Here is a 141,489-nt window from a genome sequence, read left to right as displayed (position 1 = left end):
TTACTCCTGCTTCTGCGATCCTTGCTTTGATTTCTTCATTAAGTGAAAGGTTCAGAAGGGCAGTCACAGCATGCTCTTGGATTATCTTTACATCAGAGTGTAAAAGTGAGATTAAAGGGCCAATGACCCCACACTTCCCAGCAATGATGCGATTATCCATGTTGTGCTTAGCAAGAAGTCGCAGCTCGGCTGCAGCTGCAGTTTGCAGTGCATTGGATGGACTTTTTAGTTTCTCGACCAATACATCAACATGGGATGGTGTAGTTGTTTCATCATGTCCTGAGTCAGAGAATGAAAGTGAGTTAACTCTGGAATAGTTATTGCTCCCATTCTCAGAACTTGTTTTTGCACTTTGAGATCCTCTCCCTGATAAGGAATTACATGTAGAGCGCTCTGACGTGATCTCGCCTACATTTTCATGTCTGTCAGATATCCTTGATATTTCAGTTGTTGATGAAGGCATGTAGTCACAGCTGGAAACAGCACTTGTTGCAGAGTGGGTCCTACAATGAGCATATGAGTGTTCAGGGGAACGGTTGTTGGACTTCTTGGCTTCCAAACCTTGGCACATGCTGGAGCTCACCTCATCAGATACAGAAGGATCATCGATATTTAGCCTTCCAACTGTATCTCCAATCTCTAAGGAGGACCTAGACATAGAGTCACTGCTATGAACTGAGCAACGGAAACTATCAGTACGGATTACATCTTGAGCACTGGTGCTGTCATCGGCATTAGTGCTGTCAGAGCTATTTGGAGGCTTCAGATTATTTTCCTGAAACCAATTTGCTACCAGTGCCTTGACAGTGTAATTTGGTATGATATTCGTGTGTGAAAGATATTGGCAGGTTTTGGGGCAAGTATTTAGCCCATGATCAAGCCATCTTTGGATGGACGACCTCTCAAATGTTTGGCCAGAAGCTACAATGACTGGATCTAACATAAAATCTAATGACAAAGGGCAGCGGAAGTATGAAGGGATAGGAACGCCATTTATTGTTCCAGAGCATCCGTTTGTTAGCATATAGTCACGAAGAAGAGCCAGGAGATCCACAATTTGGTTGATCTGATCCACTTTTTCTGTGCACTTGTTCGCATAAACTTTCACCCTTTCCTTTTCAACAGCAATACTCTCTTTAAGTAATTCCTGATTTGATGCTAGGCTCAGAGACTCCACGATTTCTGCCAAGTGTTCACTACAAGAAATCAGGCTATCGTTTTTACTTTTTAGAGCTTGTTCAATGTGTACTGAGATCCGCTCAGGCTGCCAGCTTTGAAGTTCCTGAACACAATGCTAAAAAGTCCTACAGAAGTTAGAGACTAGCCAAGAGCTTGAAAGTAGAATTAAATAATAAGATAAGGGGTTATCTCAAGCTACCATTATCTCGGTACATACTTGCACACCAGCGAAACTAGATGAAGACGATGATGTCCGTAATAACCTACACAATATACCACATATCTCAAGGGAAGAACTCCTGATTCTTTTCAGCAATTGCTCACTTTGTGAAACCTGACAGTTAAAATTGGTTATAAGATATTAAGGTATATTTAAAAGATGAAGAATGTCAACATCTAGCACATATCAAATATACACCCCAGAAACAAAAAAATAAAAAAATAAAAAAATTGCAGAGAGCCACCCTTTATAACGTAAAGACAAACTGATTACAAAATACAGTAGCCCACAAACAACAGAAATGTGCAGTTTATAATAAATAGTTCAAGTACACAAAAAAAGGACATGTGATGAGAAACAAGTAACAAAAGCCTATATTCTGGAGAAATGAAGCTAACAAGGGAAGTAACTACAGCCTACACCATTACCACTTGGAACACCACTACAGCATCTATTGCAAAGATAGCAGCACCTTTAGCATATCTTAACTACAATGCACTGAACATCTATAGATGGTCACATTTTCTGGAAACTCCCAAAACTTGAAGAAACTCAGGGGAATCTCTTTCTTTATATACCAGTAACTTTCCTTCCTACGGATGTTGAAAGTCCAAAAAATGATTTCTTTGTAACACCCATGTCAAAAACAAATGCAAACTAACAATTACTAGTAAGTAATATTGTTCATAAAACACAAAACTTCATATTTCTAAGCAAGATAATTGATCTATGGTTTAAGATTTCTTGGTTTTTTTTTTTTTTTTTTCTCCTAATTTTCAATGAAAACTGCATCTTCGTGATTCTCGGTTGGGGAAAAGGGAGGTATTTCTAAGCAAGATGATTGATTTATGGTTAAGGTTTCATGTTTTTCTAATTTTCAAAGAAAACTGCATTTTCATCTTGGTTTTTGATTTTTTTTTTTTTTGGAGGGAGGGGGGTTGGGGGGGGGGGGGGGGGGGGGGGGGGTTGGGGTGGGAGCTGAAGGAATTCATCGACTCACAGTTAAAAGTTTACTCATTTTCGGCGACCATCGTTCCATAAATTCTCTTGCAGAATTGATGTAAGCATCCAAATCTTCACACTCCTTCCATAAATTTCCTTCTGAAGCTATCTTGTCATCATCATTAATTTCATCAAGGACAGGTTTCAAATGTTTCAGCATAATAGCCAAACTCTCAAAATCATTTTGAGTAGGCATAGCCTTTGATGTCTGACATGACATTAAATGAATGAATCGAGAAATACTGTTGTTCAGACATCTCATATATGTCGTCTCCATTTCACCTGCATCAATACAAGAAATGATACAGTTAGAATACATAAAAGCCATTTAAAAGTACCAGTGGCCATATTTTTTATGAACAGAAATCTAATTCTCAACCTTACAAACGTGATTATGATGAAGAGGTAACTAGACATATTGATATGCTAATTAATCATTAGCTGAAGACATCTTTCAACACAATAGATCTCTTCAATTCTCTATTGTTTAAAAAAAAGAAGGGCACTTACCCTACAAGTCAGTTTGGAAAGCATTTTATTAAATGCATAGAGCTCCAAGCCAAAAAAGGACATACAAAGGAAAGGCTCAATCTAATAAAGTTAAGAACATAAACTTTGACACCAATGAGTAACAGACTAGATTCAGCAGAGAATCCAGTTTCTTCAGCTCAGCAGGAAGAAGGGAGACAGAATTTCATATTGCTTCTGAACTGTGAGGCCCTGACAGAAATGACATTTAGATGGAACTTCCGTGCCCAAAAGATCGATCATAGAAAGCTCCTAGAGACATCAATCTAACCCAACATACATGCCATCTCAATACACAAGAATAAATTGTACATCTAAAGTAAGCTTAATCAGACCTAGCTCATAAGCTTCGAGCACTTGATCATAACAGCCTGCAACTAATAATTACAAGTTTTCCTTCATCAATTTGGCATTCACTAACCACACATATCTCAGCCCGATAGGTACAAAAGATTGAGAAAACCATTAAAGCAGGAAAAGAGAAAAATGAAAGAAACAGAAAATTTAACTCCAAATCTCTTATTAAAGTCAAGTTTTAGTCTGCAAGGCAATCATGTAAAACTAGTCCATGACAACTTTTCCTGTAGCCCTGCTTACGTCCCTTGAGTTAGTGTGGGGTAATGGTCTAAAAGGTTAGAACATGCGCTTTAATAGATGTAAATGACCTTACAATTAAAAAGCTAAATTATGTTTTGCACCTTTATGACCATAAAGTTCACTGTATTCTTGTACGAATCCATAAAGTTCAGAAACAATAATTCTTTTCCATTGAGCTATACATGAAGCCACTTGGAATATTTATCCCAAACGTGGTTATATAAGGCATTCAGACACTTCAAATAGAAGAAAGGTGATACGAATCCCAAAAACAGCTGGCTCCAAGCCTTGAAGCCACTCCCGTCAACAATGTTCTCAACTCACGCTAGTATAGAATTATAGACTGTAAATAACAAATCAATTCAAATATCCAGTGGGAGGTGTATAGAACAATGAAGGTTCAGGTTCAACAGCCCACCCCTCCCTCCTTTAGGGTCAATCAGCAACAAGAGTATTAAACCTAAGAATAAAAGAGAATTGTCATTTGGCCCCTAGTTAGATAAACCACATTTTCTGTGCATATTAAAAGATTAAAAAAAAAGGCAATAGGACAAATTGGTGGTCAAATGTATAATAATTCAGCATTTTTACTAAACTGATGTGTAACATCTTACCTACATCAATTTGAAAAGCATAAGCCTCAATCAAAATGTAACCAACAACTCATCCATCCAGGATCAAACATTTATACAATGTAGTACAACTAAAATCAAATCTACATTATACTTTTATAGCCAAAACAAGCAACGCAATTCGCTCAAACAGAAAGGTAAGCCCTTTCCCAAATAGATAATGATTACAATTGCCCGAAACTAACAGTCCAATTCATCAAAAACACCTGTTACTAACCTTAACCATCTAGGAAATCAGCTAGGTTCAGAACAAGAGTTCTTTCTTCACTTGAGATAACAAAATTAGATGATTTAAGAGCATTTCTCATCAAATAAGACTTCATAATCCCAAATTCCTCTCGAACAACACAAGAAAAGCTACATAATTATGAATAAATTGACACCAAACACATGCAACACCTATTTTCTAAGCACAAACATCATCAAGTTTCAATCTTTTTGAGATTCCCAGCTGTTAAACACCAAGAACAACAAAAGTACAAAACCCGTTCAAATTCTAATCTAAACAAATTTAAGTTACAACATTCTTAACAACCCAAATTACATCAATGGCAAAATACCCATTAATAAATCCTAAAATCATGAAATTATTTACAAAAAATTGAACAAAATATAAAAATCCAGAAGAAAAAAAAAAAATGAACAGGAAAAAGAGGGAAAGGTCAAATGCAAGAAATGGTTGTACCTGATGCAGGGGAAGCTAGTAGGTGAAGGCATTAACAGACCCAGAAATGGTAAGTTCTGTTAGCATGAAATAACAAAATTTGTTGAGTCTGAAATTATATATAAAAAAAATAAATTATATACTTAGCAATTTTCCCTAAAAATTTTCCTATTTCTGGAAAACCCTCTCATATGTACCTTGTTTACAACGCTTTCATGGTAATCAGAAAATTGTTAGAGGGGTGAGTGTATTTTTGTGTTTTTTGATTAAATTAAAGGAGTTGGAAGAAGGCCTTTTTTCTTATGTTTTTCTGTTTTAGGGCAAATATACAGATTGGCCCACATTGTATTAGACATGACACATGAGTGAATATTTTTATATACTTTATCTATTTTTTAATAGGCAAAAGCTAATGAGCGCTCTCGAGAGTCGAGGCGTTAGATAAGAGAATTAAAGTACAAATATTAGAGTAAAATTAACATTAATTACACCGAATGACCCGTGATTTTGTCATGCATTCCTAACTTAATATCATTTCAACCAATATAATTACTCCTTATCTAACGCCCCGGGACGCTCGTTAACAAGATCTTTTTTAATATTGCACAATTTTTATGTTACTACTCCTTCCGTTTCAAAATAAATGCGTCTACATTAATTTGATGTCGGTACTATTTACATGCATGCAACACTTTGATCAATAAAAATAACGTTTTAATATATAATTTTTGAATTAAGTGTTTATAGGTTTTGATGATTACAAATATAATTGGTCAACAAAAAAAAAAAAAACCTCTTAGATGGCAATTTTAAGAAAAAGAATTGCACCTTATTTCATGTGTATAATAATTTTCATTAAAAAAAAAGTTGTACGAGTATAAGTATTAATTTTGACCACAATTATTTAATATTCCGTAATATGTACTCGTAAGATATATGCCATCACTTCAATTGTTTGTTATTGGGTAATTTTTTTTTTTTTTTTTGACACGATTATTGGGTAATTATAGTGAGAGTATACAGAGTATTATTTAGACATCAAGATTAATATAATTTTCCATATCAAATTCTGAAAACAATAGAAAAAAATTGCATTGAACATAGAATAGTGTCATTCTGCATTTAATAACCTACTAAAAATAGGTAGAACTATACTTCATTCTAACATTTTATATTAAATCCCGTTGTTTAATTTATTTGTCCACAATAATGTTTTAAACTACATTTTATTCTTTGGCCTATACCTATATGTATACAAACAACTTTAGATAGTTCCTAACAATAAAAAAACGACAAATTAAATGTCACCAATTCTAAGTAAGTTTTAAATAAAATAAGAGGAAGCATAACTATATGGTTAACTAGGTTAACAATTAGCCAATTATAAGGCTTTATCACCAAGTGATATTATTATTATCTTATCCACAAAATTGTCACCATATTATCCGGTTGTCTTCCCTTTATTTGGTCAAACGCTTAACAATTCCGCTTATTTTTCATTTACAGATAATTAGAAGTAGTTGTCTTTCACATAATTATTGTCTGGACTTTTGTTTTAAATCAAAGAAACAAATAAATAATAATTATTCTCTCATCTTTTTTGCTAATAAAATGCTACAAGACAAAATATATGCATCCTTAGGAATTTAGGATTGACATTCCACTCTTGATATGACTCCATAAGAGTTGTTAAAATAATAAAAATTTGCAAAATATGTGCCTAAAATATGTGCCTGAAATTTTTTGTTGTATTCCATTTATATTCACAACTAATAGGAGTACCTAAAGAAGAATATGTACGTATAAATAATAAATATCAGATGATAAAACGAATATACTCCGTATTTTTACTAGAATAGAAACTCATAACTTATAACTTAGGGCTTGTTTGGCATAACTTTTGATTTTCAGTTTTCTATTTTTTTTTGAAAACTAAAAACCGAAAACAGGAAATAAAAAAAGGTGTTTTCACTTTTTTGTTGTCAGTTTTTAAAATTATTTTGATTTTAATAAGTTAAAATAATTTTTAATTCATTATGTGACATATATCATATACTTTTAAAAACAAAAAATAGAAAATCACAACAATGCCAAACGAACCCTACAAACCCTTAAAAAATAAAAAGGTATATTGTCTTTATAAAAGTAGTAATTTTGCCGAAGTCAATTTATCATTCGATGATATTTGAAAAGTTGATAGTAAAAGTTAAGGCAAGACTATTATTAAACGGAGGTTGCACCATCTAACAATCTAACATAGATTAATTATGACGATATTTGTTCGTTTGTTATTGATTTCGAATTTATAAGTAGACAATATAATATCACCAAGTTAAATGAGGTTGTACCTTTATATTCCTAATGAGTCTATGACAGGCTTGCAATGATTTTTGGCTTCAAAATATTAAGATCCCATTTTCATATAATAATCAAAGTGGGTTCATGGTTGGAGCTTGGTAAGCATGTAGGTACCACATACATTTCTGTATGTAGGTCCAAAACTTTTTTTTTTTTTAAAGATTGAATCATATTTAACATTTGTTATGGACTACTTATGGCAATAGTGAAAATTTGCACACCACGATGATGAAATTGGTTTGATAGTCTATGAAAAAATCATTTTTGCTTTTTATAACTTATAAGTACAATAATTGAAATCCACTACTAAACCAAACCCTTGGAAAATGTAAGTAGTGCTATATATTTTTAAAACAATTATCTCTACATTTGATGAACAATCACTTACAATTAATTTAATCTAACATGATTAGTTGAGTTAGTTGTGCTTTGACTTCTTATTACACAGATGTATGTAACTCTATATACAATTCATTATTTTACCCTTCTACCATATTTAATTACATCATTAAGTTTATCTCGCAATAGGTAATTATTATATAATATGGAGTATTATATTTGATTTAGGAATGCATAGGAGTGGATGACTATATCGGTTGTATATAAATACGTGCACATATCTACTGTATTTGTCTTTTCTACTTTGACTGTTTTTACGATTTAAAAAATTGGAGTACGATTAGAATTAAAGGGCATTTTGAACCACATCTTTGTATGTAAGACTAAGTAGTGGATATCGTAAAATTAGAAAGATTAAGGGGATCAAATAAAGATGGGGGGCCATGATAAATATTGACTGCCGTTTACGCCATCCTGCCTCCAAAAGGGGAGCTCCAATAAATGAAAGGGGTGCATCTCCCATGTGGAGTTTCTTGGAGAAAAGATATTGTCCTTCTCAAGTTCTCAACATTTTGATCTTCTATTCAATTATACTTGTATAATATATAAAGTAGATCTTGTGTATAAAATACAAGAATTGTATTTTAAGATAAAGACAAATAATGATATAAATTGTAGCTATGTGCTCATTCGTAGGAAGATTTGTATGGAGTATTTTAAAAGCATCAATATGCAAGAATAAATCTGATAGAGTATAAGATATATTCTTAGACCTCAACCATCAGCTTAACCTGAAAACTCCTTTAAATTGGAATTAATTCGCGCTAGGTATGGATGGGCCTGTGTTGCATCCACATTTCAAGCTTAAAGCGCCTTTTATGTGAGGGGGAGTGATAGAGTATAAAATATATTCATGGGCCTCAACCATCAGCTTAAGCTTTTGGCTGTGTTGGTCCTCTAACAAAATACATTAGTTGTACTTTGAAATGAGGATTTACATATCTTTTTCGTTCACTATTAAAAGGTTTGTGTTACTAACTCGTATGAAACAGGTTGACTAGTGAAAGATTTTAATATGATATTTTGAACGCTTTTTCTTATCTATAAAAAAAATATATGTATATCATGTCTCACGTAATTTTAAAGGCTTACAAGTCATCGAGATGATGATGAATTGATGCATATTATGGCAATTTATATAAGCAAAACTTCCTCTTTGCGACCTCATCACTTCAATCTCTAGAAAAAGACTTGGAGTTTTCTAAATTTCTTTGGGTTCTTAATGTTTTCTTAAGCTCATTTATCGAATCTAAGTCATTCATTACTAGTGAAAGCAATGTCATCCACATAAACCAGAAGAAGGGAGCCTTTGCCTTCGACCTCCCTTTCCTCGTCCCCCCTCCGTCGAGTGGTGCGCTTGCATGGTTGCATGGGGGTATATGATGCATATTATGAAGGCAAACTAATCGTTGCCGGATGAATTTTGTATCCCTGTGAAGAAAGTTGTTTCTCATTGAAAGATTGATGGAAATATAAGTAGCATATGAAGTTTATGAGATATTTCTCCTATCTACTTACAGTTTATGATAAAACCTCATTTGACTTGTATGTGGATAGACTCTCTTCTTGTAAGCTTTTGGCTAAGACTCAACAACTATGACATAAACTACGTGACTAACGTAATTGATCATTGCAGTTAAAATTATAAGTGTTGCAAAGATAATAGTTCACAGGGATAATTTGTATGTGCGTAAATTTATCATTTCAAAATTAGTACTTGTATATTCTATTTTAAGGCTAACAAATCATTTGTGCTTCAACATATTCCATATGGACTTGTATAGTTGTAGTTGATGAAAAGCCCAATGCTCACTAGCCCAACACACACATGTAAAATTTGGGACTTAAAACTTTTTTTCAGACAACATTCAATTAAAGTTGAACAAAAAAAAAAAAAAAAAAAAAAAAAAAACAATTAACTCTTCTTTGTGCTGAAAATTGCTTAAACACAATTTTATTTTATTACCGTTGCGTTGATTTGCTGCTCTTCCTCTCTCCTCTGACCCGCGTTTTTGAGCAGCTGGGGTTCGTTGTATCTCGAGATTTTAGCTCTCTTAGATTTCATATCATAAACGTAAGTAATTCTGATTTGTTACTTTTAGTTTTTAATTTTTAATTTTTATGTTTAATTAGATGCTGTGAAATTGATTGGGTTTGGATTTATGGAAGTTGAATTATTAAGTTTTGCTTGATTGATGTAGCAAATTCATCGTTACTTTTATCTTAGGTCTATTTTGTTGATTGATTTATATGATTGAGGGTTTGTTGATTGAATTGGGTTTTGGGTTTAGGGTTCTAATTTCTAATTTTTATTTATTTTTTTTTTTAAAAATTTGGGATACTTTATTTGTTTATTTTTTTTTTTTTTTTTTTTTGAAGAAAAGCTCCAACAGAGCTATTAGCTTTCATTCATAGGGGCATCAAAGTTTAAAAGGGAAACAATACAAGCCGGAAAATCCGACAACCAAAAACTACTACCAATCTCCCATGGCAAACAATGAGCTAAACCATGAGCCACTTTATTTCCATCCCTACGAACAAAGCTCCAAGAAACATCACTAAGAAATGAGCTCACATGATAAATATCATCCAAGACCAAATGAAGACTACTTCTTCCTCGTTCTCGTGCCTTGATTGCGTTGATGATTGCGAGACAATCACTCTCCACCACCACTCTAGAGTACCCAGCCTCGACAGCTGCTCTAACCCCCAAAAAGATGGCTTTCACTTCAGCTATACTCGGCCCCCAACGTTCCTCTGTCCTCCAGGCAGCAGCGAAACGAGTCACACCACCTGAGTCGCGCAAAACAGCCCCTGCACTAGCACCCAGGCCCTCACAAACCCCACCATCCACGTTGAGCTTCACCCACCCTTCTCTTGGAGGCTTCCACCGCTGTTTAACCCCTCTGCCCGCAAGGATTTTGTCCTGCTCCTCCCCTTGAAGTTCCTGCAGCAGCTTAGAGACATGCTCAATTGAGCGTTTCGGCTCCCACACTTCCCCTTCAAAGAGGCACTTGTTTCTAGCAGACCAAATAGACCAACACACAGTCATAAAAAGGGCCCTTTCCTTCGCATCCAAACGCTCAAAACAAGTCCTTGCAAACTCCCCAAAATCGTTAAAGCAGCCCTCAATTGCATCCCCTAGCCCACTCTCGTCCCACAACAATGTAGCAATAATGCAGTCCCTAAGAGCATGCAATTCAGTCTCATCCGCAGCCCCACACAACGAGCAAGTAATAACCCTCCCAGGCAGCCTTTTCCCGAAACCAACCAAGGTAGGAAGCGCACCTTTAACAGCCCTCCAGAAAAACATCTTCACTCTAGGAAGAGTGACAGCACTCCACACCCGATTCCAGAATTGAGCAGCAACATTGGAAGGAGAAGCCACATCCCACATAGAGTCACCATAGATAGCCTTATATGCAGAGCGCAAAGTGTACTCACCATTTTTCTCCAAGTCCCAACAGATCGAATCTTCAGGTAAGCGTGAGCTAATAGGGATGCTCAAGATACGATCCCACTCAAAAGGCAAAAACGTCTCCTTGACCCTCTTTACATCCCAAGAAGCCGTTGGTAAGTGAATTAAATCACATACTCTCAAATCATGACTAAGAGTACCCCTAGGAGAAATAACCTTTCGAGATTGAGTGCCCGGAATCCACAAACTTTCCCAAACAGAAATGCTAAGGCCATCACCTACCCTCCACCTTAATCCTCGCTGCACCACCCATTTAACACCCCATAAACCCCTCCAAGAATAACTTGGATTGCATCCAAGATCCGAGCCAAGAAAATCACCATCCGGGAAATATCGCGCCTTTAATACTTGAGCAACTAAAGAATCCGGAAATTGGAGCAATCTCCATGCTTGCTTGCCAAGAAGCGCCGAATTAAATGCCTTAAAATCCCGAAACCCCAATCCCCCCATTGCCTTTGGCTCACACAACTTTTTCCAAGCAATCCAATGTATTTTCCGCTCTCCCTTCTTTTGCCCCCACCAAAAATTCGCAACCAAAGAACGCAATTCATCACAAAAGGAGGAGGGAAATTTGAACACACTCATCGCGTAGGTTGGGATAGATTGAGCCACAGCTTTAATCATAATTTCCCGACCCGCTTTTGATAAAAATCCCCCCTTCCACCCTTGAAGCCTACTCCAAAGCTTCTCTCTAATTCCCTTCGTAAGCACCCGCTTTGATCTACCTATCACCGTAGGTAAACCAAGATACTTATCATGCACATCCACTATGTTCACCCTAAGCAAATTCGCTAACTCCTCCCTCCTATCCACCGGAACCCCCTTACTAAAAGTCACCGTGGTCTTCCCAAAATTCACCATTTGCCCCGAAGCAAGCTCATAAGTATGCAAAATATCCTTGATAACATTAACTTCCTCCGCCTTAGCCTTCGAGAAAATTATACTATCATCAGCAAAGAACAAATGTGAGATGGTCGGAGCCGTCGGTGCGACACGAACACCATGAAGATTCCCTAGCTCCACCGCTCTAGACAACAACCCTGGTAGTGCCTCCGCACACAAAATAAAAAGATAAGGGGAAAGAGGGTCACCTTGCCGTAAACCCCTATTAGGAGTAAACTCCCCCGAAGGTGCCCTATTTATAAGAACCGAAAAGGAGACAGTCGTGACACAATGCATCACCCGATCAACCCAGCTCTCTGCAAACCCCATCTTAGTCATCACAGCCCTAAGAAAGCACCACTCTACTCTGTCATACGCCTTTGCCATATCAAGTTTAAGAGCTAACGAACCATTCTCCGTCCCTGAATTTTTCATATGATGGAACAACTCAAAAGCAACCAGAATATTATCAGTTATCAATCTACCCGGAATAAATGCACTCTGATTAATAGAAGTAATATCAGAGAGGAAAATTTTCAGACGGTTCGCTAACACCTTAGTAATCAGTTTATACACCACATTGCAAAGACTAATCGGCCTAAATTCAGTCATTTAATCCGGATCTTTCTTCTTCGGAATGAGCACAATAAATGTTCTATTAATCCTTTTCGGAATCATATCACCATTAAGCACACCAATAACCAAATCAGAAACAGAAGGACCTACAATATGCCAATATGTCTGAAAAAATAAGGGGCACATACCATCCGGCCTCGGGGCCTTCAACGGATGCATTTGCTTTAAAGCTTGTAGGACCTCTTCGGCCGTATAAGGAGCAGTAAGCCCTGCATTCATCTCTGCTGTCACTCTATGATCAATCCCAGCCAGCGCCTCTTCCATATCCAAGGGATTCGAAGATGTGAAAAGGGTCTTAAAATAATCAATTGCAACCTTCGAAACCTCTTCATCTCCCACGTGCTCTACCCCATCATCAGTAAGAAGAGAACAAATCCGGTTTTTACTCCGGCGTTGGGAAGCTTTGCGGTGGAAAAAGTTGGAATTACGGTCCCCCTCCTTTAGCCACATTGCTCTCGATCTTTGCCTCCAGTACACTTCTTCTTGATGAAGGAGATTATTAATATCTTTCACAACCTTTCTCCTCTCATTCACTTGTGCCACTGAACGACCCCCCTTATTTAACACTGCCAAGCGTTTTCTCTTGCTCCGGATCTCCTTAAAAATTTTCGAAAATTCTCTATCACTCCACATTCGAAGATCTGCTGCACATTGAGCAATTTTTTGCTCAGCCGAACCACCCCCCATCAACCACGCCCCCTCCACAACTCCTTCACATCCATCATGCTCTGTCCATAATTGCTCAAATCTGAAAATTTTGTCACCCCACTTATTTTTTACTTCCCCTTCCTCATCCAAGACAAGCTTAATCGGGGCATGATCTGACCATTCCCTCTCCAAATATAACACCTTAGCTTTAGGGAAAGCACTCACCCAAGCTTGGCAAGCAAGTGCCCTATCAAGACGACATTGCACATTATCCTCTCCACTTTGCCCATTGTCATAAGAAAATTCATAACCCGAGAATGGAATATCAATAAGCTGACAAATATCAACCGCATCCCTAAAATTATCCATTTGTCAAAGCGCTCTATCCCTTCCACCCTTTTCCTCCGAATCGGACAAAATCTCATTAAAGTCGCCCAAACAAACCCAAGGTAAATCATCCGCTCTAGCCAACTCAGATAACAAACTCCAAGAAAGATGTCGATTAGCAACTTCCGGCCATCCATAGAAACCCGTGAGCCTCCATTTAAACTCCCCCAACCCCTTCGAGATATGGACATCAATATGGTGCAATGACATAGTACACAAGTCAACCTCAATCCCTTTAGCCCACAATAACGCCACCCCACCCGATCTACCACAACTATCCACCGCCAAACCCTCATAACCTGTCAATTTAGCTTTAATTTTCACCATCTCACCACTACTCAGTTTCGTCTCCATAAGAAATATAAGAGACGGGGCTTCTCTCCGTACTAAGTTCCGGAGATTATTAACTGCAGAGGTATTGCCCAACCCTCTACAGTTAATACTTAAAATACTCATTGAGCTTGGCGGGACTGTTCATCGACAGTCTCCGCCATTCGCCAACCAATCAAAGAGTTATCAATTAAAGCTTTTTTATTCACAGACTCCAACACCTCATTATTATCATCAAACCCCCTGTCTCTTTTGCCCAATAATTTGTCTTTATCAATCTCCATCCTCTTGCTCCCATTCCCCCCTTTGTCCTTAATTTGCTTACGGACAGTCTTTCCACTTCCCCTCCCCTTTGACACTCCACCCCCTAGCCCAACAGAGAACACCAACTGTCTTTGCCCCACCTCCCCTGCCGTAACACCCTCTTCCACCCCCACATTATCCCCTTTTCCCGAAACACCCCCCTCCCTGCTTATGATAGCACCGCCACTACTAATCTGATTGTGTGCACCCTTAGCCCCTGCACCCTTTTCGAGTGAACCCTCCACATTACTAACAATGCAATCATTTTCCTTCCCTTTCACACCAGCCACATCCTCATCACTATTAGCAGAACATTCATCATCCTTATTTCGAGTTATAAAAAGTTGTTTTTGAGCCCCTAACACTGCTTCTACTTCCTCCACCTCTCGCATCCTACCCTTCCTAGGGGAAGCTTTAAGCCACCTCCCCCACCCTAGTTTTTGTTTTTTACTCTCCTCCGACACCATTACACAGTCCCTCTCGGCATGCCCTATAACTCCACACGCATAGCAGAAAAATGGTAACCTCTCATAAGCAAATTCGATCATTATTTCTTTCCCCCCTTTATCACGGATTCTTTGACATCTCCTTAATGGTTTTGTCACATTAATCATCACCTTCACCCACCTGAATCTGTCTAAGCCAAGCACATCCTCTTCAATCTCTAAGACTTCCCCTACATTCAGCATTAATTCCTCCACATCCCTGTTCGATCGGCAATTAAACGGCAAGTGTTTGATACGAATCCAAAAGGGTGAATGAGTTAGAGAGACGTGTTCAGGTTGTTCATTACCCTCCACCTCCTTGAGCAAAAGCAATAGGTTATCAAAGCACCATGGTCTACCCTGTAAAACTTTCTCCTTGTCCCTCCAATTAAAAAATTGGAATGCATAAAGATTATTGCTAAGAGCCCTAATAATCACTTTATCCGAAAGCGCCCAACTCTTAATCATAGTTGTTTTGAACGCTTCCACATTATAGGGTCTATCCGTAACCAATCGACCCATCAGCATAAGGTCGAATTTCTCCGGAGCAGAATTCGATTCTACCGCCCCTAAATCAACCACAGTACCCTCAACATCGTCCAAGCGTAAATTAGCATATCGATCAGCAATATCATCCGCCATGTCTCAGTCAATCAATAGCCAAGAATGGAGGAAGACCGGCACACCGGTAGGAATACCCTAGGCAAGTAGAGAGGAAAACCCTTTTCTTTTCAAGGGAGAGGAATAAATGTATTCTGATACTTTATTTGTTTATTGATTTGGGTTTTCCATTAATCGAATTGGGTATTACACAAAGTTTTTATTATTATTATTATTATTTTATTTTATTTTATTTTATTTTATTTATTTTTTTTTTAAAAAAAAAATTTTATTAGGGGTTTTGCACGAAGTTGATTCATTTATCGAATTATAGTATATTTGTTTGTTAAGTTGTTTGGGGACTTTCCTTTGTCTAACTAATTAATCGAGGTGCCATTGATTTAAGCTTGAATTGGCATTGCTTGGTTATGGTATTAGCCTACTATCCATTCTTTGCTATTAATGATAGAATATAGAAATTCGTCGTTTTCGAGGGTCAACATTAGGATTACTCTTCATATAGAGATACTTAGTTCATAACTTGACTTATAACTGTGCATTTACAGAATGTTGTATATCAAAATCACCTTTTTGAAAATTGAAATTCGCATAAATGTTTTACTTCATCTTAATTAAGCTGTGAGATACTGGGTGGAACACATTTGAAGATTAACTAATAATCCTAACATAAATTTGGGCTCTCTTTGGTTGGGTCTTGGGAGAAATAGAGTGAAAATTTTCATTCTAGTGTTGATTGTTTATTTAACTGTCAGTATAGAGATAGACTGTATAGTCAATTTAGGGTTCTCCCGAGGTGGATTTTTGAACTATTGGTTATGTGCACTGATTTGTGAAAGATTAAAACGAGCGATCTTGTTGCTATATTTTGCTAGTCAGATTCTTAAGCAAAAAGACCTTAACGTAATTTTTCAATCCTATTTTGATATTTGATTCTCCTTAATTGCAAATGTGTTGCAGGCTTTGGTTTATAATATAAGCCTTTAATGTCAGAACAAAACCATGAAAACGGACCTTTTCTCCCTGGGCCAAGTGGCTGTTCTCCTGCCGTTGCTCAGGGACGGGCCTGGAAGGAGGTTTTGGAGAATTCGAACCAAGAGGAGAAATGGGTGGAGAGGGATTTTCTGCAGTTGAGCAACAGTGATGGTGGTACGTCAAAACGAGAAGCTCAGGAGGATGTGGAAAGAGAGGGAGATGGCTGGAAGAAGCCTAAGCTTGAGACACAGACACTTGACCTGTCTCTAGCTCTGCCTGATGTTTCTCTTTCGCTATCTGCATCAAATGCCGCACCACCAAATTGTGATGCTGTTGTGCGTCCTAAGCCATGTAGGAGTGTGCAGTCTTTGGCACTTTCAGATAATAATAACAATAACAATAACAATAATAATACTCAAGTAACATGCTCTGATGATTTTACAGCTGCTTCGTTATCGTACTCTTACTCTCACCCATTTTCACATAACCCTAGTTGCTCGTTAACTCAGAATTCTACTGAATATTATGAGAATTCGGTTGGTAGTCGTAGGAGGGATTGGAATTGCGGTGAAGGAACCAATGGATCTGTTCATAGTCGTTTTAAGCCAATTGGAGATGGGGTCTCTTTATCAAATCATGGTAGTGGTGTAGCTTATACTTTGTTGAACAGATCCCGTACCTTTAATAAAGATCCAGGTAACAGTCTGTATAGGGCGGCTGCCTCAGATACCAGTTCTTTCTTTCCCTCAGAATTGCCTGCCAAGCCAAGAACTGATTTGTGCTCTGTTGACTCCATGAGTAAATCTTTGGACCAGGGGCTGAATAATTTGGAGGATATGAGAGGACACAAGCTTTCCAGAGGAGAAAGGATTGTTCGTGATGTCATTACGGAACATACAACTGTTATGTCACAATTATCCCGTGAGCTTCCTGCTGAAGCTATTGAATCAGCTAAGGAGTACTTGAACTGTCTAATGGCATCACCTGAGAGAAAAGATGAGTTAGCTTATCTGCAAAATTTGCTCGAAAAAAGGTCAGACCTTACAATGGAGACTCTTTCTAAGTCTGACAGACTACAATTGGAGATTCTGGTTGCAGTAAAATTTGGGCTTAATGAATTTGTTTCAGGGAAAGCACATCTCCCAACCAGTGAATTGGCTGAAATTTTCTTCTTCCAGAGATGTAGAAATATAAACTGTAAATCCTCTTTGCCTGTGGATGACTGTGACTGTAAGGTCTGCTCGACAAAGAAGGGATTTTGCAGCCAGTGTATGTGTTCTGTTTGTTATAACTATGATTGTGCCAACAATACCTGTAGTTGGGTTGGATGTGATGCTTGCTCTCATTGGTGTCATGCTTCCTGTGGTGCTGAGAATAATCTAATAAGACCTGGCCCTAGCTTGAAGAGGTCCTCTGGCAAAACTGAGATGCAGTTCTATTGTCTTGGATGTGGTCATGCTTCAGAAATGTTTGGATTTGTCAAAGATGTGTTTATCTTCTGTGCTAAAGATTGGGGTATACAAACACTGATTAAGGAGCTTGATTGTGTTAGAAGAATCTTTAAAGGAAGTGAAGATCTGAAAGGCAAAGAGCTATATCTTAAAGCTGCTGAATTGCTCACAAGGCTTGAAAGAAGGGCTATATCTCCGTCAGATGCCTGCCATGTCATTATTCACTTCTTTACTACCAAGTCTGGTAAATGTCTTAACAAATTTCTGTTTTAAAACTAACTTGTTTTATTTTGTTTACCCTTTGTTTTCATCAATGTCTTCTGCTTTTCCCATTCTTAATTTGTATTTAAGATGGCATACTTGTTAGTCTCCTGCCTACCAAGTTCTAGGAATAGTTATTTTTGCTTTTTTACTTGCTTAAATAGCTTAAAGTTATTTTCCACTGGCATGTGAGCAATGTTTTGGATATTGGATCTGTTGGTCTCTGTTATTTGGTTTGTGTGTGTGTATAAGTAGAAGAGAAATTCATCAATAAATAGGACTGGTAAGCAAAGCACTTTGCACTATTACATGACGTAGGGCTACAAAATTAACAGTGCAACCTATGTAGACATCATTACGTGGACTGGTTTTTGTTTTTGGGCTGGAAATCCTATCTATATGCCAATATGGTTAGAAACTACTAAAGTATGGTTAGTAGGATATATGGGACCACTGTAGTCTGTGTTGAGGTCCATTAGTCTTGTCATATTAATTTAGTACAATTATTAGCAGGAATTTTAAAATGCATTTATATAAAAGTTGAGATTTAACCTTGTACACAACTTGTAAAATACTGATGGTCTTCTTAGGATTTGTTTTTTCGTTTTTTTTTTCGTGGGATTTTATTGATATAGTTCCATTGAGGGACTAAATCAACCTTTTGATTATAATACTGTTATTTTGTGTTTAGTACCATTCTTTGCCAATATTGATAATATCATACTTCTGGTAAATATATTATAGCATAGGGCTTGAATAATTGATGTGTAAAAGTTTATTCTCTTATTGGTAATATGAACAAAACATTGCCATCATACTTTATCTGATGGGGTGGCTCTTGGTCCTGTAACATTAGCTAAAAGTTTGAACTCATCATAACTTCTGTGTTTGACAGAGGCAACATGGTTTACTGCTTGAAACTAACATGAAACTTGTCTACACGTTGATAATTTTTGTCCAACTGGTTACTTAAATGCTCATGGTTTTCTTTTGTCACAGACAAGGATGACACAGCAGATTATGCTGCTACTGGTGTTGGGGCAAACGAATTTACAGCCAGTCAAAAGCGTCGTCTAGATGACGTGTTCCCTTCTCCATCCTCCAATTTGGCTCAAAAGTCTAGCTTCATTAACTCTGCTACCATGCTGCAAGGTTTACGTTCTTATGATTTTCATCAAAGCAGTCCCAAGCTGAATTTATTAAGTGAGCGACAACTGGCTATTGAGTTGTCTGGGAAATTGTCCAACAAGGATGGATTTGACAGCTTGGAAAGTATCATCCGCTTGAAGGAAACAGAAGCCAGGATGTTCCAGAATCGAGCAGATGAAGCAAGAAAAGAGGTGAATACATATCGTCAATTGGTAGAGACAAAAACTGAGAAGCTGGATGTAGAGTATAGTGAGAAGCTTGCAAAGTTGTGCTTGCAAGAGGCTGAGGAAAGGAGAAGAAAGAGATTAGAGGAGCTAAGAATTCTTGAGAACACACACTCTGATTACTACAAGATGAAGATTCGAATGCAAGCTGAAATTAGCGTTTTAGTTGAAAGAATGGAGGCCACAAAACAGCTGTGGGTCTAATGATCTTACACTCTATTTCTATGGCGCTTTCTTTTGACGCATTTAAGTAGCAGCGATGGTTGTATTCTAAGGGTGATTACTCTGATTAGCATGTCTTTTTTTTATACGGAGTATTATTTATTGCTTGTGAAGACAGTCGTTTGTTTCTCAACTGTTTCGAAGTTAACGATTAACCCGTTGAAGTGTGATTGGGGAAGATGAAGAGACAAGTGAATGCTATTTCGAAAATACTTGTATATGTACTCTGTATTATGTAATGTTGAGTTGTTGATCATTGTTAGCAGTTCACTTAATTCAGCCCATATATGTTCTTAGATTTGTACCATCTTGTGTTTTAGAAAAAATAACTACTACTATTTTTGTAATTACTCGTAATGTTTTTCTTTCCTGGCTTCGAAGTTTAATTACTACTTTCATTTATATTATGTACAACCTTTATTTAAATCGGATGATGCACATTATGTGCTATGAATGTTTTCTTTTTTTCTTTTTGAAGTTGTCATTTCTTCCCATCTCTCTCCTCGTCATAACCATTGTTGTTTCTCGTATGTGCCTCAACCGCAAGCATATGCCGTAATAAAAAATTTAGGGTGTTTTACGCATATTTTTAAGAGAATGACTGCAATTATTACGAATCTAACAACACCCTTAATATTAAAGTTTGATCAAATTCGACAATCATATTAAAGCAAATTAAATAAGATCAGATTAGATCAGACCAAATTAAATAAATTTATATAAGCAAAATTAAGTTTAACTGAAGGAGCCCTTACTCGTCAGTCGTCACTATTGTCAATCCTTTTCAGACAACATTAACGTTACCAAAAAAGACGAAACAAAAGAAAAAACTCTTGTTTCTCCTGAAAATTGAAAATGGCTTGCGTTGATTTTGGTAGCTTCTCTTTCTCTCTCCGCTGACCCGCGTTTTTGAGCAGCCGGGTTTTGTTGTATCTCTCGATTTCAGCTCTCTTGATTTGATGTCATAAACGTAAGTTATTTTGATTAATTAAATTGTTTATTTTTTATTAGATGTTTTGAAATTGCTTGGGGTTTGAATTTTGGATTCATGGAAGTTAAATTGTTAAGTTTTTCTGATCTAGTAAGTTCATCGTTACTTCTTATCTTACCTCTAATTTGTTAATTGATTTATAAGATTGTGGGTTCATTTAATTGAATTGGGTTTTGGGTTCTAATTTCTAATAATTTTAGAGTGGGGATCACTTGATGTATTCATTGAATTGGGTTATCCATTATTTGAATTGGATATTACACAAAGTTGATTCATTTATCTAATTGTAGTTTTTTTTTTAAAAAAAAATTTAGGGACTTTCCTTTGTCTTACTAATGTATTGAGGTGCCATTGATTTAAGCTGGAATTGGCATTGCATGGTTATGGTATTAGCCTACTATATCTTTATCCATTTTCTGCTATTAATGACATTATGTAGAAATTTGTCGTTTTCGAGGGTCAGCTTTACATTATTCTTCATATAGAGATGCTTAGTTCATAACTAAAACTTATCACACGGGTGTTTTGGGAATCTTGACTTATTACTGTGCTTTTCCAGGTTGTTGTGTATCAAATTATTAGTATCACCTTTTTGAAAATTGAAAATCGCATAATTGTTGTAGTTCATCTTAGTTAATCTGTAAGAATGTAAGATACTGGATGAATGCATTTGAAGATTAACTAATAATCCTAATATTAATTTGGGCTCTCTTTAGTTGGTAATTGGGAGAAATACAGAGAAATTATTGCAGTGGATTCAAGTTCCTCTATAGTTGGCCTAAGATTTGGGTTGGGTGCTTTGCTCATTTGCATATCTTTTGACTTGTGAGTGGGTGGCTGGGCGGTGAAGTGTATGAGGAGTTTTGTCCTTTTGTATATTTCAAGAATAGCTTATATCAAGAATTCCACGGCTTCCACCTTCGTTGGTTGATCTTTTTTTCAACTCATATATATGTTATCCTTTTTGATGTCACAAATGCTACCAGTTTATGATTGGATGGGATTTGGATGACTTCATTATATCTTTTCAATATTGACTAGTTCACCTCTTTGAATGTTATGTCTGAGTATAACAATGAAGTATATCTCCAATTTCCCCAATTTGTTATTTTAGTTGGTTGACTGGCTGAGATTACAAACACTCTTCTATTAAAGCAAGTAGTGCTTGTAAGCTTAGAGGTCCTCTCACTTGGATTTTTATTGGTCGGGCTATATTTTCAAATCAAGAGAGTAAATGAAAATGAGGAGTACAATTGCACTTCTAAAAATGAGTAGTTAAGGGCTATGTTACTCGGACTCGGTTATGGAAGTTAACCTTAGTCATCCGGTCTTGGACCAGACCACCATTTTGTTTAATATTTCCTCTGTTTTTTTTGTTAATTGCACCATTTTCTTTTTAGGGAAGTTGCATATCAATTGCACCATTGTTATAATGGGTATACTTTCATAACTTTTTGTTTGTGCTCGCACACCAAATACCTATTTTACCCTCACTCACATTTGATATTTACCTTTGTTACCTCACTTTTACTTTCTCTCCTTTGTTTGTAGTCACATGGTTATTTATTTATTTTATACCTTTGTTAAATTTTGTGCTCAACTCAAATGGTGCAATTAAAAAAAACCGAGGAAGTATTATTTATAAACTCTAGAATGTTTACATTTTACTTCAATATGTTAGGAATACTCTTTGAAATTAAATTTCCAATCCTTACTCCAGTGAATAGCCCTAAGTCCCTAATAGCATTGCATTCCTCTGGTAGGATGACGTAACTAGAATTTTCCCCTAATTTTAGATTGATTAGATACATATCTTTTTGGAAGGAAGATTATAATAAAAATGTGTTATATGATTTCATGAATAGTAGTATACTGTTTAGGGTTTTCAATATGTTTATCACATATCCTTCTGATTATTTGAGTAGCTTCCTAATTAAAGTGATTAAGTGTATGGCAATGATATTATTTGATGCTTAAATTTTATCTTACCATGTCTGGTGTTTTGATACCGTCACCATCATCTTCTTGACTGCTTGTGCTCTGATTGTATTAATGAGCATGGTATATAGGTGGAGTTGGGACCTTGTTTGGTTTTCTTTGTTTCTTGGTCCGTGCTGCTAGATTTACTAGCAGTTTGGTGTCGAAGTTTGTGCATGTGAGGGATTGTTTAAGCGGGTATGCGTGTGGCTATGTAAGTGCAACAAGTTCAAAGCTACCTCAATGTCGGGGCTGCTATTGCTATTGGTAATGTCTGCAGTGTGCTGTGCGTGCTCATGAGAGTGTTGTTGATGCACAGGGGTTTGAGTGGTGTCAGTGTCCTGGAACTTAAATTCATAATGATAATCGAATTATACACTAATTCAAAAGTAGAGTAATTAATAATACTTCCATTTATGCATTGAAAATTTGAAATGCTCGTCTTAGTTGTCTATTCAATATGATTCCCTTCATATTGTCATTGCCTTAATTTATGACGTCATTAGTAATTGTTTTTATTTTTGCCTTGAAGAATGTCTTTTTCATTAGCAATCAATTTTGTTATTGTTTTCAATTTATCACATTTATGTTTAATTTTTCCAGTGAAGTGTACTCTGAATTTTCCTTTGAAGCGGCTTGTGAGCTTTCTCTCCTCATTTCCTCAATTGAACAGCTAATGAGGTAAGACTTATTTATTTATTTATTTATTATTTTTTTATATTCCTTTTCTTTTGATAATCATCGAATATCAAGTTCACAATTTAATGTTTATTGTTTATTTACATGTCAATATAGAGTTTATAGTCAATTTAGGGTCCTCCCGAGGTGAGTTATTGAACTATTATGTACTGAAATTATGAAAGATTAAAACGAGCTATCTCGTCGCTGTATTTTGCTGTTCAGATCCTTAAGCTAAAAGACTTTAATGTAATTTTTGGATCCTACTTTGATATTTGATTCTTTTTAATTGCTAATGTTTTGCAGGCTTTGGTTTATAATATAACCCTTAAATGTCAGAACAAAACCATGAAAATAGACCTTTTCTCCCTGGGCCCAGTGACCGCCCTCCTTCCCTTGCTCAGGAGGAGAATTCAAACCAGCAGGAAAAATGGGTGGAGAGGGATTTTCTACAGTTGAGCAACAGTGATGGCGGTACGTCAAAACGAGAAGCTCAGGAGGATGGCAGGAGAAAGGGAGATGGCTGGAAGAAGCCTAAGCTTGAGACACAGACACTTGACCTGTCTCTAGCTCTGCCTAATGTTTCTCTTTCGCTTTCTGCATCAAATGCCGCACCACCAAATTGTGATGCTGTTGTGCGTCCTATGCCGTGTAGGAGTGTGCAGTCTTTGACCCTTTCAAATAATAATAACAATAACAATAATAATACCCAAGTAACATGCTCTGATGATTTTACTGCTGCTTCGTTATCATACTCTTACTCTCACCCATTTTCACATAACCCTAGCTGCTCGTTAACTCACAATTCTACTGAATATTATGAGAATTCGGTTGGTAGTCATAGGAGGGAGACTGATCAAATTTGGAATTGTGGTGAAGGAACCAATGGTTCTGTTCATAGTCGTTTTAAGCCAATTGGAGATGGGGTCTCATTATCAAATCATGGTGGTGGTGGTGGTGGTGGTGTAGCTTATACTTTGTTGAACAGATCCCATACCTTTAATAGGGATCCAGGTAACAGTCTGTATAGGGCAGCTGCCTCAGATACTAGTTCTTTCTTTCCCTCAGAATTGCCTGCCAAGCCAAGAACTGATTTGTGCTCTGCTGACTCCATGAGTAAATCATTGGACCAGGGGCTGAATAATTTGGAGGATATTAGAGGACACAAGCTTTCCAGAGGAGAAAGGATTGTTCGTGATGTCATTACAGAACATGCCACTGTTATGTCACAATTATCTCGTGAGCTTCCTGCTGAAGCTATTGAATCAGCTAAGGAGTACTTGAACTGTCTAATGGCATCACCTGAGAAAAAAGATGAGTTAGTTTGTCTGCAAAATTTGCTCGAAAAAAGGTCAGACCTTACAACGGAGACTCTTTCTAAGTCCGACAGACTACAATTGGAGATTCTGGTTGCAGTAAAATTTGGGCTTAATGAATTTGTTTCAGGGAAAGCTCGTCTCCCAACCAGTGAATTGGCTGAAATTTTCTTCTTCCAGAGATGTAGAAATATAAACTGTAAATCCTCGCTGCCTGTGGATGACTGTGACTGTAAGATTTGCTCGACAAAGAAGGGATTTTGCAGCCAGTGTATGTGTTCTGTGTGTAATACCTATGATTGTGCCAACAATACCTGTAGTTGGGTTGGATGTGATGCTTGCTCTCATTGGTGTCATGCTGCCTGTGGTGCTGAGAATAATCTAATAAGACCTGGCCCTAGCTTGAAGGGGTCCTCTGGCAAAACTGGGATGCAATTCTATTGTCTTGGATGTGGTCATGCTTCCGAAATGTTTGGATTTGTCAAAGATGTGTTTATCTTTTGTGCTAAAGATTGGGGTATGCAAACACTGATTAAGGAGCTTGATTGTGTTAGAAGAATCTTTAAAGAAAGTGAAGATCTAAAAGGCAAAGAGCTATATCTTAAAGCTGCTGAATTGCTCACAAGGCTTGAAAGAAGGGCTATATCTCCGTCAGATGCCTGCCATGTCATTATTCATTTCTTCACCTCCAAGTCTGGTAAAAGTCATAACAGATTTCTTTTTAAAAACTAACTTATTTTATTTTATGAACCCTTTGTTTTCATCAATGTCTTCTGCTTGTCCCATTCTCAGTTTTTGTATTTAAGATGGGATACTTTGTTAGTCTCCTGTTTACCAAGTTCTGGGAATAGTCATTTTCTATAAGCTATTTTACTTACATAAATAGCTTAAAGCTATTTTCCACTGGCATCTGAGCAATGGTTTGGATATGGGATCCGTTATTTTGGATTTGGGGATTTGTGAAAGAACTGGGTCAATGTTTAATGTGGTCTCTGTTAATTGGTTTTTTAATGTGTAAAATTGGAAAGTAAAAAATTTACTAAAATAGGATGATTTATCGCTAGTAAGCAAAGATGACTATTGCTGCCAGGCAATTGATTTTTCAGAGAGGCTATAATAAGGGATGAGAAGGGTGTTTTAAATTGGGAGAAGTTCCATTAGTCTTGTCATATCCATTAGTACAATTGTTAGCAGGAGTATATAAACTCATTTATTTAAGAGTTGAGGTTCATCTTTGTATACACAATTTGTGAAATACTGTTGGTGTTTTTTTTGGTTTTATAAGAATCTTCATGGGATTTTATGGATATAAGTTCCATTGAGGGAGTAAATCAAACTTCCGATTATATTATTGTTATATTGTGTTTAGGACCATTCTTTGCCAACGTTGATGATGTCTGACTTCTGGTAAATGTAATATTATAACATAGGGTTTCAATAATTGATGTTGTATAAAACTATAAAAGTTTATATTCTTATTGGCAATATGAACAAAAAACATTGCCAGCATACTTTGTCTGATAGGTTGCTCTTGGCCCTGTACCACTAGCTAAAAGTTTGAATTCATCATAACTTCTGTGCTTGACAGAGGTGATATTGTTTACTGCTTTTGATTAAATCTATTCAAGGTAATATGAAACTTGTCTACAAGTTTATAATTTTTGTCCAACTGGTTACTTAAATGTTCATGGATTCTTCTGTCACAGACAAGGAGGACACAGCACATTTTGCTCCTACTGGTGTTGGGGCAAACGAACTTACAGCCAGTCAAGGGCGTCGTCGAGATAATGTGTTCCCTTCTCCATCCTCCAATTTGGCTCAAAAGTCTAGCTTCATTAACTCTGCTACCATGCTGCAAGGTTTGCGTTCTTATGATTTCCATCAAAGCAGTTCCGAGCCAAATTTATCAAGTGAGCGACAATTAGCTATCGAGTGGTCTGGGAATTTGTCAAACAAGGATGGATTTGACAGCATGGAAAGTATCATCCGCTTGAAGGAAACAGAAGCCAGGATGTTCCAGAATCGAGCAGATGAAGCAAGAAAAGAGGTGGATACATATCGTCAAATGGTAGAGACAAAAACTGTGAAGCTGGATGAAGAGTACAGTGAGAAACTTGCAAAGTTGTGCTTGCAAGAGGCTGAAGAAAGGAGAAGAAAGAAATTAGAGGAGCTAAGAATTCTTGAGAATACGCACTCTGATTACTACAAGATGAAGATTCGAATGCAATCTGAAATTAGCAGTTTAATTGAAAGAATGGAGGCCACAAAGCAGCTGTGGGTCTAATAATCTTATAATCTATTTCTATGGCGCTTTCTTTTGATGCATTTTAGTGGCAGCAATGATTGCAGTTAAGGGTAATTACTCTGATTAGCATGTCTTTATTTTATGTTTGTGAAGCGTCCTTTGATTCTCAACTGTTCGAAGTGAAAGATTAACCAGTTGTGATTAGGGAAGATGAAGAGACTAGTGATTGCTATATCGAATATACTTGTCTATGTATTATACTATGTAATGTTGTGTTGTTGATTATTGTTAGCAATATACTTAATTCAGCTCATAAATGTTGTTAGATTTGGACCATCTGGTATTTTAGAAAAACAACTACTACTTTCGTAATTACTTGTAATGTTTTTCTTTTATGGTATCTAAGATTGATTATTAATAATTATACAAACCTTGCAAGTATAAAATCTTCATAAAAACCATTGCTGTTTCTTGTGACCACAGGGCACAAAATGTGACCAAGCATTAACAGTAACTTCACAATCAAGAATTTGCCGAACTATTTTAAGGAATTCATCAATTTTTCACCAAGCTGTTAACTTTGACGGATCATTAAGAACATAATTCATTTTATACTACGTATGAAATTATTCTCTAGCACATTGTATGCTCTTGAATTCCTAAATGTAATATACTTTTATGTACTTTGTGATGATGACATATCGATACTATGGTATATATCAATCAATATATGTACGGTGTTGAGAGAGTCACAAAGACAATGATGTAGACGAGATTCGATTTCAGATCTTGGATATCACTTTCTAAGACTTTAACTAATTAAGTTGGTTGATATCCACATGTTATAAATTATATTGTATGTAGGACCAGCAATATTTTGTTACGTTTTATTGCATAATTTGAGATAACAAGATCACCAGAAGAGAACAACCCCCCCTCCCAAATAAAAAAAAAAAAAAAAAAAGAATCACCAATAATCCACTCAGTCTTATGTACAAAATCCTACCTCCTTTTCTATATCTCTCTCTTTAACTTTAGATACCATAGAGTTTTACAACCTGATCAATCTCAGCTCTGCAAACGGGACAACCTCCATCATCGTCCTTAATCTTCTTCAAGCAAGACATACACGTAGACACGTGCCCACATGGGACACACGCTCCCTCAATTGGAGCTTCCCAGCATACTACACACACTGTCGATTCAGTAACAACAGGTGGTTTTTGTCCTGCAGACTCAGCAGATGGATTAGAAACTTCATCAATACTAGTTGAAGTATTATTGATCGGAGGAGCTGAGGGGATCGGAGGAGAAGCTACAGCCACTGCAGGGAACCTATCAGGTGTCTGCAAGACCCTGTCAGGTGTCTGCATGAATCTATCAGGTGTCTGCAAGGGTACAGGATTCAATTGTGTAGCACCCCAGTGGTTGCCACCATAGTGATCTCTGCGCCTTGGTGATTCGTGAACCCAAACATTGTTGTGGGGTGTCATGGGAGGCGATAAATTACTGGGTGTTCTCCATGCAGGACTACTGATTTGGGAGGCTGTATGCATTGGTGGCCCAATAGCATCAGAGATCATCATCTGAGCCGAGGCTGGCATAACCTGCATACATGTCATTCGGAAAATGAAGCATTAACTGTTCATGTTGAAGCTTGTCAATCCTTTGCACTTAATTTCGCTTAAGTAAGCTAAAATAAGCAACATCTAGTTGAAAAGAGTTCAATTATAACTCATACAGGGGGCTGTCAATCTTATAAGCAATATCTAGTTGAAAAGAGTTCATGTCACAAGTTTCGCCTAAGCTTCTAAGCTCAAGTCATACAGGGGGCTGTCAATCTTATAGCTGGATATCACAAATCATGTCAGTCAAAAAAATACCTGAGAGATTCCTTTACAAGCATTGTACAATCGTCGAAGCTGCTGCCTGTCGCTGTAGGTAACTGATGAGAATTTATATTCTGAACAAGAAAACAAAGATCAGTATACTTTCTTTCCAATAGCTTCTTCACCTCAATTTAAACTCATGATATATCAAGCTAAACAGAAAATAAGGGCAGGGTAGTCAAAAGATGAACATGTATGAACTCACTGGTCTGTTTGTTGGAAATTATCAAACAAGGACTTGGTTGATCGAATCTTGGCGCTTTTATACTATACCGACTAAGAGAGATAATTTTACGAGGCTCAGCATCCTGCTCAACAGATTAAGAAGAGACACTAATATGTTAAAATTGCAACAATTGTATTGCGCAAGCAGATTACAGTACTGATTACTGAAAGTATTAAACTCGATCCATTTCTGTAGGGAACAATGCAGTCTAATTCCATCAACAAGCAAATGTTTTAACAAAGCTAACCCAAGATGAATCCAACCGAGAAAAACGTGATCAAAACTAAATTGACCAACCCAAAGCTTAGCCAATTTGCCAATTTGCCAATTACAGCTCAAAAATTAAATTTGAGTGATACTAGTAGTGTATGCTAGTAAAAAAAATTGAACATTTAAAGAAAAAACATACTTCAGCAGTTGAGTAGATAACAAGCTCTATTTTCGGAGGTTTTGGAGGATTATGAGGACTGCGAGGTACTACAACAACCCAACTGGACAAGAACAAGATATAGTTTGATGTAAAAATCACATTTGAGCAGAACACGCGAAAAAAGAATGTTAGTATAAAAAAAATCAGGCAAGTAAAATAACTGACCTTATTCTTGTTGAAGATGATTGTGGAGCTGGTACATCAGAGAATCCTGGGCCCAAAGTTTCGCGTATTGGACCAGCAAAATAGCAAATACGGCTCTAGAAAGGGAAAAGAAATGATTAAGAACATTGAGGAACAAAAAGTGTTGTAACAAGAACAACAAGAAATTTAAGCAAATCAAACCTCAATCTCTTTAACAACAAGATTACGACCATTCTTCCTAGCAACATCCAGTGGAGTCTGATGCTCTCGATTCTTGACAAAAGCATTGGCTGTACATTCATACAAGAGCATTAATATGTTGTTATAATGTGCATTGCCAATGATCTGAGATTCCTTTTGATCATAGTACTGATGGACTGTCAAAAACTATCAGTACTGATGGACTGTCAAAAACTAACAGTACTGATCGAATGTCAAAAACTAGCATTACTGATAGACTGCCAACCTAGGCTGGTTTGGAATCTCAAAAGTACACTAAAATCAGTACAAAAATACTTGAAACCCCGGATAAAGAAACAGGCTGATGAACCTAAACCCAACTCGACTGACTACTTGTCTAGTTTGACATATCCTGTACTCAGTTATACATAATTTCGAAGTACTTCTAAAAGTAGACATACCTCCATGTGTAAGAAGTAATGCAACAGTGTTTTTTAGTCCTTCCTTTGCTGCATAATGTAGTGGTGTTCCTCCAGGACTAACTGTATATGATGAAAAACAAACCCGGGTTTTTAGTAATTTTCTTGACCATCAAAATCTTGTAAACAAGAGGTCTAAACTAGGATGATCATATTTTTTAGACATTGGAAAATCCATGTAATTAATATTTGACTTTTCTTTTTTCATTTTTATCAGTTGATTAAAACCTTTAAAAAAATATGAACTTGAAAAAATCATAAGAAAATTTACCTTTACAATAAGCATTAACATTGGCACCCAATTCAATGAGAATTTTGGCAATATCATACAGACCAGGATCCTTGGCTGCTACAATAAGAGGAGTTTTCCCTTCTTTTTTCCACTATCAAAATCACCAACAATAAAAATAAATAAAAAAAATCATCAAATTAAAAGCATCTTATTATCATAATATTAGCTACAACTATACCCAAAAGAAAAATCAGCAATAAATCTATGTTACATATATACAGGCTACACGTAACACAGATTCCACACAATCACACTTGATACAAGTAACAATTATATGCATAACACAACTTACTACACCAGTACTTTAGTAATTAAATTTGTGTGATATAGATGGTGCACGTATGCACGGTGCACTATGCTCATCGTGCACCTGATTAAAACGACATGTTATTGTACATGATAAATAAGTTACAGTAGATAAATTACCTCTAGACCAGCGCCTTGTTTAGAGAGAAATTGAATACCACTAACATCTCCATTAATAACATAATCGTACAACAGTTTATCTCTTGATTGTTTTTGTCCCATTTTTACTTCTCTCAAAACAAATCAAAATTAATAACAAAAAAACCAAAGAAAATGTGGAAAAATAACTGTAAACAATAAAAAAAAATTATATAAAAAAGGGGAACAAATAAAAAGAAAAACCCTTTAAAAATTGGGGTAATTATATAAAAAAGGGGAACAAATAAAAAGAAAAACCCTTTAAAAATTGGGGTGTAAGAATATTAATAATGTAGGAGAAGTAACAGAGTTAAGGTATGAAAGCAGAGAAAAATTAGCAGGTAAAGACAGAGTGATTGTATTGAATAAGAAAGAGTCAGAAAAATATTAGAGTTGAGAAACAAGCGGGTTTTTTAGTCAAAAGGTTGACAATTCAAGCTTAATTTTATTTATGAAAATTATCAAATAATTTTGGATAGGAAAAAAAATATGTCTTTGAAAATGAAAGTTTTTATATACTTCATTTTCTAATGTATATGTTGAAAATTTGGACTTGTGCACTTGCATAGAACATTCTTTGTGATTTAAAATTCTATGAAAGTTCGATATGTTCCATCATCATAAGGTGTATGACAATATAATTATATAAATTTTCTCTCATCGGAATTTATATTTAACTATATTTATAATGGGGGTAATAATTTATTGAAAACTAAAGGATACATGAGAAAAGAAATAATATTAAAAAAATAGGTTTTGGTATGAATGAGGACCTTAAGAGGAGATAAATATTATAATATTAAAATGTATTGTAGTTGTTTGCTAAAATAAAGTGTAACACTTTAAAAAAGATCGTAATAGAAAAGTATAACACCTATAAAGCAAAGGAGTATGACCATAATTACATTAGTAAAAATAAACGGATAATTTGATGATGGTCTATAGATAATAATTTTAGTATTTTTCGTATGAGGTATAGAGGTCTATGTCACTATGTATGTGTAGGAAAGTTCATAATTTCAAGGTCAAGGGTACACTACAATTAAAAATGTCCACCAAATTATAATATCTAGAAGTTACATAAAGTATAACAGTTATTGTTTAGTTATGAACTTGCTTGGTGTCTTGATGTACCAATTTCCAAGTTTGCAAACGTCCTACTTTTACATACTATATTAGTATATCACTATAATAAAAAAATAACATATAACCTTTTTATCAAATAATAATACTTCGTAATAATAGTGTGACAATTAATTCATTTTTTTTTTAATTTTTCTTTTCTTTCTTTCCATGTACTATAGTAACAAAATCAAAATGCGAAGTATAAGGAAAGAGAAAATTTAGTGGAAAAAGTGAAACCTTTTTCGGTTAGAAAAAAAGTAAGTTACAACAATTAGTAAACACAAACATCTATTTTTTTTTTTTTTGAAAGAAATCGGTATCTTTTATTCATAATAAAATTAAACAAGGTCTAATTCCGCCAAAGTAATGAGACTTTGAGGGAACGAACCTAAACGAACTAACTTAGAGTTACCATCGGTTTCCCACCTTGCAACAAGATGCGCAACCGTATTACAAGAACGTTTAACATGTTTAAAGCTACAAACATCAAAAAATAAGCTACCTATTCTAATGTCAAAAAAACACAAACATATCTAGTAACTAGTTAATCAATAAATTTAATTGAAATTAATATTTAATGTTATAAATATATATTAAATTAGTTTCTGAAAAAAATATTAGTTTTTCATTTAATATTGAAATTAGGCTGTATAGGTTGAGATCAAGCCTTGATTTGACAAGCAAAGGTTTCAAATTTTATGATATGAACAATTAGGGGTTCAATCAATGCAATCACATATATTAAACTATAAATCCTGCTATCCTACATCACTTAAAACCAGTTGAAGATAATAAATGTAAATGGTTTCTGAGATAATAATTTTCAGAAAAAATAAAAATAAAAAATGGAACTAGAAAGATGGTAAGTGGCAAAATTGATTATATAAAAGGTAGTAATTAACAAACTTTCCAAAGTATATGACTTGGTAGATATCTACAGCACATCTATAACACTCTCTGTTTGTAAACATTCTGATTTCTGACTATACAAAAGACAGACTAGCATAACAAGTATAAAATACAAATTGCACAATTTGGCCAAATAAAAAAAAAAAAAAAAAAAAAAGGTCAAGCCCCTTTCAAACAGCATATAGCCTGATAACCTGGTCAATCTTGGTTCGGCAAACCGGACAAAGCCCTTTCTTGGATTTGATTTCTGACAAGCAAGACATACAACCAGCCATATGACCACAAGGAATGCAAGCCCCCTCAACTGGGGCTTCCCAACATATCACGCAACAAGGCTCTTCTGTTTTACCATTTGCTTCGCTACTGGTAACAGACAACTCAACAGGGTCCATATCGATTGCTGGATAATGAATAGGCCCATCAACTACACCGTCCATGGGTATGGGAGGAGCTGATGGAGCTGAAGGGATAGGTGCTGAGGTGACAGTTGTATGATTGACTGGGGGCATGGTTGGACCTGAATCAGCATCAGCCCATCCATTTAATTCTTGTGCTGCAGGTTCATCGTCCCATCCATTTAATTCTTGTGCTGTGGGTTCATTGGCCCATCCATTGCAGCTTGCCTTTGTAGGAGGTGGGACACTAGATTGGCCGCATTCACTAAGAGTAACATTACTATCAAGGTCACTCCAACCATTTGTAGCAGAACTTGATTGAGAGTTCGAGCCTGCTGAAAGTTCTGGCTGATTGCTTGTGTTAACTTCGGGTTGTGAAGAGCTTCCGGCACTGAACAGCTGAGGGGAAGGCATAACCTAGATAGCCAATTTCGGAGGTGGTCAGAATCCAAGAATTAAGGATGCAGAAAATCTACTGAAGAGAAATAAAGAAAAGCATGCAGTGCAATTCAGAAGATAGGTTTTGGTACTACTCCAAAGGGTGCCTCAAAGCTGGTTATAGTAAAGATTCTGTCCTACAACGACCGATGTTGGATATTTGAGATACATAGGTTTGTTTTCTTCGATGGGTTCTGGACCTGTAAGCTACTGCTCAGATAGGCAAGTCATGAGCAGCCTGGAGTTCTGATGAGTCTGATCTATAGACTTCAGCCTGGAGCATCAATACTTTTCGATGCACAAGCTACTGTCTTTATCTTATGAATTTGAATTGTGGGCCGCATGCTCTAAAACTTCAACCAAGGAGAAACTCTGAGCACCCAAGCTATAGGCTACATCATCTCAGAGTTACAACAATTTGATGTAAGCTCAATGAGACCATCCGAGATTCAGAGGCCATGGCAATACAATCTAGATGACAGGCCAACCACCCTAAGATTCAAAGGCATTAAGTTTGGTAGTCATAGGATTCAGAACATGCAGGTCCATTTTCTGGAGCTGCTCCAGAGATACCCCAATCCAAGGGATGAGATGTGGCAAGAGGTAATTAAGTACAGAGGAAGCTTGGTTTGTGGTTTCAAAGTTCAGTGTAAGGGCTTAGGGGAATGAAAAGCTATTTCAAAGACAATGGAAACAAAGGGATAAGAATAAAATTCAGCTCCATCCATCATTACAAGCCAAACTTTTCTTCTCTTTTTTAGTCGGTACACGTTGGTTTCAGTACAAGCAGTGGGAAAAAGTTAAATGAAAAATCTCCAAGCCTACTTATGACTAAAAATTTGAGCAAATCAATCTTCAATACAAAATTTGCAAGAAGATAATAAGTTATCCAGACAATATTATGACAAAGTCACCAAGCAGAAAACTTTGGGTATGCCAGAGCACAAAAGTCACAAGGCATAAATTGATCCCAAATAAATACTAGATTACTTAGTACATACCTTAAGTAAACCTTTGCAAGCACTGTGTAACTGACCAAGTTGCTGCTTGTCTCCCTCAATGGCAGATAAAAATTTATAACGGGACCCTGAAAAACACAGGAAGAGAAATTATGTAAGAGAGACCCAGCAAAAAAGTGGACAGGGGTTACAATTCAATACAAAAACTTCATCAGATTATTAATCCACGTACAGCTATCACAGGCAAACATAGAGTAGGCATGCCAAAAAGAAGCGAGTTCGGCCAAAAAATAATTAATAGTGATGAGCTTACCAGTTGACTCATTGAAGATTGTCAAGGAGGGATCTGACTCGTGAAACTTTGGTTCCACAATGTTGGACTTCCAAAGAGGAATGACAGTACGAGGCTGGGGATCCTGTTCATTAAACCTTTTTTAGATGATATAATAGGTCATTTATAAAGTAACAAGATGAACAATATACAAAAACAATGTACATGTATAGCAACAGTACACACACACACACACACAAATTGTTTAAAGAGCAAAATTTAAATCACAGTCCTTGAGGGCTTGAGTTCCACGGATGGACAAAATAGAATATGATTATCCTAGAAGCAAAACCTATAGTTCCAAACAATAATTCAAGTCATACTTAGTCACTTAGGGTTTGTTCTCTTCACGTAAAAAATAGTGTTCTGGTCTGAATTTTCTTAAGTTTGGTCTGAATTTTCTTAAGTGTGGTCTAGTCTGGTCTAGTATGCATTATTCTGATCTGAATATCTGATTGTATTGATTTGACTAAACTTTGACCTTAATTGAAAGTCAATGTATAAGAAGAAACATTACCAAGTAGGATCTCGTTAGATTCGTCTCAACGTCTATTTTTCAAATAAATAGTTTTCATAATTTTTAAAAATACAAAATTAAAGATTTATGTCAATAAGCAAACAGAATGAAGAAGATCTGATCTGGTCTGAAATTTTTTTATCCAGTCTGATTTGATTTAATATTATCAAGAAAAAGTATAAGTAATGATTAATGAGTATAAGGTGAAGAGAACAAAGCCTTGGTCATAAAGTTACATACCTGCGCACTAGAATACACAATGAGCTCCAATTTTAGAGGCCCTCTTGCATTGGGGAGACTGCAAGGAACAACCACCACCCAACACTTCCTGGAAAAGAAAGCAAAAAGGTAAAAGAGCTATAGAACTTTGAAGAATACGTTCAACTCCCGCTCCCCTTCAACAAATTAGATAGAGACAACAGCTGAATGAAACATGCAAAGTGCAAACAATGACGGAGGCATTACCTTGAGCTTCTTCTCGCTAATCGATGAGGCACCAAAGAACCTAGGATGCCTGGCACCACCAGAATCTCACGCATATCACCAGAGAAATAGCATATATGTGCCTGAAGGGGAGAAAAGTTCCAAGGAGAAATAGGGCATAAAACAAAAACCAAATTTAGCTGTATATCTTCAAATTCTGAATGTATACTTCATGATGATCAAGCAAAAAGTAAGAACCTCAATTGCACGGACAACATTGCAGTAACCCTTTGTTCTTGCTACGTCTAACGGTGTTTGACAATCATCATTTCTTGCAAAAGGGTTTGCTGCAAGTTTATTCAACAGAGCCTATCATACATGTCTGACAATCCAAATTCTTTTCTCAATTTAAGTCTCAAATAATGACCATCTCAGATGGATAATCTAGAACAATCAGTGACTGTTATGAAATTCACCTCCATGCAAGAGAAGCAACTTAACAGTGTGGTCCAGGCCTCTCTTCGCAGCATGATGCAAAGGTGTACCCGCATGAACCCCTAACATGCAAATGGAAATGATTAAGATCAATAAAGAGATAGAATTCCTGGCAAAAAATTCTAAATTTATAAGTGAACACTTCAATGCTTCTACTCAGTATGTATAATATAAGATGTAACCACTCTATAGTCCTTGCTATATAGCAATTTAAAAAAAATAAAAAAAAAAGAATAGAGTGCTATTTTAGAATTTTATTCCAAAAATGTGTTACGTATGTTAATGTACTGAATCAACTTTGACTTCAAAACCTTATAGTAAATGTACTTCTATGAATACTAAATTCAAAGGTTACTTGTATACAGCCCAGAAGGCCAGAACTGTGTGGATTAGTATCATTACTAACCATCAAAGGAAGCATAGTTCTATATATCTTTACTCAATCTTCAAGATATATCAATTTACTCCCAAACCAATCACATGCTTCCATAGATCCCCCAGTTGTTACCATCGGATTACGAAGGGGAAGCTAGGGGGTCGCGTTACATCAAATCACTCCCAACATCTAGTATATTAAGGGTCATAAGCAAACCACTCCCAAACATCTATGTACATTATTGGTCAACAATCAAACCACTCCCAAACATCTATGTATATTATTGTTCAACAAACAACCTACCGTGGTTCAGTCAAATCAAGTAACAATTTTTGTGATTACCTGCTAGAAAATTTGGAATAGATTAACCAATACATAATCAAATTTGGAACCCCCAATGAATACCATAATCAAAGTTGAGCAAAAAACAGTATTACAAATTGGCAAGTAGCTTAGTTGGTTAAAGTATCGAGGGTGGCACACAAGACCCGAGATCGAATCCCGCCCTATGTAGCTATCTTTGCATCCATAAACTGATTCTAGCAAAGCTAAAGCAATTTATAATAGTAAACAAATAAAGGGTTTGATTAAAACAACATACCAGGGCGATAAGCATTAACATTTGCACCCAATTCAATCAAAGTCTTGGCCACAATATAAAGTCTAGGATCCATACAAGCCAAAATTAATGGAGTTTTTCCTTCTTTATCAATCCACTATATAAATCAAACCCAGAAAATAATGATCATAACATCATAAAGAATTATATTGAATTTACCAAAAATCAAAATTACAACCCAGAAAATTAAAAGTATAAGATTGATGAAGAGAGATACCTCGAGTCGAGCTCCTTCAGAGCAAAGAGCTTTAATGGTATCAATATTGCCTTCAATCACTTGCTGATAAACCAGTTCATCTTTAGAGATTTTTTGACCCATTTTACAATACTTTTGATTAATAACTTTGATGAAATACCCAGAAAAATATATCCAAGAATTCAGCTTTTTTACAAGTGCCCTCAATCTTAACGATGAAGGAATTGAGGAACACTGGGAAATGGGGATGAGTGTGGACTCAGACAATTATCTTCGCGGGGTCGTTTGGAAATTCTGGAATTTTTTATATTCCGAGGTTGATTTCTTTCTTCTTTCTTTTATTTTGACAAAAGGTTGATTTTTAACGTAGTACTGTACTTTTTTTTTTTTTTTTTTTTTTGCACCATGTCTCATTAAAAATTAAAAAATAGGTTCGTAGTTAAAAAAAAAAAAAAAAAAAAAAAAAAAAACTCGTAGTTCAAAAAAAATATAAAAGGATTGAGGGAGTATTTGGTATAGGCCACCAAATAGGCTGAAATGAAGGCAAATAGGCAATAATACACAAAATTAGGTCATCTTTATTATATAAGTCAAGGAGAGGATGAGTGAAAAGTTGGTGTCAGACTCTTGAACCTCTAAATTATTCCTGAAATAATATTAACCTATATGCAATAAGAATCTTCATAGAATATTTAACAAAACGCCGAAGGTGTAAAAGCAATTGTACGTGTGGAAAAAATGAAAGTCATAATATCAATTTTGCAAAATACGCTGCCTTTACTACATCAATGCAACGCATTGCGTGCATATAGCGATAGTTTTAAAAGACATGAAGACCAATGTCTTGAATTGAAGTAGTAATGGTAAAAGAAGCATCTTGGGATCACAAAATGTTATTTAAGAGTGTTATGACCATATATACATATAGTAAAATAATAGTTCATAGTTTAAATTTTTGTTATTTTACTAAAAAAAATAAATTTGAATTTAACATAAGCAATTAAACTTCAACATGGGAGTTTTTTGTTCATCTTATCTTCAGTTATTTCAAGAGAAATTAGTTCAAATAGGATAAAATCAGGTAAAATAAGTTTTGATAAAGGTTCTCAAAGCTCAAATGGATGAGAAATGACAACTAAAATAAATTCTAACAAGGTCCAATAAGTTCGAACAAGTGAAAATTTAATGAATAGAACACACCCTAAAATAATAATAATAATTTCTGTTCAGCAAATATAATTTAAGACTCCAAAGCAAACGTGACCTAAATGGTTTCAAAGATAATTTTCAAAAAAAATAAAAAATAAAAAACAAAACTGGAAGCAAGTGGCAAAATTGATTATTTACTCATTGAAGATTTTTCAAAAAAGTATGACTTGGTAGATATCTACAAGCACAACTCTAACTCTCCTGTAAAAATTCTGATTTCTGACAATACAATAGATAGACTAGCATAACTTCACAAAAAACTGAATAGCATGACCACACCACTCCATTGCACAAGTGTAGAATAAAGTTCCACACTGGCAAACATCAAAAAAATAAAAATAAATTGTCAAGCCTCTTTCAAACAGCATATAGCCTGAGAACCTTATCAATCTCAGTTCGGCAAACCGGACAAAGCCCTTTCTTGGATTTGATTTCTGATAAGCAAGACATACAACCAGCCATATGACCACAAGGAACACAAGCCCCCTCAACTAGAGCTTCCCAGCATATCACGCAACGAGGCGCTGCTGTTTTACCATTTGCTTTGCTACTTGTAACAGACAAGTCAACAGGGTCCATATTGATTGTTGCATGATGTATAGGCCCATCAACTGCACCGTGCATGGGTAAGGGAGGAGCTGATGGAGCTGAAAGGATAGCTGCTGAGATGACAGTTGTAGAATTGACTGGCTGATTGCTAGTGTTAGCTTCGGGTTGTGCAGAATTTCCGGCACTGGACAGCTGAGGGGAAGGCCTAACCTAGATTGCCAATTTCAGAGGTGGTCAGAATCCAAGAGTTAAGGAAACAGAAAATCTACTGAAGAGATGCAGTGCAATTCATAACATAGTTGCATAAAAAAACTCCACTATTATTGCATGTATCATTAACTATAATATCTTTATACCTCGTATTATATTAAAATGGCTGCCACTAGAACATAATTTTGCTCCTAAAGTTTGGAAAAAAAAAATCCTCCAAAATATGTTCTCCTTATATGTCTTTAGGTAAAATCCCTCATAATTTGCTGTATAATGTGTCAAATCTCTTAATAAATATAAGAGATAATCATTAGTCTCATAATGTAGTTTGGTCCAAGTAGTGAGTGATAGTTAAAGAAAGAAAATCTCAGTGAGGGAGTAGCTGCTCATAAGGAGAATCAGAAGTCCTTCAAAATATAAATCAAGGAGATTTCCAAGTACATTACATGCAAAGCACCATAAAAATGTGCCTTAGGAGAGGCTAGAAATTACTTTTTTAGCCACATACAGATTTGAGTAGACTCCAGAATCTAGCTACAGTTGAAATTATTATCAAATTGAACCTACTTCGTAGTTAATAGTGAGCTGAGCCAATTTCAGAATCTTATCACACGATCAGAAGTTATAGGCTTCAACAAGTAATCTCATAACCCAGCCTACCGTGAATGAAGGCTTCAACTTCAGTAATTCTAGAATATAGTCATTCATCAATCATCACTGTGTATTATTGGGAGACATGGAGACTGAAAGCTATTTTTATTTACAATTTCTATTATCCAACCTAATTTTTTATTTATATGTACCAAAAATGCTTTGTGGTGCCATTACAGAAGTTAGATGAAAATCTCCAAAGCTAATAATCAATTACCACTACATAAATTCGAGCAAATTAAATCTTTAAGACAGATTTTTTAAAGAAGATCATGAGTTATCCAAACAATATAAAAGTGAATTCAGTCATCAAAGCCAAATAATAATAATAATAATAATAATAATAATAATAATAATAATAATAATAATAATAATAATAATAATAATAATAATAATAATAATAATAATAATAATAATAATAATAATAATAATAATAATAATAATAATAATAATAATAATAATAATAATAATAATAATAATAATAATAATAATAATAATAATAATAATAATAATAATAATAATAATAATAATAATAATAATAATATTAATAATAAAAAGGTATGCCAGCCAGAGTGCAAAAGCCACAAGACAGAAATTGATCCCAAAGAAATACTAGTCTACTTAGAACATACCTTAAGAAACCCTTTGCAAGCACTGTGTAACTGACTAAGTTGCTGCTTGTCTCCCTTAATGGCAGATAAAAATCTAAAACGGGACCCTGAAAACCGTCAGAACAGAAAGTGTGTAAGAGAGACCTCAGAAAAAAATGGATAGGGGTGACAATTCAATATAAAAAATTCATCAGATTATTAATCTACATACAGTACAAGCATAGAGCTACCACAAAGATAGTGCTAATCATTGATTATTTTTAACCAACAAGCCCACTAAACTTATTGATTAAAAACTCTCCAAATATATAGAACCCAAAGCACATTATCTCTGATAGAATAATGCAGCCAATATTTATGTGACCAGTGACAGAAATTATCAGACGTTTTATGCCGCTTTTCTAATTCCAACATTAAAAAATTTACAAGCTTTCGAACAAGCATGGCATAATCATGCATGGTACTCTCTCTAGTCGTTTGCTTGTATAATAACTTACAGTATGAGGCATAACCATAAATCACTTAAAAATTTAGAAGTAAAACTAGCTAAGATTTTAGAGTAGATAAATATCAGACATCCCTTCATCACAGGACAACATAGAGAAGGCATGCCAAAAAGTGAGTTCGGCCAATAAACAATTCATAGTAACGAGCTTACCAGTGGACTTGTTGAAGATTATCAAGGAGGGATCTGACTTACGAAGCTTTGGTTCCACGATGTTGGATTTCCAAAGAGGAATGACAGTAGGCTGGGCATCCTGTTCATTAAAACCTTTTTTAGAAGATGTAATAGGTAATTTACATAGTAACTAAATGAATGTTATCCAAATATATGTTCATGTATGGTAAATTGGGAACAGTATTTAAGGTCAAGTCAGGTTTAACACCACTCAAGCCCTTAAGGTCATTTGCTCTCGAGCCTTAAGCAGCAGAACTGAACAAGATAGGCTCTTATGGCAGAAACACACACAAAGGTAAAAAAAATATTTGTTAGAGTAAACTCCAAATCACAATCCTAGAGTTCTTACAGACGGGCAAAAATATGATAATCTTCAGAAGCAAACTCTATAATTTCAAACAATTATTCAGGTCACACTTAGTCATAATGCCACATACCTGCACACTAGAATACACAGCAAACTCCAATCTTATAAGCTCCCCTATATTGGGGAGGCTGCAAGGAACAACCACCACCCAACTCTCCCTAGAAAGATAAGAAAAAGGTAAGAGAGCTGTAGCTACTTCAAAGAATACATTCAACTCCTGATCCTCTTCAACAAAATAGATAGAGACAACAGCTATAAATGAAACATGCAAAGTGTAAATGATGACAGAGGAATTACTTTGAGTGTTTTCTAGCTAATCGATGAGGCACCAAAGAGCCAAGGATGCTTGGCACCAGCAGAATCTCACGTATTTCACCAGAGAAGTAGCATATATGTGCCTGTGATGAAGGGGAGAAAAATCCCAAGGAGAAAAAGGTGTGCATAAAGAGATAACCGTATTTAGCTGTATATCTTCAAATTATGAATGTATACTTAATGAAGATCAAGCAAAAAGAAAGAACCTCAATTGCACGGACAACATTGCAGTAACCCTTTGTTCTTGCTACTTCTAACGGTGTATTACAATCATCATTACTTGCAAAAGGGTTTGCTGCAAGTTTATTCAACAGAGCCTATCATAAATGTCTGGCAATCCAAAATCTTTGCTCAATTTATGTCTCAAATAACACTACGTTAGAAGGACAATCTAGAACAAACAGTCAAACAGTGACTGCTATGATATTCACCTCCATGCAAGAGAAGCAACTTAACAGTGTGGTCCAGGCCTCTCTTCGCAGCATGATGCAAAGGTGTACCCGCATGAATCCCTATTAAGATCAACAAAGAGACATAATTTCTGAGAGAAATCTTCATAAGAGAATACTTTGAGTTGCGTATGCAAATGTACTGAGTCATCTTTCTCTCCGTAATCTTGTAGGGAAATGCACTTCTATGAATACATAATTCAGAATTTCAGAGGGTACATCAATAAAGACCAAACCAGTGTTCATTAGTAGCATTACTATAAAAGACATATATTATTTTTTTCACAGGAAGTATTATTTTATTTATGTTAGCTCAATCTTCATGATATATCAATTTACTCCCAAACCAATCACGCCTCCATAGATTCACCCATTGTTCCCATCGGATTATGAAGGGAAAGGGGGCGCGTTACATGAAACCACTCCAAAACATCTAAGTACATTATTGATGAACAAGCAAACCACTCCCAAACATATATGTGACTATGTACATTATTGGTTAACAAACAACCTACCGTGGTTCAGCCAAATTAAGCAACAAATTTTGTGATTATAGCCCCCTAAAAATTACTGTATTAAATTCCGGAATTAATAAATCAAAACATACAAAAACATCCAATGAGTACCATAATCTAACTTAGCATAGGATACTACTTGTATTATAAATTGTAAACCAGCTCAGTTGTATAAAGTATTGAGGGTGGTACACATGACCCGAAACCAAATTTTTCCCTATGTAGATATCCTTGCACCCATATACTCATTCTAGCAAAGCAAAAGCAATTCTTAAGTGCAAATAAATAAAGGGTCTGATAAAATAAAAATAAATAAATAAATAAAAATAAATAAATAAAAAAACATACCAGGGCGATAAGCATTAACATTTGCACCAAGTTCAATCAAAGTCTTGGCCACAATATAAAGTCTAGGATCCATACAAGCTACAATCAATGGAGTTTTCCCTTCTTTATCAATCCACTACAAATCAAACCCAGAAAATTATGATCATAACATCAAAAATATTGAATTAAATTATTATTCTATCTAATAAAGATCAAAATAACAACCCAGAAAATGATAACTACAAGATTGAAGAAGAGGGATACCTCGAGTCCAGCTCCTTCAGTGCAAAGAGCTTTAATGGCATCAATATTACCTTCACTCACTCGCTGATAAACCAGTTCATCTTTTGACATTTTATGACCCATTTTACAATAATTTTGATTAAAAACTTTGATGAAATACCCAGAAAAATAAATTCAAGAATTCAGCTTTATTCAAGTGCCCTCAATCGTAACGATGAAGGATGTGAAGGGCACTAGGAAATAGGGATGAGTGTGGGCTTCCACATTTATCTGCGCGGGTTCGTTTGGTTTGATATTGAAAATTACCGAGTCTTATAACTTTTGATTACCATAATTTTTAAATATGGATGGCTGAAATTATTTGTTTTTTTGATTTATTTTTAATTAAAAATTATTTTTTAATATTTTATATTTTTTTTTTGTTTCCAGAATTTTGAAAATATTAAAAAAAAAAGTTCTGAAAGATAAAAATATATCAACATATATATATATATATATATATATATTATTTTTAATTAAAGGTAGTAATTAAAAATAAATCAAAAAAACAAATAATCTCAACCGTTCACTTTTAAAAAATTATGATAGCAAAAAGTCATAAGACTAAGGCCCTGTTCTGTTCACCTTATTTCCACTTATTTCAAGGTTAATAAGTTCAGATAAGAGTTAATAAGTTCAGATAAGTTCAAATAAGATAAGTTCAGGAAAAATAAGTTTAGATAAGTTGTTATAAGGGTTAATAATGGCTACCTAAGTTTAATTTATAACTAAAATAAGTTCTAATAAGGGCTAATAAGTTCAGATAAGTTAAGATAAATTTAGATAAGATCAGATAAATTCAGATAAGTAAAAATCAGGTGAATAGAACACACCCTAAATTAAAATCATCTGGTTTGATATGGTTAAAATTTAAAATTCTGAATTTTATTTTATTCCAAAGTTGATTTTTTTTTAGCTGTAAAGTTCTAATGTGGATTTTTTTTTACGAAACTATACCAGCAAATACCAAACCGAGCATGTGTGAATTGTATTGTGACAAATAATTATTAAACCAATGTATATGAGGAATTAGTTTATGCTTTCACATTACTTAGGAAAATCACTCTGATATGGTACATAGTGGAACAACTAAACAAGTATCGAAACACCGAAGATATTATTGATCAATAACCACCCCAGATTGGAATATTAGATAGCTATATAAGCATGATTTATTTAATTATATTTTAGTAACATGGATTAGTGTTGCAAGATCCTCATCTTACAAAGCAAACTTTATAAAGCTACAAAGGCAGCCTGAGGTCGTCGGCTAGAACCCAGGAGCACAGGTAAATATCAAGGCTTGCTGCTACATTATATCCCTTACTATTACGTTTACAAAGGGCAGGAGACACTTCTGATTCATAAAACCTCAGAGGGCCTATCCAAGAAAACAATACCAAGTATAAAAGAAAAGCAAAGCAGTAAACTACAAACTATCTATGACTGTTCGTTTGATTGCCAATAAACCAGAAATGTAAGAGTTAAGGGCCCTAAAGAGGCTAGGACAAAACTGCATAGGTACTGTACAGCAAACAGATCAGCATGGTTGAACCGTTGAAGCTCCATCAGAAATTACCATTAAGTCTATATCCCTGGCCTTTCACTCAGCTGCAGGATCACCATGCATTTTGTCGTAGAGTCTATAAATTATAGTGGACTTTGCCATTTGGGGTTCTTTTTCCAGCACAGAAATCACATCCTTGACAGAGATACGCGGAGTTACTCTAGGAGGTGGCACAACGACTTGGCTTCTACCACCTTGTTTTCCCACTCCTACAGCAAAAAACCAGGTTTAAATATTAAAACAATAATTTCTTTTTCTTCCAGGAGTTGACCTGGGGTGTAAGTAGGGATGGTAATAGAGATAAAAAGGTACACGAGGAAGGGTAAGCGAGAATTTAATTTACATAATCGAGTATCAACAAAGTGCGTGTGTGTGTGGGGGGGGGGGGGGGGGGGGGGTTTACCTGATGCAGAGAGAGCAGATGCCGTATCCCTTTTTCCTGTTCCTCTATTTTCCCTAACATTCCCGACAGAGGTTGTGAATTGCTTATTAGTTGCATCTTTACCCGCCTGGGAACTAGTTGGAATTTCAGGTCCACCATCACGCTTTTGGCGAGCCTGCTGTGCCATAAGCTGCCATTTAGACAGCATGTCATCACCTCCAACAGCAGCTCTGGCAGCAACATTTGCTGCTGTAGTGCGCAATTTGTCATCCTCCTCTTTATTCACTGGCATCTGTGCAGAAAATTATATAAGACTTACAATAACTCTTATATTGGTATATGTTAAAATTATTTAGTTATACCTTCAGTGACTTTGCACGCCCATCATCTTTTTCCTTGTCAGCATCAACTATAGCACTGCTATCTGGCTGCTATGACCATATATATACATTAATCTTAATCATGAATTCCAATTGCATCATTGGGAAAAAAAAAGGGTAAATTTAATGCAAGCATAGTAAGATGCACACTTCATTTTGTTTCCGGAGCTTCTCATCTTCAGCTTGTTTCTTCTCCCATTCTTCTCTGGCTTTCCGGTTAATCTCTAAAATTTGTTCTCGGACATCAGAAGTGACGACAATAGCGTGCCTTGACTTCTCAGAGTCAGCCCGCTGTTAAAACCAAGATTTTTTATTTAACTCAGGATGCAGGCAAAGGAAAAAAAAAAAAAAAAAGATTACTTTGACAAAAAGAAGAGAGACAATACCTGTTTTGAAACTCTGATCAAATTGCTTATCAAGGCACGTAGTCTTTCCTCTACACACTAAAGAGGAAATGATTAAAGGATACTGAAAGCAAGGGAGAAGCAAAAGGATGAGCAGTGAAAATCTTACTAATGAGAGGCACCGCTCCACATCATTGCTCAAGTTCTTTAACCCACATTTTGTCACTGTCAGATGCAATAAAAAAAAGATAAGCAACAAGACAACCTTACCCCTACTAAACTATTATCTAGCAAAGTTACAGAATTATAAAAACAAAGATGATCAAATATTAACTTATTTCTGCTAACTTCTTCTGGAGAGGAGCCTTTTGCAGAATTAGTCTATCTTCTTCTTCTTGAACAGCCTTACGAGAAGCCTCTGATACTCTACTATCATCCTTGGGAACAGAAAATAACTGTTCCTCCTCTTCCTATCAAATCACACCATATAAGATATTGGGTTGAGGGTCCAGACAAAACCAATTGCTAAATCAGCTACAGGAGCTGGGATAAGTAGCAGCAATGGAAATAAACGCCGTACCCTCATATTAATTCCACTAACAGCAGCGACGTCATTAAGATGTTCAATGCTTTGATCAGAGAATGCCCCAGAAGCTTTCTGCTTCTTACTGCAAGGTCATGAGTCATGATGGAAAGAATTTTTCTTAGGATTTAAAATAGACACTTGATACCAAATCTGTAAATTCAGTCTCAAATCTAAAGCTCACCTGGGTAGAGGTGGCGAAGAATCAAGTGCATCAAGTGGCTTCTTCTGACCACTAGATGGCTTTTTAGTTGATACCTTGAAATTGCTCCCAATCCCGCCCAATGGGCTAGCAGCAATAGTTTGAGACCCTACCTAATAATCAAAAAATATATAAATCAGGTGCTCTACTTGTCAGATCCAAAGAATAAGGAATACATGGCATAGTATACAAACAAGCATAAGCCAATATAGAGAAGGGACTGATTACTAAAATGCAAGGGACAAGATCAAATGTACGACATGTATCATTACTAAACAGAAATGAAAAGTAAGGAGCAACGAATAGAAATACTCTTCAAATACGGCAGAGGAATCAAAAGTAGTAAATAGAAGCCAGAGATACACAGAAAAGCTGAGCTTGTTGGCTTGATTAACAGTTCTTTTCTTCTAGCTTAAATTCATTGAGTATAAGTTCAACATCAGAGAAAGTAGCGAGAAAATGAAACATATCAGTTCAAAGTTGCAGTCCAAAACTGCAATCTGTAAAATGCTATAATTCAGATGATGCCTGTCAATAACAGTGCATGCCCCACGTTAAGTCCATACCCTTCATCCTTACATTTTAGAATGGAAATGAACTAATTAAATTACCAACACCACCCCACCCCCAGACAGTCCACATCCTTTATCCTTCCATATTAGAAAGAAAAATCTAGCTACAAACTACATACATCAGCTCTTTCCAGAAATCAACTAGTTACCTTTGGACATCAAACAACAAAAAACAAAACCAAAGCCATATTAAGAAAATGATGGGGTCAGCTACATGAACCAAGAAGCTATCTTCTGTGGCCACAAAAATCTTTTTCCTCCATTTGCTTCACTCAGTGCACTACATGCTCTTGTGAACCCAGTTTTCCATGCCACTTTCAATTCCCTCTATCCAAGTCATCTTTACTAGCATCCTACAATCAATTTCTCACATGTCCATAACAACATACAAAATTCTCCCATATTTAACCTCAACATCCACAACTCCAACTTTCTCAAAGTATTCCAACACAGCTACACATCCATCAGAACATAGAAACCATATAACAATGCCAGAATAATTGTCACTCTATATAATTACCCCTTTAACCTTACCAGTACGCAATGATTACACAACCAGGCAAGCTGATTACTACCAACCAGTCAATTCTCCATCATGAATTACATCATTATATATCTCCATTCTTCTGTAATATCAATCTAAGCCTTAAAAAATCTACTCACGGATTGCTCCTTACAAACTTGTGTCACATCTTCGCTCCTTCTACCTCCCAGCACTTGAATTTACTCTGTCTTGCCCTTAAAGTAGCTATCTTTTGTCTACATCACTCCACCTTAGCATAAACCCAGCTTTAGTCTCATCTACTAATACAATAACATCTACAAAAAGCATATACCACAATATCTCAGAGGCAAAGAACAAAAAAAAAAAAAGTTAATCCATCCTTGGTGCAATCCAACCGTAATGACAAAATCCTTCATTACTCATCATTAAAAGTGTGTTTGGATAAAGAAAAGGGAATGAAAAGCAGGGGAGGGAAAAATGATGAGTTTTCTTTCCAAATCTCTCCATATTGCTTACAATTTAATCCCTCCATTTCTCTCCCTTCTAATTCCTTTCCTTCTAATTGTTCAAGTTTGGCTCAACAAAATTAAAATTTTTGTTTGACCCTGTTTATCAATTCCACAAGAACGTTCCGACTGAGCAAGTTCACAAGCAATTCATGAGTGTATCATACTATCAGCTCATGCATTCCTAACAACAGTAATGGTAGTCCTAATTGGAAAACGCCAAGTGGATCAAGGCAGTGGATTGTCCATGCGCGGGTTCTATTCCCGTAGTTCGCCTGTAATTGTATGTCAAGGCATCTACAAACCACTAGAATCATGCCAAAAGTTACCTGGAAGTCAGTATCCATGCGGGATGGAACAGAACCTGTTGGCATAGTTGCAATCCTCGATGAAGATTGAAAGGCGATTCCAGGATTATGTCTCTCTGACAATTCATCATTTGAGGCCACTGGAAGTGATTCTCCTTGATCAACTAATACAGCGCCTGAAAAAGTAGGCCCCTGGGATGAAGAAACTTGAGACTTTGGTTGTCTCTCAAGAGCCTGCTCAGAGGGCTCCTGTTTCACATAGCTAATGTTTGGAGAAGTTCCAATTTTCTGCTCTTTACTTACCTGCCATGGCACGGAAGTATGTTGCGTTACAGGAGTGGGCATGTTGGCCATGGTTACACCAGGAACTTTTTTGGGATCATTAAAAGAGTTCTGCCTCTCAACTTTAGGAGTAGTCATCACATTCATGGCCTGGCTGGTACCATCCCCATAAGCAGCACCAAATCCTTGATGAAGCTGACCTTGCCTTACTTGGGGGTCATGAGATTGAGGTTTAGTTAATGTTGAGGGTGTACTGACATTTGTGTTAGTGAAGGGAAGATAGCTGCTGGCTCCATACATGGGAAAGGAACCCTGTGGAAAGTGCAAATGCTGTTGTTGCTGCTTTGAAAGGCCCTGTATTGAAATTGCTGAGCGGTCAGATGTTTGATTTGCTTGCACTCCGTGAGAATCTGACAACTTTTCCATCTCTCTTGATTTGAGCGAATTGCTGTCAGCCATTTGATGTCCCACATCTTTAACTGGTTGCAAAACTGGAGCAGGAGTTCGTGTCACAGTAGGAGTGCTATGGCTCTTCTGATGTAGCTGTCCAAATGAATAAGGATCAGAGAACTGAGCTGCAGTACCAGTAGGAGGTCTCAAGTGTGGCTGCTGACCGGGATTCTGAGACTGCAGCTGAAATTAATTAGGTCCTCATACCCTGAATAATAACTGCCTCTCTGGAAGCAAGAAGCTGGCAGCAGGCAGCAGACAGTAGAATCAAAAGTAAACATACCTTTGCCTGCATCTTTACTACAGCCAACCTCAGCATTTGGTCCCCCACAATGCCTCTCATAAGCCTGACAAATGTGTCCTTGGGTATCTCATTTCTCTAGTAATCATACCAAAAAAAAAAAAAAAAAAAAAAAAAAGCTTAGATAAACAAGAAAAGATACAATGTACACAGCATTGATGCACTGATACAGTAAATATATAATAAAAAATAAAAAATAAAATAAAAATCATGGACCAAAAGATAGAAGCAAACCCGTAATTTTCCGTACAGAGTTTGGAGTTGCATGGCCCGGTCCTTGTCTAATTCAGGTAAAATGATTGGAAGCAAACTGCCAAAAGGGATTTGCTTTGACCGATTAGATGAGGTGCCAGCCTGCTCTGGTACTGAAACTGGCTGATTACTAAATCTCTGCATATTTGAGAATTGAGGTTCACTACTTGAATTCAGCATTCTGCTTGTTTCATGAGCCTGAGTGTGACTTGACCCAGATACTTGTGGTTGCATTGGCGTTGATGGCTGAGAATATTCTCCAGATTTAGGTTCCACAGGGTGTTCCTGACCATCAACTTGCACAGGCCTATGTAATTGCGACTGAGAAGCACTAGGTGCCTGAGTTTCATTGACTTCTTGCTGAATCTCCATATTAGATTCATGTTCCTTCATCACCACGTCAGATGACTGTTGCTCTTGACTCCTTAAACCTTGCTGCTGGGATTGGCTGCCGCTGTTTTCATCTTGGCTAGAAGGCTGCCATTGCGTATACATCTGACTTGAAGTTTGATTGTTCTCTTGAGAAAATGCTGTAGTCATTTCACCGGTATATGAATGTGGTAATTAAATGAAGACGAAAAGAAGAGATAACCAACGCTTGAAAATAATTTAAAGAAAATACAAGAAACTCAGTTCACAGGGATATCAATTATAAAAAAAGTAAGACATAAATATATCATCTAGTAATGATATTAAAGTAAGGAAAAGCATGAAGAACTAAGGACATATAAGACAGAAAGCATACATACAGAAGTTACTAACATCCATGAACATTTTTTCCCTTCACATTTCACACAATGGAAAAAGATATGATCATTTGTTAATCAAATACAAGTTATAAATCTCAACCAAGTAGCTTTCCTGCAATTTTTTTATGAATTCTAGATATTCAGCATAGTGTTATTTTTATAGAGGAGAAAACTTACAAATATCCGGATGAACAGGCCGAGAACTGGATGAGTCACCTTCTATATCTCTATTTAGAGCAGCAGTAAATGCCTCAACATCTGCTCCAGAATGCATCGATTCATCCTAGTATTTAATCCCCCAAATAATAATGTCGACAATCGTTATAAATTCACAAAACAAAGTAATATACTGTACTTAGAAATCACTGGCAAGAGAGGATAGAATACCTCATCCTCTTCAAGTAGCTTCATGATAGAAGGATCCATTGCACAACTAACTACTTAACCAAAACTTCAACCAACTGTTGATCAAAATACCAAGAATTAACTCGAATCGTAGAACAAAGTGTCATAAACAGCCACAAATAATCAATTATAAACTGAAACTGGTGTATCCCAAGATTTCTCTTTTAATTTCATTTCCTCACTAAACTCCCCAACAGTGTTCTTCAAGGCGGTTAATTTGATAATCATGGCTACCCAATTCACCAATTTAACACCCTATTCGATTCGGAACCCGAAATTTACTATGAGTATAAATTCATAATTTCTAATTCATCAGTAAAAATTCGCAAATCAACAATTTTAAGTTTCTTAACCTAATTATGTTCAAACTAGATGCCCTACTCAATGATAAATTATAAAATTTCGCCAATTACAATTAATTGCATGATTAAGAACAACCAAATTGGAAATTTTAATTGAGCTTGCCAAGGTAAAAACAATTATATAAAATTCAACTAAAATTCTAAAAAATCGAGCAATTTGAAAGAAATTTATAGAGCGATGATTTACCTAGCGTGTGAATGAGCTCGATTTTTCTGAAAAAGTTTGAATATGCCCTAAATATTTAGCTGCAAAATTGTTAGGATGATCTTAAGCTCTTTTATTTTGGAGGAAGACTAAGGAGGAAGTACGCTTTTGGCCGAGCTCTAAACTTGTAGAGAACAACTGAACAAGTAATTTATTGGAAATTGTCAGGAGAGTTTTTTTAAAAACTCCGTAATTTTTTCATGCTAATGAACTTTATTTATACTTTATGAAAAACTAGCTTAGGTCCCCAATACTTAGATTATACGGATCAATAAAGTATTGACTCATTTGGTAAGTTCTTACCTCATATCCTACTCCTGAGCATTTATCTCGTAAGTATTTCCCTACCTTATAAAAAGTGGGAAAATACTCTTATGAATAGTGTTAGGACATTTTTAACCCTGAAAATGTTTAATTACCTTTATACCCCCATTAATGTTGTATGAGTAGTTTATGAATAATCAATGTATTTATTTTATTGCTAATTTGTTATTATTGATCAATTTCACAACATGAGTTTTATCGTTAATGTAATTGCTCACTTGTCAATATAATCAATTTAGGATTGCTTTAATTATTCTAACCTTCATAAGTATTTTTTTTTTTTTAAAAAAAAAACCTAACCTTCATAAGTATGATTATGAGAGGTTTTGATTTTACATTCTTTCCTATATGAAGCACAAGGAACTATGGAAGCAAGCATTTGTCCAATATAGTGCAAAAGCAACTATATTGAAACTGAAATTGATATATGAGAAATCAGGCTCAAGTGTGGGTTGATGAATCGATTATATTTTGGACAGTAAGAGAAAACCGATGTCCATGATTTTGATATAAGTTTACAAGGGTATTGGTTCATTTAAAAAAGTTCATGAAAGTGAAATCCAAAAGATCATATGAGTAGTTATAAAAAAATAAAAAAAAAAAAAAAAAAAAAAAAAAAAAAAAGCTAAGACAAAGGTTGGTCAAATACATTAACCAGAAAGTTATTCAAGAGATTGCGGTATTAATGCTATTGAGATAGTTTAGTTAGTTTAGTGACTCTTAAGGTGCAGCAATAATTGCCCAAGTTTTTACTCATTTGAACTGAAGACTAGCTTGGTAGAAATTTGAATTGGGAATGAACTTGATTGACAATTTCACACAGTCAATCACTCAACATCTACTGTTATTAATCCTTGGACCTTATTTCTCCACTTAACTTAGGGTCTATTCTCATTGACTGAACTGAGCTGAACTGAATTGAACGAGAGTTTTGATTAGTTCAAGATTTCAATCTTTATCCAGAGTTCTTAGAGCCTTTTGATCTTGCTACCGACTTAGGACACACTATGTTCGTTGATTCCGAAAGCATTAAGATATGTGAACTGAACTTATTAGAGCTGAACTAAACTGAACTGAAATGAATATTTTATGAGAGAAGGAAATTAGGAGCAGAACTGAATTGAACTTATTAGAGCTGAACTGTACTGAACTGAAAATAATCGTATGTGAACAAACCCTTAGTTTTTGAGGTTACTTGGTCCATTTTGTCCACTGCATTTTTTACCGATTCAAGAAAATAACTTCATTATTTTTGTAACTTTAACAAAATAAATAATGACTTATAATATTAATTTACTTTGTAATTACTGTAATTATTACGATCATAACTTTAACCGATTATAACTTAAATTGAGGTGTATTGGTATCTTATATGAATACAAGAAAAATATAGACATGTGATGTCCTGCTAATTGAACCATTTCAATCTGTACTTTAAATATAGCAAACATTTCCATGTCTAGAACTCAATACTTTATACAACTCCTTCACTAATTCTAGAGTAATTTGCTAAAGTTTTGAGCATTGCTAAGATACATGACATTCAACATATTAATCGCATTTGTACAAATAGTTATAATAAAATATATGCAAACATGCATAAGGTATTAAGACTAACTACAATAACTCAACTTGAAACACTACCTATACCGCGCGCATCGCGCGCGTAGGATCCCCTAATAGATAGTAAAATTTTTAACCACGTAATGACACATATTATTTAAGATTATAATTGACATGTATTTTTACTTCATGGACGATAATGTTATAAATAATGCTTGAGATCTTATATAGCCTTTTAGTTGCATTGATGACAACTTTTTTATGAAGGTGATAGATCATATACTCCAATCTAATGACGATACTTAGTGACCCAAACCAATTGCGCTCAAATCAAAAGGAATTCGATACTCAAAGTGACTTGAATTGATTTTATCCCAAATCACTTGAACTAAGAGGAATTCAAAACTGAGCCATCTTGTTTTATTACTAATCTTTTTGGCTGTATGGCTACTAATTAGTATTTGACCCACGCAATGCCTTGTGAATTGGGATACTACTTTATACTCATTTAAGGTTTGTTTCGATATACTGAACTGAACTGAACTGAACTGATTGGGGGTGAACTGAACTGAATTGATTGAAGCCAAACTGAACTGAATAGAGCCGAAATGAATTGTTTTTGAGATAAGGAAATTAAGAGCAACTGAACTAATTGGAATTGAGCTGAACTGAAATAAAATGAAATTAAGCTGAACAGAACAGACCTTTAGTTTCGTAAGCATATTCGACTGTTTTTTTTTTAGTTTTTTTTTTTTTTAATAATTATCTTAAAAGTTTATTATTTTGAAATTAGACTTATTTGGTTTATATTCATAATAGATTACTTAAGTGTACTATACATAAGTTTAAATTATGATAATGGCTATTATATTCTTTTAATAAGTTCTAATAAGTTCAAATTGCGAACAAGTATGCAAAACGAGAAAAATCCAGTCACAAATCCTGAATTTCCTTCTTAACCCAACAGAAAACCAACAAAAATGGCAAGTTTAACCAAAATACAAATTGGTCTCCAGATTCAAACATCTTGATAGCAAGGGAGGGAAATAATTTATCAGCGCCTATCCTAAAGAACAAATAGCTCATTTCACCTAACTGAACACTGAAATTCAAATCCAAAAAGGAGAAATCTCATTAAACTCTAGACGAGTAAAAGTGCATTACTCATCAAGGATTACATGGAATCGTCACTGAGCAGACCAACAAGCTCAGACTTCTTCAACTTCGAGAACCCTTTCATGCCTCGAGATTTTGCAAGCGCCCTCAACTCCGTCAGCTTCATAGCATTCAAGTCTTCAGTATGCTCCTTTTCTGCATCTTCCTCGTCAATAATATCTTCTTCGGCATCTAAAAGCTCAGCCTCTGACAATTTACTTACTGTAGGTCTTTCCACCAATTCAGCTTCCGCCTCCAAATCTACCTCAGCCTCCTCCTCTCTCTCCTCATCATGTTCTAGCTCTAGCCCAGACTCCAGATCCATATCCGGCTCTAGATCAGAATCTGATTCAGCCTCCGGGTCAAGTTCACTAAGAGTCTCTTCATCTGTCCTTGCATCAAGATCTGAATGTGAGACGATTGGCTCATACTTGGTCCTAGGAACTGGAGACCTTCGCCGGAATTCAGATGGTGGGCGTGTAAATGAAGGCTTATTAGTTTCTTGAGGCTCTTCCCTAACAATACTACTGGAACTGAAAAAGCTTTTGCTCTTATCCTCATTGGATTGCCCACTCTGTCTTGGATGATCAAAATTGAAATCATTTGCACCACCACCATTCACTTTTCTTTTACCTTGCTCAACTGAATGCTTCCTCAAAAGCTTAAGTAAAGAATCAACTGTTTCGCTCTCTTTATTTTGCCCTTTGACAGCTTCAAGCTTCTTCTCTTCCTTGACAACTGCTCTTTGTCGAAGTTGAGCCTGAACCTTCTTAAAAAGTTCAACTATTTCCCTTTCTCTTGGTCCTGGGGTAGCAGTAGCCTGGGACTTTGGGCTATTAGAAAGAGAAAGTAATGGCCCATTTTTAGTTGATAAGAACTCAGATTCATCAAGGTTCTCAGAGCTGTCCTTCTCTTCATTAACCCGGTTCCTATTTCGGGAGTAGCCAGACCTGTTATGCCTAGGGAAGTCTGGATTTCTTCTATAACCACCATTATTTGCCTGGCAGATAAAAGACTTATGTTTCAAAGAACATTTTGACAACATTATTTTCACCTGAGAAATTTTATATTCATTTCGGGGACACGTTGATACACTGACTGCCCTTCCAGAAACTCCCAAGCATGGGAGAGAGGTGCTCTCAGATGGTCCATAGCCTACAAAATGGAGAAAAGAAAGGTAACAACACGAGTTCTGTACACCAATTTTAACCAGACAAAAGGGTAAAAGGAAACCTAATAATTAACCAGCACTATACACAAATCGTTAGTCAAAAATCAGATCATAAGCTCAAACCAAATCTGTGGTCAAAACTCACTAGTATCTCAAAAAGAATTTGTCAGTACAAGACTTAAGGATTTGACTCATTTTCATTCATGGCTCTCCCCACACATCTTTAGCAAAAAAATTCCCCTTTTAGCCCAATCAATCAATCATCATTTACACAATGACTACTGTGGTTACGGCATGCCTATCAATCAATCAAATCCTTAATCCCATAAGTGGAGTCGGCTACATGAACCAAAATTGTTTATTCCGTGTGGCATGCCTACTGTGGATATGGCATGCCAACATCTTCAAAAACCTTTTGCACCTCCCAATAACCCAACAAGTTGCTCCCAATAACCCAACAGGTTGCTCCCAAACCCTTCTCCTAACCTCCATGGCTCCAACCACTTCAAACAAAGACGGAAGCTAAACTATGGCATGATTAGAGAAGCTGATTTGTTTGTAATTGTAATAAACTTACTGTCAATTACAATTAAAATCTAAATTTGATGCATTACTCTCATCTTTCTCTTCATCAATTCTTCTTAACTTGGTAAACACTAATAATTATGAGTTAAAGATCTCTATTGACAACACTCCTATCTCTACCTTCATGGCTTCATCAATGCTTACGGTCTTAGATTTGTAATGTCATCTCCAAAATTTTGTCGAAATCACACATATCCATCTAAGAACTGCTATTACAATTACAAAATCACTACATTTGAGTTTTGAGCGATTGATGCCCTATCTCCACCAACGCAATTGCAATAAGCCATCCCCACTCATTAATATTTCTCAATGCAATAAACCCCATAAGAGCCATAACAAATTCTACTTTACCAATTAAGCAGCCCTAGATATACCTAATTTTATCTAGGTTGCTATAATGGCCCCAAAAAATTATCAAAGAGCCTGCTATAACCGGGACTTAGACTACTGAAAACTAATGTCATTTCATCAAACACTAGGTGGGCAACATCTGTAACTCCCAAAAACACCTAAATTCACTACCAAAAACCACATTTCAACGAAAAACAACACCTTCCCACAAATCAGATAACCAACAAATGAAAAGCCATATGCCCATTTGACGAAATTCTAGCTAAAAGAAGAAAATAACACAAAACCAGATTTTATTTATTTTTTTAATTATCAAGAACATAAATTTGAACAAGAAGAAGAAATATTATAAAACAATTACATACAATAATCAAAGCTGAATGATCATATACGATGAATATACTGTAGACAATTTAGAGGGGATACTAGACGAAAATTGTGAATTTAATAAAATAATTAGAGCCAAAAAGTCATTCAATTGTTAGGAAGGTTAAAGAAAGTACCTTGAACGTTGTTGGAGATGAAATTTAGGGTTCGAGACATGACCTTGAAATGAGTATTTCAATGGCGGTTTTTTCGCATTTGTATACGATTAGGAGGTCTGCTTCACTTGAAAGCAAATTGACGGCAGAATAAACTAACTATATATCCGGTTATTAATGAAAACAAAATTAACTATATATCCGATATTTATTTATTTTTTTTTTTTTTTTGAAAGACACTAAATAACCGATTCGTTGTTGCTATTTGGGGCAATTGGGAGTTTTTCCTATGGACTTAAACTAAAATGTCTTCTAAATATATCCTACGGTTTTTAATCTATTAATTCTGTCAATCCGCCTCAAATTAGTGTAACATATACATAACGTACAAGACGTTATGACTTAAGTCAAATCACATATGTATTATATATGTCCATATTTGTATAACCAACCTTATTGCCACCCCTAAAATACGTACGTAGTAGCTCATAATAAAATACGAGTTTTAATTTATACCACTGTTAATAGTAATGTATTTTGAATTTGTAAATTCATAGAGAATCACAACATTTGATCACTTACAAATTAAGTTATCAGTAATGATTCAATGTTTTCAATATATGATTTCACAACGCAAGGGACTACTTTTTTTTTTTTTTTTTTTTGGTATACATTTGAAGTTGATTTCATTAGCTGTTACTCCGTATAAAGTAATTATCTGATATACTTGGATACTAATTTGAATTTTTAATTGCATTAGTTGTTCATATCATAGTGTATTTAAAGGGATATTCTGAAGCTTTATAGGCATCAATAGAGGTCCTTCGGGCTTAGAGCAGAGGAAGTAAAGGTTTCTGCCTCAGTAGGAACAAGCAATACAATGCAAGCAGAAGCTACATGGTATGTTTATTCTGGAGTCTGCAATACTCCATTGGTTACAAACCATAAATAAAATTTTTACCAAAATTATTCACGTCGGATTCTCAACATTTTGATATAAATATGGAAACTTAAATACTTCATTTTGGACCAAAATCATAGAATATTTTTATAATTTGCTAAGTTAAACACTTGGACACGTATCCATATCTGACACAAGTACCTAAGTCCAAGTAACATAAGTACATAACTACTAGAAATTAATAACTCCGCTTTTCCCACGATTTATCTTCTCAATTTTTTTTTCATTTTTTCTTAGCCAAACCTCTCGACTTCATGAATAGGATTCACTCATTGAATACTGTAAAATTTTAATATCTATAGTTCATGTGCATTCCAACATACAGCTTCAATGGATGAAATAATTTTACCCCCTGCTTCGCTCAAACATTGGAGATGAAAATTGAAATGCAAGGTTAATCACAGTAAATTAACCTCTTCTACCACATACAACTTTGCTCCATTAATTCTTTATAGAAAGTGAGGTATGTAGACATGTAGTACATGATAGCTCTTTAGACTGAATGGATAATCAACTGCGCTTAAATGTTCAGAGCATTATTACTCAGATAACAGTTTAAAATCCAAAATCGGATGCTGGCCATCCTCACATTTTCGAGAAGAAAACAGCATACTAACCAAAAGTGCCAATCTCATCAGCAACTCAGAATCATCTCGTCATTATTTTAGTTTCTTCTCTCCTTAACGTAATTTTAAACAATGAATATTTTTCGCCACAAAGATATAATCGGATTAAAAGAGGGTACATACAAAACAATTCAGCAAGGCCCTAATTTTGCCGGGATGTACGAGTTATAAGGGGGTTGGTTATGCATAACCCCATCCAACGAACTCCAACATATTGGCTGATTCAACTTAAGTTTTGTGATTCTTAGCCATTTCTTCAACATCGAGCTCAACTTCTAATACGGGCATATCCTTCTTGACACTGAATTCACTGAGGAAAACATATTTCAGCATATTACTAAGGTAGTTGGGTAAATTTACAATAAACAAAACACGATGAAGTAAATGGATGCACATACCTGTTTCGCACAGGACCATGATCAACAGCATTGCGCAAACAATATATAACTCTACCAATAATGTCTGACATATGAACTGGGCCGAAAGTTCTACTGTCCTTGGCTTCCTGCTTCAGGGGGTTGGGGTTGGGATTGGGGGTAAAGAGAAAGAGTCAAAAGTCAGAATTTGCTTAGCATGGAGGACATAGTTAATTGATCAAAATTGCAGTAAAATTAAACAGACGTTACTATTTAGGATGCTACTCACTCCAGTCTAAGCCTCTCTGGACTTTCACAAAGTCTAGATAAAGCTTCCACATCATCATCCATTCCTATGTACTCAGATACGAGTACATTCTTATAGCATTGGAATGAATATGGAGAAGATTTGTACAAAAGGGCAAGAACAGTAAGCCTATAAAATCATAAACTATAAATACCCCTTATTATTTAGCACCCTATCCTTTGTTGACAATCCCAAGTTGATTGCAGACTCGTCTTTTAGAGTATATTTTCCCTAACCCCCCCCCCCCCCCCACTTTTTCTTATTCTTTTTTCTCTTTCATCACTATTCTTACTCTTGTACTGACAACAAGTCTGAAGTATATAATATGGAATGGGGTCTATAGAAAGGAGAAAAAACCCAAAATGAACAAGAACAAGTGGCAAATTTACTGTGCAATGATTAACGGAATGAGCAATAAACTTTGGATATGTTAAAAACTTAAAATGGCAAAAGAACTGAAAATATAACCAAATGAAAGTTAGATATCAGCATGAATTAAAACAATCAGATAGTATGCCTACAAAGTTCAAACTCTGTTCTGTTAAAGGCTAATGCAGGTGTATGAGCAGAGAGCCAAAGCTTGTTACAAAGACATGGGAAAAGACTGTACCTTTGGCTTCAAAGCTTCATTGTCAGCAAGAACCCAGCATTCATCCTTGTCTAGGATAAAAGGGTCCTCTTTTTCATCCTTCGAGACCATTTCATATCCTTCAGTGGCAGCTAATCTTCTGACTAGATAATCCTTTGGGCTTTCAGGGTCTTTCAGGACCACTACATCTCCAATGAAAACACGACTGTCATGGTAAAATAAACATTTAAAAATCTGAATCAGAAGGAAACAATAACAAAAAAACTTCAGAAATCTCTGCTCTCAATTCTTCGTATAATCAGTTTTATTTATATACATAAAGTTTTTCATGATACTACACCAGATTATACAGAATTTCATACCCCCACACAAATTTCCTAATTTATAACACCGTCCTATTGACTTAAGTTTTTACCCATGGTGAGTTTCCACTGAAACATATACTCATATATGAGTAATTTCTGACACCCTTAGTTGCGTCACTGTATCCAATTGACCAAGAAGTGGGATAATGTAAAATTGAAAAGTAGATAAGTTTTCGTTAACTCTCAAGCTAGTTTTGAAGAGACACCATACATTTACAATTATCTATTTGATTTCTTGAGAAAGGATCATTTAATCAATTTTCTGATTTTCTCAAGTGACGAAACAGTTGCTAGAAGTCTAGAATTGACACTTAAGTACTTGACAAGTTGACAGTAATATATGCTCAAGAATGTAATGCATTAAATAAAGGGAGCTCGACAGCACAAAATTGGGCACAGATTCCGAAGAAAGAGTAACAACCATCTTCTAACATGTCGATGCTCCAGACTGAGGAATGAAAAACTTAAATGACGAAGAACAGCATCATTAGAGTTGAAACAGAATATTTTAAGCCTAGACTGATCTCAATCAACATCATTATAGCTTCTTATTCAAGATAATCGGTTAACAAACTGCTTCATCCCAAATTCTTACAGAAAATGTGCACCTTTTTTTTGGAGGGAAGAGGTTAAGCCATAAAGAACAATATCTTAGAGGAACTTTTATAATGATCATATCAAAAATCATCATATCAAAAATTTAGTGAGATAGAACCTTTTATAATCAATTTTTGTGGGGATGCATTTTATAAAACATGTTTATTGATAATGGTGCCATTTCCTTGACGTACACTCTTGCTACTCCTGTAATATTTTCCTCAAACATGCTCCTGCTATCTCCTCCCATTGATCCTGCTTTAATCCTCTGTGTCTCTTCTCATCTTCTTCCTCTCTCACCTTTCACCTCACATCTTCTATAAGCCCTCTAATCTTTTTTTTATCTTCCTCCCTCTAAAATGTTTCTTAAGTTTTTCCTCTGCCTCTCTCTTTCACTGAATTTCGTTCTCACAATAGGCCAACATAATGCCTAAAAAAGCACCCTCTAACAGAAAATTTGCCCCAAATATTGACCTCTACATGACCTCCTTTACTAGATGTATCTCCGTTGTACATAAATTCCAAAACCTTTAAAATTTCCCTAATTCAAAAGATTGAATATACTTTATAGCATAATGGGATCTAATGGTGTTTGTTAGTCACAATAGAACAAATTGACTATACTAAGTTGGTCCAATATCTACTACTTTTGATTAAGTTGAGTAAAAATAAATGATATTCATCCCCAATTTCAGTTGAGGAGAATCAAGCAAAGATAGAGGGGCAAGAAATTTCATTTTTTTGCTTGGTGCGAGCAATTTGGGTTATAATATTATGGAGTCTTTGATGACAGGAGTCTTCCCTTTATATTTTTATTTTATTACTAATGTAGTGTTGTAGTCCCAAATTCTTTGCATGGTAGGACTTCGGAGTATTATTTTGATGATTTGGCAAGGTATTGTAGTATTAAGGTTGAGGGAAAAGAAGTATGGTCGATTGAAGAAAAGCAGAATGAGAGGGAGAAAGAGGAAGAGAGGAAAAGCAGGTGCATGAGGAAGAAGATGAGAGAGATTAAAGAGAGTGTGCTGGTCTTAGGGGAAAAAATTGCACTTCAGGTACAGATAGTAGAAAATCAATGGCTATCAACAGTTGGAATTTTTTTTTTTTTTGGGGCAGATTCTGGCCAAAATGCGCCAAATTTAATCTTCTGTATCTATAACTATATAAGTACTTTTTTCGCAAATAATTTTAGAGGGTGCTATATCACACATTCTGTCAAAATACTATCTAATCTGACAGATTTTCGTAGTTAATAAACACCAAGGGAATCCAACCTTATTAAAAAAGACAAACTAAACCAAGCCTTCAAATAGGCTATCACATAGCCATACAAAAAGAACCATAGAAAAACACTAGTCCTCGACTTCACACATAAACTTATCTATAGCTCTATAAGCCTATATTACCAATGAGAGAATAGCTGGCAACTGTGGTTCATGATAGAGAGCTCTGCTTTAACTGCAGCCTTAAGAATGAGAGCTTAAAACCTTGAACAACAAGAATTTGCCCTAAAAGATGCGCCCACTATCTTCTTTCCATGTATTCACCACTAGCTAAATTAAATAATTTCCAAATTTCAGCAATACAGTTTGCCTTCAGCCTCCTCTTCCAAGCTACCAAAACATCTTAGTATCTTACACATTTCCACAGTAAAACCAACCAATTACAAACATCACAAAACCAAAAGTATATGCTTGCACAAGGTTTGATGACCACTACAACAAGCTTATCTTTCCACTTTAGCAGTAATAGCAAAATCTACACATTGCCTTAAGGAAGCACATGATACATCTGAGGTGAATATTACGGAGTACATACAAAAACCTGCTAGAACTTTGATTATCTAACGCTCCCAGTCCCACCGTCTCATATCTAACTACCCAATTTTCTATTTGAAATGTTTCAAGAAATAATTTCCATTTCTTTGTCACCTTAACTTTACTCTCTCTATCCATCAAATCAACCCTTTATCATCGTTCAATTACAATACTTTCATTTAGTTTTCTCATTTTTTTCAACAGCAATTTTTCAGTTTGCTCTTAAATTTTTCTTAATCTCCATGCCACTTAGAAAGCAAAAGCTCTATTAAGGACAGGGAAAGAAATAAAAATCACCATTTCATAGGATAAAAATCTACCTAGATTCAACTCCAAATAAGCAAACAACAACAAATCAAGAAATGCACACACTAAGAGCAAACAAAAGACCAGGCCTACTTAATAATATGTAAAGCTAAAGAATATTAACATCCCCCACTGATTTCCATCAAAGATATGGTTGACGAGTGATAGCATCCCACATACAAGTGAGAACTCAACAGTACCAATATAATAGTATGCAAAAGCAAAAGGGTATGAAATTGATAAGCATTCCAAAAGAATGAAGAACAATTAAAATAGACAATTTGCAAATTACCTTGGGCCTGGAACTGGTATTTTTCTAACTAAGAGAGTTCCACCTTCGGACGCAATTGTAGGAGCCATCTCCTCTCCTTTATTCCAATGTAAGAAAGTCACCTTGCCCTGAAATAGGTTTTTCCACACGGTGTCTCCTATTTGACCTTCAGTTATCCGACCCCCTTTATAGTTCTTCAAACACATTAAACACTCCAATCAGAAAAGATACACCCTAAGAAGACTGGTAATCTCAAAACTAAACAATATCAATAATAAGCTCAAGAAATTGATATAACATGGCATTTGCACGGCTTTACAAAAGGCAAAGAATCAAAAGATGATGCAGAGTATCAGTAACAACAACCCAGCATAAATCTTCTGATTACTGTTCACTAGAGGCAACATAGATGGTTAAGGTGTATACAACCTAATCCCTAAACAAACTGTAGAAGACAGAAAGAGGCTGTTTTCATGAAAGAAAAGCCATACTTAAACTTCTTCCACAGAATTCATATGTTTTTAAGAGATAGAAAGTTCTTCCTGAAAGATGAGGCAGCGCAACTTAAAAATTTGCAACGGACAATAATTTTGATAACCCCTCCTTATAAATCATCAACTGATATTCCAAGACACACAAGCAAACAAATGTGCCACCTCCCGCTCCATAACTATCAAATTCTCATTGCACCCCAAAAGACAAGTTATATGGATTATATGATCCCATTGCCCTCCTCCCTCAAGAACACTGGCGCAAACACATTGTAAACAAACAAGTAGAGTGAGTAAATGCGAAGAAGAGTTATGCACATATAATCCAAAATTGAACAAAGAGAGTTAAACATGGCAGCTACTCAAATCTATACACTTCGTACAACCTAAATATGAATGTTAGTAATTGAGCAAGGATAAAATGTACTACTCCGTACTATATTTTGTAAGTTATATCTACCAAAGACTCTTTCATTACACCCTTATTTCATTGTCATACTGATAATCATAGTAGAAATATAGCCCTTATACTCAATGCAGGCATAAGAACCCAATAATTCACAAAGTATTTACTGCAATCTAACAGATATCTAGCTAATTACAATGAGTCGATGAGCAATGTGAAAAGATCGAACCTTTAACATCAAACAAACAATTATAGATCATAAACCCTAAACCCCAAAAACCTCAAGCAAAAATCCCAACAATTTACCTATAATCTAGGAGCAAAATCATAAAAACGACACCGAAATAAACAAAATTATTCATCACAGATGCAAATTGAGGTTCAAGAACACCCTTTTCCGAGAAAATAAGCAAAACCCAACATCAAAAAAAATACCCATAAACAAATTGAGGTTCAAGAACACCCTTTTCCGAGAAAATAAGCAAAACCCAACATCAAAAAAAATACCCATAAACAAATTACTCAATAATTAAACAAACAAATCAGAAAACAAAGAAATATTGAATTAAAGATTGAATTTGGATAAATAAAAGAAAGAGGAGAGAGAATATGGACACCTTCCAGCTGACAGCCATGGAGTATTCAAGCTTGTGGGCGATGTAGCGGCACCATGTTGATACAGAAACCATTGCTTTATTTTTTTTTTCACTTTATTTTTGGGGGTCTCTGATTAATCCAATACTAATGCTTCAACTTCACGAGAAATTTATTCAACTACTCGTATAATTATGGTGAAGGTGAAATAGCAGCTGCCATCTCCTTTCTTTCTTTTTAATTTTCTTTTTCCGTTTTGGGTTTCTAAAACCCTTCGATTCTAAACCTCGAAGGTGACTGTCAAATTTTCACCGAAGCCCTTGGAGTTTTTTTTTTTTTTTAATCTCTTTCCGGGTCCGACACAAATACTTCGTGTGATGTATAAATATTTAGGTGATTAAAAATATAAATTGTATACTATACTAATTCCATTCTTTCAACAGTAAAAGTTACGGAGTAGTTGATTTTTATCTTTGATAGGTAAAGAGAAGACACTTGATTGTAGAAATGGCGGATTGAACTACCAAAGCCTCCCATCCCAAGTTGTTTTTAGTGGAATTTGTCCCACAACCATGAGGCAACAATTCTTAATTCCTTACCATAGTACCACTAAACCAAGTGCTATTTGGTACAAGCTTCCATGATTACAAGATGGTTAAATAAACTTTCTCATTTTCCAAACAATTCGTTTTTGAAGCTTAAAACTTAAGAGAAAAGAAGAGAGAAATGAATAGGATTAGTACTACATTAGCCATGTAATATATTTTTTTTCTTTAGTGAAACCATTTGAACTCATTGACAAGTTTATCATTATTACACTCTGCATACAAATTATATATATATATATATCAGATATGTACTAGGATTTTCTCTGAAAAGTTTTTTTTTTTTTTTTTTTATACGGTAAGATACAGGGGTCTTCCATCCTATCACAGAGAATTTGGGGGGGGGGGGGGGGGGAGGAGATGGAGGGACTAACCATCCCTCTATTTCCTATGTCCTCTTATCTGAATTAGTCTATTTTAAACTAAATTTAATCGATCATTTGATTCCATTCGTAAAGAAAAGGGATATAAAAATTGAAACCAATCAATACAACATGTTAACTTATACCCCAATTAATAAGGATGATCCATATACGGGACAAATATAATGTTTTTGCTTAGAACTTGTTAATTTGTTATGTACTGACTCTTAACATTTGTGCAATTGTACATTTGTACACATCATATTAGGCTGTATTAATTGACAAAAAGATTGAGCTAAACTAAGATTGAGCAAGATAGATTACAACATAAGATTCTATCATTCTATGAATATAAAAAAGACACCCAAACAAATATAAAAATCCCAAAGTTTCATAAATGTGAAATTTTGGATCAAATGTACATAATATAAAACAATGACAAAATCAAAAGCTGTCTCATTCTCTGATTTTCATCAGTAATCCTCAAATGATCCAGCTAGCTTAGACTCATTAATCTTTATAATAATATGATTTTCATAATTAAATACTTTGTATTACATTAAACCGTACCATATTTGTTCAGAAACCATTACCCAAACTGCCAATTCAAACAGACCTCTAACCAAGATTCTAAATTATATTAAAAACTATATATCATAAATAAATAAAAAAAAATTCTACGTTACATTCTTTGTTTGTGTTTATAAGCCACCTTCCCTCAAAGCATTGCATAAAAAAATCTTCGGTGTACGGTGGATATGGGCGAGTTAGGAGCGAGTTATCGGTTCGATAACCGGGGAGATAAGACGATGGTGACGAGTGGAAGAGTGCACGCTGCTGGATCATCCGAGTTAACGGCGTATCCAGCGCAGTTGACTCGGCCGAGTCGGGGATCAAAGAAGGGGAAGAGATGGGGTAAACGACTCAGTAATCCGGAGGTCAAACGGAAGAAAAGAGTTATAAAGTATAAGGTTTATGCAATGGAAGGTAAAGTCAAAGCTTCTTTTAGAAAAGGGTTCAATTGGATTAAGAATAGAGTGTCTTCTTTTGTTCATGCCACTTAAGTTTTGAGATTGTAATATGATGGTCAAAGGAGAGAGAAAATCATAACAATGTAGAGGGGGGTACGGTGGTATGAGAAATATCATGCAAAAATTGTAATTTTTGATAGTTTTTTTGTTTATGGGATTTTATGCAATTCTCATCAATCATCTTAATTAGTTAAGTCATAAAGGAAATCATGATGCAGATGAAATTCGATTTAGTTTTGAGTATCACCCTTGTTTTACTAGATTTTGTTTCATATTTGCTTTGTTTGTATATATTTAATTAATGACGTAACAAACTAACAATCGGAAAAAGTGGTGAGAAAAATTATCACATTTGTATGCATATTGATTCTAAAAGGTAACTAATATAATTTCTTTACTTGTAAAATCAAAGGATTTTATTTGATTCATTAGAATTTGTGAATGTGGTTATGAGAAGCTTTTTTTTTTTTTTCCTACTAGGATAAAATTCTTATCCAATTACCCAAATCAAAGGATCAAGATTAAGAATATGATAGATGGTATATGAATTAGCTTTGAATGTAGACACATTTGATACTCCACAAATGTAAAAGATCTTAACCCTATCAAGTATTAATGAAAACATAAGATTTTAATTGCAAGGGTTCATTTAGATGGAATTAGGTGTATACGTAAAATCGTCAACCACAAATAAGTCTAGTCAAGCCGAGTATTTGAGTGTGTATATATATGTTGGCTTGTTCAATTGTTCGAGCTTATTGGAGCAAGCTAAGTGGTAGAATATGCTTCATCTTAAGAAAACTAATTTATAATCAATAATAAAAGTAGTCGATTCTTCACATACCGAATATAATAGTTAATCAGTAAAAATCGGTCAACATGAACGTGGGCTACATGGCTATGACCATTGCCAAGAGAAACCAACATTGCAAAGTGTTATTCCACCGCTGGCACAATGAAGTCGTCATCCCATAACAGCCCAACTTACAACATAGCCTTGCACATAGCATTCTGCTAAACCAACACTGAAAGCCAATACTAACATGCATTTACACATTAGAAGCTCTCAATAAAAGTGTGTAATAGCTTAATATACTTCGTGCCTTCGTGAAAAGTGTTGCAATTAAAAAAAACTGGGGAAGTATTATCTTCAATATCATCTTATTTTGCATAATACTTCGTAGGAAAGCGTCATGAATAAATCTTACCGAATGAATTATTGGGTGTGTATTTTGCATAATAATTGCTTAGCTCAACTATATATATCTTTAAAAAACGCAATCATCAATAATCTATCAAGAGAGAACTACCATATATTATAAGCGTGAAATAAGGAAATTAAATGTCCTCGCATTAAAATTATGGTCTGGTTAAGAGGAAAAACCATACCAAAAAATGACACACACTAAACTTTTATTTCACAAGACCAATTAATTAAATAAATAATACATGGTACATGTAATCCAACCCCAAAAAATTCCCACAAAATGTGAGAAATAACTAAAAAAGAAAATTATAATTGGGAAATTACAAGTATACTGCTAAAATAATATTATATGGCGTCAAGAAATTAAATCAATTGACCTAAATAGATGATGATCAAAGCATGCAATCCATGTAAATTGCACGTAGTCACTAATACGTAAACCTACTCTCCTTTATGATATATTTTTCCCAATCAATGACAATTATAATTTCCTTCATATTTCCCTCGAAAAATTAACCATGAGACCATCAATATTCAATAAACATGCATGAATTATGACCATGGATTCCTAAATAATTCTCAATTTTCAGTTGTATATATAACTCTATTAGAAGTTTTGGAGCCTCATTTGTTGATAAAACTTAGCAATGAACTTATCAGCCTTGTCGTCGATCATCTCATCCCCTTCAAGCCCGTCGTAGTAAGCATCTCCATCGATCATCATACCCTCCTCCTCATCCGAGTCCTCAGCAATATTGTCTAGATCATTTAAACTTTGAGCTGAGGCGTACCTACTCATATCTCCTCTAGAAGTTGATGAGCGCAAGGAGGAGGAGGCATCATACTTGGAATGATAAGGGGATGCCTCAATTACCTCATCATCACGGCTAGAGAAAAGAAGTTGGGGATGTGGTGATGATGAAGTCATGCCACCAACGTCCCTCTGAAGATGAAAGGGGCGAAATGCCCCCACAAAATTCGTTAGAGAGGTGTTGGTGGCTGTTGAGAGGGAGGGCGACAACTTTTTACCAGTCTTGTCACCCTTCCCCCTTAACATGTACAATACCACCTTGATAACATTCATAAGACCCCCCTTGAACACATTTTTTTTGTTCTTGGAAGTTGAGGGTTTCTTGTGATGGTTGTAATAATGATCATTGTTATTATTTGTTGGATATCCAACGTCGGAATTGGTGTTTGTAGCCTCGCCCTCTCCCATAGTAACAGATTAGACGTGAATGATCCCTAAATTTTTGGGAGAATTTTTTCTCCTCACCCCGCGAAAAGCAGGATGAGAGGAAAATCTAGGTGATAATCTATCTATGATATATTTTTTGGAAGAATCATCTCCATGAAAACAATTTGTAGGGGTATTATGTAGATGCGTGATTTTTGGTATTTTTAAAGATTAACAGAAATAAAAATTGTTGGCTAAGAAAATTGAAGGATTTACTAGAATTAAAAAATAAATAATTTAATAAATAATTGAGGAACTTTAGGGGAGAAGTGTAAGGAGATTCAATTTCATAAGAGTATAACATACACTATGGTATATATACTCCAAAACTTTGGGTTTCATGCTCAACGTTTTTGTACTTCGTATAGGTTATGGTATATAGACATTTAACAGCTAACATTCCTGATTACGGGACATAAAAACTATATTTAAATTTTTTATAGCCTCGAATATTATGGGAGGATGGGCAATGAAAAAATAAAGGAGTATGTCATAGAACGGTAAGTAATAATTAAGCTAAGAGATTATACACACAAAACTTTTATCTATTATTATGCACTCGAATATACATACTGCTAATTAAAAAACATAAATTATTAACAATACCTTTCAACATAATTTTATGAAATAAATTTCTGCATCATCAACAATAAATTAATATAATTACCATTAAATAAATTAAATTTCTGCATCATCAACAATGTTATAATATGAATGTAATAACAGATTGATCACCTGAGAACATGCTACCATGAAACATGTACCCTTAAAACTAACATTAAATCACGTCCATTTGATTGAAAACCGCGGTATATAGGAATGCATGGGTCCTACACGATTATGTATGCAAGTCTCCATAGATTACGACCTCTAATAGTCTCTACTTGCAACCACGCTCGGCCTGCAAGACACTAGTGGTAGTATAAGACCATCTCTAATGGTGAGATTCAAATTTGAGTATTAAAATACAAAATGAGTTGTTTTTTACCTCCAATGGTGATACCATACTCACTTTTCAATTTAACAACTCATGTGAATCCTAATTTTCCAATGGTGAGACTCTCTAAAATATACAGATGACACTTTTAATTTATGGCTCACCAAATCCATTTCCTTTCTAATATCAAATATTGTAAGATTAAAAAAAAGGTAAAACTTAAATAAATTACAAAATATATACAATATTGACAAGGGGCCCACATTTTTTGTCAAATGAGACTCAAGATTGAGTCTCTAAACTTAGCAACTTTCTTTTGGAGTTGCTAAGTTTAGATACCAACTTGTTAGTATACATTGCAAAAAATACTCTATCTCTCCTAAAAATACTCACTTGAGTGTCACTATTGGAGAGGATCTAACACAAATATGCAACGTATGTACAAACATTTAAATCTATTTCGAGCCGGAAATATGTAATAGGGGTCATTAGGTCGGGTACATGTCCAATTGTCCATGAAATTATATACCAATCTGTCACCTTTTTTTTTTTTTTTTTTTTTTGATTTATTTATTTTTATATTCGTGTTAAGTAAACATCATCCTTCTCCCTTCGTCTCAACTTACAATATGATTTACCAAATTGAGTGACCTTTTATATATTTTTGGTTTTGTATATGTAATGAATGATGTGATGAATAAATGAGACAAAGAAGATGTAGTTAGAAGTATTTACGGACTGTATATATAATGGGACTAGGGAGATAATTTAGTTGTAAGGACTTATATAATATAAGCAAAAATATTTGTCAATTGATTCACATGCAAGATGAACCAGTAGATGATTTTAGGCCGAAAACATGGAATTCTAACCAAAGTCAAGCACATATTGTTGGTCCATTTTCTAGCTAATGACAGTTAATATCTCCAAGTTGCGTAAAAAAACATTCTAATTTTTTTCCTTCAAGCAGTGTAGAAAAATCTAAGGATTTCTTTGCAGGTTCATTACACATACAATTATTCATTATCCTACATTGCTACGTAAAATGTTCACATATAAGATGATGTGTACACTCGGGTTTAAGAGGAACATCATAAGATTTTTTTTTTTTTTTTTTTTAACGACTTTAAATCTTGTCATTACAGAGTAAATGAAATTTAGGTCAACCAATTTAGATTAGGATCAAGCTACAAAGGCGATCAAAATCGACCTTGCTGAACATAAGTTGGCTAAAAATCCAGGGTTGGATATTGTCTTGAGCATACAATACAATCAAGTATACAGCCCAACCCAATACTCGGGACCAACTTAAGAAGATGACCCAATTCAAACTGATTTACTTAGAACCCGAGTGCCAAGGTGGTTGGTTTTCGGGTTCATACCAAAAACTTGTTTGCTCACAGCTTAAGGTTCAATTACTTGGATACTTCTACAACATAAGGCCAAACATAACAGTCACGAAGCAACGATCTAAATTCGTGACAAAAGCATAAAAATAACTCAAGGAAGCAACGTTGTAATCATTGACATAGAAAATAGAATCAATGAATAATTGATTAATGGGGCAGAATGATGAACGTCTTAATCAATAAACATTGAATGTAGCAAAGTCTTAATACACAAGTCATAGATTTGGTTAACCACAATTAAACAAGTACATTACGTGTTACGGTTTAATCACTCAATTCCATCAAACTGAGATGCCATCATCCATAACCTGACAACTACCCATGTTATTTTACTTATTAATCTTATGTTCCTATATCATGTTCACACAAGACAAAGTAAAAATAAAAATAAAAAAATAAAAAATAAAAAATCTTATGTACTACATTCTCCTCATTTTTTTTTTCTCCCTTTGGATTATTTTGTTAAAAAATACTTATTTTCGCTGAACTTATTTGAACTTATTCTAGAATTCTAAATATAAAAGTGATCAACTTTGAACATTTTTCTATGAGCAAGACTTTTCGTGAAGAATAAGAAATACATATTCTTATTCTTAATGCACATAAATACACATATTAGGATCGAGAATAACATATAACTAATTTAAAGGTCATCTTTATCTATTAAGGTCTTGTTCCTAAGTGAGATAAGATCTAAAAAATGATCCGTACTTCTTAAAAGTGCAAGGCAAAACAATTAAGGTGATTAAGACATTAAGCCGTCCCTCAAAAATGCCATAAATTATTGTAAGTCCGTCTTTTAAAATTGAAACTACGTTTCGCTTTAATTGATTAGATAAAGCTGGAGACCTTTCAAGTTTTGTAAAAGGACAAAACTGTTTTAAGTTTGAAGAAGGATAGGGGGAAACATCGAAAGCAGCTGCCAAACAAAAATCCAACCAAGATGTTTGAAATTCAGGTTACTCAATTTTTAATTTTGGAGGGTCCTATTATTATCCAACTCATATTTTCTGTATATCTATTTATGTCCTTTTTGTCCTTTCATTCATTCGACTTGCCTAGGATTTTCAGATGCTATCATTAAGGTGAAGTATCATACTATTTGTAATAGTAAGGTCTAAAGAAAAAAAACTAAAAGTTTATTGTGCTATACATAAATAAGGGTTGTATAATGCTGATTACTTAAACCACAATCAATATTGTTTGGACGTAAATCCTAATGCGAATGTCCATTATGTTCTCGATTACACCTAAAACTATCCAAAAGTGCAGAAGAGTAAACTAATAAATCGGGATTATTACTAAACTAATTTTATAGTCCTTATATAAAAGAATTGTACTTAGGAGGTGGTGTTAATTTCCTGTGTATCTAGATATCTAACAGACTACCATTGCATTTTGCATCACCGGATCACCCACAGTTAATGAAAAAACTAAGGTTGCAATTTGTGTCACTTGACACGCTTATGATTTTACGGTGACTCATCCACAATACTTTTGATGCGTTTCACACTCACAGAATACTTCATTTTGTATATAAAAAAACAATTTTGTTAGATTTGACTCGATATATATTTCAAAATATAACCTTTTTACAACTTTTATTAACTGTATTAATGATATTAAAGCCTTAAAGGTTAAGTTGCCTTAATACGTAAGAATATTACGAAGTATATGTAACAACTTAAGAAAAAACACAAGAAATACTCCGTAATAATGTACTCCGTAATATTTAGTGGTAGGTCCAAAAAACTCATGAAAAAACAACCTAATGCTATAACAAAAAAAAAAATGAAAACATAGGGCTGTATGGCCCCACAATACAGCCGTGTTCCCACCCTTCACACTTTCTCACTCCAATCACAACGCGTAAATTCCTTAACTCGTAAATTAAACAATTCTGCCTCACCTCACCTCACATATAAATACACACTCAAACTTCAACTCTTTTCATCATCTCAAACTACCAATAACCAATAAAGCAATAACACTTTTGTACCAATAAAGAATTGCACAAAAAAAAAAGTTCATCCATCTTTTATAGCACCAAGAAAGCAAAACAAAATGGGCAAGAAGAAGAGTTCATGTGAAGCAGCAGCTCGCCGAGCATGGCGACGCCTTCAGATTATATTGTTATGGGCTCAGGAAGGGGGTTTGCTAAAATGTAGGCTCATGGCCGAGTTACGGCACATGCCTAAGCAGCTCAAGGGACATTACAAGAAGTCTAAGGATATGATTCAGTATGGTGAGCGTCAGCTCTCTTTTGATGAGACACCATTGATACATTTTAGGATGAGCCGACCGTCATTAAGGTTCAAGATCCCATGTATCTCCCCTGAGGTTACTGATTTCGACTACGATTTTAGTAATGATGGACATGATTATGATGATGTGAAGTATAATGCTTATGGTGCAAGGAGGAGTTTCCTAGGGAGCAATGTAGAGGATTGTCAAGAGGATGAGAATGAAGTATGTGAAGAAGCAGTAGCTTGTGGAGATTCGAGGATTGACGACAAGGCAGACGAGTTCATTGCTCAGTTCTATGAGCAAATGAAGCTGCAAAGACAGATTTCCTATCAACAGAGGTATAATACCATTAAAGCACATTGAAAGATCCTAAAAGATGCAGTTCGAAGATTTGATTTGTTCTTTCTCCTTGTTCGGAGTTTTTGTAAATTGAGGCATTACGGCATTTTGTAAATACCCGAGGCCTCATTTAGAGAATTTTGCAGTGATTTTATTAATGAAAATAGATATTCTATTCAATAATTATTTTTGCAGAATGGATTTTGAGAAGAAACATAGTTATGCAAAGGAAATTCAATTGATATAATACTCTCAAAACAAGATTGAAATATTTTAAAACGATTGTGTAGATTTTCTGGAGTCCAATGGAGTGGTTATTCCAGAGCTACTATAACCAACACCAATATTTTCTATCCAAAACTTCCTATTGACACGGAAAAGAAATTACTGACTTCTGTTCTGATACCCATTGATAAAAAAAAACGATGCTGCTTAGAGCTACAAACGCACCTCTTGATCAGAATAAGCACAAAAATCACGCAGCAACCCTTACGCTATGTCTATCATTCCCTGAAAAAAGGGGCAACCACTGCGTTAGCTTGCTCCAACCCTTCAAGTAAACAACAGATAACCCAACAACTTTTTACAGATATAGATGCTTACCGCTGTAAGAATTAAATCTATAAGATGCGCCAATGTAAATTTCCACACTAGCTACCATTCTGATCTGTCTTCAAATAACCCTCTAATTGATTGGTTGCTGCCAAAATCAGACCTATAATTGCAAAAAACAGGTCAAAACCAGGCCTCAACTGCTTGTGCTCAATCATTTAATGTGTTGCTAAGTGCATACATGGTTTTTATTCAAGCAATCATGGCATACATGTTACTGCTCAACTAAACCGTATATCTAGTGCAATTCTAGAATCGTTGCTAATGAAAGGTTCTCCATATTGGGTTCAATCTATCTCAACTACTCCATAGTGGATAAAAACTAGAAACAAGCTCCTCAAGCAAACATCCAACTTAAATGCAAAAATTATACAAAGTATTGAATTTCCAATGACAAAACTTGACCAAAGAGTAGTATGAAAGGCAGGAAAATGAATTAACAGTTGAACAAGCCTACTATGTGCTTTTCCCTTGCATTTTTTAGTATGCAGATCTAAGGATTAAATGGTACAGCAGAATTTACCTAAGAACGGAGCAGAAGCTCTCCCAGGCCTTGACTTGAATTCTGGATGAAACTGCACCCCTACATAATATGGGTGACCAGGCAGTTCCAAGATCTGCACAAAAGGCAGTAAAAATTGACATATTTGAAAGTATTTACTACTCGTAAAAAGCAACCGAATCTCAACTTAGCGTCTTTTTCCCATGGAGATTTATCTCATGTATCATTGAATACAGATAATCTCCACAGAAACAGAACACATAAAAAACCGCACTTGATGCCACATTTTTACAACAAAATTCATCTTATAAAAACTGGGAGAAAATTTACCTCCATTCGTTCTCCACTTTCATCCCTTCCCACAAATTTTAGACCACCATCTTCTAAAGCATTTACTAGATTTGGATTTACCTGCAACATACATTTCAAAAGTTGTTGGTATACAAATCTGTATACAAAAAAATATGGTAAACACAGAAATCAAGCATCGGGAAATGGACCTCATATCTGTGGCGATGGCGTTCGTCCACAAACCTTGAATTATGATACCTAATCAAGGGAAACATCCGGACAAAATAAACTATCATTAAAAAGGAATTCATTTCATTTGAGCAGAGCCCTAATCTCAAATTCAGATATAAAAAGAAAAACCTCTATAAGGTGCCAACAATAAAAAAAAATAAAAAATAAAAAAAAGTGTCAAACTTACAACTTAGAGGTCACACAATGGGGGGTCTTAAACAATGTTTTCCGAGAACCTAATCTCATTGTGTTTCCCATATGTGTTCTGGAACCCTGTGTGCACAAGTAAATTGGTAACTACCACAAAATAATCTCGTTCTTCACTAAGATTCTCAACTAGACATTCTCATGGCATACCTCTGGCATAAACTTGATCACAAGATTGGAAGCTTTATCGTCGAACTCTTCACTATTAGCATCTTCCCAACCCAAAACCTGCAACAGATAGTAAGCAAATCTCATATTCAACCAATATCGAGAAACAGAAAATTGAGTTTTTAAGTTTCTTTAAATAAATTTACTCACGGATCTCGCAAATTCTATGACAGAAATCTGCATGCCCAAGCAGATTCCCAAATATGGAACATTATTTTCTCTAGCATACTTCGCAGCTAATATCATTCCTCTGATTCCACGATCACCAAATCCACCCGGGACCAGCACACATGAAGCACTCTGTACAGATAGTTCATGTGGTTGATTTATTATATAGGAATTGTATTCATCTTAAGGAGTACATTTGCCAGCCAAAAAAGTAGTCCTCTAGTAATTAAAATGTAATAATCATCATTTTGTGGAACAATAAGGAAACTTAGGAAAACAAGAAATTTTGCACAAAGCATATGATAGCCTTTAAAGCAGGAGAAAAATAAATAAATAAATAACCCATTACATTGTTTTACATTATAATTTGAAGAATTTCCGGAAAAATTAGTGGTACATCTAAAACCCCATATTTCATCCCACGGTGGAAGAAAAATCAGATAATGCTTGTGATAAAATATAAAGTAATGCTTTTAGGGAGCGAAGAAAAGGTAAAAACACAAATCCAAACCTTCAGAGTCTTCCATGCAGAAGCATGGGCTTCTGGTGTCTGCACAAAAATAAAACAAACTGTCAAATAAATATTCAGAAATTTAGCCAAAATTCCATTGCAATACAACACTTGCAACAACCTTCTGCAGAAATACAACAGAAGATAACATAAGAGATCTTGGTATAGGGGCTAGCTACCGATTTGGCACTTTCATCTTCAAGGTCTGAAGCTGCAATCCAGTCAATAGCTGGCTTCATGGAACACGCAATGCAGGCATGTAAAAGCGCCTATAAACGAGATCACCATCATGTAAGTAAAATTATAATAAAATTGTCACTAGAGCTTCATAGACAGTGGCATAGAATCCGTGTAAACAATGTATAACATTGATGACAAGTCATTGAGAAAATATTGAGATTCATGCCGCAATGAAAAAAAAGAATCAGATGTCTTGCTAAGCAAACCTCCATTCTCATTTTTGTATTGTGGTAAGCTGAATTGTTTCTAAAAGAAGCATATTCTTTGCAATTGCGAGAGCAAGACTCCACACATCTAAGTGATCTGACCACCACATAAAAGGTGAGGGGCCTTGTGAGATCACGAGACGCATTAAGATAATAACATGGTGACAGTATGATAAATTTCCACATTCCATTCATGTATGAAACCTGCTAGAGGGATTTAAGACCTCGTGAAACAAGAGGGAAAACATTTTCAGAACAATACCATGCAGTATGATCACTCAGATATCCATATAAAAGCACCTCTTTGCCTCTTTGGATGTGTTTGGTAGGGCAGAAACCATTTTATAGGAAAGCTGGTTTTCCTTCTTTTCTTCCATTTGGTTTGTGAAGGGAAGAAAATAAGTTTTCTTTAGAAAAAAGTTTATCCAGGGTGAAAAATGTTTTCCTCTAGTGAAGAAGGGATGCTACACTACTACAAGTTTCTTCATATCCCAATACTTCTTCCTCCTCTCCCCCTTTCAAAGTTTAAATCCTTTCCCCTCATTTTCTGTTTCCCTTTCTCTCTAACTTTTCTATAAAAAAAGTCAATCAAAGAAAATGAAATTCCTTCAAACTGTTTTCCTATAAACCAAATACAACCTTCATGTCTAATAGACATAACAACAGCATCAAAAGCAAATCATTATTCCCATTTTCCAAAAGGATGGGATTGACTACATGAACCGAAATTTTCTCTCGCAGTCATCCAGAAAGATCCTTTTCATCCATTCGCTTATCTAGTGTTACATATAGTCATACAAACCCACTTTCTTCGTGTCATTCTTAACTCTCTCTATTTTGGCCTCCCTGGGCAAATCAACAGAGTCCTTATTTTATCCTCAATATCCAGAACTCTTGACTTTGTTCCACATATCTATTTTCCTGATTAAATCTCAAAAGGTATTCCCACACATTCATCTGAACATATGCTCCTTCCTAAGAGCTCAACATTTTGACCTGTATAGTACGGCTGGTCTAATTGTCGTCCTATAGAAGTTCCTTTTAGCCTTAAAGGTGCACAAAGTCACAAATGTTACACAATAGCCCAATCACTACTCTCCATTTGAGCCACCTATCCATGATTTTGTTCTATATTTTACAATTGTATGATATCCCTATTTCTCAGTAAAATCAAATGAGAAAATTAAACATTCACTAACAAGTAACTTCTTAGTTCTTACTATCTAAAGTCACAAAATTTTCACTTAGCCCCCTCCCAATGCTCATGTACTCTAAACGAACACCACTTTTAGTCTCATCAACCATCATGATACCATTCGTAAACAGCAAATATCTCATCTTGGATAGACAAAGAGGAAAGGACTTAGAGCAGATCTTTGGTGTAATCCAACCATGATAAGAAAATACTCCGTTCTCTACAAATCCTGATCTTTGTTATCACTTCTCAATAGATATTCTTACTTAGGTCAATATATTTGCATTGATTACTCTTCCTTGTCATAAAATAATTGCCACCAAGGCACCTATTTCGGTACCTTATCACATGCCTTTTCTAAATTACTCCCTAATAAAAACCATGAGCAACTTCTTTCTCACCCTACAACACTCCATTTCAACCTCAGAAGATTATTAGCTTATTTGGTAGATTATCCCAACATAAACCCAAACTGAATGTCCAATGTACTAGTACATTTCCTTAATCTATGTTCTATCACTCTTCCATTATTTCATAAGCTTAATCCCTCAATAGTTTAAACTGAGCTTCTCCTTTGTTCTAACAGAGATGGAATCCAAACATATACTGTAATAAAAGAGTAAGTAATCATCACCATATTAAAAAATTAGAAGATATCTTTATCTAAGTGTAACACATTGATGGTCATAATAGAGATAATTTGACAACCATGAAGCACGATTTCAATAGAAAAACTGTTAAAGCTATGGAAATTAAGCATTACCTTTACTACGGACAAATAAGAATCTGTTAAACCAACATACTTTCCAACCATAGCAATCCTAACCTGCCACCACCAAACTTTAATTAATACACAAGAGAAGGTACACCAGAAGTGAGAAGATGAAGTAATTAGGAACTAACAGAGTTGGAAAGGTTATCATATGTCTCAGCCCGAGTTGTCCACTCTTGTAAATTGGGAGTTTCAGCAACACTGAAATCAATTCAAACTGGTTAGCGAAAAAGAATCCCTCAAGAACTCAATCCCTTGAAACTGCAAATTCTTTATATATTGTTCTTAGGTAGAACCAAGAAGTCTCAGATGACACAGGACGATTTTAAAAAAAAAAAAATCATTTTAACTACATATGCCCTCATTGCACCAAACCTAGGCATTTGGGACCAATCATTTGTAAGCGAAAACTCAAAGACCAAAGTTAACATGAAATATATCTTGTAGTTGAGCCAATACATACAAAGCAGGGGTATGAGAAAAAATATCTTACTCGAGTAAATTCAGCTGTCTCAATATAGCAGAGTGAGCATTTTGATTCTGAAAAATAGAGCATACAAAATTCAATAAGACCCTGTCATGAAGAGGTGTAGTTGTAATGGAGCAGGTGAAATTTAGAAGTCTGAAACATCATGAATATGAAGAATAAACCGACCCGCAATAGAAGTGGGACATGCCAGATATTGGGAACATCATGGACATTAAGAATATTTTCTGCCTGCAGAGTCAAAAAAGGGGAAGTTAAGGATGAAGTCACCAAAAACTATCACATATTCACATGGAGCCTTCCAAAGAAGCAGTCAATTACCGGAACATGGCAAAATTGTGAAAGCTTCTCCTTGGTATTTTCTAGCAAAGGCTGCTCAAAAAAGAAAAAACAATTACACAGTAGCCATTTAAGCATCTAAAAGGCTAAAACTCTTCAAAATCTAATGAGAAAAGGCTACATTCAGACTGCCAGAAACCAAAATGTCGTTAGGAAATAAACAATCGAAATCTGAAAAGTTTAATTACTTAGCCTCACACGTAATGGCTGCTAAATTAAGATAAAGATCAACCTGTGCAGATCGGCATGCAAGTAAATGAGGAGTCAAGCCTAATGCCCTCAGTTCTCGCACACTATGTTGAGTAGGCTTCGTTTTCTAAAAAGAAGAAAGAAAGAAAGCACAAAGGTCACAAAAGACAAATAAAGAATATGCACTCAGAAAATAGACTAAAGAAACATGTGAGTTTTGATCTTTGAACAAAGAAAAATCAATATAAAACAAATTAAAAGAGTTCATAAATCATTTTAGGCATCAAAAAGTACCTGCTCACCCACAACACCCAGAACAGGAATCAGGCTGACATGAATGAGGCAGAAATTTTCTTTTCCTGGAAATTCATACAAAAATAAGTATATGATGGAAAGGACCATGAAGTATCAAGCTGCAAATCCAGTTAGTCGACTGAATATTGAATAATATCATCTTAACAAGAACAGAGAGAGAGAGAGAGAGCCTTAAAGTTACTAGATAAGACTAACGGAAACAAAAGCAAGAATAAAACAGAAGGGTTGATAATCTACAAATCAAAACAGTCACAATATTCACTTCAGAGATGGAAAATTTGCTAATATATTTAGACATACCAACTGTGATATAGAGAAACAAATATAATTATAAAACAAGTGGATTGATATTCTATAAATGAAAGGAGTCACAATATTCTCTTCCAAGATGGAAAAATTGCAAAAAAAAAAATTTAGACATACCAACTGTAAAAGATAATTGTCGTAGAGCTTCGATAAACGGCATTGACTCAATGTCACCTACAAAAGACACAGAAAGAGGTTCTTACATCTGGTTTTTAAAATATAGTAAAGCAGTTGCAGAAAGAGAATTAGAAGTGGAGAAACCCTACCTACAGTCCCTCCCAACTCTATAACACAAACATCAGCAGGCTCATTATTTCCATCAACAGGGATGTTTGCAACTCTTTGAATCCATTCTTTAATGGCATCAGTTATGTGTGGAACAACCTGTAGGAAAAATAGAGAAGTCATTATGCATGACAAACTGCTTAAAATTGCAAGACACCAGGGACTCGTAAACTAAAAATATGAAACCACCTGCACAGTTTTTCCAAGATAATCGCCTTTTCGCTCCCTTTCAAGGACAGACTGCAATAAGGTATAAAAAGTTGATTATTTGAGAAAGTTAAAGGACAAACTTAGACTGACATTAATACAAATCATTTTTTACCTGATATATCTTCCCAGTGGTAATATTATTGTCTCTTGTAAGAGTAACATCAAGAAATCTCTCATAGTTGCCCAAGTCTAAGTCAACCTTTTATGAAACAAGGGGTAAATTAGAATCCTATGTAAAAAGGTCAGATTAAAAACATGTTCAGCCAAGATTAAGCTAGAAACCAGAATGAAGAGCATAACTAGGGATGCAAAAGTAAAACTATATAATTTAGGGGCAAGTGAAGTTAATCAAATCTTCAATTATTTTGCATTAGTGTTTACTTTCAAGTTTATTGGTATCCAAGTGTAGCAATGTATCTATTTCTTGTCTCACTTCGATATCTTTGATATTCATTTTACCTATTGCTTGTGCATTATACATCTGTCAAACATAATACTTGTGCCAGATAAACTTATAAGACTTTAAAGGCGTGAAGCTAGATACCAGTAAACTTGAAAGTAAATGCTAAAACAAAATAACTAAAAATTATTTTACATTTTTTCCTATGTCTCGTAATATAACACAGACAGACAGCTTGTGCTAGCAAAACATTGACTGTTTGTTTCTATGAATTCTTTCAAGAACTGATGATAGCCAGTTATATGCATAGATTTCCAAGTGAAAAATGAAACAGAAGTTAATATGCAAGTTACAGAGTAAATCATAAACAAACGCACTTAAACAAACAAATGAGCGTGTCATCCATGAATGTGTCATCAACTCATTATCGAGTGTCAGAGCAAAATGGACATTTATTTGTTATAAACCCTAAACTAAACATGCAGAAGACAATAGAAACAAAACCAAACCTCTCCACCATCATCAAGTACAAATACTTCTCCATGCTCAAAAGGAGACATAGTGCCGGCATCGGTATTCAAGTAAGGATCTGCAATGTAAAGAAATTGTGGCCATAAACAATCGTCCCATAAATTCAAATAGCTCAAAGACAAAAGGATATAAATGGATAAACATTAACAAGATTACAAGAAATATCACTCACAACAAAAGGAACACTTCAATATGATAAGCAACACTATATAAATTCATATAGGGTACAAATTCTTTCCTTAGAAACCCATGATTACATCATAAAAATAAAAAAAGTAATATAAAAACATATAAACTCAAACATATAGAGAAAATGACAAAACTTATTAGCAAAAACTATGTGACAAACCAACAAGCAACAAATTGATAATACAATAACCTTATATTAACAGCAAACATGCAATTACCACAATATAATTTTTCTAAAAAAATCTTGGAGTATTAAGTAATAGTAACATTTTACCTCGAGATAACTGTAAGTTATATAATACGTATTAATACACTAATTTGAAAAAAGTCTTGATTACAACCAGCACCAAATTCCAAATTTCCAACAAAATCCATGGGTTTGCAAATTAACAAGGATGGGGTCGACTGCATGGACCAAGAATTATCTCATGTGTTCATCACAAAGACCCTCAACCACACACTACAATACAAACAAGTGAAACAACTAAACAAATAAACCAATTACTAATCATATAAAGTGATGACAGCTTAAGCAAAACCTACAAATGACAATACAAACAACTTAATCAGAAATGCAACAAATCAATTACCAGACACTAGTTAAAGTAATTGATGACAACTTAAGCAATACCCACAAATTAATTTACAAGAATATCAAACAAATACAATCAACCCATTGCAAATTAACTCCCAACACATTCAACCATCCCAACAAAAATTAAGATAAATTAAAAGGTGACATCTTTAGCAATACCCACAAAACAATTCACAATTAACAAAAATGCAATCAACCCATTACAGGGTAAAGTTAAAGTTCACATCTTTAGCAATACCCACAAATCAATTCTCAACAAAAACCAAATAAAAAATGTAAACCCATCAAAATTTACTTTAAATGAAAAATTTACTAAAATTACATGAAAAAACTAACCAATCTTAATGGAAGTGACACGAAGACCACAAGCTTTGAGCACAACACCTATACTACTAGCAGTAACACCTTTACCCAAACCACTAACAACACCACCAGTAACCAAAACATACTTCATCTTTCTTTCTCTCTCTTCACTATTTTTATGTAATTCCAAATTTAACCCTCTATTTGCAGAAGAAGAAGAAGTACAAAAAGGGTAGGAAAAGCGGCAGCCAATGTTAATGTAGGGCAACTGTTTGATAAAATGCGTAGCAGAGCGGGAAACAATTGTTGTTGTTGTTGTTGAGAATGAGGAGAGAGAAAGTAATGATTTTGATAAACAGTTTAACTTCAACATAACAATTAAGGTCAAATTTCTACTTTTACAAATTGGGAACAGAATCTGGTTTTTTAATTTTTTTTTTTTTTAGTAAAAGCTGCTATGAAAAATTGAGAGTACATTTATAGTGGGAGAAAAAGGAAGATTGAAGGTGGAGAAAAAAAGGAAAAAAAAAAAAAAAGATTCCGATGCCGGGAATCGAACCCGGGTCTCCTGGGTGAAAGCCAGATATCCTAACCGCTGGACGACATCGGAATTTGATGTTATTTGCCTAACTTAAACTGATATATACTCATACCAAAACGGCAATACAAATATGGGTTGAATTGGGAAATGATTCGGACAACGAAGAATAATTTTGGCTCGTGTCTTTATGTGAGAAAAATATACAGAGTAAAAAATTACGAGTTCACAGTGGTGTACTAATATCATTTCCCTGAATTAAGGAGACAAATTAATTATCTTCTTCGCGATTTGAATAAAAAAATGAATAATTATTGAAAATTTTCAATTATTATGTACATTTTATATTGTTGAGAGAAAAAAAATCTTTGACTCTTACAAATAAATTTTGTTGAATAATTTTCTTAGTATGTGATGGAATATTTTACAAATCTTCTTTAGTCATGTAGGAATAATTGATCTATGCAATTTCAAATTATCTTCTGACTGCGCCACTGTATGTCGCTCTATGTTTTAATCCAACACCATAACTCTAAACTAGTACTATGCGTCTATGCCTGTATTAATGTGACCCTTCATTTACGCTAGTTCATACTGCTCAAAGAATTATGTTGCTCATAACTTTGTAAACTTTGTTGCTCAATCATCATAACATAAAGTCACAATTTGCTTTGCAATTGTTAGTATGATCTGATAATTTCAAATGGCAATAAGTTGTTTAGTTCAAGTGAATGGGACAAGCAAATGGAGATGACATATTTTCATAATAAGTTAATGTCAACTTTCCGAAAAATTAAGAAGATATTGTATAAGTGGTATTAATTTCAAGTCAATTATCCAAATTTTTACATCCAAAAATGTTGAACAAATCAAAAACCCAAAATTGGGGATAGACCATAAGTCCATAATACACAAAACAGTTTCAAAACATGTATTTTGTCCGCTTTCCTCCATAACAATCCAGGCGTTTGAAGGTTTCATAACAGCAACTGAACTATAAGGAACACTTCTACAGCCCTCACTAAAGATGAGGTTTGAGGAAAAAACTCGACTTTTTTTCTTATAACAATCAACTTTAAGTATCAACATTTCTCGAAACTTGCTCTCTCTTATGTCAGGGTAAAAAAGATTACAGCAAACCTAGAAAGTCCTTGAGAATTTCCTAATCTCATGAATAATTAATTGAATAGAGACGAGATCCTTGTTCAGTGCAGACCCTCCCTGCACCTTCTTTACACACTCGGACAGCCGTGTGTAGTAAAGCAGCAACTGGGTTAGTGAAGTTCTCAAGATCTCCATGCCGCACAAGAAATTGCTGAAGGATGTTATCACATCTTTGTGCATCAGTTCAATTGCATCTTTCCATCTGCTAGCAAAGTCCTTCACGAGTGGCTCAACTTCACTCACTGATATGACCTTCTCAGAAGTCGAACTTTGATCCTCAGCTAATTGATGATTAACCAAACCAGCATTCAAAATTATGAATTAGTATCCATGAAGAAATAGAGATCAAAGCAAAGGATATATTACACAAAATCAACAGTATAAATCTATAATTTCCATTTTTTAAAATAAGTTGCTTTGAGAAGAGACTACATTTTACCTACCATTGCACTCATATCATATCAAGACTCAGAGTTAGTACGTGGTAGATCAAAAATATTTTCAGGTACTCCTTCCATCCCATATAACTCTTGTTAGGTGTTTTAAAGCTATTAAGAAACTGGTAGGGGTCTAGGCCAAAAACTGGTAAATGTAAGATTATATTTGAAATTGGATTGAGAGTAAAATTCATCTCACCTTTGGGTAAATTATTAAATTAAAGTAGATGGCAGGTGAATAGTTTTGAGGCACCCCAAATTAGTATACAGGGATATAAATATATAATTATACGGACAGAGGGAGTTAAAGTGATTTGATTTTTTTTTTTTTTTTTTCTTAGGATATAAGAATGCTTAAGCAATAACATTCATAACTTGTAAGGTGTTTGATATACTGGAGGAAGAAAATACGCATCTGCATGTCAGAGTACTCACATGCCCTTGTCTTCACAAACTTAATAAGATCACTGAAGTGCTCCAGCAGTAGTTCTTCCTGAATAAACAAAGTACCAATTGATGTTTATACAGCCACATAAAACTACAGAGTCAAAGTCACTAACAAAATCAAACACAGAAATTGAAGAGCCAACATGGCAATGCTTAACATCAGAAAAAAGACCTCATAGAAAACTATATGCTGGTCACTTACCACATATATAGTTGTTTGGCTCTTCAGGACCTCCTCAAAATGCATCTGAATCTTACCACCATCAGGACCAGCTTCCTGAATTTGGAGAAAAATATATATACTATGAAATGAGGCTCTCAGTTGAAGCAGGTTGTCCATTAACCAACATAACTACTTTTACCTTTAAGACTGCAATTGTCATATCATAGTTATTTATTAGAAACACACTCTGCAGTTTTGATTTAAGAAATTGCGTGGACAGCTTCATAATCAAATCATCAACTGCCATTCTAAGTCTTTCCAAGTTCATCTCCAGCTGCCAAAAAAAAAAAAAAAAAAAAAAAAAAAAAAAGACACACACACACACACAATGTAGTCAAGTAATTTTATGCACAGGTTACAGGAGCGATAATTCTTGGAGCATGAGGGTATAATTAGCAGACCTGGCCATCTCCGTAGTCAACATTGAGATGAATGAGGGAGGCAGTAAACTCAGCATAACGCCTCATAACATAGTGAGGACGCACATCATCTTCCCACAACGTTTTCACATTTGCACTACGTAGACTGTTGATGTGCATGTCAAAGACCATCTTAAAACGGGGCCATAGTGCAATGTTCACCTGGTCACATAAAAGGTACCAGGAAACCATTATGTTGCATTTGCATATGAAACCAGGAAGGTTTGAAGGTTCAAGTTGCACATAAGTATTGATGTACAGCAATTAAAAGGAAATCAATATTCCAGTTAGAGGAGTCTGTTAACTCAATTCATGACAATAGAAGTTACTTAAAAGAAACACACCTTATCCAAGTATGAGTCCAAGCAAGGAATCCGTCTTCTTGACATGATAAGCTGAAATAAAGACAGAGAGTCAATTGATATGACATAGTCACAGGTTAGCAAGAAAATGGTAAATAAATATAACAGAAAAGTACCTGGTGCTGATGGGTAAGGCGAATCATGAGCATTAGCCCAATAGCGTCAAAAGAATTTGACAAAATTGTGTTGAAGTGCTCATCGATTACTGCAAATGGACCTGCCAAAAAGGAGCAATAAAATCATCACAGTGCTGGCATAAAACTTGGGTTATTGAATTAGTTAGATCAATTATCTTAAGATGGAATTAAGAACAATCAAGAAGTCCATATTTGGCATGCTACAGGGGGGAATGTGGCTTTGATTTTTGGACCATTTTCATTGAATCAGAGCATGGGAATCAAGCTTTAAAGTATCATTATGGAAGTTCCGGAAGTTCTAGATGTTGAATAACTCTTGCCTTTATGTCATTTTAACTTTCATCTCCAATGGAATTACATGATATGGTAAGGATAGAAATGCCATTATATTCAACCCGTTAGAGCCAAACACTGCTGCAGGCAGAGCTTGACCATGAGCCTTGCAGCTCACACCAGGTCTTCCAATGACCAACAAAGCCATACCAATGATTTGGTCTTGCACGTGCTAGTGCCTTATGTGTACAATATAATACTCTTCGGTAATTTGTATTGGATTTGGTTATCATTTAATTTAAGCATTAAGATAACAATATAAGGTTAGGATAAACTACTTCAGGGTTTCTTTAAGGTTTTGTTCCCCCCTACAAAAAAAGCTCCGGACCTCCATGTAACACACATTGCTAATTGATGATTGAAAACCTTTTTGTTCCCTGAAAACTATTGCTTGCCTTATGATAATAAGGAATGCTTTATTGGTAATTCAACCTTAAGTTTTTGCAACTCATATCAACATCTTTGGTTCGTATTACTACTACATACTTGTAAGATCCACTTGGTTAAATACCTTGTATAGAGTATCACAATAGTGAAACTGTGAAAAGGATGATAGATTGAACAGGGTAGCTCATTCCTATTTCAATTTTCCTTGTTTTTACTCTATATTTCAATCAAATAATCATACAACAGTTTCCCATAGCAGAACTCCAAAATTCTCCCCAAGACACAACTTCTACCCCATTCGAGATATAACAACTTGATTAATTAATTGCTTGATAAAATATAACAATTCAGCCTCAAGGCCAATAACATATATGGATGAGATTATTTTATCTCTTGAAACTTTTCATCATGCTAACGATGTAGAATGTCATATATCTACCAACTAATCCCATTCTAATCGTGATACACAAGACTTAAAGCACAGGATGCAAGATGCAAAGTTAAGGGTGCGTTCTATTCACCTGATTTTTACTTATCTAAACTTATTAACCCTTATTAGAACTTATTTTAGTTATAAATTAAACTTGGGTAGCCCTGGTTAACCATTATCAAAACTTATCTGAACTTATTTTTCCTGAACTTATTAACCCTTATCTGAACTTCTCAACCCTAAAATAAGTGGAAATAAGGTGAACACAACAGGGCCTAAGAGGCATCGTGGACCATGGCCTTGCACTAAAACAGTACTCTGATAGAAAATTAGGAAAAACACCATGCATTGACTCTAGCTAAATAAATTCTAAATGTCTTCAAAACCCCAGCCACTTGAGAAGGCACAGCAAACTAGCTGATACAGCAATTCACTCTCCTAGAATAAGACAATCACTATAATGTGTTATAAGTTGAGATTTCTCACACAAGGTGACTTGCATATCATCCTCATGCCTCTGGTTGACTCCCCCTCCCCCCCCCCCCCCCCCCTTCCCTTTCATTAGTCATTACAAGATACCACATTACTGACTTGAATTCTTTAGATAAAACGAATAACCTGAATGATTACCTGCAAATATTTCAGTAAACAAGGACTCTTCTCCAAAAAATTCATCACAGAAAAGATACCTGGAAGGTAACAGATTTGATCAGTTTGCATACAAACAATTCAAAGTCGAACCTAATAGTCATTGAATTTTAACGATGCAAAATGGCATTCTAGTGCATACTCAGAACTGGCAGTGTCCATCAGCAACTTATGCAGGCTCCGGAAAAGAACTTCATAAGGATATTTCTGAGAGCTCGCTTCTGCTATATGAGGAATCAATGCAGGTTGATCAATTTCCTGAAGGCGACATGCAGTTTACAAATATGAAGGTCAACAGCAAGCAAACATCACATTCCAGCAGGGATATAAAAATAGCATTAAATGATGAATCATCACAAAAAGCCAAAAGAAAATGAGCTTTATACATTAAAATCCAGACACAAGGAAAGCCAGAGGAGTGGACAAATGCAATAACAAGAAATGCCTTGCTAAACCACAATGAACAAGGAGCTAATCTACGGGCTAGCCCTCTCCTGAAAAGATTATGCTGTGAACTTTTAGTCATACTATTATGTGTTCCAATAATTCGTTGATCAAGGCAAAGAACAATAACAAGAACAAAATACAAGTAGAAAGTTCCATAGTAGGTAACATGCAGGGAAGAATAATCTACACTGTATAACTCTGACACCAGAGTAGAAAATGCAACCGCCGCCTATTTAACAGTTTCCCTGATTATTTATTGTAAAATAATTCTATGTATAAATTTGACAGTTGTTTTTTTTCCCAAAAGATTTACCAAACACATAAGAAACTCTTAGCAAGATATGTGCATCACATTTTATTGGGATGAAAGAAGAAACTTATCACTTTATCAGGCATACAATCATCTTAATAACGCCAGAAACCCTTTAAAAGGCGCTTTTTCCGAATTTTAGTAGAGATAAGGATGATAAATTTAGTGAAATGAAATACAGTGATTAACTTGAGTGATAACAATCACTTTAAAATATCTAAGAATTTCTACTTCTTCCACAAACTGCTACAAGTATGACAAAATAAGTAGTGGGGATCTAAACTTACAACAAGTGATCAGGATTATCCAGGTTGCAAAGTTAGATGCAGTACAGTTAAAAAAAATTAAATTAAATTAAAAAAAATGCACAAGACAGCAGCAGAAAGTTCAAACACCAACCAGCTGACAAGGATTAACCATGAATAGTCTTTATGGGGAAAAAAATACCTTTAAAATGTTTATTCTATCCCCCAGAGAAAAAACAGAAGAACGGTTCTTCAAAGGCTCTCTTCTGGTTGAGAAAAGACTGGTGCCTCTGGCTTCAACACCAATCAAATCATTTGATGTTGCTATATCAAGTTGCAGTTTCTCCAAGGCTTGTATATAAGCACGGAAATGTGCACTCAAAACCTGTAACATTGCCCGAATTTAATTACTGCCAAATTTAGCATTAAAGACAAACAATAAATACAGGAGAACATTGTTCTGCATCAACACTTAGCTCATTAGAGAGGAAAACAAAAGAAGAATGATCTACCCTATCAGATTCTTCTGAGAGGCCCAAGCAAAAGCTTCATTCTTTTACATTCCTTCACTCCTCCCCCCCCCCCCCCCCCCCCCTCCCTCTCTCCTCCACTCACCCAGCACCTAAAAAATGCCATATCTGTTCTCCAAACAGAGCTTGACAAAACCATCAGACTCTAACTATGATTAAGGTTAAGGTTATATCTTAAATGTAGACTGTGTAACAATTCTACCTATGAAGGATACAATAACGATTCTAGAACGTGAACATTATTTCATTTTTGGGAAAAATACCCTGAGATTAATGGCTTGTTTATAGTCACATATTTCCAACTTTTGAGGGCTCAAATTGATAAATGATACGTATTATTTGTCAGTATTCACCTTGTTCATTGTGTCAAGGTAAGCTGCACGGGCTTCTGTATACACTTCTTTGCCATGTTCTTTAAGAAATGAAATAACATACCTGCATATTAACAGTCAAATATCAATTATTCTGCATGGACTTTACACACATCTCAACAAGATTATTTCAAGTAACCTGTAGGATTATTTGTACTTCTCAAGGCCCTAGAAATGATGAAAAATATTCACAATATACATTTAAAGATTTTAGAATTGTCATTCAAGACAGTAAAGTAGTCAAGAACATTAAGAGAATGTAAATCCCATTTGTGCCACAGATCTTAAGCATACAAAATGCAATGTAGTGCATCATGAAGAAATTAAACAGATTAAACTTATAAGTTATAACAATGAACATTATTCCACTAAAAGGTGTAGGAATTTATGATCTCTGAAATTTATCAGGTATATGTGTAATTTTGGCAGGCACCACTTACAGACTTACTTATATTTCAAAAGGACACTTTGTTGAAGGATCTGTATGTTTGTTTTTGGTTTCCTCAACGCATAAAGCTTCTGAACAATGAAATCAAAAACCTACAAAGTCACAAACACATTCAGTCACTCACAAGTCACAATGCAGTGATGAGCTTCAAAAAATAAAACATTTATACTATATAGCTCAAATGTGAAGAAGTGCAGTTAATGCTAACAGTATCACTGTGAGCAAAATAAATCCAATAGAAGATTTTGCAAGTCCTTGTACCACAAAAGGTCACCATATACAAATCTGACAGTAAGAGCATCTTAGCAGATTGATGTGCCATTCAAGATATCAAAGCATAACATAAGATCGTGGAATAACAAGATGCAACAGAAAATTTTATCTTCATAAACTTAAGTGAAATAGGAGGAATGCATATAAGCATATTGCGTTAATGCTAGTGGTCAATTAAAAAGAAACCTTGGAAACTGCCTTCTGCCGAAGTCTTTCCAACTCAGGTTGAACATCTTTCAAGGCCATTGATGTCTTCACCGTTGATTCTGTAGTCACAAACTTCAACTTCTTACTGAGTATCTCTAATGTTCTCATGTACTCCTCATTGACCTGGACAAAAATAAAATATAAGCTCTACTGCAACCATGAAGCACCCAAAGCACCAGAAGTTGCACATACATAGTTATTCAAGCAAGTGAGAACCTGTTGGTAAAAGACTTTTTGAAACCCCATTTACACACACAGTGCCTAATTTGTCAGTATCACAAAGGAAAAATAGTTTTTTAATACGTAATAAACTGGCTGATTGATGGTGGATCTGTTTAGAGTCTTAGGACATGCACAAAATAAGAAATAAAAAACAATAAGGCCTGATGTTACTTTAGACATACGTCATATACAAAATTAGGCTAGAGATTAATCCATATAAACTTCAGAAGGCATGCAATTTCTTAGTCAAAAACATATTCCAGAGTCCAAAGTAGAAATATATCAAGATCACTCAAAATTTTATGTGATTTGTATGCTCTTTCCTACCATTTAAGAAAAGGTTGAAATTAAAAAAATAATAATAATAATAATATGTTAAATGACTCTGGTCTACCAAAAGATTCTTTAAATTATATCCTTATGATCGATTTTTTCTAAATCAAAAGAGAATTCAAAATTTTGCAAAAATATGTAATGCAAGATAGAAGCGAAAGGAAAAAGAGGATCTTAGAAGATGACCACAGGTGATAGACTCAGAAGGCAGCCAAACCCCTATCCTTTAGGGAATGAGCCTTTGATTTTGTTGTTTCAAAACTCTTTTAAAATATCAAAATATGCAAAGATTATCACTGCTCTTTCTCTAAAGTCAATGATACAAAAAAAAAAAAAACATTATCCACATTCCTCACTCATTAACAGATATGAATCCACAAGTATTAGCAATATGTACCTCACCATCGACGATAATGTCAACCATCCTTGGTGGGACGATAATATCTTCAACAAATTTGGCCAATTTTGATTCTGCCATCTATTAAAGGGAAAACAAACATATAATATTAGCAGCCTGCTGTTGAGTTGAATAACATAGACAGAGAAACAAAACAATAAGTTGAATAAAGATCCCACAAGCTACATTATAAGATAGAAACAAGAATGGAAGAAAAAAGATAAAATCAATGCACAAAACAATTGTAATTTGACATGAGCAAGTACTTAGGGTAAAGAGTAATAAATGCATATACCAATTTCAGGATAATTTACAGTTACAGTTTAACTTTTGAAAGATGAACTCATATATGATTAAACCGTTATACCTTGCGGTTCTTCAGCTTCAAGCCCATGTCCATTGACTTCTCTTGGAGAACTTTTATGTCTGAACTTATGGAACCAATCTCAGCCTACTCATATCAACAACATTTTGTTAATTTTTTTTAAAAAATTGCAAAAGTAAGGGCAAACCGCAAACATTACAACTCACCATAAGCTGTCACTTACACAAGATACCAAATTAAAACATATTCTACTGACCTCCCCAAAAATTCACTTATGGTTTGTAAACAATAGCTTTAAAAGAAGTTTTTCCATACCTGAAATCCGCTTAGAAGGGACTCCATTTGTGACAAGATGGTGTCACAGTCACGAATTTGATCATGAAGTGACACAAGATTATCACTTTCTTTAATATAATCCTGCATGGTTAAGAAGCAAAAAAACTTTGTAACCTTCAACAATTAAACAGACTTCAAGAGTATTTGAGGAAAAGAGCTTGTGACAGAAAATTAAATTAAGGCCTTGTTTGTAAATAACTGGTTATGTAAAAGTGCTTGGTAAATACTGTAGTTGTTAATATTAGCTGTTTAACTATTTAAGTGTATTTAATAACTAATAAATAGCTAAATATCCAATAAGCTAATTTTAAAAAGCTTTTTTTTTAGCTTTTTCAACAAGAGCTTTTAAGCTCTTTACCAAACAAGCCTAAATTAACAAGCACAGCAAGAAAGTTATTTAACCATTTAATCAATGTATAATTTCTCAAATATGATTGATAGGGGTAGAATAAAGGAAGATGTTTGTCACAAGGATAAGCCATAATTCCATGGACCCACATCATCCATTTTTAGGCAAGCCACTCTAAGAAATTTCAGATTCAGTAAACTTAAAGGCCATAATATACACTTCGAAGCACAAAAACTGCAAACACAAGCAGGTGAGTTCCACTATGCAGTCTCTTTCCGAAGTTTAACACCCCATTATCAGGAGCATTTTTTAAGTCATGGAACAAAACCATCAGGAACACCAGATTAAACCAGGAGCCAAACTCTACACTTCACCAATCCCAACACTACATTCTCTATTGAGAATTAAAACAAAAGATGATACATCCAACAACTCAGCAATCGAAGCTGCTGGTGACTTTTGAAAAGCAGAGAAAGTCAGACATCTTCAATTGGACTTTGAAACACACAAACCCATCTTTTTTTGTTAACTTTAGCCTTACTCCAGCATGATAAATATTGTTACAAAGCCTTTAGGATGATGACACCCAAACCATACAAAATAATAACAAATAAATTGTAAATTAGTTACCACTTACAATGAAAAAGAGGAATGATTGAAACAAAAATATACTATCAAAACGATACAAACCTGTATAGAATCTAATTCACCTTCACGTAAGTTCTTCTCAACAGTCTTTGTATAGTCACGTAGTTTAATACCTTTTGACAGGATGTTAGCCACAACCTGCATGGAATAATAAATTTACACTTTCTTACAGAGAAGGATTAAACTAAACCAGGCTAAGAATAAATATAGCCACACAAATCAAGAGCTAAAAAGAGAAGAGAACAGCACATTGACTCATAAGACCTGTTTGCTTTGAAAATGCCAGGATATAATTATCAACAAAATTCAAGTTGGTTATTCATTCTTCCAAATGTAGGATATGATCAAGACGGTTTTTAGGCCAAAATTTTAGGTAAAAAAGAAAATTGAAGGAAAGAGTGCTTTGAAAATTTTATGGCATCAAAACCATATGCCAGATACAAAACTGTTCAGCAATATAATAATATTCTTCACATTCTAACCACAGGGAGAGAGTCCAGAATTGCAACTTGCAACTGATAGTCCCAAAGCAGCTTGATTAGAAGGAGATAGACTTAATAACTCCTATTATCTATAACATGATTTTCTTTTTCCTATTTGATGGATCAACACACACAAAACCACCGATCACATGATTCACATCACGATTACACCCATAGAAAATATTTTAGGCAATTCAGCTCCAAGCTCATCACATATTCCTTAAAGTATCAAGTTAAGGAATTCTACAACAATGATTTTAGATGATAACATGTGCCCTCAATAGTTCACTATATTTCATCAATGTTACAGGTGTCTAAAACAGCATCAAAATCTATAGATAACTTAAGTTTCCAGATCATTAGGATAAGACATTCAACCTCCTTGAAAAAAACCCCACCCATCAACAGATAGTAGAGTAAATCTTCAATAACTTCTAGCAATTTTAAGAAATGCCTAGCTAGTAGCTACACAGATACATCATCATCCACACTCCCAAAACTAAGCCAGGACAACTACCAAAACACAAAATACAAGACACAACGGAAAACCTTACATTTCCCCCTACACATAACACTCCTAGCAAGGTTGAAAAATGCTTTGCAACTACACAGATACATCATCATTTTCACATTCTTCCAAAAGTAAGCTCCGACAACTACCGAAACTGAAGAGTCCACCTTGTACATATACACCAGCATTCATGCAATATAGCACATAAACAAGATTCATCAGTTAAGACATATAGACTGGTATCTGGCTTCGGTGTAATGTAGAAAAACTTACTCACTAAGCGCTATGAAATCCTAGCTCAATCCATTGCCTATTAAATCGATTTATGCGTGATAACATTGATAATCAAGTCATGCCAGAAACTACAATTGGAAAGAAGAGAAATTCATAATCTGTAATAAAAAAAACTAAAACTAGGTTCCATACTTAACATTGATCTTGTTTCTCAGAAAAGCAAACATGGTAAACTTGCTAAACTGTCAACTCGGAATTAAAATTCCCAAACACAGAGTGCCCTTACATCATCATGTATACATTCTTCCAGCTCTTGTTGCAGCCCTTCAAGTGACACATCATCACTGGAAAATAAGAATAAATTTTGTGTCACATACTACTAGCAAAACACACAACATTTACATACAATGTGTTACAAAATGCAGTCATCATTCATAGCCAGGAAGCCAACAAAAAAGGATCATGTCAACTATAGTACAACAAAGCTTTAGTCCCAAAATGATTTCGGGTCGACTAACATGAATCATCATAAGGAACCATCCAACTATAGTACAAAGCAAAAAAAAACATTAACCATTCATTTGATGCAGTTGTTTATCTTGTACACACAAGAACATGATGTGCATTATGCTTCCGGTCTTATGTAGTGTATGTTCTTCCTTACGGAAACACACCATGCTCTCGGGTGTATGATCTAATTTGTGCATTCGGGTGTATACAGACACTATACAAGTTAACTTATTGGGTGATCAACAAGACAGAATCAAAATCTAACCACACCCCAGATCCAAAAACTAGCTTGATAAATGATAATCACAAAAGATATCTAAATTCATGTTTCAATCACATTACCCATTTCCTAAAATCGATCAAGGTTACAAATTTATATAGCATAATAGCACAATTTGATGAATTTATAAGAGAGAATGTTACCTGGCGCCATCGTCCTCCATGGATAAATCTCCCACAAAAGCCCCTAAATCAAGGACCTCCATTTGGGACATTACTGGAAAATCCAAGTGGGATTCAGTTGATATGCCCCAATTCGATTTCTGGGTAAAGTTTGAATTTGATCGGTACCCTTTTGTTACAATCTTCTTGTTTGTTCTTCAGATTGAATTGGGTTAAAAGATGGGAATTGGAGGTGAATTGGGATTTGGGAGTACTAGAGTAGGATTGTAGGAAGGAGATGATTCGTGACGCTTGTTTTTTTACACAGTAAGAAAATTTACATACCCTCGTATTAGGATGTCACAGTACTAGAGGTGAGCTTAGTTTATTAAAGTCTCAAGGGTGGTATCCGAAATTGCAAATTTGCGATTTACGCCTTAACGATATAATTTCTTGTTTCGTCGGTATTTATTTATGAGGCTGTATTAGTTTCTCAACTCAAAAGGTAAAATTTGAAATTACATGCAAAATCGTTATTTTTTTTTTTTTTTTTTTTTGAGAAAACGGCTCACTTAAATTAAATTAAACCGAGGATAAAGCATCCATAGTTACATATGATGAAATTTCGTATGGACAATGATAATCCCATACTTGTTTGGTACCAAACGGAATGAGCTTAGCAAGATGATGAGCAACATAGTTACCCTCTCTTTTCACATGAGACCAACTAATTGACATAAATGAATTACAAGCATGTAAAATGTCCCCAAGGACTGAATCAAGGTCTGTGAAGAACAGAGCACCTCTCGAGAGGCGTTTGATGAGAAGTTGGCAATCAGATTCGAGAATAACATTCTCCTGCCCACGCTGCTTTCCCAGATCGAGAGCCATGTCTATGGCTTTTGCTTCAGCAATTTCAACAGGCCAAGTAGCCTGCACCCTTCTCGTCCCAGCAAAGATTACCTTGCTTGTGTTGTCCCTAGCCACCACACCCAAGCCTACCCGCCCATCTTCAGCAAGCGACACATCGGCATTAATCTTGATGATACCATCAGGTGGAGCGATCCATCTCTTCAAGCTAGAGGGGGGTTGCGCACCAACTATCTTCTGAACACGGGCAATGTACTTCTCCGGCTCTTCCACCCACCGAGCAACTCTTTCAAACAACACAAATTTTGGAGTGACCTTATTCTCAAATACTTTCAAATTTCGCTCATGCCATATACACCAAGGTAAGAGAACACCCCTTTGCACCACCTTCGAGTCTAGCTCTCCCCACCGCTCAACCAAATCACACATGCCACCCACCTCTTCCCACCGCACCATAATTGACCAGCCACTCTCTACCCAAAGGTCTATCACTCTTACACAATCAAACAAAGCATGCCCAATCGTCTCATCCTCCTAGCACCACGGACAGCAAGCATTCTTAGCCGTGAATAGCAGCTTCCTAACTGGCAGAGTATTAGTGTAGACTCTGCATAGGAAATGACGGGCCTTCGGGAAAACTTCCATCTTCCACAAATCTACAAAGCTTTGTGGAAATAATCAAAATTACAACCTTTTCCCATCATGTATGACGTTTTCACGGAGTACTCCCCATCCAAGTAATCTCGTCTCGTTGATGCCGCCAACTTAGAGGAATAGAAAGAATACACTTTGCATCCCTCTCATCAAAAAATTCCTCAATCAAATCAGCTTTCCACTTTCGAAAGGTGGATTCTCTCCAAGTATGAGCTTTTGAGAGCCTCACTCTCTCCCAATAACAAACCTCACAATATTAAACATATATCCTTTCCTCCTAACGAGACCTATTTATAGAAAATTCATCCTAACAAACCTCTAGCTTATTCCCCACATTACTCCTAATAGACTATGATTAACATGCCCTTCCCCTAAATTTTGATTTCTTGCATAAGGGATAAAATTTTATAACAAAGAGTCATTAGATAACATAATAAGAATTCAGCAGCCTTAATACATAATAAGAGTTCAAATAGCAACATAATAAGAGTTCGGCAGCTTTAATACAGGTGCAATACTAGTTTAGTCTATAGTTGTTCACTATAATACATATCATCAACCTGAATTGAGAATTTACTATCCAGAAGTAATTTCATCTCAACCACAGTTACAAATAATACAAAAACAAATCTAGCCACATTTTGTTCTTAGAAAAAAGGGAAATTCTCTTTGGTAACACTAAAGTTTCTAATTTTCTCAATGGTGATCTGTAAAAAAACTTATTATCTTTGGTGTTACCAAAGAGAATTTCCCAAAAAAAAAAAAAAACTAATTATCAAATTAAACATCCTCCATCCGTTTTATTATTTATGGTAAACTTACTTTATTTATTAACTATGGAGATAGAAAAGGAGAGTGACAAGAGAAAGAGGGTGATGAAGGGAGGAATTGAAGAAGAAATATCTTTAAACCTGGGTTCAAATTACAATCTATTTTGTATATATCTAAACAAGATAGAGGAGAAGTATGTTGTCAAGTGTTCTATCGTATAATCCGCTTATAACTAGCCGAGGTGGCGTGGAGTACTGACATTTATGTCACTTCGACTACCTTTGTAATACCCCGTATTTTTATACGTATTTTATTTAAAATAAGTATTTTGTGGGGTATTTAAATAATTTAAAATGAATTATTTATGATATTTTAATTATTTATTTTAAACAAGTTTGGAAATATTTTATAAAAGGAAAGTTTTACTTAATTAATTATTTTATTAAGTTGGAATTTAATTTAGGAAAGTTTTATTTTAGTAAAGTGTGTTTAGGAAAGGGATTAGGAAAGAGTAAAAAGGGAAAGTTTAGGTAAAGGTTTCTAGAGAAAGGGGTATAAATATTCAATACTTGGGCAAATTAAACTTTGTCCAAAGTTAAAAAAACCCAAGGTAAACTTTCTCTCTCTTCTCCTTTATTTTTTTCTCTTTTTTTCTTTCTTTCTTTTTCCCCTTCCCCTTTTTCGGATCACCACCACCAGCACCAGCTGACAGCGGCGACAACCACCAGCGGGCTGGCAGCAGCCAGCAGTGGCGCCGGCCTGCAGTCCGGCCTTCTCTCCTTCGAAAAAAAAAATTAATCTTTGTTTTTAATTTTTGTTTAAACCTTAGATCTAATTATAAATTAAGGCTTTTGTTTTAATTTTATGATGATTGATATTATGTATGGTGCAATTTAATTTTCAAATTTTAATTCTAATTAAAAAGCCCCAATTTTGAAATCATATATTCATAAATAATTGATTATTGAAGGATTATGATTTAGGGTGGTTTAAACCTTTAATTTAAGTGTTTTAAAGCATAATTACAACAAGTTTTTATTAATATATATTGCTGGAATTTTTGGTAGTATGCTAAAAATCAAGTTTCTTTAAGGAATTTTAATTACCCATTAACTGGGATAAATGAGGTTTTAAATAAAATTTCAGCTTGTTTTAATTAAATAATGAGTGGTTTAATAAGATTATATTGCTGGAAATTTGTGTAGAGTGGATTTTAATGCTCTATTATGATTTTAATTTGTAGGAGACTTTGAAGTGAGTGATTTCTATTAGTCGTGGCGATATTAAGATCGTATTCAAGGTACGTTCGCGTACTTAGCATATTTTTGATGATGTAGTAGCATGCTAGATGTGATTAATTGACTCCGAGTAGTATCATGCTAGATTATGGTTGGAAATTGTAGTTTGGTTGTTATTGGTGATTGAATTATGAAGCATGATTTATTTGTGATGAATTATTGATTTGGAAATAATCACTTGGCATGTTGAATATGAACCACACTTTTATTTATGGCATGATAGAAAGCATGTTTAATTAAACTAAATGTTTAATTTGGATTGGAATATTAAAAGAAAATTTTATTATGGTTCATATAATTTTTATTGATGCTATAAGCATGGAAAAGGAGCTATGTAAGTGTCTATGTACACGAGGAATAAATTGTATGTTGGTGTCTTAGTGCACTTAAGGTATTTTTAACACTGAGGGATAGGATTTTTAGCGCATTAAACGTTTAGGGTGTCTTTGACACCGAGGTCGATTTAAAAAGGGTTCAACATTAAATATTTTGTGATCACTAATTATTCAAGAATTAAATTGGAGTGTTTAATTGTTTGAATAATTATAATGATTGATGTTATTATGATTTGAAAGTCATCACCAAGTTTAATAATATGTAAATAACGTAAAGTGAAATAGATTACGCACCAAAACTCTTAGAACGTATATACCTTGAGTATGAACATATGGGGGGAGTTATACGACTTTATATTTGACCATAACTTCTACTGGGAGTACATGACGCTGTATATTCCTTTTTATTATGCGTAGGAATTCCTCCACTTATGAGTGATTCTTTTATATTGGCACGGTTAGCTCCCGTGTTAGTACCCCTTTATTGGGGCAGGTTAGGGGGAAAACTCGTTCGATGCGTAATCAAAACTAAATAAATTATTTAGTTACTTAGTTGAGAAGTTTTGTTGTGTGTTGTGTGCTTGAAAACGGGTGCAACTAGGTAAGTTTTGTGTTGATAAGTAAAAGCATGTTAGTGTGTTTAATTACGCTTATGTACTCAGCTTTGCTGATTGTGTGTTTGTGTGTTTGTTGGCCTTGTCTTTACCTTGGTCCTATGATGACCCATTTTTAATGGAGAGTAGTGGAAACAAGTAGAGAGAAGCTTTTCAGGTGATGAAGCATATTCATGATGGGCATGAGTGAATAGCGAATCATGCTAGTTTCCATTAGTTTATGATGTATTATTGCTTTAATTATATTATGATATTTTTATTGCGAGACTAACGTAAAGATTTTTAAATTGATTTGGTTTTGTTAAGGGCCTACAATGGTTCCAACTTGTAGGTTTGACTTTGCTTTACTTTGGTTGACTTTTTATGTTGAGTCGTTTTAAATATTTTAAAGGAGAGTCTTCTGCTGTGTGTCTTTGATAGTTACCTTAGCCGTTTTCACGGTGGCGGTAATGTCTTAGATTTTCCTATTTAAAGTTTTAAACAGGGCAAAACAGGTATTTTAACATAAAGGAATTTATAGGGTGTTACAAAGTGGTATTAGAGCTTTGGTTGAGATTTTATTACCACGAAAGCCAAAAACGTATTTTAAAGTGTTTAAATTTGAAACTTGACCAAGTACTTAAAGGAATGTTTTCAACCTGCTTTAATTTCAACACGACTGGTTCTAATTCTAGGATTTTGGTTCCGTGTTCTACTTTTTCGTCTTTTGATTAAGATATTCTTCTAATTGGCGAGTCATTGCAAGATAATTCTCCACCGTACTGTTCAACCCATACCTCTAAGAAGATATATAAGATAGTTACAGAAATTGTTAACGGCGATCTCAAGGATATCAAGATTGAATTAGTGGCTGCTAATATTCCGGGAATACAATCCGATAAAGCATTTTCAATTATTGAAGAAATTAGATATAATTTATTTGTTCTTCACTCACGTTTTATTAATGGAATTTTTATGGAACAACCTGAAATTGCTTTTGAATTGTTTGACTCAAAAATTGGTCAATGTAGAACACTTCTCACTCCTCCTTTATTTGTTGCACAGTCGGGAACTGTTATTGAGCATTATTTTGCAATTGAAATGTCAAAGGTGTGTTTGTTTTTCTTTTGTTACTATCACCCTAAACATGACCTGTTTTCTAATTAACCGTCTTCCTATAACAGTACCTGGATTTCCTTGCTTTGGATTCGACGGGCAAGGTAGACCCCTTTACATTAGTATTAGTCTTATTATTGAGCCAATTGCGTATTTAGTCTCTGCTGATGGCATTACTCTAGCCGAACAATCTTTACAGAATATTATACTATCACGATCATGCTCATGTTTTCGAAACAATATCATTCTTTTTTATAATATTAGTTAATATTTGAAATAAAATTAGTTAATAAAATATGAAAAAATTAGACAAAACAAATAATATTCAAGTTATTGATGTACTAACAAATTACATAAAATTATTTATAAATTAACAAATTACTCAATATAATATTAAGTTGATGCTATTGTTATTCTTCATACAATCAAGTATGATTTAATGATTTAATCCACTAGTAGTAGAGGTGGTGTGGAGTACTAACATTCATGACACTTTCGAATACTTTCTGTTTGGTATGTTTTCAACCTGCTTTGATTTCAACACGTCTGCTTCTAGTCCAAGGGTTTTGGTTCCGTGTTCTACTGATTCATCTTCTGGTTAAGATATTCTTCTGATTGGCGATGAATTGTAAGATTCTTCTTCACCGTACGGTTCAACGTATATCTGTAGTGAGATATATGATATAGTTACAGAAATTGCTACATTGATATTAAGGATTTTAAGATTGAGTGGATGTTAATATTCCGATAATGCCATCTGGTAAAGCATTTTTAATTATTAAAGAAATTGGATATAATTTATTTCTTCTTCACTCACGTTTTATTAATGGAAGTTTCATGGAACAACTTGAAATTACTTTTGAGATGTTTGACTAAAAAATTGGTCAATGAAGAACACTTCTCACTCCCCCTTTCTTTGATGCACAGTCGGGAACTATTATCTATGCTCATGCTATTATTGAGCATTATTTTGCAATTCCAATGTCAAAGGAGTGTCTTTCTTTTGTTTCTATCACTGATCAATAATCATGCTCATATAATATGAGTTGTTTTCTAATTAACCGTCTTCCCGTAACGTTATCGCGACTTCTTTGGTTCGGATTCGACAGACAAGGTAGATCTCTTTATATTGGTACTAGTCTAATCATTGAGTCAGCCGTGTATTTAGTCTCTTTCGATGGCACCATTTTAGCCGGACAATCTATGAGGGTCATGTTCATGTTTTGTGAACAATATCATTCTTTTTTATAATACCAACTAATATTCGAAATAAAATTACTTAATAAAATATGAAAAAATTAGGATAAAACAAATAATATTAAAGTTATTCATGTATTAATAAATTATCTAAAATTATTTATAAATTAACAATTTACTCAATGTAATATTTAGTTGATGCTATTGTTATTCTTAATACAATCAAGTACGATTTATTTATTCTTATAATTTGTGGTCTACATTCTTTATAAAGTTTTAGCTTTTTTATTTAATCAATTTCAATTATATATTTATAGTTTTATTAATTAATTTTGGAAAATTTACATTAAACCACCTTTTATAACACTTTAATTTCAAGAAACCACCTTATAAAAATTTTTTCGCAAAAACACACCTTAATCGTAAAATTTTTTGCAATCACACACCTTTTCCCGGAAAATACCCATTGACTTGGTTTCAAGGGTTGTCTCGACCATGAGACGCCCTAAAACCGCTAACCCTCCCTTTTCCCCAGCCACCCACTTCCAGTGGCCGGCGACCACCTCCCTCCTTCGTCGCCGACGTCCTCATCCCCTCCCTTTCCCAATTCCCGTCCTTAAACCCAACCCTCAAGCCCTAAACCCAATTCTCGTACCTTCGTGAAGTGGGTGGCTGGGGAAAAGGGAGGGTTAGCGGTTTTAGGGCGTCTCATGGTCGAGTCAACCCCGGAATACAAGGTCAATGGGTATTTTCCGGAATAAGGTGTGTGATTGCAAAAAAATTTACGATTAAGGTGTGTTTTTGCCAAAAAAAATTTATAAGGTGGTTTCCTGCAATTAAAGGGTTATAAAAGGTGGTTTAATGCAAAATTTCCATTAATTTTTAAATTGTTGTTTAGGGATGTATATGGGTATTGTGATGAACACCCACCCTTTTACTTTGGTAGAAAAAAACTTGTGTTAATACATGTCTGGTTTAACTAAGGGTGAAGTTATTACTACCTCCGTCTCTTTATTAGAGTTCTTTTTCTAACATTTATTACTCACATAATAAAGAGAAAATAAAGAGATGGAGGGGGTATTAAATTTTTCTATTTTAAGTTTCGAGGACGAAACTTGTTTTAAAGAGGGTAGATTATAGTACCCAAATATTGAGTTTTAAATCGTAGCTAAAGGAGCTCAAGTGTTTCGATTAGTGTTTTTAAAACGAGTTTCTAAAGTTGTATAAATAGCTCACTTAGCTTTATTGAGTTGTATAGTTGGGATTTGTAAGCCTTAGCACTTAACATGTTGTTGAGTGTGGCGGTAATACCTTCGATTTAGGTGTATGTTTTCGCAATTTTATTCAAAACTTGTTTATTTTTCCTTTATTTATTGTTTATTATTAGCTAGTAAATCGGGGTGTTACATATAAAATCTTTAAAAGCTAGGGGAATAAGCTATTCTAGTTGTCTTTCACTTTTCCAGATAGTTCTTCTCTTTCTGCTATTTTTGAGTTTTGGTGGGAGAATGTATATGATGGCCACTCACACATATCAGTAGTGTATTATGATGATATCAGAAACAAAGTAACCTTTACGACGAAGTTGTGGATTATTCGCGATTTGTTCACAATGTTTATGCCTATCTAAGTATCCAACAGGTTGCACAAGAACGGTAATAACACAGATACGGAAAACCGTCAATCTCAAAATAAAGGACGCGACCCGCGGGTATGAGATGTTAAAATTCATATACATAACCTATACTTAGAATCATAAATGCAAATATTACAAAATTATCAAATTAATTAGCATAAAGTACTACTTGCCTAATTGATTACTTTTCCCTCTTTAGTTCTATATTGTCATTCGGTCTTCTCATTTGACCACACCATATTATACTAACAACATCATAACACTCTTATAGTTCACATATAACAATGAGCTATATATATGAAGGCACCCCTATTATATAACTATTACCTTATCTATCTTACTTTACTATTATTTTCTTATTAAAAAAAAGTTGAAAAAGAGAAGGGAACGTATTAAAAATTAAAGCTCAACAAACCCTCTCATAATAGGACACGGTTTGAGACGTATCGTTGTGTTTCCAACGAGTGTCGGTGTCCGACATGACGGTTGAAGTGTCCATGTATCATAGATGCCCATACCATTGCCCATTTAATCAATCGTTTTCCTATGACAATACTATATGGGCTTCCTTGTTTTGGACTCGATGGGGAGGGTAAACCATTGTATATTGGTGTTAGAATTATTATCGAGCCATTTGTGTACTTAGTTACCCTTGGTGGCACTGAACAAGAAGGAGGTTATTTTTAAGGACATTCTTCCTCATCCAGACCTTGATTAACAATAAAATGTTCTCATTCCTCTCAAGTCTCTTATAGTTCACATATAACAATATAATGCGTGCTTGTTCCATTGTCTCAAGCAATGACTTTCCACGTTGTGTAACAATGGTTGTTTCGTTTTTCTCAGTCAAGATACACTCTTCTGCTTCTTGATAGTTGCAACATTTCATAATAGTCGCAACACATTATTCATTTTTACGGTGAAAATTGTATAATTACTCTTAACCCTATTTTAAATGTATTATATCATCTAAGGTCCACTGTTCTCAAATACCGTGACAAAATGTGTATTGCAATTATAAAGAAACGGAGGAAATGCATGGTAAATTAATTTGGGTAATAACTTAATCAAATTCCGTCTATGTCAATTATCTCCTAACCCACTTAGGGGCCGTTTGGTTGGGGGTATTCAGGAAAGGGAATGGGAATCAAGTACCCCGATTTCCTTTGTTGTTGTTTGTTAAGCATATTCTTTCATTCCCTTTACCCTCTTCATTCCCCCAAATTCCTCTAACTTCATTCCCCACCCCCTTAGGTATTTCCATTCCCATTCCCTACCCACCTTCACACCACCACATCACCACCTTCACACCTACCAACACCACCGGAAACCAGCCCACCTACATACCTGACCACCGCCGCCCCTCCCCCGACCACCGCTGCCCCTCCCCCGACCTTCGCCGCCCTCCCCTCCCCCGCAAAAACATCCATAGCCCCCGCAAAACCCTCCCACCACCCAGCCCAGCTCTCCCTATCCCCGTCAAACCGCCGCCCAGCCCTCCCACCACCCTCGCCGACCCTCGCCGCCCCTTCCCCGACCCTCGCCACATGTCCCCTTCCCCGCAAAAGCACTCCCCTGGCCATCGTGTCCCCTTCACCGCCCTTGTTCAATTTCGATCTAGGGTTTTTTTCGGGGCAGAGGAAGGTTTTGCAAGGGGCGGGGACCGTCGGAGAAGGGAGGCGCAGGGTGAGGGAGGTGCGGCGACTGGTTTGGTGGTGGGAACGTTGGAGAGTGAATGTTACAGGTGGTTGTGTGGTGGTGGGACTGGGGGGTCTCATTCCCTTTGTTTTTAAAACAAACAACACCCCAATTTTTAGGTATTTTCATTCTATTCCTTCTCTTTCCCTTTATTCATTCCATTCCGATTACCCCGTGCGAACCAAACGGCCCCTTATAGTCTGCACCAAGAGATTTGGCCGTTATTTCTTGGAGCAATTTCTGAAAAGTTTCCCTATATGGTCTGAATTTTGACAGGACGAAGAATGAGAGCTCAGTTATCCTTGCCAAATTTCTCCTGATGTCAGCTTGTCTTCTTCATAATTTACAAATCCCAGAAAATATTAGAAACCAGACAAATTAGAGGGATTATTGGAAAAGGAAACGAACTATCTCAATTCCTAAATACCCACAAAAAAAAAAAAAAAAAAAAAAAAAAAAAAAAAAAAAAAAAAAATTGAAAAAAAAAATGGGATCAGAAACCAACTCTCCAACACCATCTCCAAGTGGGAAGAGAAGCAGAGATCCTGAAGATGAAGTTTACATCGATAATCTTCATTCTCATAAGCGTTATCTCAGTGAGGTCTCTCTTCTATTTTATATCTATTTATTTATTTTCAACAATTATTATTTGGGTATGAATGATTTTATATTTTACTTGTAATAGTATGATAGTATGTTATATTGATCAAAAAGTCTGCCTGAATGTTTGTGTGCAGTTAAATGAAAAATTACCAATAATTTCGGAATTCATGATAAAATCACGTGTCGATGTGTTATTCTACTCAACCATCCTTAGGGGGTTGTTATCGATTTCCTAATTAATATAGTAAAGAAAAGGTGAAGACTTTGGTATGATGATGCTGAAGATATGGGATTTTGATTTGTTTGCATAGTTTCTGTCTTTCTGATAGTGTAGAGCTCAGTAGTTGTTGTTCTTGTTGATTTAAGGGTTTGAAAATAGTGGGAATATTTTCAGATGATGGCATCAAGCTTAAATTGTTTGACTGTGGGAGACCCAATTCCTGAAAACCTGTTGGATTCTCCGGCGAGGTCTGAAAGCATGTTCTATTCAAGGTGAGGTGGTTTTTTGGGGTTTGATTTCATGCATTTCAGTATTTGTGTTCAATAATCAAATGATTATTCTTGTTTACCCATGTTACCTGCAACGTGCATTGAACCTGGTATTCCTGTGTTAGAAATTCAATATTTTGACTTGAATGTGGGCACTTGATGCATCTGTTTACTTGAGTCTCACACCTTTACATAAATCCATGTTTAAATTGAGTAGCCAAAGTTGTTAACCTTTTGCAATATTGAATTGTGTGTACTTTGGGTGGATATTATCGCTTGTTACATGTATTAATCTGTCCTCATGATATATGTCAGTATGCAAGAATGCAAGGTGCTGACAGAGATTGGTCTGTTCCTGAAATAGTATGTGTAATACGAAATGTGTTTTAGTCGAGGAGAATTAGCATATCTGTTCTCTGAAACTTTTGGATCAATGGTGTAGATGTCCATCGGCCTCATGGGTAGATGATCTACCAGTCTACCACACATCAACATCCGTAAGAGGCTTTTTATATGAAGTTTTGAGTTGGGTAAATTTAGATATTTTTATTGATGCAAATGAGGGGCTAGCTCTGTATAAACTATAAGAAAGTAAAATGGAAATTAAACATGGCTAAGCCACCTCTTTAATATCCTCAGTAGTTATCCTACCAATTGCTAGATCGGACCCTTGCAATTTGGTTCCTTTACACGAATTGCAATTTCACAGTGAATCTTAGGGTATCATACACTTCTCTCATTATAAACCTTAATTACCAATTTGCGGAAGCAAAGTTTTCATTCAGGTCAAGTACCCTTGAGAGGGCCATGAGCTAGGCTTTAGAGAGGTGAAAGCCTTAAAGATTAGCAATAAAGGCTGAAGCAAAAGCAGCCAAGGTATTCCTTACAAGCCTTTGCCTTCAGCCAACAGTGGACTAACTTTCACTGCGCTATTTAATTTTAGAGCCACCCAATCAGCTGGCGCCTGGCAGAACAACCCACCTTATGAAGACTTCCTACCAGACCATAACTCTTCTTCCATTAAAGTACTTTTCTCTCGAAAAACTTTTTTGGTTTCTTCTCTACAGTATTACTAAAACAGCAAAGGGATAAATGGGTATATTCCTTTGCTTATTGCACACATAATATTTTGTTTAGATATTGAGATTTCATTTATTCATGCGACAACAGTGCAAGAATAATCTGGATTTAAAGTACATGAGTGCATAATGTTATCTTGACTTGTTAAATACATAAGCTGGTAAGATTTAGCTAACTAATGCCACGCTACACACCTCCTGCATACTAAAGTTGATTAGTGTGTGCTTTTGGCCTTTCAAGCCTTGCAATGGAAGCATGAGAACCACTCTGCCTCTTTCTGTAAAATAACCAGAATAAACCACAGAAGATTTTGGTTCCAATTTCTGCTTATGTATAGAATTTCAATTCTATTATCATTATTTCCTACAGTGAGGAATCTGAGGGTATCACACACTATTACACTTGTTAAATTCACAAAAGGAGGTTTACACACCGTTTGTCTTTTTTCTTTTCAAGTGGGAGAGTTGACTTTAGGCACTTCATGTAAATAGGTAGGATTTGTGGATGAGGCATGTAAAAAGATATCTGTAAATTCCAATTGCATATGACCAGTTTTGCTTCTCCTTATCGCAAAAAAAGTGGTATTCAAGGCTAGTACTGATAATGCACAATTCTACCTCATTGGCATGAAGGATGGAAATGGAAAATACTGTTGTTCAAACCTCAAAGTATGTTATGCAGTAGATACTTGCCTTTATATGTGCAGCTTACGTATCCCCTGGGGAGAACTATTAGGTAAAACCTAACATTTGATTTCTGCTCTATTAGAGTCACATCGTTGCCCTATCCAGAAAACTTAATCATCAACTCAGATTCCAATTGATTTTCCAACTATCATTTGTTTCTCTTTTTTGCAAATTGTTTGGTCACTTGGTGTTTTGGAGATAATTTCATTCTGATTTATAACACTTTGATTCTATGTATTATTATAATTTTCGCTGAATATTGCTTTTCTAACCTGTCCAACCAAGAAAGAAGGAACAACCCTTGAAACCCTCATTTGTACGTATATGTTAAACGTTTTGAATGTTTGATCTAACATTTGTTTACACTCATTGCAGAGATGAATTGCCCTTACAGTATTCACCCATGTCTGAAGACTTAGATGATGCACGATATTATGAAACTCCCATGAGTGCCTGCTCATCGCAATCTGAAAGCCGTCCTACTAGTCCTGTCTCCCCGTATAGATATAAACCAGTTGGTGCATTTTGCTCTAGTCCTCCTACCACCTCACAGCCTTCAAATGGATGCAGTACCTTCTCAGGTTCTTCTCAACCTCGTCAGAGAGGTTCTGATACTGAAGGAAGATTCCCTTCTTCACCGAGTGATATATGCCACTCAGGGGACTTAAGGAAAGCTGCTCTTTTACGATCTGTGCAGATGAGAGCCCAGCCTTCATGCTCATCAACATTTGATCTAGGATTTACTGGAGCTCAAGAGGGAATGCAGAATGTTGAATCTGAAACTCGATCTTGCTCATTTTTGAAACCTTTGGATGATGAACGTGAATACCATGATGAAGGATGTCCTGTCTTACCTTCTTCTGATCCTGAATTTGATGAAAGAAAGGATTCAATGGCAGTGACTATGGTCGAGAGAATCATATCTCTGGACTAGCTGTCATATGAAATCGGTTTGTTGGTATCAATGTTTGGTGTCTGACGCTTGTACGGCCCACATATGAAGATTGTATTTCTTTTTTCTTTTATCGGTGAAGACATATGAAGATTGTTGGGGCGAACTGCGAAGTTATCTGTTGTGGGATTAATGATGAGAAAAGCTATAAGTTGACCGCATGTTTGACTCTTAATGCTGGAACAAATTGGTACCCCACTCCTATCCATTATAACCACAGCCTAGTATCAATTTCGTTGAGGTTAGATCTGGAGACGTCCACGTGTACGCAGCTTAATTCCTAGATATGTTGTATACTTGTAATTAGATAACTGATGGAGGCCTTATTGGATTAATATTCAAAGGGAGCTGTAATGTTGCTCTTTGTTCAAGATGTCAGACTGGCAAGTTGAAATTTTGATGTTTTCTGCTGATATTAATCATCAATTTGACTGTTGGAAAAATCTGTAAGTTCAATCTCATTTTTTTTCTTTTCTCCTTCCATGGTTACGACCCTGTTCTCAATTCTATTTTTCATCTATTTCTTGCAAAAGATGGCTTGGAAACTTCAGTGCCTGAATATATGTTGATTTATTTTTTCTGCTATCATGCCAGTCTTTGTGATTTTTGATCTTATGATGGTAGCTGAACTTAAGACTAATTGGTAACTAGCTTTAGATATACCCAAGGCTGCAACCTGCTCATTTGGAAATTTATCTGCTCATCATTATGAGCTCCTGAATGAGAAAAACACAGCTGAACACAATCTGGTTTAGGGAATTTAGTACACCAGCATGATAATGATTTATGAGATGCTTGAGCAGGTGCTGGTTTAGGGCTTGAAAAAAATCTATGGATGTCAATAATGGCAGAAAGTTCCAGTTTAAAGGTTGTGATTTGATGGTTTAGGATATATTACTTTCAACTTCACAGAGCAAACTTTTGTTCTGAAGTTCAGTTGATTCAGGTTGAGGTTGTATGTCAAACATGGTCTTTGAGCAAACTTTTGTTCTGAAGTTCAGTTGATTCAGGTAATATATATAAAAGACTTGCAGTAAGCCAATAGGGTTTCCCTTTTTTAATTGAAGGTGTTTTTTGGTTTTAATTAAAAACTGCTCGATGTTTGTTCAATCTTCTGGTAAGAAAAAACTCTAGAACTTAATGGACCTGCTCTAGAATTGTAATGTAAGATTATAAGAAGTATCCTTTCTACCTGTTTTTCATTATGATGAAATGGTCACTACCACCTTAAGCTACTATGCCCTAATTAGACCAAGATTCTTTTGTGTGACATTTGTTCCCTCTCCTCACTAAGTTGTTAAATTTTGGTAAGATTTTCTCTATACCTTTTCTCTACAGTCGGAACCCTCACTCACTCACCCCCTTTTTCTCTCTACTTCTCCTGCTCAATTTTTGTGCCCTTAAGGAATGTTGGATTTGCAATAGTCCAAGACCATGAAAAGATTTCACTTTTCATTATATTTTTTGGGCTATTAGCGGTTTTCTATTCTGCAAAGACAATAGTTTTTGGCATCAATTTACATAGAGTGTATGTTGCACTGGAACTAGACACACAAGACCTTCTGTGCTTTCTCCTTTTAGCCAAAAGGAGGAATACTCTGCTCATCTCTGAAGAAGTTACTTGGATCAATTCTTCTCTTCGCCTTGGCCAACCTCTCGAAATTATTCTTAAAGTATTTGGTACCCCAAATTCTAGCCTCCATATAGCTTGTAGATCCATTAATCCCATTAATGCCCAAATCAAGGTCCCTATAATTAAAATAGGCAGTTCTTGGAGACTTAGAAACATATGGACTCATAAAAGTATGAAGCATTCTCACCCAGTGAATATGCCTTCTAGCTTCCTCTGCCTCATTCACCTTCCACTTCACTATATACTGTATGTTATATAGGTTTCCTCCTCTATGAGGGAAAGCTAATTGGGTTTCCGGTATGTGGTTCATCATCCCACCAAGTGGTTCCATCACCATGTAAGCCTCATCTACCTGTAATTGTCTCTCCCATGCTTGTTGAAGGGCAGTTTCAGGTATGATTTGGTTTACAAAGTCAGATTTCGCCTTGAAGTAGCTCTCATAAAGTTGATGATCTCTGTCTAGGAGAACTTCCCTTGACGTGCCGCTTGGGTGCCCAGCAAAGTATAGAATTGATTCAATCCAACTCACTTCTTTGCAGTCTTTTGTCTCCACTCCCAACTCTGGGAAGATTAGCTTCATCACTGAGATTAGGCTGTGGTTGAAGTGATAGAATTTAGATAATGTCAGATTTCACTATGGAAATAGCAAGAAACATGCATTTATTTGTATACTAGTCTTTTTTATTTGCCTTTTTTTTTTAATAACAATTATCAAGAATTATTTTGTACTCCATAAACTTTGGAAATTTGTTCTGCACAGAAGCTATCTTACTCAAAGTTCTGTTTGTCTTCAATTACTTGAGTTAAATATTTGACATTTCTAAGGTACATACACTTGATACTTTATTAGGAGTTTAGATCAAAAGCATTCAAAATTATTAGAAAATGACATGCCTTATATTTGGCCACGAGTACGTGTCCATCATTAGTAGACTAGTAGTCGAGTCAAGTGCCATAGTTTGGATGAAAATCTCTCTCTACTAGTCTAGGTTTAAGACTGTGTACTGGAGTTTGTTTAAATGGTGGGAATTTGTGAGAAGATTTACTGGCCTTTGTTTGACCACAAAGGTCAACCAGGAAACTGATGTATAGAATAGACACTAGGTTGGCTGTTGTGTGCAAATAAGCAGGTGTGTGAAAAAAGCAGACTTGTATATGCATGTTATTACTGATACCTCTGAACTTTCCCAAGAAACATAGAGTTGAAAGAAGCTTGAACAGTTTTCTTTACACCATAACTTCCACCACCCACATTCTGAACTATGATCCTAATGAACAGATCATCTGGCAACTTGTCTGCAATCTGCTGCCATTGGTCAACGAGCTTATTAGCACCTTGCTCAAGAGTTTTATGAACTGTAAAAACTGTTACAGTAAGTGGAACTGGAACCATTTTGATTTTCCATGCAGTAATCACCCCAAAACTTGCCCCTCCACCACCTCTAATAGCCCAAAACAGTTCCTCTCCCATCAACTTCCGGTCTAAAACTCGCCCATTCACGTCAACCAAGCGAGCATCCACCACATGATCAGCCGCCAGACCGTACTTCCTTGTCAGGAACCCTAACCCACCCCCACTGATATGGCCTCCGACTCCGACTGTAGGGCACACACCTGCAGGGAAACAGTAGGTACTACTTCTCTGTGCAATGTTGTAATAGAGCTCCCCTAGCGTTGCCCCGGACTGAACCCATAACGTCTGATCCTCCATGTTGATCCTGATCTCACGAAGGTGGACAAGATCAATGAGGACAAAAGGAGCTCTGCTCAGGTAGGATAGGCCCTCGTAGTCATGGCCTCCACTCCGAACTCTCACCTGAAGGCCATGCTCTCTGCTGCAGAGGACAGTAACTCCAATCTCAAGTTCCTGAGATGGGGTAACTATGTACAGGGGTTTAAAGGCCAAGGTGGAGTTCAGCCACCTTGGGTTTTTCTGTGATTTTAATAATAGGGAGGAATATAAAGTTGATTCTTTTGTATAAACATTAGTAGTAGAGAACTTAGAGGCCATGCATTGAAGAAAATCTTTGGAGTTTATTGGTTTAGTAAATAGTAAGATCATAAGCAGGAAAACTGTTGATCTCAATGATGATGCAAAAGCCTTAAGTTTATTCATCTGCAGTTTTTAGGTGCTGAGATTTACAGATTGTTAGTGTCTGAAACTAGGTGAATACTATTTGAGAGCTGTGAAGTTGGATTATAGATATCTGAAGACTAATAACCAGCTGATCTATTTATTTGGATTTGTGCAGTATTGGTTAGGAATTTTATGTGAAAATCATGCGTTGTTCTGTATAATTAATTTTCTCAACTATACTAATTGATAATTTAACATCTGTAGACATTATATTAAGGTTTTGTATATGCTTGACTGGGTGAGTACACACAAGTTCAATAAACAGCATATGCGATGAAAGTTATGATGTGATCAAAGTTGTATTTTATAATGTAATGCAGAAGCTAGGTAGTTTGAGCTACATTTTTTATGAGCGTGCTGTAAGGCTGAATATCCGCCGTGACCTTCTCTTTCCAAACTTTGATCTGTCGCTCACCCCTCGGGGAGGGGGTGTAACTGAGTGAGTGATCTACCTGCAGCTTATGCCATGCACACTTGTTCCATGTGTTGAAATTGCTTCATGCACCTGCGCATGGATGCTTATCTGTCATAGGGAAGATTTTTGGCATTAATGTTATTTTTTCTGTTGATTAGTAATGGTTGGGCTCAAAGTACTACAAGTTCTTAGGAAGAATCCAAAGGATACATAAAGATATATAGACATGTAAGTAATTCTAATGTTATCATCATTATTCTAGGTTTGAAGCACAAATGGGAGTAATGTTGGGTTTGCTGATGAGGAGTATGTTGAATTTGCACATATGTTATAATGTGTTGTATTTTGTGATTGTAACTAGAAAATTGCCACTCTATTTCGGGAAATTTGCCAAAGTAGATACAACTCGCAATCGGCAAGAGTATTGATATCTGATCTATTCTGTTTTTGACATAAATAACTACGAATAATAAGTTTCTAAAATAAATTGAATAGAATTAGTTCTCCAAAGGTTTGTTACCCACGTCATTGAGCCACATCACTCTACACCTATGGGTTCCGTGTTTGTCCCAACTAAACCATCGGCTTTAATACCACTTGTTGGGCCCAGACAATTCACTTTGTTAGGCAACATGCACACCATAACTCCACATTAATTAGTATGATATTGATTGTTTTAGGTCTAACCTGCACGGATTTGTTTTAGACACCTTCTCAAAAGGCCTCATACTAATAAAGTAGGTAGGCACTTAAAAGCAAGTCATCACTTCCTTATTTTTAATCCATGAGACCTTGATTTCATACCCCAGCAAAGTTAATCACACTATTGTTATTTCATCTTAATATAGTTAGTGCATTGTTTGTAGTTTGCAACTTTACATTTATACATTTACCATCTTAATTCATTCATTGCTAAAAACAGAGCTTTATAGTCTATTTGTCATTCTTGTATCGATCATGATTTCCTAATTACCCTCTATCTGAAGCTTACATGTATTGTTGATCGAGTGATTACATAGGTTATTTTTATATGTTATTTTGGATCGAAATAGAAATAGCCACTACAAGTATCATTCTAATGCATGTTGTAATTAAATTAGTGCAGAAACTTTGCACATTATTGGCTGATTGTGAGTGTATAGAAATAGAAATAGCCACTACAAGTCTTAACTGAAATGTGAGTGCATGAATTGCCAAAAACAAGTAGTCTAGCTGAATGATGCGACAACTAACAAAAGTTAAGATCGTAATTGTGGACACTAACTTTTCATACTTTTTGTAATTATATGCAGTTAATGATACATCTGCAAAAAAGTATACACTATTAAAAAAATGAAGTCAAATTAGACAAATGCTAAAGAACGGAGGGATTAGATTTAAATATAAGGCCATTAGGCGTCTAAACAGATTACAAATTCTTTTTTCTTTTTCTATAATTTCATGCTTTTCAAATTTTTTCTACTTATGTGTTACGTGATTATAAAACTAGATATTTTAAAATTTATCCATGCATTTACGTGCATAGAGTGCTAGTTAAATGGATCGAGAGGCGAAAAAGACAGATCGAGATCAATCAAAGAATAAAGTAAACAACTTGTACAAGATGTTCCATGACCTTTCATTGTTATGTAATGAATGTACATCCCAATTTTTCTTAGGAGCTTTTGGGCATACAAATGGCATAAACCATTTTGTATCCAAGAATGTGTTGAGCATTTTCACGAGCCACATGCCAATCTGTTGATTATGGCCGCCCTTATTTTCCTCTAACTTAAATGCTCTCACCATCTTTACAACCTAGCTTTGGGAATTTGATCCTTAGATCTTGTGGTCCTTTACTCCAAGTGGCTGACCTAATTTATGTTCATTTAACTATTATAATCCAAACTAGGTGGCACATAGCTATAGTTTCAATTTGATCTCAATCAAGTATGCAAGCATTGCATGGACTTTGATCTAGGTAACGGCAATAATGTTGTCTAACTATATCGGTTGGGCTACATAGTTGAAGATATGCATCTATAGGGACTTACTGGCCAACTCGATCGCCATAATAAGTGACACGATATGACATGACATGACAAAATAACTTGAATGTGACATGAAGTGAACACACAAACTTGTCATGAATCAATTGATGTATCATTTCACATAATCACATTTTGCTTTATATTATATTGTTTTTTGTATATTCTAGGAACGTTAATCAATGTAATAACAAATTAAAATTGAATACATCAACTCATTCATCCAATTAAACTATTGATTTTGAGAAGGTTTTGCGTAGAACGGACTCATGTGAGTCCAGTTTATAATGCACACATTCATCCCCCATCCACTGCCACTGCCTAGTCCCCTGTTGGCGGTCGGCGACCCTCCCCCTCACATTTCTCCACAAACCCACTTCAATCTACTCTCTCTCCTCCAGTATTCGCCCCAATTCTCAACCATGGCCGCTCTTCGCCACCGTGGAAGAAGGACCCATCGAGAAATATAAACCCTAAAAATCAGTTCATTACAACTTTCACCTGCAGCTTTCACGGCCAGCACAATATAAACACATAGATCATTGTTAACAAGCAGCCCCAGCAACAACATAAGATTTTCATGGCTTAACAACTTTGATATTTCCAATCAGATACCATGACATGCTTAACACAAATGTATTTACGTTAACATCTTTCGAATTTGAGATATTCTGGCTAATACCTGACCAATATTGTCTATTATCTAACAAAAAGAAGCTAATACCTGATCAATATAATATATTATCAAACAAAATAAATCTAATACCTAATCATACTAACATATTATCAAACAAAAGAAATCTAATACCTGACCAATATAACCTGTTATCAAACAAAAGAAAACTAATATCTGACCATTATTATTTAATTTATGAACTTATAATCTAATATCTGACCATTATTATCTAATTTCTGACAATTAATTATTTTTTTTTTCGGTTTGTATGATTGGACTCACGTGAGTCCGTTTTATACAATACTTTACCATCGATTTTGCGTCGTAATTTTAAAGATATGAGAAGGGGATCAAATTTGGTGAGAGTCATTCTCCTACCTTGGGATATATGGTGGAGAAAGTATATGGCCAACTCCAACTCTCCATTGGTAAGGACACTAGCTAACTCGAGTCCTCTACAATGTTAATATATAATCCCTCCGTCCCATAATATATTTCATGTTTGTGTTTTTTCACGGTATTTAAGAAATAGGAGGAGAAGTGGATGAACTACATTAATAAAAGTGAAAATTACAATCATAGACAAAAGTTAAAGAGAGAAAGTGAAAAAAAAAGTATAAAACATGTGCAAAATTTAAGGGTAAATTAGGAAATACAATGAATAAAGTTAAAAAAATGAGGTTATAATGGTCTTTACTTACTATCCAAAAATAGAATTAGGAACAACATTTTGGATCTCCAAATTAGAAAAACGGGAACCATATTATATAAGGGACAGAGAGAGTATTGGTCAAATGATTAGACCCTTGATTAGATACCACCAACGACAGATACATGAAGCAAGCTAAATCATTTGGTCCAACTATGCATAGCAGTTAGAAATATTAAATCAGCAGACCTTTGTTAACAAATTGACAAGACTTCTGTACTAATTATCGATTATACATTGATTTTAATTTGATTAAACCTACTTAAATTATAGTACTTCATAAATCTTTATGACGATTGCGGGGTATTCAATTAATCAACGTGTACCTCTTGAATATTTCTAAATGTACATCGTCTGATAATGATGCTGTCATTGTAATGGCACCAGGCTATCATTATTGCACATGAAAAGATTTAATTTGATTCAAGTTAATGTTCATACACACATTACAGCTGCTTAGGAGTTGAGAGCCGAAATTGTCATGGCACACAATTGTTACACGATAATAAATGGTATCAATGATAACGACATTAACGAATTGATGAAAATAAATTAAATGGTGTCGATGGTAATAAGTTTGTACTCCTGTTTTTAAACACTTGTTCCACCTTTCTTTTCCTGCCGTTTTTAAATGCTTAAACTACTTCCTTATTTGGAAAGCTTTATAATATTTAAATTCATTTATTTCTCTCACCTGGTGGATTCATCATAAATCATATTTTATTAATTTCATATTCTCTCTCCTCCAATTCTCTCTACTATTTTTGCTTTTTATAATTTTTTATTCTTCCACCTACCCCACTACCTCCATATTTTATTACTTTCTCCAATTTCTCCTAAAACGGAAGGAGTATGTATTTTTTTTTTCTCGTGCTTTTTAAGAAAGGGAGAAAGTGAAAGCAGATTACAGACAAAATGTTCCCTTTCACTACAAGTATCATTCAGTTCATCAATAGTACATTAACTAGACCACCAAAAAACAAAGAGGAGCAATATTGAGACATAAATGGAAACCTTGACATCTAAAATACCAAAAAAGAGATCATCAATAGTACATTAACTAGACCACCAAAAAACAAAGAGGAGCAATATTGAGACATAAATGGAAACCTTGACATCTAAAATACCAAAAAAGAGATCATCAATAGTACATTAACTAGACCACCAAAAAACAAAGAGGAGCAATATTGAGACATAAATGGAAACCTTGACATCTAAAATACCAAAAAAGAGACAATGATAACTCAACCACTACTTCCCAAAAAAATAAAGTTACAAATTTAATGAGACTACACTGAAAACATGGAACACCTAAATCTATCTAAACACTTGCATTATAATATCTTTCCCCACCTTTCCCCTCGTGAACAGGGTCTCCTAATGTTTCGGGGCTTTTTCAGGAAAGAAGCCAAGCGAACATAGCTTGTTCTTTCTCAGCATCTAAATCAGAAGAAAGATCAGAAAAAACAGGAGGCTCTTGCAAATGATCATCATTTTCACACAACCAAGAAATGAACTGCTCCTTCTCATCCCACAACTTGAAATCTTGGCCGATACAATCGACAGTCCCGATTTCCCAATCCCAATCAAAGCCACCATGATGATCAAAGTTTGATGATGATGAAGCTGTTGATCTTGATCCTCCACCATTAGACCCTATGGATGTACTCGCATTATTATTATTGTTATTATTGTTAATACTATTGTGTTGATTATGATTTTGATCTTCTGCAATTGGGCTCATTCCCATAGGTCCATTACCCTCACTAGGGCCCACACTATTCTCTACATTTGTGGTTCCTAAAAGCCCATCAAGGCCCATTATTTCTTCAATACCCAACAACTCTGTTTCCTCTTCATTAAACATTAAATTCTCATCATTTTCCACCTCCTCCCTAATATTATTATTATTATTATTATTATTAGATATTTTATTCTTGGGTATACTAAAGTTTTTATTTCCCACTAAATTGCTCATCTCTTGGGTGGGACCCACTGTTGCTAGAACATTAGTAACACTGTTGTTGTTGTTGTTGTTGTTGTTGTTGTTGTTGTTGAGGGCTTTGTTGTTTCTATTCCTTTGCATCGCAGCCCGGCTTGTTCGGCCCCCACGGCGCTTAGGTGGCGCGCTCGAATTGCTCATGTTTATGATGATTTTGCCACCATTAGCATCACCATTGGGCCTTCTAAATGTATGGATTTTCCTGCTCAAATGAGAGTTCCAATAATTTTTAATCTCATTGTCTGTTCTTCCTGGTAGTTGCCCAGCAATCATGGACCACCTGCATATATATTGTGTTAGCCCATTTAAGAACAATGAAAATAATAATTCACATGATTATTAATCTAAAGGTCCTATTTGTGTACCAAAGTAATAATAGCAAGGGTCCGATCATATAGTTATTACCAAAAGAATGAGACGGACATGTTTGTAGTCGTATCTAGAGACTAACTAGCATATACGAGTAGGATCCTTTTATGTCAAATAATCGGAATTAGATCCGATTTAACTATTTATATTGGAGTAATTTTAACTTATTTTCACTGAACTAAACTTTTGGAAGCGATAGTGGTAATCACGTGTGGACCTCGTGTACTCATGTCGATAGCCACGTTGTGCATGTCGTGGTGTAGGGTGTTTCTCTCATCATGTTGTTAGGGGTGGCCACATTACAAGTCATTCTCAACTAAAGAGAAAATATGTCCGGAAAACAAATCATTAAAGTATAATAGGCCCAAAGATTACCAACTTATCATTTTTATTTCGTTCCTTTTCTTAGAGTTTGATTTCTACCAACGATCTTGAAGTCCTTTCACTTGTCAAATCGTATAAAATTATGACTTACAAGTAAGTACGTACAATATAAACGTAATAAGACATAATTTCATCGTACATTTTCAATTTAACACCAATTTCTAAAATCAAATGTACTCTGTGATTACGGGTTATAACTTATGATTAGCAAAAACGCTAAATTATATAGATTATTTAGACATGTAAAATGGTTGATATTTTAAAGCTCAACCGCCTTATTCTCTTTATATGATCATTTCTCATTGATTTGCTAGAACTCCCTGAGTCCCACGGTCCCATAATTTTAATTAAGTTAAAACACTCTTTTTGAGTGAAATGACCCTCTTGGCCCATACTACTTTTCTCATAAACCATATGAATCTCTTCATTTTGCTATTAAGTAATCAACAAATTTCATATATATATAATCTCTTTTTAGAAAGCTTTAAAGGATAATTCTAAGAAAATAGTTTTTATTAAAGGGAGTAATCTGCTAATTATATGTATAGACGTTGATCTTTTTAAGATACGTTAAAAGATACTTGAAAAGTGTGGGTTTAAAAAGACATCATAAAAAGTTTTAAAAATCGTTTTTTTTTTAAGATACGTTCAAATAATCTGATGTAACTCGCATGTTTTGTATTTATAATAAAGTAAAATTACGTAGCATTCAGTACGTAAAACTAAAAAACCTCCTAAATCGTGATTATTAATTTAAAATAAAATCATGCATATTATTCATACAACATATAATTAATTTTTTTTCTCATTTAAAAAGTTTTGCTGAATTTCATCCATGATATTCCGATTCACAAGTTTCTAGATTATCCATGCACTATATAGTCCGCGTGTTTGTGTGAGTTGACAGACACCCAACAAGGTTCATTTTGTAAGAACAACCTTATAATTAATTTATGATGATATAGACTATGCATGCATTCCTAATTTATTTATTTATTACACGTAAATATACCTCATGGCCTTAAATTGCACAATGAAATATCATAAAGTAAACTATATTGATATTATATTAGAATTAGAATATTATTTAATTGGTAAAATTGACTATACATGGCATATTTTCAGTGTTAATATTAATAATTTTACCCTACGTGCAAAGAAACAAGCCACACCTCACCGGCCCACTTTCAAAGTCCAAAAAGGCCGGGAGGCTTTAAATGATACATCAACTAACAATATTAATTGTAAAGAGACTAAAGACATCATCATAACACATTAATAAATAGAAAGTGAAAATTTTTATGGTAACACCCTTTAATTTGCAAAATATAGGAGAGCCACTACTCACTATTAAAAGTACTAGTAATACACTCGGTAAATTAAAATGATCGGTTAAATTGTAAATACACATATCACAGTGAATTAATTTTAATAAAATTGCGGACTTCTAACCTTTAAAAAAGTTGAGGTTATATTTCATTTAATTTAGGATGATCTTTTTAAAGTCGTGAGCATTATTTTACCCTATAAGGCTATAACCAAGTAATATATTATATTACTGTACTTGTTTTTAAATTTCTTGAAAAAAAAAAAAAAAAAAAAAAATTCTTGAAAAAGAAAGTGTTGCAGCGGAAAAAGAACTGACCTATTACCCATAGTAGAATGGAGTTTGATAATGATCTCCTCTTCATCGGGTGTAATATTTCCTCTTTTTAAATCGGATCTCAAATAATTTATCCATCTTAATCTACAACTCTTTCCACACCTCAATAACCCTACATGCAATTTAAAACAGTACAAAATTAGTTTTGAGATTTCCAAAAAAAGCAAAACCTTTAAAAAAAGTAATTAAAGCAATGATGCCAAATGTAACATTCATTTATGTGATTTCGATCCTCAATATTATCATCAACTCATCAAGTTGGCTACTGAAACTTGTAGGATGGCATATGCTCACAGAAATACAGAATTATTTAATTAAAAATTTGTCTTTTAACAAAATTAAACAATACGGAGTATTTTTTAACAATTTATGGGTTCCACAAATTTAATTGTTTTTGGATATGAAGATTGACAACCAAACTGAAGGTGATACATTTCATTTCATCAATCTAATGAAGTTTTTTAGGACCAATTCCAGCAATATTTATTTACATGCAATTTAATATCATCACAATAATTGTTTAACACTTACAAAGTTTATCAAAAAATATAAAAGAATTCCCTTAAGTCATTTTCAATAGGTAAAATAATGTCTGTTTTTGTCCTATACAATTTATAGTTATTTGCTTTTATCACATCAAAGTTGACTACCTTTAAACATATATCAATTTATAACCAATGACACAACCTAATTAGTAGAAATTTAATAAAGAAATTAGGGACCTAATTCTTTTTTACTAAAATAATAATTAGTTAGTTCTAGTAATTTAACAAGAAATAATAATAATAATAATAATAATAATAATAATAATAATAATAATAATAGTACATACATTATGTACTTTTAAAACATATGAGGCCACATATTATTATCCTATACTAATAATCTTGTCTTCATAATACATACGAAAAAAAAATTAAAATGAAGTAAAACCTGCATTTTTAGGCAATGATCTCCAAGACCCTTCTCCATTTTCTTGAATATATTTCAACAACTTATTATCTTCCTCCTCCGTCCACCTCCCACGCTTCAACCCGACCTTTTCACAACACGGTGCTCTTCCCATCTCCGTGTATGTACGTTTGTCTCAAGCTAAGCAAGCTATCGAGGTCAGTCGATAATAAGAAGGATGGAGATCGATGACGAACCAAATAATATATATTGTGACACAATAAGAAAGTATGTAATAATAACCAAGCAAAAGAAGAAAGAAAGAAAAGAAGATCAAAGATTTAGGTGTTTTTAGAAAGGAAAGTTTGTTATAAAGTGAAGAGTACTTGTAATAATATTTGGTGTGTGTGTGTGTTTTTTTTTTCTTAGAGTAGAGTGTGATATTGCATGGGAGTAGTAGAAAGTGTACTATGTAGGATAAGTTTATAGTTATATAATGTATATACCGCAAATTTTAATATAAAGTGTGATAGTATATATATAATGGTTCACGAAATATAAGAAAGTGAAAAAGTTTATGAAAAGTGGAAGTAAAAGTGGGTCCATAATAATGGATTAACGGCTATGGATTGGGCCACGTCGACAAGGAAGTGAATAAGGAGTCGTGGCATTTTGTGGGTCGAGACTCGGGAGCCTCGTGACGGGGCTTTCCATCCCCCACGTTGAAGTCTAGTCTCTTACTTTCTCTCTCTAAAACACTCTAGCTTTCCCTCTCTAGAAATTCTACTTTCAATTTTATTTTTATTTTTATTTTTTTTTAGAATTTTTTTTAACTATATAAAGTTCTACACTTCTACTTGTAGACTTGTAGTTATGGACAATCATTGTTTGGACAAATTAGTACTTTGATGGCTAAAGATTTGGGTTGTTATTAACAAAAAAAGTCAGTCCTTGGAAACTAAAAATAGAGTTGGGTTTGTATTTCGAGTTCTTACCCTAAATTTTGGGTGTTATTGGGATGGTGATTATACTATTAATTTCGTTCTCTTCTTTTAACTCTGAATGGTCTATAAATATTGTGTTTAAAAAATTGTAAAATTTTCCCTATTGATAAAAAATTGGAAGATAAATAGAGTTGTCAATTGGATAATCGATTAAAATACATTAATTAAATGATCAGAGTAGTTGAGAGAGAGATGTTAATTAATATAATATAAACTAATGAAACTATTAATTGTAATTATTATTTTGGATAGATGTATAAAAAGCTTAATATGATTGTCGATCAATAAACTACACAAAAACTTATAATGCGTAAATTAAATTATAACTTCTTGTTAAGTATTATCACTACATAAGTTGTGTTTTTTTCAATAATTTTTTTTTTTACCGGGGTATATTTACACTAGTATAAACATGACTAATCTAAACTTATTTGATCTACTTATATATTAATAAATTAATGGATCTTGCTAATGAGCGCTCCGAGGCGTTAGATAAGGAGTAATTATATTGGTTGAAATGATATTAAGTTAGGAATGCATGACAAAATCACGCGTCGTTCGGTGTAATTAATGTTAATTTTACTCTAATATTTACACTTTAATTCTCTTATCTAACGCCCCAGGGGCGCTCATTAGCTTTTGCCTGAATTAATAAATGTTTATTATTTTTAACTTACCCAAACTTAATTGCCATATTTTTTCTAAAACTTATCTAAACACCACTTATGTTTCCTAAATTTAATTTGTGAACTCATTTTAATAAGATAGAACAAATCCTTAATTATACTAAATACAGTCCTATAGACAGTGTTATCAGTAATCTTTGGGTAAAAGATGATGTTTTCGACTTTGTACGTACAATATCGGTACTCAATTCTTAATAATGTCATTAAATATCAACAAATTTTGATTGGTGAAGAGTCTGAATATATATTACAATTTAATGACAGGTTAATAATTACAATAATTGAATCTTAATTAAAAAAATTTGTGCCATATATAAATTAGACACATGTACTTTGTACGTGGCTAACTAAGGATGCATGTCATTATTAACAATATATCACTTATTAGGAAAAAGTTAGCCTTCATAAACTAGCTATATATACAATATTAGTGAGTTATATATACAATATTAAAATCATGAATGATTTTAATTACCATCTCCTTAATATGAAACAATTGTTAATTAAGTGCTATATATACAATATCCAATTCATTGCTTCAAAGTTAATACGTTGTACAATGAATCAATCATGTCCTAGGACAACTATAACTCACTAATATTGTCGTGCAAGCATCTCTTGCCAAGCTTATTAATTCCATTATAACAATATGTACGTATATATTTTTACTATGATAGTACTTACTAATTAAGCTTGAGTGACGAATAAAAATATATATTCAATACATACTCTAATAGTATAATTTTACGCAATATGAAGAACTTATTAAGCTTTGAGTATATTTTTATCGTATGTATAGTGATAAATTATTTATGAGTAGAGGTGTAGATGACAAGTGTGTGACATTGTATCCCGTTAATATATACTTTGGGTTTAAGCTAAGTTAAATCTCATCTACGCATGTTTTATATGCTAGTAATGATTGGCCGATTTTACAATGTATATATTCTTACTAAATTTTACTGGTTAAGTGACATTAAAAATAAATAAAAATGGTCCAATACACGTACTGATATTAGGTCTACACTTGATTTTGTGGTACCAATATTAGGTCCATTTTTTTCCAAATAGAGAAAACAAAATTCAATGTAATTATTATATATGGTCATTTACTCATTTGTGAGAGTGTAGAAGTATATATAACCTACTATAATTGTCCTACTAGTGTAACTATGATGAGCTACACTCAACAACCTTTTCTGGCATCACCTCTTCGTCTTTGCTCTTTTAGGTCCACTCTCTTTAGTTCTTCACAACTAAATATCTCCACACACTTCGATCTTTATTCTTGTATTGTTTAATATATATCTTATATTATAATATTATTTTATATGTTTGAAGGATCTACCATTTATAGAAACTTGAGAATATTCCATGATAGAATATATCTAGGTTTTATTGACAAAAAAATATAGAATAAGGTTTAATTTAAGAGTATATTTTTAAATGGTATTCTATTTCGATTTGATGGGTTCTAGTTAGTACAGCTATTTGGATTTAATGACTATGTAAAATGTATCAAGTTGGGCAACTAATCCAATTTCTTTAATCTAAATGTATCTCTGTACGTACAATTTTGCTAATGCACGAGATATATAATCTTATGTCATTATGATTCATAGTATCGTTAGATATTATTGGATTTTTTTTTTTTATAAGATGGAGTATGTAAAATGTGAATATTACATAGTAAGATTTTATAGACTCGTCAGAGAATAAAGTTATAATGAATTATCATATCATAATTGAGAACTACATACTTTTTATCGACAAAAGACCAGGAATTAGTATATCCATTATTACAAAAATAAAATAAGGTGGAGTAGTGGTAGTGCTCTCCATCTCAATTTATGTGATATCAGGTGGAATAATAAGCTATACGTACCCTTTCATCAAAATATTCATGATAACCATTTATGTAAATCATACTCCCGTGTTTAATTAAATAAATGAAACATCTTATGACTTTCATAGTTTTAGAAAAGTTAATTGAATTTAGTAAAATAATAGATAGTAGGGTATAAGTTTGATCAAGGAGAGAAAAAATAAAAAGGGAATTTTGTAGGAACCATTAACTAAATTAAAATTTCATAAGGTCTAATAAGTTCGAATTAGTTGAAGTAAGTCCAAGATAAGTGAAAAATCATGTGAATACAACATACCCTTTTCCCCAAAGAATAAAGTGTTACCCTTTTCCCCAAAGCATAAAGTGTTATATAGTATTCGTCGTGGTATATACAAAGTTCCTCTAGCTTTTTTTCTTGTTAAGCCATATATTGTGTATAGCTAATGGGCCAATGTATCAGCCCTAATTTATATTCTTAGGTTGTACAAATATATTGTGCATACCGATGATACAATACACAGAAAACTATGCTCTCTATTCTTGACATGGTATCGGAGCCAAAATGACTCTAAACCCTAAAACACTAAATTTCTCTCTAATCACCTCTATTCTTCTCTATCGAATTACTCTGTAAAATTAATAACAACAATGGTGGATGATGGTAAAATTGATCCTTCATCTCCACGAAATAACCTTTATATCTAGCTTATCCTTAATGTACATACTACGGAACCATTTAGAAGGAGTCCTATATATATAGAAAGAACCACCTTTCCCAATTTTCAAAATAGTGAATCATTCATGATCAAAATATCAAATTGTATAAAAGTGAAAAACACTAGGGATCTTCCTGCATAACATTGTATGCCTTTACTTCTTATCCAAACACGTTTCACGTAATTGAAAAAGGGAGCCCTAGGGATCTTCAATCATATATTCATATTGTATGTCTCCCTCTACTTTTTTTATCTAAACATATTTTCCTCGTTTATTCGTACTGTTTCAATGTAAATGAAATAATTTTATGATTGTCCAAATTTAAATGACATACTTTTGTGAGTCGCAAATTTACAGGAAAATGATACACTAGCTTTTCCTCCTTATATTATTAATAATATTTAGAATCTAACATTAACTTTTATTAAAAAAAAAAAAATAAATAAAATCGTCAATTATCCAGTTACATCTACTGTACAGTTAAGATAAAAAAAATGAGTCAACAACCATTTGTCATATAAAATTAGTGTAAATTTTGGTATATAGATTAGATTGAAATATATAGAGGTCAATAGTACACCACTAGAAAATACGTGACTGAAATTAGTAACCAATAATATTAATATTAATATTAATACGAATATATCTCGCTCATCGGTCTATATTATGGTGTAAATGTACCCAATGCAATAAAATAGATGTATGAATGTATCTATAGAGGTCAAAATATGGAATACTTGGGATTAAATGTATTAAGAGGGGTGAAAGGTTTAAGGTATGGCATGATGCTTTTTTTTATTACTATTTTTTTAGGAACTATGGCATGATTCTTTTTTTGTTTTTAGGAAACTATGGCATGATGCATTTGGATGATGTAATGGTGTGAATTAGGGTTTAGGGACATTAAGATCAATATTGAAGAGTTGTCAAATAATACTCCGTAAGTTATGATTAGGTGGGATTATTGAAGGTTTTGAGTAGAGTTAGAGTGTAATTGATGCAATGTGATGTTGCAATGGTATCAATGATTAATTAAGGTGTTTACAATGTTGAAAAGTCACCTTGTAAGTTGCAATTAACTACTCAATATGAATATATTCTAATTTTAAACAATGGTGATCACACAACAATGTGTTTTTGTTTCATTTTTTTAGATTTGCTAACGTGTGTCTATGGCATACGGTAATTTAGACATTAAAGGTAACTTTTACAAGATTAGTGTTTAAACAAATACACAGAAAAATGAGAATCTTTTCATATTAAATTGATAATTATTCATGGCCTGTTAGATTCATCATTTCTTTATTTAATTTACTACTAGTTTTATGAAGCTGCCGCAATATATATATATTTGTTACTTGCTCTGTATGTAACATGTGTTCATGGGCATGCGTTAGGTAAACCGTTATTATTTTTATACTGTATTATTATTATTGTTGTTGTTGTTCCATCATAAATTTTGAAGAGATATAACATTGATTATTATTAGAAATTTGCTTAATATATTATTAATTTGATTGCTTTTTTTTTTACCTCATCGTTTGTTAGTATTTATATAATTGACTTTTTGGTTAATGAGTTTTGTTATTACGTAGTAATATTTTATTTTTTATTTGACATTTTAGTTAAAAATTAGAGATCGCCTTATTTTCAAAATATTACGTCTATTAATATAACGTGTTAATACTTAACATACAATTTAGTTACTATTCAACATATAGTGACTACGTACTCAAAGGTCATTAATGTAGTTCATGAATGTCAAAGAGAACAAGTTAGATAAATTAGAAAGACTTCTTAAATTAGTGAGTGAGAACATAATGCATGGCATGCCACACACATGCTAATACCTTGAACTATAAATAATGACCTTGCTCATTATCATATAATCCAAGATATTGTCCGATTTAATAACTAATTGATACGTAATATCGACAAGAAACATAAATGTTTTTAAGGATAATCCTAGATGATATGAATTAAAAAGAATAATAATTGTGATATTTTTGTATGTACTTAACTAACCATAAAATAGCCCTAATGAGAAACAAAATGAAATGTCGAAACAAATGGTTCAAAGACGTGCCACAATGCCAGTATACTACGCTCATCGAAGTATTGAGAAGGTTCACTTATAAAATAGTAATACTTCGTAGTACGTAGCAAAAAAAATTAGATCAATGATCGTGGAAGTTATTGATCCAATAGTTTATATATGGTTTGTAGTTCATTATATGACACTAGAGTACTACAAAACAGTCTAATGTTACATCATCATTAATGCTAATTGCTAACGTCTTGCCTTTTGTCGATTATAGCACCAACTTTGCTGTTACCTCGTTATCAGTCCACTTTGACTCTTACATCTACTTGAATTTTCAATATAATTAATGTAGTAATCAATCTTCAAGGAGTATCAAATTTTATTTTATTTTTACTTGGATCTTGCTCAGCGCCCGGGGCGTTAGATAAGAAATAATTATATTGATTGAAAGATTATAAGTTAGGAATGCATAATAAAATCACGCGTCGTCCGGTATAATTAATGTTAGTTTTACTCTAATATTTTCACTTTTAATTCTCTTATCTAACGTCCTGGGAGTGCTCATTAGCTTTTGCCTTTTTACTTATTAGGGTGAGTAAGAATTAGCACTAATCAAGTTGTATAAGATAGGGAATGGATGATCAGTTTAAATAAGAGGCCAGGTGCAAACATAAAAGTGAAACCGAGCGAGGTTAATTAGGTTTAATAAGCATGTAAGGCGTAACAAAATCAGTTTAAATAAGTGCATTTACATAAAACGCACCCTTATTCTCAAACAAAGTATTTCATATCTGTGCTAGTCATCTTATGGATCATATGAAATTTCATACGAATATGTAAAAAATAGATCAACATTAGATATCGATTGGCGTATTGGGTTATATAGTTGTATAGTAATTGAGTTAATTAAGGTCTTCCAATAAAACAACTTCTCTTATCCTCAATATACTACTCGGTAGTAATTTACGATAATAGTCCGGTAATACGAGTATAAGCATGTTTGCATGTGTCGTTACTTTGGAAACTTGGTGGCATTAATTAGGTTAATTCTAATTAATAGGTTAAATTTTGCCACGCCTTTAGAATTGAAACAAAGCAATCAATAGTCTAATTATTGATCATGCTGCATTTGTCCGATGTGTAAACTATTTCCTTAATTAATTAGAAGGATCAAATTAAAGCATGGGGATCTAAATCAAGTAAGGTCATTGTTCATCAGATAATATAAAACAACTAAACTTTTTTTTTTTTAAATATGATAAGACATGGCATCATTGATCCTTTATGAATTATGGCCAAATATTCTTAACATATATATTAATAATTAATTGCATATTTTATTATATTATATACTGGGTCGACAAGAAACTTAACAAAAAATCATGCCGTAATTTTTTCGATAAAAAGGACTATTATCTAGTTCCTCCGTTTATTTTTTTTTTTTTTTTAGTTGTAATATTCCATAAAATGATAATGTCACAATAAATGCAACATACTATAAAAGGGAGGTTTTTATGGTGAAAGTTGTACTATTATTTTTATTTAAAGCTCATAGTGTAGAGAATGTATTGCATCAGTCCGGACTGACAAAATGCGGATTTTGATATCCTCAATTAGGTGGATGATATTTTTTATTGTCTAGATGATATCCTCTACTGGTCATATGATATCCTCTATTAAGTGGATGATATTCTCTATTGGCTATATGAAAAATCATGGCTGGATGATATCATAAAGCCAATAGAGGATATCATTCAGCCAGTGAAGGATATCATAGACACATTCATAAATGATATCATATAGTCAATAAAGAATATCATCCACCCATGATATAATATAGCCAATATAGGATATCATCCAACCAATAGAGGATATCATCCAGCCAGTAGAGAAATATCATCCAGCCAATAATAAAGGATATCATTCAGCTAATATAGATATCATCCAGCTAGTAGAGGATATCATCCAGCTAATTGAGAATATCAAAATTCGCATTTTATCATGTGAAGTTCACTTTTTCTTAAATACGGTGATAAAAAGTGTGTGTTGCAGCTATAAAAAAAAAACGAATTCTATTAATTTTAAGTTAGAGAATTGTTCTTACCAAGTGATTATTATGCAATTGAAAGCATGAGATAGAAACTCATCATTTACATGTGGGCTTTAAATAATGGTTTTGATAAAATTTAATTCTTTTAAATTACACTTTATTGTATTATATAAAATTTATAGACAAAAAGAAAAATCCTAGTTTGTAAGGTATTTCGCACACAATTCAATATTAAATTAGTCCAATTCAACTTTCATTCTCACAGGCGATGATACCCTTAAAGAGTCTTTAATGATATTGAATTCATGAGTTTTAAGTCATAAAGTCAAACCCTAACGATAGGTCAATCTTTATATGAAATTAACCTACCATTTGTTGTAGACTTGTAGAGGTTTTTTTGGCTTTGGAGAGTGTTCACATAAGTGTAACATTCATAAAAGAAAGCTTGTAGCTAGCTCTCTTAAAAGGTTATTTTCTTACATACAGCATACTCCTTACAATTTGTACTTCGGATAATTATACATAGTTTTCTTTAAAAAATAAATAAATAAATAAATAATACGTAGAATTGATACATATATCTTATGTCACGAAAATTAAACAGTAAAAAAATAGAGGAAAAAAAGAAGTACTTCCTCCGTTTTTTGTAAATGCATCACTTTTCTTTTATGGGTGTTTTTTTTTTAAATTGCATCACTTTCTTATTTAGTAACTTTATACTATATTTTATCATTTCTCTCTCTTACTTCAAACCCCACTTAAATTATTTTATCATTTCTCACTCTTCCATGGTCCCCACTTATATAATAAAAATATCTACTCTTCCTCACTACTTTCTTTTACATGGTCCCAATCTTACTTTTATAATAATAAATTATTAACCCATTCACAATATAATATTACACTCCTAAAACTCCACGCATCACCAAGTGATGCAAATAAAAAAATGGAGGGAGTAAAAAACATATTAATCTGAGACCGAAAGAATTCCCTGTGTTATGGAGTATTTTTTCAAGGGACAATGAATATACTAATCAATTGGGGAAACATGTGGCCAGCCGCACTTATAATTTAGGCTCTTGCCCTGCTTTTTTTGCTGAATCTATTGCCCTCGCAATGGACTCCTTCTTGCTAGAGATTTTAACATTAGACATATTTTTATTGAAAAAGACAATCTAACTGTTATTAATATTTTGCAGGGTCATTTTAGATGTCCTTGGAAGCTCCGCCTCCTTATGGCGGATGTCAAGGCCATTTTGGATTCTTTCTCGAGTTTTCAGGTGCAACACATTTATCGGGAAGGAAATCAGGCAGCAAACTATGTTACCTCTCTCGAATACTCCACTCCGACTCATTGAGCTATCGATCCCTTTTTAGATAGCAAATTTTCTTATTTTTTACTTCTTAATAGTTTAGGTCACGGTCTTGCGAGAAGATGTACCTAAACTCCCACTTGTATCTTACTCTTTCAAAATAAATAAATAAATAAATAAATATACTAATCAATGGGTAGGGCATGGAAGCCCATTATCCCTGTCCATTCATTAAGGGCCTTTTATAGTCTTCATATCTGTACCATTGTCTAATATCTAGCATTCTAGGCTTCTGGCCTTAACATTTAAGCACGAGCTATATTGAGTTGGCCCATATCTAATGATGAGCTATGGATGGTCAAAACTCAACCAAAAATATTAAATAATACTTTACGTGATTAATTTCAAATATTAAATAATTTTGTACTTTATTATTATTATTATTATTATTATTATTATTATTATTATTATTATTATTATTATTATTATTATTATCTCAAAAACAAAAGCCATACAACCTACAATAAATTAGTGGGAAGCCGAGATACAATCTGGGCCCCCACTCCTCTAGCTATTGCAAATCCTACCCTAGTGAAGATATGAGCTGCAGCACGAGCCCCAATGTCTTGCGTCGTCGAGAACCTTTGAATCCGCTTTAGTAACGCAACAGCCTCTTTCTCTAATTCCCCAAGCGAAGAAAAGGAGAAGGGAATGAAACCATATCCAATCGCCTGACATCGAGCTTCATACTTAACCCGCTTCCGATGAGCTGCATCAGCCACAACCCGCCCAGGAATGAAGTCAGATAGCCCTGACTGTGTCAAAGGAGAAGACCCTGTCAAATCAACACAGACATCGCGACCACGATCCCATGAATAAAGCCCGTGCGATGAATAATTTTGTACTTTATTATTATTATTATTATTATTATTATTATTATTATTATTATATCTCCACTACAAGAAATAGGTCATTTTGCGACGGAAACCTTGCAACGGACTACAATTCCGTCGCAAAAAGGGTTAATTTGCGAGGGAATAAATTCCGTCGCAACTTTGCGACGGAAACAAACTTTTGCGACGGAAATTCCGTCGCAAAGTTTGCGACGGAATTTATTCCCTCGCAAAAGTTTGTTTGCGACGGAAATAATCGTCGCAAAACAATATTAAAAAAAAATAAAAAAAAAACATTTTGCGACGGATTCTGCGACGGAAATTCCGTCGCAAAAAGTTTTTAAATTTTTTTAAATAAAACTGAAGTTTCGCTGAAGGAGAGAGAAAAAGAAAACGAAGAACAGAAAGAGGAAAGCGTAGAGAGAGATAGAGGAAAGCGTAGAGAGAGAAAGAAAATCCGGCCACTTCACCGCCGCTGTCGCCACCGGAACGACCGGAATCCGGCCACTCACACCTACTAACGCCCACCCCCTCCGTTCACTCCCACTCACGCGCACTCACGCCCACCCACGCCACCCCCTTCGTTCAAGCCCACTCACGCCCCTCCGTTCGCCGGCGGTGTGCAGCCACCACACCACCCTCCTTCCGGCAGCCGGATTTCCGCCACAACACCCTCAAATCCCGGTGAGTATTCCACTATCCCCCTTTGTTTTTGTTTTCAATTTAATTTTAATGTAAACCCTAACTTTTTCTAATTATGTTTTTTAATTTAATTTGTAACTAAATTTTATTATTTAATTACTTGTGTTTAGTGTAGTGTAGTTTAATTTATATTGCAATGTTAGAATTAGTTTAATTTTTAAGATATATTGCAATGTTAGAATTAGTTTAATGTATGTTAGTTTAGTTTAAAATATATGTTAGATTAGTTTATAATGTATGTTATTTTAGTTTAAAATATATGTTAGTTAGTTTATAATGTATGTTAGTTTAGTTTAAAATATATGTTAGATTAGTTTAAAATATATGTTAGATTAGTTTAAAATATATGTTAATTTAAAAATACATGTTAGTGTATGTATGTTTATTTGAATGTGGGTAATTGTGTGTTAATTATATGTGTTTCATCACTTGCTTTAAACTTGTTTAAATTAAACAATTATGGTATGTATGTTAATTATATATGTTCACTAAGATTTTCCTAGTTTTAGGACCTAGTGAACCTATATTGCCACTTATGAACTATTTCAAGCCTCGAACTCAAGTAACTATGTTATTTAGGTGTATTATGGTCAAAAATAAGCTCATTTGATAACAAATGTGAGAAATAGGCAAGTTAGAACCAAAAACGCCCCATTTTCGCCCATTTTTTCTAGTTTTAGGACCTAGTGAACCTATATTGCCACTTATAAACAATTTCAAGCCTCAAACTCAAGTAACTATGTTAGTTAGGTGTATTAAGGTCAAAAATAGGTTCATTAGATAACAAATGTGAGAAATAGACAAGTTAGAACCAAAAACGCCCCATTTTCACCCAATTTTCCTAGTTTTAGGACCTAGTGAACCTATATTGCCACTTATGAACTATATCAAGCCTCAAACTATTGGTTCTCATTCTTTATTTTTATTTCTGCATTGTATATCCTTTGTTTGTTACAGGAGGCGTACCAACACAGACAGGAGGAATCAAGAACCCAGGGTTCCCAAGATTCGAGACCCCAGGAACGACCCGGGTGGTGGTGGTGGTGGTGGTGCAGGCCAAGGACAGCCAGCTTGTGTTTAGTTAGGTGTCATTTTTCGATTTTTGTATATGGATGACATTGTAGTTTAAAAAATTATATCATGTACCGTACTTGGTAGTTACGGCTACGTGTTGTATATATTTGAATTATGTTAGGGCGTGGACTTTTTGACTGAAATTATTTTAAATGCACGTATTTTATTAAACAGGATTGCATGAATACAGGTTCCAGGAAAACAAAACAAAATACAAAAAAATTAAACAGGATTGCAGGAATACAGGTTCCAGGAAAAAAAAACAAAATACAAAAAAAAAAAAAATTAAAATTACAATAACTTTGCGACGGAATGTAATTCCGTCGCAAAATGGAGTATTTTGCGACGGATTATTTTCCGTCGCACACATGCGACGGAAAATAATCCGTCGCAAAAAACTTCATTTTGCGACGGAATTACATTCCGTCGCAAAATTTGTGACGGACTATTCCGTCGCAAAAGAATCCATTTTGCGACGGAAATACATTCCGTCGCAAAATTTGTGACGGAATATTCCGTCGCAAAATGATTCCTCTTGCTACGGAATTTTCGTCGCAAATGTTGTTTTCAGCTACAACTACCTTTCCGTCGCAAAATCCGTCGCAATTCGTTTTGCGACGGATATTCCGTCACAAAAGGACTGTTTGCTACGAAAGTTCGAGCGACGCCATGCCTGTGACGGAAATCCGTCGCAAAGTCACTTTGCGACGGAATTTTGCCAGTTTGCGACGAATTATTTCCGTCGCAAAACGGCCCTTTTCTTGTTGTGCTCAAAAACAAATAAAACTAGATGAAGCCCGTGCGATGCACGTTTTGTTAGTATTTTTTAAAAAGATATTTTTCATATTTATGCGATTAAAATTGTTATGATATTAGTTTTAAAATATTAGATAAAATTCTTAATCTCAAAAGATAATATTTTGTATATAATTACTTTAAACTTTAAAATTTCATTCGTCAATTTTGCTTACGTGTCATTTGAATTATTTAATTGTAAAAGAAATTAATAATCTCTTATTTAATTGGCTACAACTTAAATTTATAATCCTACATGACACACTAAGAAAATTAAATCCTACGTGGCTCTCTAAAAACTCGGGGAAAAACTCCCCTTTATATATATATATATATATATATATATATATTAGATTATACAACCTATAGAAAATTAGTGAAAAGTCGAGATACAATCTGGGCCCCCACTCCTCTAACTATAGAAAAACCTATCCTAATAAAAATATGAGGTGCAGCACGAGTGACAGGCTAAAGTCGTATCACCTAATCAAAAGTAATTACCTAAGTCCTCTAACTAAAGTAGATAGGGAAGTAGGGTCGAATCCACAAGGAAATTAGTCTTTCTATTCCTAATTAATTAATAGCAATCTAAATTATTAGTAACAATTTGTTGTGATTTAAAGATTATACTACGAAGAATATAAGTAGGGAGAATAAAATAAGAGGAATCAATGAATTAAAGACCTAGGGCATAGGTTCACCAATAAATAATATTCCAGGGTAAAACATAATAACCAATCATTAATGCATCAATTAACCAGATAATAAAGGGCTTTCGCTACGTATTACAATCACAGAATTAATCTACCGGTATTAAATCTCATCTCTCGAATCTCGACTTAACCATTTATAGATTAACCTGCCTATTGAAACTAGACCTAAACATCAATTCTCATCTCTCGAATCTCGAATCAATATTGTCAAACTCATGCATAAAAGATCAGGCCTAATCTAGTCACAGAACATTAAATAAATCAATAGGAAATTAATCTAGCATTGATAATTAACAACAATAAATTACCCCTTCATATTATTTATGGATCCCCATAAACCCTAGAAAGAGAACTACTCACACATAATTAAATCTAAACTAATCAAAGCAATAAAATAAAACATGATAGAAGGAATAAAATAAATAACTGAGATTAAGAGAAAAGAAATCGTTACCAAAGTAATCAGAATAAAGAGTTGAGTAAAGAACAAAGTATAAAGTGTAGAGAGAGAAAATAAGCTTAAGTAGAGAGAGAAAGTCTAAGAGAAAGAATTACAAAAGTAAAGAGAGAAATAAGGAAGTGTCAAAAAGAATCCTAAACTTGCTTAACGAAAACATATTTATAATAAGCAAGAATCCTAAACTAAAACAAACTAAACGATGCTTAAAAGATCTATCAGAGACACGCGCCCGACCGGGCGCCACACCGCTCGACCGGGCGCGCCTTTTTGATCGGGCGAAGGGCTGTTGCGATATAAGTCTTCTTTGCCCGATCAGGCGCGCCATCGGGCGGACACCCTTGGGCCGCTTGGACTCCTCGTTTAGGCTCGTAACTTGGCCCAAACCAAATATCCTCTTTGGGGCTTTAATCATTCGGTCCAAATGCCTCGTCTTCACACAAGTCGAGCCCTTATTCACCGGTTGATTACTCTAACCGATCTTAGGCTACGAAAGATGGCCGTGCTCCTCCAATGCTCGTAGTTGCTCCATAAAATCCCGGGAAAGTACTCCAAAGGTGCAATTCCCTACAAAACTCAACCAAAATTACGAAAACACTAGAAAACACATATTAGTAATAAAAGTGGCTCTAAAGAGCCAAAAACACTACTAATAATGACCAAGGGACGGGGGTAAAATACTACATAAACTAGACATATCAACGAGCTCCAATGTCATGAGTCGTCGAGAACTTCTTAACCCGCTTCAGCAATGCAACAGCCTCCGTGTCTAATTCCCCGAGTGAAGAAAAGGAGAAGGGAAGGAATCCATATCCAATTGCTCAACAACTAAATTCATATTTGACCCGCTTTCAATGAGCCACATCAATAATAACCCGTCCAGGAACAAAGTAAGATAGCCCAAACTGTGTCAAAGGAGAAGACCCTATCAAATCAACACAGACATCACGACCACGACTCCAAGAATAAAGTAACACATCTGCAGGTCTGAGAGCCCTGTCGTTCCCTGCAGACAACCCAATGTCAACCTCTTTTCTCTCTAAAATCCTTGAACGATAACAAACATCAACAAGGGTATCCTAAACAACATTGTGCTGATGTTTAATACTCACCATACCAGCACAAAACATCGCGTGATCACCGAAAATATCCCCCTGTGAAAACCCTTAAACAAGCAGAGCACGGCGTCGAGACAGAGAACAATGGAACACCCAAATCAGTAGCATAACACACATCAGTAAGTCTTTGCTTTCATTGTCTGACCCAACCCTGAAATAACAACCGCCCGAAGGCAAGCGGATGTGTGATCTCCCTGTTGCGATTTCCACAATGCTGATTGTCAAGGAGACAAAGAGAAGGTAGATTCTGCAGAAGCGATAACCTTTGTGAAGTATATATCTGCCAATTTCTTCATGAATTTAGGGGCAGTGACCTCATTAGGATAACTCAAAATGTCAGACTCAACTGTTCCATTAAACAGACTCAATGCATCCGCAAAGGCTCAACTAAGGCCAACAACGCTAGCATGCCGTAATAACTTTGTCTGCAACCCAACATTTGAATTGAGTTAAGCATCCAAAATCAAAATTATTTAAATGCGTCACTTGCTTATCTTTATGATGAATTTTTGAAGTTTAATTTTTTATCGACCTATTTTTGAAATGGTGATACTACAACTAGGTTTTCATGGTGTTCTTATATCTTTGCTCTAGCCATTACCTAGTTAGACGTAAAATAATATTATTTTTGAAATATTTACTCCTTTACAAAATACTTTACTTATTATGCTTTGGAGAACAATAGTTGATCAGCCATTAAATTCTGAAAAGCTCAATAAATATGTAAGACTAGTTAGGTGTAACTTGTAAGGGTCTGTTTTGTTCAGCTTAATTTCAGTATAGTGCAGCTTCAATTAGTTCAGTTCAGTTCATTTCCTAATTTCCTTCTCTTATAAACAATTCATTTTAGCTTTATTCAGTTCAGTTTAGTTCCTAATTTCTTTCTCTCATTAACAATTTACTTCAGCTCTATTCAATTTAGTTCAGTTCAATTTAACTCCAATCAGTTCAGTTTAGTTTAGTTGTTTTCAGTAAATTGGAACATACCCTTATTGTATACTACTCTTCACCTTATTTTCAGTCCAGTTAAGTTCAGTTCAGCTTATTTCAGCTCTAATAAATTCAGTTCAGTTCAGTTCTTATCTTAATTTCCTTCTCTCATAAAATATTCAGTTCAGTTCAGTTCAGCTTCAATAAGTTCAGTTCAGTTCAGCTCTATTCAGTCAATCAGAACAGACCCTAAATATAAACCAGTTTGTGAAATACTTCGTAAGCTAACCACTATTCATTAATGGAGCTCTAAACCACTTAAGCATGACTTGTAACTATCGAATGTATATCACTTAAATTGGTATTTTTTTTTTTTGGGTGCAAACTTAAATTGGTATTGTATAATAGGTGTTTATTTAATTTTGATTTATGAAATAAGTTATCCACTAATTATTAATGGGCATATAAACCACTTGACATGGTTTGTATCTTTTGTAGGTGAAGGTGTATAGATTTATTTATGACTCATTTTGTTTCTTATTGTTTGTTTTATTTTTCTTTTTTGGAGTTAAAAATTTATCAACTTGACCATAAACTCCCATTAGCAATAGTCAAAATAGTAATGTGTCAAATTATCGCTTTTTTCTCAAAGGTTCATCCAATTAATCTCCTTAGGGCCCATTCTCCTCATCTTAATTTCAATTCACTTCAATATAGCTCAGTTCCTAATTTCTTTCTCTCATAAAAAGTTCAATTTACTTTAATCCAGTTCAGCTCAATTCAGTAAATAAGAACATGCCCTTAATTTACATACAAGACAAATAAATATTACATAATACTCCGTATGATTTAAATAGTAAACATAATGGTATAATTTATATCTTTATACCGGAGTAGTAATTTTTATCAATTTTACTTGCATAAAAATATACTCCGAATAATTATGTCAATTAGGACCTAGAAAATACTTAGGACCTAGAAGTAGGGGGATTTCCTTAGGACCTAGAAGTAA

At 34.6% G+C, this 141,489-nt stretch overlaps 17 protein-coding genes, 1 non-coding gene and 1 pseudogene across 26 annotated transcripts in view; 4 read left to right on the top strand and 15 right to left on the bottom strand.

Annotated features, from left to right (window-relative positions):
* The window catches only part of LOC145567109 (U-box domain-containing protein 3-like), a 6,360-nt gene extending 1,269 nt beyond the window's left edge, over window positions 1-5,091 (bottom strand). Inside the window, exons 1-5 of one of the 3 annotated variants that reach the window (XM_081626337.1) lie at window positions 5,020-5,091; window positions 4,844-4,899; window positions 2,400-2,683; window positions 1,379-1,513; window positions 1-1,294 (exon numbers count right to left, since the gene is read on the bottom strand). The exon at window positions 1-1,294 is cut by the window's left edge and continues 545 nt beyond it. In XM_081626337.1, the coding sequence (XP_081482463.1) occupies window positions 1-1,294; window positions 1,379-1,513; window positions 2,400-2,678 (1,708 nt within the window). In that variant the 5' untranslated portion in view covers window positions 2,679-2,683; window positions 4,844-4,899; window positions 5,020-5,091. Of the gene's footprint in view, window positions 1,295-1,378; window positions 1,514-2,399; window positions 2,684-2,911; window positions 3,527-4,843 lie in introns of those variants that run through there. The other 2 variants (XM_081626339.1, XM_081626338.1) reach the window with 2 other exon arrangements.
* A 4,391-nt stretch (window positions 5,092-9,482) lies between these two features.
* On the top strand, window positions 9,483-20,099 carry LOC145567108 (protein OBERON 3-like). Its single transcript, XM_081626336.1, has 3 exons — window positions 9,483-9,653; window positions 16,307-18,016; window positions 19,033-20,099. Exons 2-3 carry the CDS (start codon window positions 16,333-16,335, stop codon window positions 19,608-19,610), a joined length of 2,262 nt encoding a protein of 753 aa, XP_081482462.1. The 5' UTR covers window positions 9,483-9,653; window positions 16,307-16,332; the 3' UTR covers window positions 19,611-20,099.
* Window positions 12,552-13,592, bottom strand: LOC145568038 (uncharacterized). Its single transcript, XM_081627481.1, has 2 exons — window positions 12,704-13,592; window positions 12,552-12,661 (listed from the first exon to the last, which is right to left on the bottom strand). Exons 1-2 carry the CDS (start codon window positions 13,590-13,592, stop codon window positions 12,552-12,554), a joined length of 999 nt encoding a protein of 332 aa, XP_081483607.1.
* A 307-nt stretch (window positions 20,100-20,406) lies between the features above and the next one.
* On the top strand, window positions 20,407-27,281 carry LOC145567107 (protein OBERON 3-like). Its single transcript, XM_081626335.1, has 4 exons — window positions 20,407-20,598; window positions 23,200-23,277; window positions 23,581-25,287; window positions 26,297-27,281. The coding sequence occupies exons 3-4, from the start codon at window positions 23,607-23,609 to the stop codon at window positions 26,872-26,874; spliced, it is 2,259 nt and encodes a 752-aa protein (XP_081482461.1). The 5' UTR covers window positions 20,407-20,598; window positions 23,200-23,277; window positions 23,581-23,606; the 3' UTR covers window positions 26,875-27,281.
* Window positions 27,282-27,474: 193 nt separating this feature from the next.
* LOC145567105 (putative E3 ubiquitin-protein ligase XBAT35) lies at window positions 27,475-31,315 on the bottom strand. Its single transcript, XM_081626332.1, has 9 exons — window positions 30,902-31,315; window positions 30,455-30,566; window positions 30,166-30,246; window positions 29,726-29,814; window positions 29,546-29,640; window positions 29,360-29,441; window positions 28,930-29,032; window positions 28,719-28,798; window positions 27,475-28,442 (listed from the first exon to the last, which is right to left on the bottom strand). The coding sequence occupies exons 1-9, from the start codon at window positions 31,001-31,003 to the stop codon at window positions 27,870-27,872; spliced, it is 1,317 nt and encodes a 438-aa protein (XP_081482458.1). The 5' UTR covers window positions 31,004-31,315; the 3' UTR covers window positions 27,475-27,869.
* Window positions 31,316-32,894: 1,579 nt separating this feature from the next.
* Window positions 32,895-38,024, bottom strand: LOC145567104 (putative E3 ubiquitin-protein ligase XBAT35). Of its 2 annotated transcripts, none has more exons than XM_081626331.1 (9): window positions 37,724-38,024; window positions 37,489-37,603; window positions 36,493-36,573; window positions 36,275-36,363; window positions 36,059-36,159; window positions 35,834-35,921; window positions 35,059-35,152; window positions 34,788-34,873; window positions 32,895-33,765 (listed from the first exon to the last, which is right to left on the bottom strand). In XM_081626331.1, the coding sequence occupies exons 1-9, from the start codon at window positions 37,823-37,825 to the stop codon at window positions 33,124-33,126; spliced, it is 1,398 nt and encodes a 465-aa protein (XP_081482457.1). In that variant the 5' UTR covers window positions 37,826-38,024; the 3' UTR covers window positions 32,895-33,123. The 2 variants fall into 2 exon arrangements, with proteins under 2 accessions (XP_081482457.1, XP_081482456.1); XM_081626330.1 differs by having other exon boundaries at window positions 32,897-33,765; window positions 35,059-35,161.
* An 871-nt stretch (window positions 38,025-38,895) lies between these two features.
* Window positions 38,896-44,098, bottom strand: LOC145567106 (putative E3 ubiquitin-protein ligase XBAT35). The gene is made up of 9 exons (XM_081626333.1): window positions 43,849-44,098; window positions 43,606-43,720; window positions 42,725-42,805; window positions 42,500-42,588; window positions 42,276-42,376; window positions 42,049-42,136; window positions 41,591-41,690; window positions 40,954-41,039; window positions 38,896-39,670 (listed from the first exon to the last, which is right to left on the bottom strand). Exons 1-9 carry the CDS (start codon window positions 43,948-43,950, stop codon window positions 39,269-39,271), a joined length of 1,164 nt encoding a protein of 387 aa, XP_081482459.1. The 5' UTR covers window positions 43,951-44,098; the 3' UTR covers window positions 38,896-39,268.
* Window positions 44,099-45,058: 960 nt separating this feature from the next.
* On the bottom strand, window positions 45,059-52,378 carry LOC145567103 (transcription initiation factor TFIID subunit 4b-like). 2 transcript variants are annotated; one of them, XM_081626328.1, is made up of 15 exons: window positions 52,204-52,378; window positions 51,637-51,710; window positions 51,427-51,532; window positions 50,483-51,030; window positions 50,231-50,326; window positions 49,237-50,124; window positions 47,307-47,437; window positions 47,120-47,207; window positions 46,874-47,009; window positions 46,709-46,764; window positions 46,582-46,638; window positions 46,346-46,486; window positions 46,178-46,246; window positions 45,837-46,107; window positions 45,059-45,642 (listed from the first exon to the last, which is right to left on the bottom strand). In XM_081626328.1, the coding sequence occupies exons 2-15, from the start codon at window positions 51,673-51,675 to the stop codon at window positions 45,470-45,472; spliced, it is 2,799 nt and encodes a 932-aa protein (XP_081482454.1). In that variant the 5' UTR covers window positions 51,676-51,710; window positions 52,204-52,378; the 3' UTR covers window positions 45,059-45,469. The 2 variants fall into 2 exon arrangements, with proteins under 2 accessions (XP_081482454.1, XP_081482455.1); XM_081626329.1 differs by having other exon boundaries at window positions 45,060-45,642; window positions 46,178-46,243; window positions 52,204-52,376.
* Window positions 52,379-55,218: 2,840 nt separating this feature from the next.
* On the bottom strand, window positions 55,219-58,033 carry LOC145567102 (rho-N domain-containing protein 1, chloroplastic-like). Its single transcript, XM_081626327.1, has 2 exons — window positions 57,877-58,033; window positions 55,219-56,418 (listed from the first exon to the last, which is right to left on the bottom strand). The coding sequence occupies exons 1-2, from the start codon at window positions 57,914-57,916 to the stop codon at window positions 55,283-55,285; spliced, it is 1,176 nt and encodes a 391-aa protein (XP_081482453.1). The 5' UTR covers window positions 57,917-58,033; the 3' UTR covers window positions 55,219-55,282.
* A 1,288-nt stretch (window positions 58,034-59,321) lies between these two features.
* Window positions 59,322-65,785, bottom strand: LOC145568146 (mitochondrial ATP-independent inner membrane protease subunit 2-like). 2 transcript variants are annotated; one of them, XM_081627582.1, is made up of 5 exons: window positions 65,565-65,785; window positions 64,072-64,244; window positions 60,716-60,899; window positions 59,841-59,950; window positions 59,322-59,752 (listed from the first exon to the last, which is right to left on the bottom strand). In XM_081627582.1, the coding sequence occupies exons 1-5, from the start codon at window positions 65,634-65,636 to the stop codon at window positions 59,671-59,673; spliced, it is 621 nt and encodes a 206-aa protein (XP_081483708.1). In that variant the 5' UTR covers window positions 65,637-65,785; the 3' UTR covers window positions 59,322-59,670. The 2 variants fall into 2 exon arrangements, with proteins under 2 accessions (XP_081483708.1, XP_081483709.1); XM_081627583.1 differs by having other exon boundaries at window positions 59,841-59,947.
* A 3,568-nt stretch (window positions 65,786-69,353) lies between these two features.
* On the bottom strand, window positions 69,354-69,965 carry LOC145568037 (uncharacterized). Its single transcript, XM_081627480.1, has one exon. It carries the CDS (start codon window positions 69,963-69,965, stop codon window positions 69,354-69,356), a length of 612 nt encoding a protein of 203 aa, XP_081483606.1.
* Window positions 69,966-74,314: 4,349 nt separating this feature from the next.
* On the top strand, window positions 74,315-75,098 carry LOC145567100 (uncharacterized). Its single transcript, XM_081626326.1, has one exon. The coding sequence runs from the start codon at window positions 74,394-74,396 to the stop codon at window positions 74,937-74,939; it is 546 nt and encodes a 181-aa protein (XP_081482452.1). The 5' UTR covers window positions 74,315-74,393; the 3' UTR covers window positions 74,940-75,098.
* A 35-nt stretch (window positions 75,099-75,133) lies between these two features.
* LOC145567099 (uncharacterized) lies at window positions 75,134-84,606 on the bottom strand. The gene is made up of 23 exons (XM_081626325.1): window positions 84,201-84,606; window positions 83,059-83,138; window positions 82,262-82,348; window positions 82,129-82,179; window positions 81,921-82,038; window positions 81,772-81,828; window positions 81,328-81,392; window positions 81,077-81,160; window positions 80,827-80,877; window positions 80,674-80,736; window positions 80,512-80,558; window positions 80,150-80,219; window positions 80,010-80,072; window positions 77,785-77,874; window positions 77,606-77,644; window positions 77,077-77,226; window positions 76,909-76,986; window positions 76,739-76,824; window positions 76,530-76,578; window positions 76,360-76,440; window positions 76,051-76,144; window positions 75,519-75,630; window positions 75,134-75,425 (listed from the first exon to the last, which is right to left on the bottom strand). The coding sequence occupies exons 1-22, from the start codon at window positions 84,538-84,540 to the stop codon at window positions 75,566-75,568; spliced, it is 1,908 nt and encodes a 635-aa protein (XP_081482451.1). The 5' UTR covers window positions 84,541-84,606; the 3' UTR covers window positions 75,134-75,425; window positions 75,519-75,565.
* A 99-nt stretch (window positions 84,607-84,705) lies between these two features.
* On the bottom strand, window positions 84,706-84,777 carry TRNAE-UUC (transfer RNA glutamic acid (anticodon UUC)). Its single transcript has one exon. It is a non-coding gene; the product is annotated as a tRNA-Glu (tRNA).
* Window positions 84,778-85,529: 752 nt separating this feature from the next.
* On the bottom strand, window positions 85,530-97,610 carry LOC145568145 (vacuolar protein sorting-associated protein 52 A-like). Of its 2 annotated transcripts, XM_081627580.1 has the most exons (19): window positions 97,294-97,610; window positions 96,647-96,704; window positions 95,176-95,271; window positions 94,116-94,217; window positions 93,843-93,926; window positions 93,476-93,556; window positions 92,503-92,646; window positions 92,044-92,135; window positions 91,578-91,659; window positions 90,897-91,079; window positions 89,835-89,950; window positions 89,675-89,733; window positions 87,874-87,974; window positions 87,740-87,790; window positions 87,378-87,557; window positions 87,116-87,250; window positions 86,956-87,030; window positions 86,742-86,799; window positions 85,530-86,150 (listed from the first exon to the last, which is right to left on the bottom strand). In XM_081627580.1, exons 1-19 carry the CDS (start codon window positions 97,362-97,364, stop codon window positions 85,846-85,848), a joined length of 2,073 nt encoding a protein of 690 aa, XP_081483706.1. In that variant the 5' UTR covers window positions 97,365-97,610; the 3' UTR covers window positions 85,530-85,845. The 2 variants fall into 2 exon arrangements, with proteins under 2 accessions (XP_081483706.1, XP_081483707.1); XM_081627581.1 differs by lacking the exons at window positions 96,647-96,704; window positions 97,294-97,610 and adding an exon at window positions 96,400-96,488 and having other exon boundaries at window positions 85,532-86,150.
* A 223-nt stretch (window positions 97,611-97,833) lies between these two features.
* Window positions 97,834-98,577, bottom strand: LOC145568036 (uncharacterized). Its single transcript, XM_081627479.1, has one exon. The coding sequence runs from the start codon at window positions 98,575-98,577 to the stop codon at window positions 97,834-97,836; it is 744 nt and encodes a 247-aa protein (XP_081483605.1).
* An 8,489-nt stretch (window positions 98,578-107,066) lies between these two features.
* Window positions 107,067-111,720, top strand: LOC145568144 (uncharacterized). Of its 3 annotated transcripts, XM_081627578.1 has the most exons (4): window positions 107,067-107,538; window positions 107,696-108,020; window positions 108,402-108,514; window positions 110,653-111,720. In XM_081627578.1, the coding sequence occupies exons 2-4, from the start codon at window positions 107,907-107,909 to the stop codon at window positions 111,209-111,211; spliced, it is 786 nt and encodes a 261-aa protein (XP_081483704.1). In that variant the 5' UTR covers window positions 107,067-107,538; window positions 107,696-107,906; the 3' UTR covers window positions 111,212-111,720. The 3 variants fall into 3 exon arrangements, with proteins under 3 accessions (XP_081483704.1, XP_081483703.1, XP_081483705.1); XM_081627577.1 differs by lacking the exon at window positions 107,067-107,538 and having other exon boundaries at window positions 107,569-108,020; XM_081627579.1 differs by lacking the exon at window positions 107,067-107,538 and having other exon boundaries at window positions 107,574-108,020; window positions 108,417-108,514.
* A 1,053-nt stretch (window positions 111,721-112,773) lies between these two features.
* LOC145568035 (berberine bridge enzyme-like 22 pseudogene) lies at window positions 112,774-114,978 on the bottom strand (annotated as a pseudogene).
* A 4,989-nt stretch (window positions 114,979-119,967) lies between these two features.
* LOC145568143 (uncharacterized) lies at window positions 119,968-124,627 on the bottom strand. The gene is made up of 3 exons (XM_081627576.1): window positions 124,178-124,627; window positions 123,227-123,356; window positions 119,968-121,108 (listed from the first exon to the last, which is right to left on the bottom strand). Exons 1-3 carry the CDS (start codon window positions 124,308-124,310, stop codon window positions 120,223-120,225), a joined length of 1,149 nt encoding a protein of 382 aa, XP_081483702.1. The 5' UTR covers window positions 124,311-124,627; the 3' UTR covers window positions 119,968-120,222.
* Window positions 124,628-141,489: the final 16,862 nt, after the last annotated feature.

This window comes from Chenopodium album, chromosome 11 (genome assembly GCF_948465745.1).
Source record: "Chenopodium album chromosome 11, dcCheAlbu1.1, whole genome shotgun sequence".
In the NCBI taxonomy this organism is placed as follows: Eukaryota; Viridiplantae; Streptophyta; class Magnoliopsida; order Caryophyllales; family Amaranthaceae; genus Chenopodium; species Chenopodium album.
Note: the sequence above shows the minus strand (reverse complement) of the source record. Positions and strands in the feature narration are given on the sequence as shown.

Bases quoted from the DNA above. Each gene is read 5' to 3' on its own strand.
- LOC145568038 (XM_081627481.1), bottom strand. From the start codon at position 13,592: ATGGATAATTTTAGGGATGCGGTTGATATTTGTCAGCTTATTGATATT. The intron at 12,662-12,703 runs GTATGTGCCCCT...GGCATATTGTAG, and splicing joins GAAGGCCCCGAGGCCGGATG to GTCCTTCTGTTTCTGATTTG.
- LOC145567108 (XM_081626336.1), top strand. From the start codon at position 16,333: ATGTCAGAACAAAACCATGAAAACGGACCTTTTCTCCCTGGGCCAAGT. The intron at 18,017-19,032 runs GTAAATGTCTTA...CTTTTGTCACAG, and splicing joins CTTCTTTACTACCAAGTCTG to ACAAGGATGACACAGCAGAT.
- LOC145567107 (XM_081626335.1), top strand. From the start codon at position 23,607: ATGTCAGAACAAAACCATGAAAATAGACCTTTTCTCCCTGGGCCCAGT. The intron at 25,288-26,296 runs GTAAAAGTCATA...CTTCTGTCACAG, and splicing joins TTTCTTCACCTCCAAGTCTG to ACAAGGAGGACACAGCACAT.
- LOC145567105 (XM_081626332.1), bottom strand. From the start codon at position 31,003: ATGGGACAAAAACAATCAAGAGATAAACTGTTGTACGATTATGTTATT. The intron at 30,247-30,454 runs GTAAATTTTCTT...CATCATATACAG, and splicing joins TGTTAATGCTTATTGTAAAG to TTAGTCCTGGAGGAACACCA. The intron at 29,815-30,165 runs GTATGTCTACTT...ATGAATGTACAG, and splicing joins ATTACTTCTTACACATGGAG to CCAATGCTTTTGTCAAGAAT.
- LOC145567104 (XM_081626330.1), bottom strand. From the start codon at position 37,825: ATGGGTCAAAAAATCTCTAAAGATGAACTGGTTTATCAGCAAGTGATT. The intron at 37,604-37,723 runs GTATCTCTCTTC...TGATTTATATAG, and splicing joins CTGAAGGAGCTCGACTCGAG to TGGATTGATAAAGAAGGAAA. The intron at 36,574-37,488 runs GTATGTTGTTTT...TTTGCATGTTAG, and splicing joins TGTTAATGCTTATCGCCCTG to GGGTTCATGCGGGTACACCT.
- LOC145567106 (XM_081626333.1), bottom strand. From the start codon at position 43,950: ATGGGTCATAAAATGTCAAAAGATGAACTGGTTTATCAGCGAGTGAGT. The intron at 42,377-42,499 runs GTTCTTTCTTTT...CCTTCATCACAG, and splicing joins ATGTTGTCCGTGCAATTGAG to GCACATATATGCTACTTCTC. The intron at 41,040-41,590 runs GTAAGCTCGTTA...GACGGTTTTCAG, and splicing joins AATCTTCAACAAGTCCACTG to GGTCCCGTTTTAGATTTTTA.
- LOC145567103 (XM_081626328.1), bottom strand. From the start codon at position 51,675: ATGGATCCTTCTATCATGAAGCTACTTGAAGAGGATGAG. The intron at 47,208-47,306 runs GTGAGCTTTAGA...ATGACCTTGCAG, and splicing joins TCTTCGCCACCTCTACCCAG to TAAGAAGCAGAAAGCTTCTG. The intron at 46,247-46,345 runs GTGTGCATCTTA...ATATGGTCATAG, and splicing joins AGCTCCGGAAACAAAATGAA to CAGCCAGATAGCAGTGCTAT.
- LOC145567102 (XM_081626327.1), bottom strand. From the start codon at position 57,916: ATGTCTCGAACCCTAAATTTCATCTCCAACAACGTTCAAG. The intron at 56,419-57,876 runs GTACTTTCTTTA...TCCATTTTGTAG, and splicing joins CATCTCCAACAACGTTCAAG to GCTATGGACCATCTGAGAGC.
- LOC145568146 (XM_081627582.1), bottom strand. From the start codon at position 65,636: ATGGTTTCTGTATCAACATGGTGCCGCTACATCGCCCACAAGCTTGAA. The intron at 60,900-64,071 runs GTAATTTGCAAA...TTACCATGACAG, and splicing joins ATACCAGTTCCAGGCCCAAG to TCGTGTTTTCATTGGAGATG. The intron at 59,753-59,840 runs GTATGTGCATCC...TGTTTTCCTCAG, and splicing joins CATGGTCCTGTGCGAAACAG to TGAATTCAGTGTCAAGAAGG.
- LOC145568037 (XM_081627480.1), bottom strand. From the start codon at position 69,965: ATGGGAGAGGGCGAGGCTACAAACACCAATTCCGACGTTGGATATCCA.
- LOC145567100 (XM_081626326.1), top strand. From the start codon at position 74,394: ATGGGCAAGAAGAAGAGTTCATGTGAAGCAGCAGCTCGCCGAGCATGG.
- LOC145567099 (XM_081626325.1), bottom strand. From the start codon at position 84,540: ATGTTGAAGTTAAACTGTTTATCAAAATCATTACTTTCTCTCTCCTCA. The intron at 83,139-84,200 runs GTTAGTTTTTTC...TTTACATTGCAG, and splicing joins TGTCACTTCCATTAAGATTG to ATCCTTACTTGAATACCGAT. The intron at 80,073-80,149 runs GTTAGTTCCTAA...TGGTGGTGGCAG, and splicing joins ATGATAACCTTTCCAACTCT to GTTAGGATTGCTATGGTTGG.
- LOC145568145 (XM_081627580.1), bottom strand. From the start codon at position 97,364: ATGTCCCAAATGGAGGTCCTTGATTTAGGGGCTTTTGTGGGAGATTTA. The intron at 92,136-92,502 runs GTTTCTTTTTAA...GTGACTTTGTAG, and splicing joins GGCAGAAGGCAGTTTCCAAG to GTTTTTGATTTCATTGTTCA. The intron at 91,660-92,043 runs GTAAGTCTGTAA...GTTAATATGCAG, and splicing joins AGTGTCCTTTTGAAATATAA to GTATGTTATTTCATTTCTTA.
- LOC145568036 (XM_081627479.1), bottom strand. From the start codon at position 98,577: ATGGTGCGGTGGGAAGAGGTGGGTGGCATGTGTGATTTGGTTGAGCGG.
- LOC145568144 (XM_081627578.1), top strand. From the start codon at position 107,907: ATGGGATCAGAAACCAACTCTCCAACACCATCTCCAAGTGGGAAGAGA. The intron at 108,021-108,401 runs GTCTCTCTTCTA...GTTTGAAAATAG, and splicing joins ATAAGCGTTATCTCAGTGAG to TGGGAATATTTTCAGATGAT. The intron at 108,515-110,652 runs GTGAGGTGGTTT...CACTCATTGCAG, and splicing joins GAAAGCATGTTCTATTCAAG to AGATGAATTGCCCTTACAGT.
- LOC145568143 (XM_081627576.1), bottom strand. From the start codon at position 124,310: ATGGGAAGAGCACCGTGTTGTGAAAAGGTCGGGTTGAAGCGTGGGAGG. The intron at 123,357-124,177 runs GTTTTACTTCAT...AATTGCATGTAG, and splicing joins ATCATTGCCTAAAAATGCAG to GGTTATTGAGGTGTGGAAAG. The intron at 121,109-123,226 runs GTCAGTTCTTTT...ATATATATGCAG, and splicing joins CATTCTACTATGGGTAATAG to GTGGTCCATGATTGCTGGGC.